We start from the raw sequence: 135,161 nt of genomic DNA on the forward strand, positions 1-135,161 counted from the left end.
GGCTTCTTCATATCGCAATACTTGTCACAGGAAAATTAATAACCATAAAAATTTGTTGCTTATGGGAGTGAAACTAATCGATGGCAAGTGTTTTCATTACAATCACTATAGTCATTCAAGCATTAGTTGACGGGTGCATGGCCGCTCGAGCTCATGGCGCCGCGCCACGACTACTTGAGCTTTGGTACGAAATGGTGTTTGAGCTCGAAGCTTGCTGCCTCCTTGGCCAAAGCCAGCTTCAAAACTCTCGACTATGGCCACTAGAGGTGAGCGGTTTCAAGTTTCTTTCAGGTTTCACATGGAACCTGAAACCTATCGTCGGGTACAGGTTTCTCATTTTTTGGAACCTAGAACCTACCCGTCCGAACTTGAAACTTGGAACATACCCTGTCACAGGTTCCACGGTAGATTCCAAGGTCTAACAGGTTCTTTTTTTATTGCATTTTTAGTTAAACAAAACAAAAATGAACGCAATAATACTGAACAAGCTTGTCATTCATAAAAAAGAATACAAAACACTAGTTTTCCTAGCATTACGGTTCAAATAAATATAACTAAAATGAAAAGTCATTGCGTGAATTGATACTAGGGATGAGCAGTTCTATGTTCCGTATAGGTTCTACCCATGATAATAGGCTCCTTATTTTTTAGAACTTGGAACTTACCCTATTACAGGTTCGAGGGTCGGTTCTAAAATCTACTCAAGTTTCACTTGTATTATTAATTGAATAACTGCAGTGAATCATCACCTTTAATAACCACCATTTACTACTATGATCCACTAACCACAAATTATATTTAAATACATGAAGAATATGAAACATTAACAAGTCATAAAATGAAAATTCAGATTAGTGGTTCCAGATCATACATTTATCATCTAATGCCTTGAAATATCGCAGGATCATGAAAAGACAAGTTCAGGTTCCAAGTTCCAAGTTTTACCTACCTAGAATCTGGAACCTACTCGTCGAAACAGGTTTCCCAATTTTTTGAATCTAGAACTTACCCTGCATACCTTGGAACCTGGAATCTACAAATTCCCATCACTACAAAAAAACTGGATTTTTGCCACGAAAATTTGCGACGAAAAAATTTTCGTTGCAAATTTGCGACAAATTTTCCAACGAAAAGTAAAATTCGTTGGAAATTTCCAACAAAAAAATTTTCGTCGTAAAATTCGTTGGAAATTTCCAACGAACTATATTTCGTCGCAAAATTCGTTGGAAATTTCCAACGAAAAAATTTTCATTGGAAAATTAGTTGGAAATTTCCAACGAAACAAAATTCGTTGGAAAATTCGTTGTAAATTTCCAACGAATTTTTTCCGTTGGAAATTTCCAACGAATTTTCCAACGAATTACAAAAAACCCAGACTTGTTCGGGCATTTTTTATATTCGTTGGAAAATTTTTTGGAAATTTCCAACGAATTTCAATTTTCCGGGCAATTATTTCCGTGTGTGCAATTTTCGTTGGAAAATTCGTTGGAAATTTCCAACGAATTTTCCAACGAATTTCAATTTTCGGGCAATTATTTCATTGTATACAATTTTCGTTGGAAAATTCGTTGGTAATTTACAACGAATTTTTTTTCGTTGGAAATTTCCAACGAATTTTCCAACGAACTCCAAAAAACCGTGTACCGTTCGGCATTTTTCATATTCGTTGGAAAATTTGTTGGAAATTTCCAACGAATTTTCCAACGAATTTCAATTTTCGGGCAATTATTTCATTGTATACAATTTTCGTTGGAAATTTCCAACGAATTTTCCAACGAATTACAAAAAAAATCGGTACCGTTCGGCATTTTTAAAATTCGTTGGAAAATTCGTTGGAAATTTCCAACGAATTTTCCAACGAATTTCAATTTTCGGGCAATTATTTCATTGTATACAATTTTCGTTGGAAAATTCGTTGGAAATTTTCAACGAAAAAAAATTTGTTGGAAATTTCCAACGAATTTTCCAACGAATTACAAAAAAAACCGGTACCGTTCGGCATTTTTAAAATTCGTTGGAAAATTCGTTGGAAATTTCCAACGAATTTTCCAACGAATTTCAATTTTCCGGGCAATTATTTCAGTGTATACAATTTTCGTTGGAAAATTCGTTGGAAATTTCCACCTTCTCCCCCGCTGCCTCCCCCGCCGCCCCCCTTCCTCCTCCGACTCGGCTCCGGTGCTCTCTCTCTCTCTCTGTGTCTCTCCTTCGCCTTCCACCTTCTACCCCGCTGCCTCCCCCGCCGCCCCCCCTCCTCCTCCGACTCGGCTCCGGTGCCATGGACACCAAGATCGGCATCCGGGTCATCCGCGACGTCGGCTCAGTCCCCCGAAGGCGTCGCTGTGGCCATCCGGGGCCGGGCCCCGCGGCGGTCGGCGCTCCGACGCCACCATGGGCCGCCCCGACGCCCCGACGCCTCGTCGCCGGCGAGGGCCGAGCTCGCCCGGATCCGGGCGAGCTCGAGCTCGTCGCCGCGCCGAGGGCCGAGCTCGCCGGCCATGGCGAGCTCGGCCTCGCCATGGCCGGCGAGGCGCCACCCATCCCGCCTCACCGCCACCGTCCAACCGGCACGATCTCTCTCTTCCTTTCTCGGCCGCGTGAGCTGCTTGGAACCGCCGCTCGCCGGTCCGCGAGCCTCGCCGGCCATGGCGAGGGCCGACCTCGCCATGGCCGGTGAGCTCGGCCCTCGCCGGCGACGAGGCTGGCCCTTGCTGCCGGCGAGGGCCATTTTTCGGCCAAAAAAAAAAATTTTGAAATTGAAATTTTTCGACCAAAAAAAAAAATTCGATGGAAAAAAACTTTCCACGATTTTTCGATCAAAAAAAATTTGTAATTTCCAACGAAAAAAAATTCGTCGGAAAAAAAAATTCGTTTCCAACGAAAAAATTTTCGTCGCAAATTTCCAACGAAAATTGAAATTTTTCGTCGGAAAATTTTCCAACGACCTATTACCAACGAATTTTTTTTCATTGGAAAATTTGTTGGAAATTCGTTTTCCAACGAATTTTCCAGAATTTTTCGTTGGAAATTTCGTCGGAAAAAATCAGTTTTTTTGTAGTGCATTGGTCAGGTTATCAGATTTCAGAGGAGAACTTGGAACCATGCTCACCCCTAATGGCCACTCCAGCTTGAGATGTAGGCTTGTGACCATGGAAGAGCTCAACCGGCCATGGCCACGAGATCTAATGATTACAGATCTTGAGCTCGTGGCTATCATGGCCACTCGAGCTTTGAGCTGCAGCCAGGGCCACGAAGGGTGATCGTGAGTAAATATTTACAAACTACATATTTGGAGGTTGTTAAATTTTGTGGAAAGAAGAAGAATGAGTCGAAGGTCAAAGACAAAGAGAAGGTTTGGAGCAGTAAAAGGACTGTTTTGAATTTCGAGCAAAAGTAGAATGACTATCGGCGACTTTATATATACTGAATATCCATTTCTAACTTGAAAATTTTGTGATCGATCCATACATATATTTATCTTGAGCTATCACGTGTGTTGAGTGATAATATTATTAATTTACAAAGTATTATCGCATCTGTCTTTGTTTTTTTTACAAACAGAGGACTTCTTAATTTGCAAGTAAACTTTATTCTTACTTGGATAAGTGAACAAAGCATCGAGCACCGGATCACGTGGAGACTCGACTATTACACTAACAAATTACTCAGCAAATGGTCAAATTCAAAATGGACATCGAAGTATTGATCAAGAGCCTCGAAAGTTCAAGATAACATTGGAATATTGATCCATACATTATTGGCAAAGCTGTGGAGGCACAACACTTCGAGATACCTTCTCCCCTGGGTAGATTGGCTGTACTTCTAATAGCAGGGGAACCTCTTGAATGCCCAAAGCGAGTTGAAATTTCACGCTTTTGCGACATCTTGACCGTGGAAGAGTCGCCTTTCTGATCTAATTATCAGTTTATGTTATGGACAACGAATAGCTATTTAATCCCTCCCATCGTGGTTCACCCGTCAGCTATTAGCCCAAGGAATTCGGTGGTTTCGATAATCTGTTGAACTACACAAGCAATTGATGTGTACGTTGGTACCCTAAAGCTATCTTGCCTTCTTCGTCGGGTTGAAAATGATGGTTTTCTGCCGAATGTCATTTTTAATTTAAAGCTCCAGCTGGTAGCAACTATGGATGGTTGATTGAGAAACCGAAAGAAGGGCGCTGAAACTTCTCTGAACACGCGTGAATCATATCCACGAGGCAGTTGTTGTTACGGTGTCTTGCGCTGTTGATATGCTCTTGAAATAATTGGCAGTAACCCTTCTGGAATCAGGGTGGGACTTTGAATTTGGCCGTGGTTCACTTTTTCTCTTTGGCCAGAAGGTGCTGAGATGTTCCTAGGGTGGCCCTAACTGGAGGAAGCACGTCAGACACACGGGTCCTATCGGATAAGCAATCATGAAGCATTCCACGCAATTTGTGATCGGATATAACACATGAGAGAATGGATGTATTATGTCCATTATGGGAAACGAGACGATATGATACTTAAGTTTGCCTACTGAATACACAGCTTTAATGCCGAAAATCTCCGAAAGGCTTCGTTTTGCATTGTCTAGTTACAACGTAGCTTGTGTGGAGAAACTCTCTACTGCTAACATCTTTTTTTTGTTGTTATATCAAATTTACAACGTTCTTTTTTCTTGAAATTTAAGAAGGACCCGATGTCAGTTACAATAGCTTGTGTGGAGAAATTCTACTGCTAACATCTTTTTTGTTGTTTTCAATTTCTTTTTTTCCTTTTCTTTTTTTTTTCTTCTTTCCTCCTCTTTTCTTTGGGTGCGAGGTCGACCTCGCCTTTCCTCGGCGGGCCGATTAATTTCCTTTTGAATTTTCCCGTTTTTCTTTAGGTCGACTTTTGCTCTTACTTATGCATCATATCATGTCGGGACTCGACCACAACACTAGCAAATTACTCAGCTAATAGTCACGCTCAAAATGGACATTGAATTTATGGAGTCGGCCAAAGAGCCTCGAAAGTTCAACATAATAGTGAAGAGGGTACAATTTTTTTGCTATGAGGGTCAAGATTTCTTCTATTATTATTATTATTTTTGGAATTGAGGGTACAATTCGAGAATGGGCCCGAATCTCAATCTGAGCGGAGGCTTTTCTAAAAGCTTCAAGTTGGGCCAAAAGATGGCCCAACACTGAAAAAGCCCGAACGGTGCGAATACTGGTTTCCCCACAAAAAGTTAAAAGTCAGCGAAAACGCGAAGTTCGTACGACCCCGGGGGTGTGGTGCTGGCAGGATTTCAGGCACGATAAAGTTAAAAAAAATAAATAGAAAAAAAAAACAAAGAAGAAGAAGAAGAAGTGGAAGACGCTCGCCATATGACAAGCGAGCAATTAGCGAATGCGAGTTTTTCCACTGCTTTCACAACGACTTTTCGACTTTCCAAGAAGAAGAGCACCGCAAGCGCAGCATTAATTACATAAACCCCCCCACGGCCCCCCTCCTCCTCCCTCTTTCCATCGTCCTTCCTCCTCCCTCCTCCTTCTCCGTTCGCGTGCAATCCGAGAAGCCTTTGACTGTTCCATCGTCGTCGTTGTCCTCCTCCTCCCGATTCCGCGTTCGTCGCGTCCCCTGTGTTGCTCATGGCTCAGCGCGGATCGTACGGCCTCAGTCCTCAGCTAGGTCACACCCCTCTCTCTCTCTCTGCCTCTGTCTCTAGATTTGCGCTCTTGATCAATCTGCTGGTCTGTCGAGTCCGATCTCCTCTCTGATTTGCCTGCTGATTGGCGTGCCGGACCTATTTTGGTTCCGTCGTGGAAGCTCAGTGGTGAGCTGGAGCTGGATTTGGTTGACGCGAGTCGCGCGTGTCTCGATCGTAGGACCGCTGGGAGCGTTTTGTCTCCGCCGAGAGCGTTTTGTGCGGTACTGTTTGGTTAGGATTGTGTGTCCGAGCGGGGCGGGTTTACTTGGACTGTGATGTTACTTGGAGTTAGGTTGGTGCTATCTGCATTCGAAGCTGACAGCTGATTTCTGGATTTGGTGCTTCGGAGGACCGAATTGAGTCGGGATGTTATTAGCTTCTTGACCTGAGTATGGGGAGCACTTTCTGCGTGCGTTGATTTAGGGATGACTGAATCGAATCGCGCGAGAGAGAGAGAGAGAGAGAGAGAGAGAGAGAGAGAGAGAGAGAGAGAGAGAGAGAGAGAGAGAGAGAGAGAGAGAGAGAAGTACACTTTAGTAGGTCTTGACCTTCCATTCTCAGTGCAAGACTTCAGGGGTTGATCTGGTTGTCTAATATGTTCTATGCAGATATTGAACAGCTACAAGTGGAAGCTCAACATCGATGGTTGCGACCTGCTGAAATATGTGAAATTCTTCGCAATTATCAGAAATTTCAGATTGCTTCCGAGCCTCCAACCCGACCCCCAAGTATGTATTGCACATGTTGCAGAAAAGCTTTTGATATTTCTCATGCATAGAGGCTTGAAGTGTACCTTTCCCCTTACAATTTGAGGGCAGGGAATATTGATCATACATCATTGGCAAAGCCGTGGAGCCGTAATGATTCGGGATCCCATTTCGTTGAGCTGACTGTATGTGTACTCTAATGTATTAGTAGTAGGGGGACTTCTTAAATCCGCAAATCAAATTGAAATTTCTCACTTCGACATCTTGACCATGGAAGGGTCACCTTTCTTATCTAATTAGTAGGTTAGGTATACTATTATTTTGTCCGGCACTTATCTTATGGACTTCGTATCACTATTTAATTCCTCCTGTCATGGTTCTCACGTCAATTGTTAGCTCAAGTATTTTGGTGGTTTCGATAGTCTGTCGAACTACATGAGTTTCTTGTAGGAGAACCAATAAATGCGTATATTGGTAGCCTAAACACTTCTCAATTGAAAGAATAAAACACGTATAGAAAATTCAAAAAATCGGCATGGTTGCTGAAAAGCCAGATTGCATTTACTGTATGCTTACTGTTCTGTACTACACGACTTAAATCATTGCAAAAAAAGTTGAAGGCGATGATTACAAGTTCTTGTGGGTTGTTGGCCATGTTCACTATCATATATGATTACTTCAGAAATGGAAACGGGAACTGTATCTAGCCGAGTATAGATCGTGCTTGTATCTCTTATCTTTGTCGTCGGGTTAATGATAAAGGCTTTTTGCCAAACGTTATTCCTAGTTCCTTAAGTTAAGCATCCAGCTGGTAGAAAGTATGGTTAGTTGATTGAAAAACAGAAAGAAGGGCGCTGAAAGCTCTCTGAACATGAGTGAACCTCATCTGCGTGGCAGTTGTTGTCAGTGTTCTTTGCTGTTGATATGCTCTTATTTTAATTGGTAAGGCTTCTAGAATCAGGGTGGGACTTACATTTTGGCCTTCCAGGTGGTTCACTCTTTCTCTTTGACCGGAAGGTGCTGAGATACTTTAGGAAGGATGGGCATAACTGGAGGAAGAAGAGGGATGGAAAGACGGTGAAGGAAGCACATGAGAAGCTGAAGGTAAGCCTACCAGAGGATTTCCCTTCTTTCTTGTTTTGTTCCTGTGATTTTGCCTCGTCAACTCCTTGTTTTTGTACTTCCTCCCACGACTTTCTTTTGGCATCAGAGAACATTTTGTGGCAGAGATTTTGATTTGCACAGAGATCTTTAATACAGTTGCAGTGTTTGGCATTTCACAAAACTGTTTTGGTCCGTGTGTGAATAATCCGAATTAATCATTGTCTGATGGATGAATCTTTTTGAGTAATCTTAGGTTGGAAGTGTAGATGTACTGCACTGTTACTATGCGCATGGTGAAGAAAATGAGAACTTTCAAAGACGCAGCTATTGGATGCTTGAGCAGTAAGTATAAGCTTTCTCATACTTTATTGACTAGTCATACAATATGAGTTTTCAAGTATGGGACTTATAGTCGTTGAAGTTGTTCTTTGACGAATATTGACCTGAGAAGAGTGAGATCTGAACGTTTGACATGCGGCCGAACTATGGATATTGTAGGAGGATGTTGGGTGAAGGATATAATGATGCGTACCATGTTTGCTAATGGCTCCTCAAAGTTGATGAAAATTTAATGTTTGTTGCTTCATGAGGATAGGGAATATTAATTTGTAGACCGGACGAACAATTATATCGAAATTAAGCAAATAAGTGACAGCAGCAATGATGGGTCCTCTTCCTATGGGTTTTGCTTACCAAGCTGTTGGATTATTTAGTTTGCTCTAGTATGCTTTTCATTCTCCTAGGAGTGCTTAGGATGCACTTCTCTGTGAGCTAATGTAATAATCTTTCTGAGTGCTGTTTGCACCGATGGTGGCCAGTGATCAGGCCGCCCCGTTAACCGGAGTGAAGATGCCATACATTTTCTGATTTAAGAGATGATCATCTCTCTATCATCTCCAATAATGATTAGAAGTGGTAGAACAATGGAAAAGAGCCCCCCATAGTTTAGGAGCATAACAATCTGGCGGCAGTAAAGTTATTTGTTTTAGTAACATGAGGTTTTGGGTGTCGCAAGGGTCCTTGCTTCTCCTGAGTTCGCCTCTTTCTAAAATTGTTTTCTGCTCATAACTTTCCAAGACGAGTAGTCAATATGAGATTGTTAAAAGTAATTTATCTACTGAATTCCATCTAGCTAGTCAAGGTTTTAAGTGCTTTCAGTAAAAGTTTCAGTGTTGAAGCGGTTGTGATCTGATGAACTTTTTGGAGATTGCAGGGATTTGATGCACATTGTTTTTGTCCACTACTTGGAAGTTAAGGTACTTCATTCCTTTCTTCTCCTTGTTGGTTGCTTTTCTTACTCTTCTTACGTCTTGTCATTTGTTTGCTATCCCTTTGTTTCTTTTTCCTTTTTTCTGTTTTTGAGGTCGAGTGGTTTAGCCTGCACATCAATTAGCATAAGGTTGACTATGTGAGAGATTGAGCTTGTTATGTAGGTTTTATTCCTCCTCTCTTGTTATTTTATTTCTAGGAACCACAATAAGGAATTTTGCTGGCATTCCTTGAACCAAAACAGAGTCATAATAAGATTATTACTCCTCTCTTCTGCTCTCTTCTTGGTTTCTTGTGTGCCGCAGAGGAGAAATTTGCTCTCTCTCTCTCTCTCTCTCTCTCTCTCTCATTTCCGGGAAAATGCTCATTAAAGAAGGTGTCATGTACCTGCTGTTTTTCTTTGAGATTATTACTTCCTTTATATAGTCTGTCAAGGTGTTGCTTTGGAAGTAAAGGCGGATGGCTTATAAACTCTTTCTTCATCTGGGCCTCCCTTTGTTATTACAATATTCGTGTTTTTCATGCCTTTTCTTCTCCTATATCTGGTTCTAGCACATCGTTGTCTATATAGCAAGGATGCCTCATCATTCTTCAACTATTCTCTTATGCTTTTTGGCAAGGGACGTTTTGCAGGTTTTATCTATGCTAAGACTATTTAATTTGTCTTGACCCTCTCAAGCGCCTTCTGTGTCATCTTCTGTTGCTTTGATTAGGTCTTGTGACTTGCACTACATGTGTATTAGTAGATTTAACGTGGAACTTAGATTTTCATCATCGATTTTTGTTTCTTTCAGGGAAATAGAACAAGTGTGAGTGGCGTGAGGGAAAATGAAGAAGGTGCCAGAAGTTTCCAAAAGGACAGTCCTCCCTCATATAGCTACTCCATGAATCACAGCGCCGCTCTTTCAGGAAATACTGATTCGACCAGCCCAACTAGCACTTTGACATCACTATGTGAAGATGCTGATTCAGGTACCGTGTCTATGGCTAGGGATAAACAACGATGTGGATATTCTGTCTTGCCTGCCAATCTCGCTCATGTCTCATATGGTGTTTGGTGCAGGAGAGATTCACCGAAATAGTTCTGGTTTACATCCAATTCCTTCATCACTACAAAAGGAGAAAGGCTCCCCAATGAACAACAATGCCATGTCCTCAAGTACCTATTTCCCAAGTTCCTATCCAGGTTCTTGCTTCTCTTTCAAATGTGCATGCTTGTATTTAATATGAATCCTCATCTGAGGAGGAAACACCCACATTCTTGTGCTTCATCTAAGTTTGTTTTGCCACTGTTGCATTTGTAGTTTTAAACCTGACAGGCTCACTTAATGTTTACCAGAGAATCACGAAGGTTGGTCCTTGAGACCTGATGTGAATATTACCTCAACTATCAATGTTGATGGTTCCACCGATACTGGTAACGGCATTCAATCTCAAAAGTCTCTTGGTTTGGCATCTTGGGAGGAGATCTTAAAGGAATCTATGTCTGGATCTGCCTTGGTATCTTCTCATGCACCATCATCTTCAAGCCAAACAATTCCTTCAGGAGTTGTCTTTGAACAAGAAAGTATGGTTCTAAGTGAGCTTTTAGGAGGGGAGAGCGTTTCAAAACAGCAACTTAGCATTCCTGTGTCTGCGCAACCCCATTGGCAGGTACTCTATTTTTTTTTTTTTTTGGTGTCAAAGGCAGGTACTCTATGTTTGCTTTGCACTTTTTTATGTAACATGCTGGCATTTAGACATGCAATGCGACTCTGCTTTTATAAGCTAATTTGCAGAATATGTTCTCTCAATGCAATGCACCTGTGAGAGTGCTATTTGTGCTTTGCAACGTACCATTATTTTTTTAAGGAAAAGATTCGAGGTCAATATATTGGATTTGCTCTACTTGTTTGATTTAGCTGCAATAATGGAAATCTGTAGACTCTGGCGTTTCTTGCTTTTTATTATTCGTTGTACAGATATCTGGGACAAAAACTTTTATATGTCTCTTATGTGCTTATCCATCATGAGTTTGTTGCAACTATTAAGGAAGTGGTGGTTGGCTTTGATGATTCTTTGAATCACCAGTCACCTCTGCCTTGCAAGTTTCACCTTGTCCCTAATATTCGATAATTTTAGCATCGAAAGAATGTTTCAAATATACCTAGGGTGATTGCTTGCAACGTTTGGTCATCTGTTTGTTGTCGTAAAAGGACTTCCTCTAGTTTAAATTCCTTAAAAGGATCTCATAAAAGTTAACATCATTCAGCATGACATGAGACAAGATCAATAATGAAAGCACTGATAAGAATCTGCTGAGGGTTGTCACAAAAATATTTGAGGTTTAAATGTTGTAGAGCATGTTTCTGTTTTTCTCATTTTCTGGTGGATTGCACGAGCTGCTTCATTGTCAGCACGTATTGACTTAAGTTTAATATGCAGGTTTCTGGGGAAGATGGCCCATGGACCACGGACCAGTCTTTGGATCTGGATTTGGATTTGACATATGAACCAGACATTAGGTTCCTTGAGCAAATCAAACAGAATTCCGAATCACAGGATGCTTCAGGTGGTCCTACTCAACAATATGAACACCTGGAAGCAAATGAGGACAGAAATGTGCCTGTGGGAGGGGAGGTTAATTATGCTTTTGCTGCAAAGCGACTATTATCTGATGGAGAGGATGGCTTGAAGAAAGTTGACAGTTTTTCGAGGTGGATTTCGAAAGAACTTGGAGATGTTGTGGATCTACAAGTGCGATCTACATCTGGCTTACCATGGAGCACCGATGAATGTGGAAACGTTGAAGAATCCTCCTTGGGTCCCTCTATCTCCCAGGACCAGCTTTTCAGCATTCTTGATTTCTCTCCTAAGTGGGCTTATGGAGATTCTGGAATCAAGGTCAGAAATCAGGATATGTGGGTTATTGGATTACTGTCGATGATTTTCTTTTTGGGAGAATAGTGCTTATTGGTTCAAAACAAGCTCGTATTTTCTTCATCTTTCACTTCTATGACTCACCATAATTTTCAAGTAGTAAGCATGGTTACCGAGTTTAAATTATATTGATCTAAGTGATACTCATAAAGCGGCGTAACAAGTACTGGTGGAAAATGTTTCTGCTTTTCGTTGTAATATGTGTGTAATTTGAAAATCCTGCTACATATAGCTATTGAAGTATGTGTTGATGTTCCGTGCTGATGATGATCCACACTCAATTGCTAGGATATATTGGATAACATGCTTCTGTTACTACAAATGACTAGTCAATTTAATATATTTGGAGAACTGTTGCCTCTGATGCACAGTTTGAGTAAATGTTTTTGGATCTTCTATTCTATATTGTGTTGCCTTTAACGGATATTCGTCTTGTTTACTGCCAAAAAAGGTTCTGATCGTGGGGACATTCTTGAAGAATCAACAAGAGGTTGCAAAATATAACTGGTCTTGCATGTTTGGGGAGGTAGAGGTTCCAACAACGGTTTTAACTGATGGGATTCTTTCTTGTCGAACCCCAGCTCACGTTATTGGCCGAGTCCCTTTTTACATCACATGTTCTAACAGGTTAGCTTGTAGTGAGGTACGTGAGTTTGACTTCCGAGCTGGATCTACTAAAGGCTTGGATATCAGTGAGATTTATGATAATGCTCCGGGTGAAATGCATCTGCATTTGCAACTTGAGAGGTTGCTGTCGTCTAATGCTGCTGGTCATCCTGATAATTCTTTTGAAGGCCTCCTTGAGAAACGGAAATTAATTGATAAAATCATAGCATTGAAGGATGAAGAGGAGAGGTATCGGGTCAATTTGTATCAGCATGAAGCAAAGGAGGAGCTCCTTCTGAAGCTTTTGAAAGAGAAGCTGTACTCATGGCTTCTTCACAAAGTAATTGAAGATGGTAAGGGACCATGCATATTAGATGATCAAGGGCAAGGCGCGATACATTTGGCAGCTGCACTTGGTTACAATTGGGCCATAAAACCAATTTTAAGTGCAGGAGTTAGTATCAATTTCCGGGACGTTAATGGTTGGACTGCACTTCATTGGGCTGCATTTTGTGGCAGGCAAGGGCCTTTTAATCTATTCTGAATATTATTGCTCTTATTGTTTTTGTTTACGATTCATTAACTTTGTTGCCATGAGATGCCTCATAGGGAAATCTCTTACTTGATGGTTTGCAACCTGTTGTATGATATAAACTATTGTTTGCTGACCTTTGCTGACCTCAATCAGTACTTACTGCCTTGTTGACGTACAGAAAGGCATAATGATGATGATCTCTGTTAGAATTATGATAATGAGGGTAGAATTGAAATATTGTGTTTAGAGGGGTTTACGTTATGTTAAGTATATATATATTGTAATTCCTTCATTAAACACAATAAGAAATATCATTATCCTCTCAAACAATCTCCATTGTTACTATCATTTAATCTGATGTGAAATCTCAGTGGCCCTATCTCAAAGAATGTTCTTATTTCATTTTTCTCCACTTCATATAGTTATTTGTCATATGATGGATCACATGGAGTTTTGGGGTTGTTTTGACTCCTCTATATTGTGCTTGCAGAGAGCAGACAGTTGCTGTCCTTCTTTCGCTTGATGCTGCTTCTGGTGTTCTATCGGATCCATCTCCAGAATATCCACTTGGCAGAACACCTGCAGACCTGGCTTCTGACAATGGGCATAAAGGAATCTCTGGTTTTATCGCAGAGTGTATGTTGACCAGCTATCTTGAACCGCTTACAGTGAATGATCCGAAGGAGGATTCTCCCTTGGAAGTTACTGAAAAGGCTGTGCAAACGATTTCGGAGCGTTCTCCAACTCCTCTCGGTGACGGTGACATGCCGGATGTACTCTCACTGAAGGATTCACTTAATGCTGTCTGCAATGCCACCCAAGCTGCTCATAGGATACATCTAATGTTCCGAATACAATCTTTTCAGCGGAAAAAGTTGGAAACTGGTGATTATGCATCTGAATTCTCAGATGAGCGTGCTATTGGTCTTGTTGCTACTAAGAACCGAGGGACTTGGCTGAGTGATGGGCTTGCTCACGGTGCTGCAATACAAATACAGAAGAAGTTCCGGGGTTGGAAAAAGAGGAAAGAATTCCTTACTATTCGACAAAGAATTGTCAAAATCCAGGTTTGTAGCTTTTATTTCTACAGAATCAGAGTTCTACTGTCCGTTGGTTTTGTTTTCCGATAGTCTTACGGAAGTGTATGATCGTGATTCATGTGTAAGAGGATCAGTGCTGCTGTTGTGAGAGAGACCACCTATCGAGGATGTAGGAATTAGGAGATGGTCTTTAAGCTTGGTTACAAGGGATATTATTTTCACTCCTGGAAGAAGCTTCATCTGTGTCACAGTGGTCCTAAGTTACTTAATGATGAATCTTATTTGTATATACTAATCCACCACATTTTTCTCGTATGTGATGGAGCTTTCCTCTACTCTTTGATGTTCCTTTCTTTCCTTTTACAGTCAATTCGTATGCGAGCTTTATATGATATAAATCTTTTCCTGTGCCATGGCTTGAATTGCTGACTTACTTTACTTCATGAAGGCTCATGTGAGAGGACACCAAGTAAGGAAGCAATACAAGACTATCATCTGGTCAGTGGGAATTCTGGAGAAAATTATACTGCGCTGGCGGCGTAAAGGCAGTGGTTTACGGGGATACCGCTCGGATGCACTGAATAAGCACACTAGTCAGCAAGCTCTTCCCCAAAAAGAGGATGATTATGATTTTCTCAAGGACGGAAGGAAGCAGACTGAAGAGAGGTTGCAGAAAGCTCTCACAAGGGTGAAGTCTATGGTTCAATATCCTGAAGCCCGGTCTCAATATCGAAGGCTGTTGAATGTGGTTGAAGGGATGCGAGAGAATAAGGTACAAATGTCTAGGATTTACCTCCAATTTACTCGAAGTTTCTGAGTTGGGCTTTTTGGTCGTATCTAATTTTCTAGGATAAGTGATCTATAATCTCCTGTCAAATCAATCTTTGAAGACAAGTGAAATATCCCAAGAAAGACATTTGCAAAACTAATTTGTGATTGGTGGTGAAAAAGTTTTACCAGTATGAATCTCAGAAAAGGAAAAGGAGAAAAATTGGAGGAGAAACTTATAAATGCCTACTGTGGCAGAAGAAAAAAGAAAAGATAAAATTGGTTGAGTGAAGAATTTATCTCCGACAATTGGAAGTCTGTCTCCTTAAATCAAATATTTTTTCTTTTTTCTACCCTTCATGCATCAGTCTTCTCAGCAGCTTGACATTGAGTAAGAACTTATAACATCCTGGTCATGCTGCATATAGTGGATTTTTGGTTTGTGAATGTTTACGCATCGATGTGGCTCCTGCGACCCCTTGTCAGCTACATATGCTGAACCATAACTTTTTGTGTTCTCAAGATGGTTACTATGTTCGAATTCGTCGATGATAAACAGAATCGAGATCTTACTTTCCTCTGCCAATCTCTTGTTTATGGGGCTTATATGGGTTGTATGGTTTGCAGACACATGACATGGTTTTGAGCAATTCAGCAGAAGTAGCTGATGGGGAAGAGGACCTTCTTGATATTGACTCTCTGTTGGATGATGACACATTGATGTCTATAACATTTGACTGATCCTTTGTAACTCAAACTCCCATTAACTTGTACATAGATGGGACGTGTCATTGCTGCAGTGTAGGGGTTATACAGGTGTTCTATAGTGCAAATTCTTTGTTTTTTCTCGAGCTTCATTAGTAATTTGTAATGGTCAGATAGCATTTGTCAGATAGGTTTCCAACTACATGTTGACATAAACTGTAATTTCTATTTAAGTTTTCATCATTCAGATAAATTAGGTCCTAGGTGATCACATTCCGCCGAAAGATTGGCACCCCTTCGAAGTTGTCTCGACATGGATTGGCTGGAGATCTTATAAAGTTGAGATTAATGAGGGAGCTACTCCTGATACAGCAGGGCAATCGACTTTGCTTTATGTTTTTCTTGTTATATATTTACATGAGAATGGATGTTTATGACTTGGATTGTAAAAGAGATGAAATGATGATGACAGCGGTTATGGTAGTGTTCATTTGCTCAAACATTTGAGACACCAAATTCGGTTTGTACTCATAGAAAGATATGCCCAGGTGAATGTTGGTTATTTATGATTTGTTGTTTAGTTTGCTGGTCTGATTTGATCATTTTAAAGTTTGCTGCACAAGCTTTCTTTACCTCTTTGGATCAGGGGACGGTTCTTTGAACTGGGCTTTGGTTAAAGTCATCCAGCTTTGCTCAAACCAAAATAGCGGTGGCTTACGCGGGGCTTTAGATATTGATATCCTAAGCCTCTTTGTTAAAAAGAAAAAATACAGATTCGTAAAAAATGAGTGATTCGAAAAATATTTTTCGAAGTATAATCGTTTATATCGCTTGTATAAATCAATGAACGAACAAAATATTTTCATTGCTTATAATGAAAATATTTTTTATTGATTAATTATTTCGAAAGATATAAATAATTAAAAAAAATAATTTTTAAATTATTTATTTTTTGCGAAATAAATAGAGTTTAATGTATATAAGGCTACATATGCGTATCGATTAAAAACCTGTAATGGCCAAATTTTGGCGAAATATACACGTTCTTACAAAAACCAGAAGATGACATTGTATGCTCGCGTATTTTCCGAAGTTTTGTCGCCGACAAATTTGTTCAGACCAGATAGTACTTGGGAGCCCAGGAGAAGATTCGTTGTTCTGTGTGCCGTGGGCCCAAACATCGCGCGAGCATTCCAACCCGCGACTGCCCTGACGGGAAATCACTCGCCTTAGATCAAAATCATTTCTCTTTGGTCCTAAAACCCTCCTAAAACCCCTAAATTCTCTCCCTCTCCCCGCTCACCCTCACCCCTCCGCCTCTCTCCTCTCCCGCACGTAATCCGGAAAGTCACAGTCAAGTTGCTCCGATTCAATGCTCTGAGCATGTCAAGGCCATTGCAAGTGCTGAAAGCTCATGTGTCGAGCCCCAAGGCGTGGATCGTGATCGGCGTCACGGTCGCCGGCGTCGTGATCCTCGCTGAGGCCCACCGGCGGAGGAGGAGGTTGGGATCGAAGGCCGCGAGGGAGGATTTCGGCGCTTTCTTGGAGAGATTCGAGCTCCTCCCGTTCCCTCAGCCGCCTCCGCCCGCGCTTAAACAGCCGCTCGCCGGTCTCACTTTCGCCATTAAGGACATGTGCGTGCTTCTTCCAGCTTCCTGTTGTTGACTTGGGCTTTTTTCTTTTTGGCTGTGTGAGTAGTCGCCTGGGTTTTTTGTACTGAACGAAGTGCAGAGAGGCAAATGATGCGTGGGAGTGTAACATAACCCCGCTTACGTCAATTTGTTTAGGCTTTATAATGTGTCAGCAGGGGCACTGCGTGGTTTTACGCCGTTACAGGACGGGAGTTATATATTCTACTTGATTATTAAGGATACCATTTGATTCTGCAGGATCCATGTAGCGACCTTAGAAGAAACTTTGATGTTCTTGTTGTTGTTGTTTTTAACGAAAAATCTGAATTGGGGTATACCGCTTCTTTGTTTTCTCGTATGAAGGATAAACAGTTTATGGAGGTTTTGGTGGTTAGCAACTATCTTGTTAGTTTGTGCTGTTATGTCACTGCTCTGGTTCCCCCATACATTCTGATTCGAAGAAGTGATATCTTTGCCAGATTTGAGGTGAAGGGATATGTGACGGGGTTTGGGAATCCGGATTGGGAAAGGACACATGAGGCTGCGGGGAAGACGGCGGTTGTGGTCACTGCGCTTCTCAAAAATGGGGCCAAGTGTGTTGGAAAGACTGTTATGGATGAATTGGCTTTTGGGTAAGCCTCTTTTGTGCACTATACAATTGTCTGTTGCACGAGAATCTTTATGTGTATGCATTAGATTAGAATTGCTGGATTTGTATAGCTTTGGGTCTGTAATATGCTTTGTGGCGTTGTTCTAGAATGACTGGAGAGAACATCCACCATGGAACTCCTGTCAATCCCCAAATGCCTTCTCATATTCCAGGAGGATCTTCTGGTGGTTCAGCCGTCGCTGTTGCAGCTGAAATCGTCGACTTTGCTCTCGGTATGGGATTTTCATGTGGCTAAAAGTCCTTCAATTGCTTTGCTGCTGTTTGTGATTTTCTCATGGAAATTGTCAATTAGACTTAATTGGCCCTTTAACAGTATGATATTACTGCTTTTATTGTGAAGTGTATGTTTTGCCTCCTCTTGATTTTTGTTCTCCTAAACTTATAGATGAACTCCAAGAGAGAAAATTTCCCTGATTTCTCATGCAATTATATTTTTTATGTGGGGGACTACTAGCAGTTCTAGTATTTTAGATTCACCAACAGATTGCTGTATGTAGAAACATGGGCTTAGAGCTTCGGTAACTCTTTGCCTGCAGCTTCAAGACTGAAATCTCTTCATTTCACATGAAAAGAATAAAATGATTTTAGTGAATTTGTTTTGTTCTTGCATCCTCAGTTTTATGGGGTAGTTTGTGGGGTCTCTTTTTGGATGTAATTCCCTTTCGTTGTTTGGGATTTTATTAAAAGAGCAAGCATATGTCTGTCTTGCTTGCGTGGAAGTTTTCAGTGAGAGGATAATTTTTCCTCTGACTATGAAAAACTTTTGGTCTCTGGAAGGTAGTCCAAAGGTAATAATCTGGACAGGTGAAATATAACCCTCGTGTAGGTATTCACCTACCTTCAGGTCTAGGAGCATCAGTTCATTTTTCTCTCTTTTTAGTTGGCTCAACAACATCATTGGTTGCAGGATTAAAGTTGGCGTTTCTCAACTAAGCAGAATCTCCTTGCTGTCTTATTTAGCTTGATGCATGATACTGCCACTTCTATTATTCCATTGTATGTTGGCATTAGATCCCGTATTTGCACATGCCTCTCATGCTTTTTGATGATTTTGTAGGGACTGATACCGTTGGATGTGTGAGAATTCCAGCATCATTCTGTGGTATCATTGGATATAGGCCATCACATGGCACCGTATCTACAATTGGGGTTTTGCCCAACTCACAAAGCTTAGATACCGTCGGTATGAATATGAAATAAGTTGACAAGTCTGATATCACTGGTGTTGGATATTCCTAGAAACTTTCTTTTCTCAACTTATATGTGCTACTTGATTCTTTCTTGACAATCCATAAATTCCTCTCTCCTTTTCTCGTGTTTCTTTTTGTTTTTTTTTTTGGGCGGGGGGGGGGGAATGGGAGTGGAGTGGAGTGGAGTTATTGGATTGTCGAGGGAGAAGTAGCATAAGGTCTGCCACTCTTTGCACAAATTGATATTGGTGTTTGGATGAACTTTTCGCTTGGAAGCTTTTTGAGGATTCTCTTACTCACTGCATTGTCTTGTCTTTTATTCGAGCATTTTTTTTGTCTTCTACACTTGATAACTTTATAGAACTTCTGCAGGATGGTTTGCCCGTGATCCATCAATTTTGCATCATGTTGGACACATTCTACTACAATTGAATACAGTAGAACCTAGAAGGCCAAGGAGACTTGTTTTTGCTGATGATCTCTTTGAGCTTTCTAAGGTCCCAAAGCACAAGTCTCTGTATATTGTTAGTAAAGCCGCTGAAAAGTTATCTGGGTGTAAGTTTCCTTTTATGAACTTATCCCTATACTTGGTTATGTTTATATTGTAATTTGATAGTCCAATATTTGCTCATGCTATGTATGTTGCATTAGCTTCTCTGAATGGAATTTTTCTTTGGGACTGTGCAGATCAGCCTCCCAAGCATATAAATTTTGGTCAGCATATTGCTTCAAATGTCCCCAGCCTTAAAGATTTCCGTGAACAATCAACTAATCTTCAAAATGGAATATCTACTCTCAAAGCACTTTCTTCTGCCATGCTTTCATTGCAAAGGTGTTTCTCTATTATGACTTTGAATTAATAATGATATTATATTCCTAGGCAGGCAGATTTATGTTGCTCCTAGAAAGGCCAAAACGCGAACAGAACCAGAAGCAGGGGTCTAGTCATGGTTCTGGATGTCTTGGCTTTATGGGGGCAACAAGACTACCTGCCTGCACTATATTCGTTTTGTACTATTCCTAGAGCAGTTGTTATCTCTCAGCTGCGCATTTAACAAGTTCCCTTTGTCAATTGCATAGTTGACTACTTGTTGGTATGTTTCGGTTTGGTTGAGGTAGTGTCATATGCTGACCATCTTTAGTTTTCTGTGCAATTGCTTCCCAGATGTGAATTCAAAACAAACCATGAAGAGTGGGTCAATTCAGTTAAACCCAGGCTAGGACCTCAGACGGCTAATTGTGTTCTTACAGCAGTAAATACTTCATTTGAAAACATTAAAACTCTCTACAAAGTCAGAAGTGAGATGCGAGCAGCCCTTCAAAGTCTCTTAAAGGTAGTTGATACTGTTCTATCATACTGCATCTCATGTTGCAAGTGTACTGGGCTCCATAATTTTCTTGGTTAGCATTTTCTTTATGGTTGTTGTGGTGGTCAGTAATCAGTTTTATGTTCTTTCTTTTTACAGCTCCACACTGATGTTGCCGTATTTACATTCTATTAAATTATCCTTTGACCAACTTTTTTATTGATGTTTCTTTTTGTTTCACATTGTACCCCAGGATAACTAGAATTACATGTTGTGAGAGAACTGTTTTGACAATTTTCTGATTGATTTTATATCTTCTTGTTCTTGTTCATCAGAACTGTTGGGATTTTGCAGTAGATGAGATGAGATTTAGGCTTAGGAAAAAAATGCAAAATTGGTTGACTTAAAAAAAGATTATTCTTACTACTTGTTTCATGTTCGCTCTGCCATGGCGCTTGTTTGATGTGACATCCTCTTGCTCCTTCCATAATTCTGTAACATTGATTTGATGTCTATTGTATCTTTTGCATTCCAGGATGATGGTATATTGATAATTCCGACAGTAGCAGATCCTCCCTTGCCAACAAACTTAAAGAAGCGCTCCTCTGCTGAATTTTTTGACAGAACACTTGCATTGATAAGTATCTCGAGCATGTCTGGATGCTGTCAGGTAAACAGCCTAGATTTGCTATGCCACATAGATTTCCTCTTTTAACTTCTTTGGTGAGTCCAACTCACACTCTTCCTGTTTTCTAGGTTAGCATTCCACTGGGAAAACATGATGGCTGTCCCATCTCCGTCTCATTTATTTCATATCATGGAGGCGATAAATTTCTACTCGATTCAGTTTTAGATATGTATTCATCTCTTCAAGAGCAAGTTACAGTTGCTTCTAGTTCATTACCATTTGCAGATACAAATGGTAACCTGGATACATCTGAACTGTTAAAAGAAAAGGTTTGTTTCATCTATCATATGTATCTTTGAGGAATAACTTGGTTATTCCTATTTTGTTTTGTTATTTTTGGTTGACAGCAAGTTGAGTTCTTTCAATACAATTTATTTGATGGCAGCAACATTTACGTAAGTGCCTAGTGTTGGTATTAAAATAGTGCTTGCCCTTGATATTTTGAGCGATCTTCCATCAAATAGGTAGCCAAACCTTTGGACGTTATGAGGATGCTTTTCTGGAACTTTGTCTGCAACTTAAATACACACGTTTCTCTGTCTTTTCTATTTTTATTTTTTGATGGAATGGCAAATTCATTTACTAGAGTTGTCAGCATTTTTCTGTCTTTACCATTGACGCAACCATGTTAAAAGTGGATACATTTAAACTGAACCATGTGAATGTTATCTAAACTTTGCTCATGTGGTTTATTTGTGCAATATTTTGCAGGGTAATGCTGCATATAAGGGACACCAGTGGAATAAAGCTGTAACTTACTATAGTGAAGCTATCAAATTGAATGGGACAAATGCCACTTACTATTGCAACCGTGCTGCTGCATATTTGCCATTAGGATGGTAACTGAGTATTTTTGTTATATCTCAGCTATCTATATTGACTGGCACTTTATCTATATTTCTTCCTGCTAACCACCATTGACTTTCTGCAGTTTTCAACAAGCTGAAGAGGACTGCACCAAGGCAATCTCACTGGATAAAAAGGTAGAAGATATAGCATGCATAGGAAGTCGTTTTTTCTCTTCTTGCATCACTTGATTTCTTAAGTACCGTGCTGGGAATTAGATTAATGAATCAAGAGATAATGTACCCTTCACCATTTACCTCAATTTCTCAAGTCCACAGTTGATAGGAATTAATTTCACAAAGAACACAGTAGAGTTGGCTTAGGAGAACTTAAGTGGCCAATGTACCATCAATATCTATATGAGTATATGATATTATAGTAATTGATGAATTTCTGATATCTAAAATAGAAAGCTACTTGTCATGCCACATGGGTTTTTTTTGGGTCCATGCAGTTGCATGAGTTGGCATCATGAATGTTTGAGCTCAAGTAGGTAGGATTGTTATTTTCCTGAATGCTGAATCCTTTAGTTGGGGCTTGGAGATGGGATTAGATTGTCCTTGACTATGTGCTTGCAGAATGTTAAGGCGTATCTAAGACGTGGAACGGCTAGGGAGTCGCTTATGTGCTATAAAGAGGCTTTACAAGGTGCACAACCTAGACCTTATCCTAATGCGTGACATGTGACAATGCTTGATTCAATGGATCTGTGCAATGAGGAGTCACTTTTATTGTTTCCTTCCCAAACTAACAGTTTGCTATTGCCATCTACAGATTTCAAGCATGCTCTTGTTCTGGAACCGCAGAACAAGGCTGCTAGTGTTGCTGAAAAGCGACTCAGGGAATTGCTGAGTTGATATTAATGTGAATTTAAGCCTACCCATGAAGATGTGGCTGTTTTGGGTGATTGTGAATGAGGATGTTTACTGTTCTCGTTTAAAGGAACGGAGTGAAAAGAGGATGATGCTTTATGCTCAGGAAAGATTTTGCCACTGGTTCAAAACATGAATTTTTTTAAGCCTCTGTGGAGTAAGCAATGCGCTGTTATAATCAGATTATGCAAATTTTGATTCAAGACGAACCATCGGGGTCGCTCCCAGTCCTCGACTGCGTACTTATACAATACTTGAAGTGAGTTGTGGCTTGTATCTATACCCCCGATTTTCTGCTTCTTTAAGCTCATGAACTGTGGGGCCTCATGCCGTGATGTCATTTTCCTCGTGGCTCAATCAAGCATTAGCCTCTCTACTCATGTGTCAAATTTGGTGGCCGTTCCCGCAGTCGGCAGTCGACGGAAGAGCTTTCTTCCCTCTTATTTCATTATATGTGCGAATTAAAATGTAATCCGTGTTTCTTGTGATTTTTTTCTTCTCTATTTTCTTTTTCTCCTTGGGGCTTCGAATATAACGAAATATGAATTTGGGTTTCTGTTGCGAAAATCTTGAAGAGGAATGAACGAAAGGTAACGGACCTCTAAAACAGACAAGAGAACGTTCATCCTGTACCCATCCTAGCCTCATTTCGTTTCCTGGTAGATACGGTATAATAGGATCAAAATCGGAAAAAGAGGAAATAACAAAATTACTAACCAAAAAAAAAACAAAGAGAAAAGGAAATGAATCTGGAGCGCTATGCATAAAAAATAAAATTCATTCAAAACCACAATTCTCCTCCCAACGAACGGTCCCGAAACAACTGTACGAACCAAAATGTTTCTCCCCGCCTCGAACTTGTCCGTCTTTCCTCTAGCTCCCAAACAAGACAAAGACAAGGACAAAAAAAAATCCTCCGCCAATCACCCCTCCGTGTGACCCTGTCCTCCCAAGTAAATCCCTCCTCCCATGCACAGGCACACGCCAGTCGGTCCCCGCGACGCGACCTCCATGGAAGCACTCAACTCCCTCACCGCCATCGCCCCGCTCCTCCTCCGCAACCTCGTCACCTCCGCCTTCGTCTTCGCCGAAAACTCCTTCCTCAGCCTCGCCGAGAAGTACCGCCTCCTCGAGCTCCTCCGCTACCTCCTCCTCTCCTCCTTCCTCTTCTTCCTCCGCCTCCTCCCTTCCCTCTTCCCCTCCGCGGGCCCCGCCTTCCGCGACGGCTACGACGCCCCCCTCAAGCCCCCGAAGTCGTCCGCGGCGGCCGCCCCCTCCGGCGCGGGCGACTCCGGCATCGCCCGCGCGCTGTCGCAGCTCCTCGTCATCGTCAACAACGTCCCCGTGAGCTCCCGCAAGTACGAGGCCGTCCGGTCCCTGGCCGAGAGGCTCATCGATGAGAACCAGCGGGAGGGGGCCGAGGCCCTGCTCGAGGTCAATCGGACGGTTCTGTCCGCGGCTTTCTCGAGGACTCTCTACCAGCTCGAGGCCGCGATGATGGAGAGAGAGCGGCAGCGCGGCTGCGTGGCCGGCGGCGACGGCGACGGCGACGGCTCGGTGGAGTACAGGAAGAACCGGGTTCTGAGGGCGATTCGGTCGGTTCGGGATGTGGCTCGGCGTGGACGGGTCTGGTGGTCGAGCGAAGAACCGACCCGGTTGGGGAGCTCGGCTGAGAAGCTTGCCGCCGAGCTGGTTTGGTTGGCGCAGAAATTGGCGGCTTGCGGGTGCGCCGAGGATGCGGTCCGTAGGTGGGCGTCGGCTAGTAATTTGGCTTGGCTCGCTATCTCGGCGGAGCCGCGTCTCCAAGGTTCCCTAGTCAAGGTTTCTGGTAATCTCTGAACCTATTGTTCTGGCAATATTTGCTTGAGAATAAAAGAAGTTAATTTGACAGTGAACTTATCTAGCATTACAGTATCAACATCTCTTGAAAGAAAAATGGTTACTTTTCATTGGAAGGGCACGTCTGTGAGGTTTTCTCAATTGCAGTATCAACATCTCTTGTTAATAACCTCACTGTGGTTCAACGGGTACCCCATTTTATGCTTTAGATGGGGGAAAGAATTCAGAATTGTTACCGAGAGAAAAATTGTTTATCTGCACCAATTGGTTACTGTCTGTCAAATGGAGGCAGTAAAAGCTATTTAATAACTTTCCTACATCGTACACATTGGTAGAAGATATCATCAAAACGGCAAGAAAAGTCCATATTTTCTAAGTAGGCCTCATTGTGCACGATTGAGATTGATGGATCAAAGATGGGTCCTCCGGCTGGAGCCACAATAAGCACAGCAAGACTTCGAATAAGAAGAATGGATGATAGTTGAACTCGAAGACTGGTAGTTTTTACTTTCTTCCACTACTGCAAAGTAGCTACCGAATATTTTTGTAAATGCGGCTATTTACTAATGTGCACCAAACAGCTATGGTCGATGTCAACTTGATTTGCTTTGTTCAATATGAATGATTGATGGTCCGTCACTTTTCTTTGTGACCCTTTGTTTCATAAATAAGATACATTATTTAATCGTGTATGTTGAATATGACGCAAATACTTTGATCTGCCCTCTTGCTTCGACGCACTTCCCCAACCCTGTTGCTTTTTTAATAATCCCATCAGTTCCTTTTCTCTTCATACTTGTGTTTTTCTTTAGCAATCCATCTTCAGAGTATTCATCGAAATCTTTGGGAAAAGGATAATTGGGATAGGATTTAATTGCGATGAAAGAATCAGTGGTTGTTCTAGGATGCCTTTGTTGACCAAATCAATTGTCAAAGAAGACCTTTCTGGGCAAGTTACACCTCTTGCTTAGGCACCATTAGTTTTACAAAGAAGAGGATGGTAATTCCAATTTATTTCTTCGACGCATGCGTGAGAGTGTCGACCTTGACAATTTAAGCAACAATGTGTAATATTTGAATCGTTGACTTTTCTGCCGGCGTTTTGAGTCTGGTGGCTATCTCTGTGTGTGGGAATTTTCTCACCTACAGGTCAAGTTTGGTGGTATGTCAACTTCTGTAGTATACGCTGAATACTGATGTGCTGCTTCTGTGCAAGCAAATTATTAAGCCATTTTGTCAATTCAATCATTTTTCTTTTTCCATTGAGCGTCCTAGCTGAGAAAATGCATCCTATCGTATTGTGTGCCCGATTTTCTTCGGTAACTTTTAAGCACATAAACACTGATAAATTGTGAGAGAGCTGATTAATTTTTGAGGTTAATGTCCTACAACTGGGGAGGGTCTGCACTATATCCTGTTATTTCTATGAGGCAGTGTCATGATTTTGTCTTCGGGTATGTAAATTTGACTATGGCTAGGAAACATCAATTCCTGCAACTATATTTCTTCCTTTATTCTTTGTTTTATCTTAGCTCTGTTGTTTCATAATTTCACTTCAATTCCTTCCTTTTATCTTTAGCATTCCTATTCAAGCAAGCCAAGAACATGGGGCTGGACGAAATCGATGAAAGCAAAAAGGAGCAACAACGGCAGACAAGGATGAATATGTTGATGTCATGGTTGCCGCTGCTATGCAGAGCAAGCAATGGAACAGATGTCCCCGTTCTAAGCCTCAGCGAAAGAGCTGAACTGGAGAGGGTGTTGGAGGAAACCATCGAAATGCTGGGACAGGAGGAGGAGCAGGAACAAGTGCTCTCCCAGTGGCTTCACCACTTCATGTATTGCCCATCATCCGACTGGCCTAATCTTCATGCCTCCTTCACTCGCTGGTGCACGGCTTCTCGCAAGCTCTTACTTCTTCAGTGAATATGTAGTTGAATTAGTTTACTAAAAGAAGTTTCTTCACTAGCTAGAGGGTGCAAGGTGTATGGTATTGATACAGCAACAGCATTTTAAGGTATTATATGAAGTTATGTAATCTAAGCTTTGAGAATGGAAGAGAGCAAATGCTTCTCGTTGTAGATTGTACTATAATCTAGCAAATACAGCAGATAATATTCTTTCAATATGGAAAACTACAGAAAAGTATTCTCATATATCATAGAGATAATGACTTTCACCCTATACTGCGATAAAAAAGCTCAGTGGAATATGATGTCCGAATTATCAAGAACGGGAAAGCTCAAGTCACAGAGAAATCTCTGTTGCGTAAATGTCAAACACTTCGGATGATGATAGTTGAACTTCCTGCATGCAAAGTGCGAAGGTGAGCTCAATGATTATGGTCATAATGAATGAAGTACTTAGGCACAATAAAGTCATTTGTATTGCAATTTTTACCCTCATGATGGCATTTGCCACAGTTCTTAGTGGGCATATTCTCAATTATTTCATTTGGGTTGCCAGTTTATTTGTTTTCCCTCTGGATTTTAATAGACACGTTTTCAACATTGATGCCATGTGCGAAATCAACGACTCACGGTTACTCAGCAACAAAGACAACGCACATTCATCTCCCGTGAAGTTTTGAGAGCTGTGCAAGATAATCTTGATCATTTCTCCAACAGCTAAAGATCTTAGCAGTGCCTATCTTGGTGCATGAACAGACGTAGACAAGTAATGTGCCTTGCCTTTTTCCCAGACTAATGATTTAACCCTCATCGCAAAATGTTCGGCAACATATGTTTTCTTCTGGGAAGTCATGTGGTTCGCTCATTTAATTGTGTAATTGTTGTGAACACCAACAGGCTATAGATAAGTCAACACTGACACTCTGACTAATGGGTTTCCCCTGGGCCACAAAAGAACTCTCCTCATCAAAACTTGAATCTGATCGGGGTAATTTCAGGTGCAAAGCGACTGTAATTATTTAGAATGATTAGTACCTGAGTCAAACCAGCACCAAGCACCTTGTTAACAAGGGATGCGATTGGACCCTTAAGACGTACTCCGGTGCTGGCCTCGCGAATCGTATGACGCATGGCGTTCAGTAGATGGCCGTATGTGAGTTCATTCCCATTTTGCATTGCTTGAATGAAGCTGTATGTCATGGCACCAGTTGCCGTGCTACCTGATAACGCCTGCAGAGACAGAAGTGAGATGCCACATACATTGCCTGTCGATGCAATGGAATCGACCTTTTTCAATGTCCTGATCCGTTGATTAATGGCGGTTCATATCTGGAATCAATCCTGGAACTCAAGTCTAAAACAAGCATCATAGAAGGAACTTTTCATTTATATCACTTCATCCTAGGACTCATATTGGCCAAACTAAATGAAAAAACTCTAGTACTGAAATCCAACGACGCTTCACAAGAAAGTTGCTTTGGGGTTGATCATCTAGCACTTACCATTCTTGTGACGGGATGTTACCTGAGGGGTTGCTGTAACAGGTCAACGACTGCAGAACGGAAAGTCCAAACCGGAATCTCACTCACCGTTGTGTCCGCAGAGCTCTGGTTATCATCACAAGCGCTAATAGAGAGGGCTAGCCCACCTCCTGTGCCTTTATAAGCAGCTGAGACGCCTCTCTGATCTTCCCATCTGTAGGTACCTTCTCTACACAAAGATAGTTGATACTCAGTTTAGTCAGCTTGGTGCAATGGAAAGTGCAATAACCATATTCTCACTGTCAACAGAGACGTGAGAAAGTTCGCTGACCGGTTCATCCTGCATAAAAAGGGTAGATCGAGCATGGTTCCGCTGTAACAGGCATCAATTACAGCGTGGAGTTTGGCTCCTCGAGGCAGCGGTCTTACAATGGTGGTGTTAATTTCATCGTCAATTATCTTCCCTGCAATCTCATAATCAACTGGGCAGAGAGATTCATCAAACCCATCGATTTCGTCCATATCATAATCGCGCTGTCTTGAGCCATGGCCAGAGAAGTGAAACACCAATGAGTCACCAGAGTGGCAATCATGGACCAACCATCGCATGGCCATGAGGATGTTGTGCTTTGTTGGGATCCTGAGTGGATCAGTCTCTTCTTCTGTGCACAATTTGGGTTGTTACTGTTAGCAATACGAAATCAAATTAAGACTATGTCATGTAATGCGCATCTTTGGTATGGTTTTTAAGCTCATGGATATAACTCGGTGGGTTTCCATTTAATTGAAGAGTGTTGTTAAATGGTCTGGTCAGCCATATGAAGGATTAGCTATTAAGTACATGGAGTCGGAGGAAGATAATATTATATGCTGGCGGCGAACTCCCTCAATGAGATAAAACTCCTAGAAGATGGAATAACTTAAAGACACAGGCAAAAAGAACAGAACAGAGGAAGTTCTGTAGCTCTGAGATTGAAGATATGATGAATTAAACAGTTGTAACTGGTCCAAATCACTCATAAATAAGAGGTTCACAGAGAGAGAGAGAGAGAGAGAGAGAGAGAGAAAAAGAGAGGGTAAACCAACTCCGAGCTACCTGAGAGAATGAGTATGGAGTCATTTTGAAAGCCCATCTTCTCGACCAGGAAGTAGTGCATGCACCTCACGTCGTTGACACTTCCTTTGAGCTTGTACCTCTTTCCTCTATAGGTTACTCCACAAAGCAAAGCACGCTTCCTGCCATGGACTGAAGGAGGCAGCAGTGGCAGAGACGGAGCAGGAGAATAATAGCCACAGTTTGATGCGTATGCTCCAGGAGAGTTGCCGGTCGATTTGGCTAGAGAATTGATGTTGTTTGCGACAGTGCCAACGAGCCCTTTTAACAAGTTAGCTGCACGGTATAGAGAATTCTGAGCTTGAGTCAGTGGAGGAACGTAGAGGTTAGTTTTGGTGACAGACAGGCACACGGCACACTGAACTGCTTGCGCCTCCGGCGGCACCACAAGTTGCACACCACACCAACTGCATCTCTCTCTCCTATCTGCCATTCGATATCTCAGAGACTACGGTTGGTATGGGAAAGCAACTATCTGAGGATCTAATTAAAGGCTAGCAGCACACAGATGCCAATGAATAATACTTCACGTGAATGAAAGTGTCGAATTAAGAGAAAAAAGAGCGAGGAGAAAGTTGACTCATTGAAATAATCGGGCGAAGTTGAACCAGATTCTATTCAAAGTTGTCTTTGATATTATTGGCCAAATTCTCTTAAAAATCTCCAACTTTAGCTCGAGTCTCAATTTTGACAAAAAAAAAATTCTCACAAAAACACCAACTTTAGGTCTGAATCCAATTCTAGCCTAAACATCTTGTTTATCTCATTAAAAAGAACCAATTTTAGGTTAGATCTCAATTCTGGCCTGAACTTTCTTCTGAATAGAAACTACCTAGGGATTTGCATCCTTGTAGTGTAGAGGAGTACATTTATTAGAAAAGATCACCCTTTCTGTTTCCTTCATTCACTTTAGCCTTATTGAGTCATGTCACGGATTGCGGCGAATCAGATTCTTGCTTATCGTTTTTTTCTTTGTTCTTTCTTGTATATGGTCCTGAGGTCAAGGGAACCAGGGACAGGTTCTTATTCTACTACTTGGTTGTTTGGCACTTGAACCTCATAAAAATGTCAAAGACCTTCATGGTAACGCCTTAAGGCATCAATGGTGGGAAAAACTGAGCGGTGTATAGAACTTCCCGCATGAACAAGCATGGACCTCCTTTCACTCAACAGCTCCTAGATGTGTTTTTTGAGCGATTCTCGTTCTTGGCATGAGTCCCTTCATAATTTGAGGAATCTTCCTAAAATGCAAGTCCTCCTTGCATGTCTGAGAACCATCTGTATAGTACAGACAGAAATTTACATCTGAACATCATTGCAGACCCGTGCGCAATTTCTACAGCCTCCTTGTCATATCTCAAAAAGCTTTTACCATCTCATAATGAAGTACAAAGGATCGAGAAAGAAACCAGTTACAGAATGTATGGGATCTTATGCTCATCCGTTTCCTTTCATGCCTCATCATCTACCATACGTGACAGATGTTCACATTGTTATTTCCTTCCATCACAAAATCTCCACAAAAGCATTTTTTGGTTCCTGATAAATATCCCACCATCCATCCCAGAGTATGCTGTACTGAAGACATTTCCCTCTCTATAGCTCGATCTTCCTATTTTCAATGTCTGTCATCTCAGAACAAGATAGCACAGGTTCCTGTAGAATTCAATTACAAGTAACTCAAAATCATTCTACGGAAATTTAAGAAATTAAGACTTCAAAAACATCTACTAATGAGACCTGCTACCATATTCAAACACTGGCTTCTTTTCGATTGACTAGTACTTAATGCACAAATTTGGCCGAGATTCCACATCTCCAATCTCCAATCCTATCTTATCACAATTGCACCACCTTTTGCCTTTTATTGAGAAGACAACCCCATTTGTTTCTTTTATTTTCTTGAAAACTTTGTGTCCCGCCTGTCATCTTTTCTGAGATCGGCAAACTCCAAAATGATGGTAGATATGTGGTTGACATGGCGATGATGATCTCAGATATTCCAAATGCTTCTAATAAACAGAAACATCAGGTCCCTTTGACACCTAATAATCTCTTCTTGAATCAAGAATCATGGCAAGATATATCCTAGATTCTAGGATGAATTATGAGATTCCATTTCAGGTCGCAATTATATTGACTCAATATTACATTCAGGAAGGGAAGAAGATGACCTGTAACATTTTGGCATGAAACAACCTTGATAGGATAGGACTATTTAAGCAATTAGATTTGTTAGCTGCATCGATGACATCTTGCATCGCTTTCAATAGTTGTTTATATGTAACCCCAGGTTTTTCCTGAATAGCTTGGATGAAGCTTGAGGTCATGGCACCACTCATTGTCTTCCCGTAGAGAGCCTGCAAGCAATGATTATTATTGAAGAATCTCCAAAGAAAATATTAGTATATTGATGCTGTTAATATCAAAAAACCAGAGAAGCTTAAACTTGCTAAACTGAGTACGCTTCATGTTTGAATCAAGATTGTTGTCAAATTCACAACTTTTGTTGGCACTAGGCACTGTTCTTCTGTGGAAGGGTTAAATTTCTTTCACATTTCATGCAAATCTACCTAGGACAAGGCGTATTCATATAATGAGATCTGGTTGTTGCATGTTGCAGGTGCATGTGCGCCCACATTGAGGGGTGGATGGCTGAACTCAACCTCAGTTCATCCGAACACATCTAGTTCAAGTCCTAGATGGAGTATCGTCGTTTTCCTACTGATATACAGGAATCTGAATGACTTCATGATGTAAAGAATTAGCTTCTTATCCTTTCATGCAACACTTTATCCTTTTTTCACATATTAACAGACAAGGATCACTGATTTTCCTAGTAAAAATTTCTGGAGACATTTGCATAATAGCCAGGGAAACAAACTAAAGAGAGCAACAGATGGCATATTTTTTACATGTAAAAGAGACATGACTGTCAAAAGGGCATATATCTTACAGAAGTATCAGCAGCCAGTTCCTCATCCGCACAAGCACTTAGACAAATGGCAAGTCCACCATTTGTTCCCTTATATGCACCCGACGGAGGCCTATTATCCACCCACTGACCTCTGTTTCTCAGAAAATTTCCTCAGAAATTAACATTAGATAATCTTCTCATAGTATAAGCATGCTAATTTCAAATTGGATAGGACCATTTTAGGTACTTTGCCTGCCTTCTTATGTTTCCACATAATAACTCGCACACAGACAATTCATGGTTGTATGCATGCACATAAGTGCGTTCAGCTATGTATGCACTTTTTTTTCTCAGGCATTAAAGTACCGATCATATATGAGAAAACCCTAACAAGGAGGTTTATGATGCAAATATAGTAGACCAAATTGCACAATGAATTCAGTGCATCGACATAAAACACAAAGTGCAACTATCCAGCGATGTTTTATGACAACATAAACATTTTTATCAAGTTAAAGTTGAAAGACTCACTTTTTAATGTCGTATACATATGGCAGATCTAGGACAGTCCCACTATGACAAGAATCCACTAGCGCATGAAGGGTTACCCCTTTCGGCAGCGGACGAACAATTGTGGAGTTTATTTCATTATCGAGGATGACGCCTTCTGTGGTAAAATCAACCGGACAGATGCTTTCATCAAATCCATCCAACTCATCGCCATCACTTTCGGGATGCCGTAAACCGTGCCCTGAGAAGAAGAAAACCATCGAGTCCCCTGACCTGCAATCCCTGATAAGCCATTGAAACGCGTCCAGAATGTTCTTTCTTGTTGGTCTTTGACACTCCTCCTTCTCCTCTTCTGCAATTTAGGACATATCCAATTGTGATTTTATCTGGTTTTGGCGGTCCAACCCAGCTCATGGCGGAATGGCACAGCCAAAAAGCTATTCTATCAAGCTCCTCTCTTGATTGTCCTCTTATTTTCCTCAATTGATTGTACATTTCTTGTACATGGAGATACTTCAAAAAGTAACTAAAAATTTCTCCAAGAAATAATTGTGTTTTAACAAGCATAAGCACTGATTTCAGGAATCAATGACCAAATTAGCATGCATTTGAATTCGAAGCTAGATATAAAGAAAAGGACAGGAAAAGAGTGCGAAAGACATGAAAAGAGGGCAAGGCAACCCGCGAAAATGACTGAACAAGCAGTACCTCATACATTGCAAGTGAATATAAGAATGCCTTAACAAGTAAACAGCTGAAGTAAACGCGTGTTGTAGTACCTGTGAGGACTCGGATGTTCTCCTCCAGAAATCCAAAGGTACGAATCAACAGTTCCTTCATGTGCTTCACATCATTAATAGTTCCCTTGAGCTCATACTTCCTCTTCTTGTAGCTCACCCCACAGAGAACAGCACGCTTCCCTGGATGCGGTTTCGACGCTGATGTCATACCACTTTCGGGAACAGAGTAGCGATTCGAGGAATTACCATTGGAGCTGGAGCTACTTGAATTCCTGCTTTTGAACTTACTGCGAAGCTTTTCCTTGAGGATACATTTGGCCTCCATGCTTGCTGGTGGCCTGACATCATACCTCGTGAGTTTGATGAGATTATGACAACAAGGGCAGTGCATTGCCTTTGAAGTCCATATTGGCCTCATCTGGTTTTGGCACTGGCTGCATCTTATGTAACGACTATCCGTTGTGACCTGCGACATTTTTGCCAGTTTCGGGTCTAAGCACTCAGACAATTCAGAAATGGAGCCTAGACCAGGATGATGTTTCTCTGTGGGACGGCGACAGGAGATATCAACCAAGGAGTTCTGGAATTTAAGTGCTGCAAATTGCCTTGCTTGTAGAATTTATACTTTTCTTCTGACGAGTGCACACCGGAATTTTATAACATCATGGACTTTATAATCATATGCTTTTCACACGGAAGCACTTCCATGAATACATTCACCGTGTCTGTACGAGCATTTTCCACGCCACTAGATTGACAATCAACATGATGAATCACATCGCAACCTTTTACTGTCAATGGTGCTTCCTTGACAAATGATGTTCGACAATTTAGACAAAGCTGAAAAGGTGAGATCTTGTCCTCTGATTAACAACCAGTTCCACCTCGGGTGCTGTTAGTAGCATAAGTGAATCCATTTTTTTCATCTTATCATTCAAGAACTTGTAGAAACATTCAAGCTTAAGCAGATGCAGCTACTAAATTTCCTACGTCACTTTTTCTTTAGCGTCTTCTGCTATGAACAACTCCTTATCATGAACATGGATGGTGATTGTGATTCCATGGCATGTTCTCTTGCCTTCTCTGTTCAAGCAACAGAACTTTTCCCGTGAATGGCATTGTAAAGGGAGGCAGCTAAATCTCATCTTTCATATATATTAGCAGTTAAACCCCTAAAAACCAGTACAGCAAATCTGTTTGTGAATGTACTTGAATTATGGGGTTAGAACGCTTTAAGGATTTTGTGTTGATTAACTTTAGCAATATTAAAACTAAGAATATGCCTCTCGTTATTGTCTTTTTTCCATTATTCTTTGATTTATTTCCATGTTCATGTGTTTTTTTTTTTTATTCTCCCACAAATAAAGAGAGAATCTGATGCACCACCCTTTATTCAGTCGGTCTCTGATCAAGATCTGTGGGCTCATCATCCCCCTTTTCCCCCGCAACTAGATTCTCGCTCATTGGAAGACTAGAGGTGATTATTCTCTGTAAATTTGCCGGCAAATTCCTTTCCATAGGAAGAGGAGAAAAGGCCAATCGAAGAACGAAAGTGCAAGAGCCATTGAGGCAGCTTTACCTTCCTTATCTTTTCTTGAGTTCAATGAATATGGAAAATCGAAGGGCGTAGCGATGTCGGCTGCAAGAGTCAAATACAAACGTGCAACATTTCACGGGGAAAAGGGAGAGTGATATACCGAAGCAAATCCTGCCAGTACATGTCATCTTCACTTTCCCATGAATAAACATTCCAGAAGTAAGCCTTACCAAAAAAAAAAACATTCCGGAAGTAAGCAGAGACCCTGAATTTCCCAATAGATACGAAGTCCAACGGTCACCTAATTACATTTAAAATCTCACCTCCACACCCAGATACACAAGCTTTTCAGTCCACCAGGATGAAAAAGGTTAAAGAGAAAAAGAAAGGTGCGACACGACGGATCACAAAATTCAAACAACCGACACTTGGATATCAAAACAGAAATAACAAGCTTCTAGTTGTTGTAGCGCATCAGACCACTAAAATAGATATTATGAACGTTGTTTCTCTGGCACCTTGAGCGAAATGGTCGTATGATGTTAAATGGTCAAAAAGAGCCTCAGCTGGTACTTGTATACTCGCCATGAGTTATTTGTATTCCTTTTCACCCTGCCGCAGCGTGGAAAGGGCCACTAAAAATAATTGACATCCAACTGGGGGGAATAAACCTCATGTCTTAGCAGTCGCAGCACTTACCAAGTCATCAAACATGATACTACACTAATACAAGCCCAAGTACAATGGCGACCACACCATTAAAATCATAACCAATCATAAAAACTGAACAGAAAGAAACAAATGAGCTATGTTAAACCTTCCAAGAGGGGGCTAAAACAAGGGGACAGAATTGTATACAGATTTCCCAATACATAACATGATCTGAGATTTGAGATTAAACCCTTAATATTCGGGGGGGGGATTCTGCCAATAGATAAGGCATTCATACACACAGAATACACAACATTAACTATATATACATTACACCAGTGACTTGACAGGTCAGAAACAAGTAAAGCAAATACATTTGACTGCTCAAAAATGGTAATCGCAGATAATTTCCCTGTTGGATCTCCAGTCTGCATTACCCTGCCAAGCAATTTAAGCAGTATACGTCAGTGGACTGAACACTCATAAGTCATAACCGTATGACTCCAGCAAGAAAATGGATAAAGGACCAGTGGACAATTAACTGGGAGGAGCTCGTCCAAAAAGGAGCCAACACCAGAACAGATAATATTACCGATCATAACTGCAGCTGGCCCACAGAACAGGATGATTGTGAAGCCAGCTCAGACATGGCCTCAGTTCGAGGCAAAACCACTGTCCAGTAGATTGAGTTGTCCAGAGATTTTAGCTTTGCAGGTTGGGCACATAAAACCAACCGACTCTGATGGCAAATCTGAATCAACAGCATCATGCTTAAACTCTACGCCGCACCACATACAAGCAGTAGTAAGCTGCTGTCTTGCAACCACATCTAACATCACTTCTTCTGGTCCAAACCGAACAGGAGAAACATACTGCTGCTCTATGTCAGCATTATTTGGCATTTCTACCGGGACATCTGTCAGGGGATCTTCTGCCGTTACCAAATCATACTTCATAGTTTCCTCTTCATCATATCTCATCTCCTCAAATGCTGCAAAGTCATAATTTCTCTGTTCAGCAGCATGGGGATCACTCTCCTCCTGACAAACGATTTACACAAAAGAGGATTCATCATTACACGACAAAAAATGAAGTGTCCTACCAAAGAACCAGGCAGCTGATTAACAGCCCGTGACAACTTTGCATCAAGCATGTGGAGAGTATGAACTAGCTGAGCCCACAGCCACAGAGGAGTCTATTTGGCATTTTCAACTCGGCAAAAGCATTTTCAACTCGGCAAAAGAATCAAAGTTTGCGTAATAAACAAAAGAAAACTACAGCCGCCAACTACAGTAAACAGATGCCGAACATGGAGTTGCGTATCATAGAATGTTGACCAAACCAAGTCAGCAACGTGAAGGATTTTAATTGGCCTTAAACCAAATCAAAGACCGTTATTGAGAAGTCTAATTTGGAAAGCATAGAATAGGAACTAAGAACTCTCATTTGCATAGTAAGATCAAAATAAACACGAGACTGAACAATCCATCACTGCTTCATTGATGACATCATCCAACAAATGAAAGTAATCATGGTAAGAGCACCTTGGAGACTGAATCAGGAGCTTCGTCTTCATCAAAGGTACTCTCAAATATCTGCTGCATTGTCTTGATCACATGATCACTGGCTTCATTTTTCCTGCTTCCCAATGTACTTTCTAGCTCTTTCCCATCACTCTCGGGAGGATCTAAGTTGCTAGCCAAACTTTCAGCATTTTTACAATTTGCAATACTATTATTATCATTCAGTAGGACGGGAGAAATTTCAGGTCCTTTTTCCTGCAAAATACCACATTTATCGCTACTTGCTTGAACTGCAAATGCCTGATCATCTTCTCCACCAGATGTCTTGGATGTGTGACAAATTTCTTCAATAGCTAATTCGATTGTAGTACCAAAATTAGAGCTTATCTTGACATCTACAACATCGCCGCAGTCATCAAACTTCCCTTCCTTATGAGCATCCATATTCCGACCATCTTCATCAGTTGACTCTGGTTCCATAGCTTCCTCACTGGAGTTTCTTTTTATTCTTGGTTCACCGACAGAAGGACCAAAGTCTATCCAAGGGCCAGTATTAGTTTCTGTTACAGCATCAACTTTCTCCTCATTAAGTCCATCACGATGACAATTGTCAGACAGTTTATGATCATCTACGACAGGAGAAGTTTCGAGAATTGAACTCTGTGCAATTTCAATGAGAGCATCCATTTTAGATATCTTCAAAGGTAGAACATCCCTGCTTGAAGACTCAATGTTCTTCTGAAGAACCACCTGTCCAGGCGTTTCTTCCACTCTTCTAACATAGTTTCTCACATGGATTCCCACATGACCATTATATCGACGCCTTTCATCAAATACCTTATGGCAGAATTGGCATTCGTATTTTCCATCTTTCATTATTACTCCATCTCCTACAGATGAACCAAGCCTATACCTCCTTGTTGTCCTTTGGTGGAAGGATAGCAGATGTTGCAGATACGCATCCTTCTCATCAAAAGTCATGTTGCATTTATGACATTCGAAAAGGTCGAGTATTTGAACCTCCGCCAAATTGTCAATTCCAAGCAAATTAACCTCCTGACCATGGTCATTTGACAGAGACGGAATAGGCTTACTCATTCTGCTAATGTTGCCAGGGCTTTGGCTACTGTCCTTATAGGTAACGCTTGCATGCTGAACATATACAAGAAAATATTTATCAGTAACATAGAAAACCAGCCTAATGCATAAATTATATACTCAAGTGTTCAGAACCCACTTTGAAATCGTGCTGAATATCATTGGTTCTTTGACTCGCTGGCCTGCATGCATCTTTAAGCCCAAAGTGCGCACGAAGGTAGGAAGAAACCTCCTTGCATGATATGAATTGTTGACCACTTGGGCTAAGAAAAGCATATAACATTGGAATAATGTGAGACCAGCAAAGAGAAGAGCAAGTAAATGGCATAACAAAAGGGCTTCACAATTACTGACATAAACTTGCAATAAAACTTATTAATAACCAACAGAAGCGAAACGAAAACTTTATGAGACACGAGAACCGATGAATGTCTTGAAAACATAGTTGTCAGATCAACAGTAAACCAACTTAGATTCTTCGCGAACTGAAAGTACAGTGCGCATAGTCAGAAAACTTGAAATTTATAAGGTTTCTAATTATCCATAAAGTGCCTATACTTTGTAATCCTAAAATGCAAGTTGAGATCCAGCAAACTAACATGCCCAAAACTTCCCTTGGCAAACCGGAAGATGTGGTAGCAAACTATAGCGGAGCAACCTCCGGACAATTAAGCCTAGTGGGCTAACATCACATTCTCTTTTATAGGAAAGTAAGCAAGCCAACAATTGCAATAACGAAAAAGGAAAGACACCTTATATATCGGCGGCAAAACACCGAAGCGCGTCCCTCTTTTCTCTTGAGACCAAGCAAGAGCTTCCACCCAACTGGCAATGCATCCCCTAAGACACATGCATCGACAATCTTCCTCCTTTTCCTCCTACTGCCCCATTGCCCTCCCAAATCCCTCAGAAACCCTAACAACTCCTCCTCTGTCACCAAACCTTCCGTCCTTTTCCTCAATTCTTCGGCATAAGGATCGTCAGCACTCGCCAATGACTCAATGTCAACCACCGCTCCATCCCTATTCACAATTTCTAACCCCATTTCACTTCCCTCCACATTCACCTTCACCTTCGGCTTCCTTCCTCTCTTCCGCTTCCTCTCGTTGCCGAAACTCATCCAATTCATTGACTCCCTCACGGGGCCTAGTGGTGCGGGCAGCGAGGGAGGGGTCAAATCGATGTGACCGAAATTAGGATTAGGGTTTTGAGAAATGAAATGCTTGAGATAGCTGATGATCGTTCTGTTTTCGTGGCGTTCCGGATCGTCGGCGGAGACTGGAGGGGGTTTCGGAGTGGGGAGAAGACCGGGGAGGCGGTTGCGATGGTGGTGACCGGTCGTGGTGGCGGATGTAGCGGCGGTGGCGGGGGATTGGGGCTTCGGGGGACGAGAATAGGTCTGGCGGCGGGAGCCGGCGCTCTCGTTGAAGATAGAGCGATCGATCTTTGGGCAGAGGAGTTCATCGGGGAGGTGGGCGTCGACGGCGGAGGAGGAGCGGAGGGAGAGGGCGAGGAGGTCAGATTGGGTCATCTTGGTCATGTCAACAATGTCAGAGAGAGAGTCGACAGTTGGGATTGGCGGCTGTTGGGAGATGGTCGCCGGAGAGGCGGAAATTGTCACCATGGCGGCGGCGGCCGGTGGCGGCGGCGGTGGCGGCGGTAGGCGAGTGCAGTGACTTGGCGAGGACTGAACCAACTTGGCAAAGCACTTGAGAGAACGAGTTTGAGCTCCGTCAACTCGTGGCAAGAAATTTACAAAGTAGGACACCAAGTGAGGCCCAAATACTAAGGGCCAGGCTGGTGTAGCCCACCAATCATGGGCCAATTTGGGCCCATTTGCATTGGCCCATTGTCCATGTGTATGCGAAGATCAGTCCAATAAAAAATTCAAATATCCACGCTATTATTTCAGGAAATTCCGACTCCACACATTCGGCATGAAAAATTTTCGAAAGAGGAGAGCGTGATGAGCAGAGAGCACCAGCCTTTTGAGACTGGCTCAGTCAGGCTTTTTACTGCTCCAGCCCGGAACTTTCATAAGACCTAAGCTTACTTGAGAATATTAATTTAAAATCTCAAATTAGGCACGCTATAATACAATTACTTTAAACTTTAATTATAAATTTGTACCCATGTAATATATATATCCTCCGTCAAAATTCAGTCAATGAAGACTATGACGCTCACTTGACTTAATTAAAATAAAAATTGACGTTGTTTTGACTGAAAAATCATCTGACAGAATTTTGATGAAGTTTTGGATATTTTATGTCACAAGAAAAAGTTTAGGGTAAATGTATCATAATATACTTAATTTGGGATTTTTAATATATGATATCGCACATGCGATACTAATAAAAGAAAAGACAAATATATCCTGGGAGCGTAACGAGAAGAGAAAAGATGAAAAAATAAAAAGAAACGAAACAGAAAATAATCCGACCTGCCGGATTCGAACCAGCGACCTAAGGATTACTATGAGGTGTACCCACTACAGTCCTCCGCTCTACCAACTGAGCTAAGGTCGGTTGTTGTGGGAGTCTCCCAAATTAAAAACCTAGATTCTTCTGTGACATGATTACGAGATAACCTCTACCCATATGCATACATAATATAATAACAGAAAAATAAATACGGAATCGGACCACAGATATCTCAACTCAAGATTGGGCTTTGACTCTGGCCAGATTATTGACGCGTCGGATTTCTTTCTCATTTATCTATTAAGAGATGTAATGGACTATGTTGTAAATGGTCAAATATACTGACTATTCAAAGGCTCGAATTAATTTGTCCCATCGCTGATAATATCGGTCATTGCGAATCATGAAGTGTTGGTCTACCTTACTTTAGCAATACAAAATAATACCTATAAACGTGGAGTACCGCCACTGTAGCAAGTGCTCCACTTCCAGGGTTGGTGCCAGTGCTCATCCTCACTTGCGTGTTGAAAGAGGATCACGAAGCCATCCACCACGAAGGCCCACGCTCTGTGCGTACCCCTTCCGGCACAGGGCCACATAAACCCCATGCTGAAACTGGCCAAGCTGCTTCATCACAAAGGCTTCCACATCACTTTCGTTCACACAGAGTTCAATCACCACAGGTTAGAGAAGTCCTTGGGAGAGGACGCTCTTCAAGGCTTGGACGATTTCAGGTTCGAAGTCATCTCCGATGGATTACCGCCCTCAAGCCCGAGAGGCATACTCGACCTCCCTTCCCTGTGCTTGACATTGCTGGTGGACGGCTTACGTTCGTTCCGTAAGCTCATCATGAAGCTCATGAATTCCGATGGCCCTCCTCCCACATGCATAGTTTCGGATGGCGTGATGAGCTTCACCTTGAAAGTTGCCCAAGAATTTGGCGTTCCTGAAGTGATGTTCTTCACTCCTAGCGGTTGCGGCATGTTGGGGTACCTCCACTTTGAAGAGCTGGTGAATAGAGGCTTATTCCCATTGAAAGGTAGGTGATATGCTTCCTCTATGCAAAACATGATTAGCTTCTCCATAGGATTGAATTCACATGTCGTCTAATTCATTCACTATGCGATATGAAATTGTAGACGAAAGCTGCTTAAATAATGGATTTCTCGACACGGTGGTCGATTGGATACCCACAATGCGGGGAATCCGATTGAGGGATCTCCCGACCTTCATCAGAACAGCCAACCCCGACGACATAATGTTCAATTACAATTCCGAGTCAATCAACAACGCATTCAAAGCCGACGGCTTGATCCTCAACACTTTCGATGATTTGGAAGTGGAGGTGTTAGAGGCCATCAAAGCCAAGTATCCACAGCTTTACACGCTAGGCCCGCTTCCCATGCTTCACCAACAGCTACTCCCATCGCCAAACTCGTTGGACTCCATACAATCAAGTTTATGGAAGGAAGACGGTGGCTGCTTGGGTTGGCTTGACGGAAGAGAGCCCGCATCAGTGCTGTACGTGAACTTCGGGAGCTTAATAACAGTGACCCAAGAAGAGCCGAGAGAATTCGATGTGGGGCTCGCCAACAGCAAAAGCCCCTTCTTGTGGATCATTAGGCCAGATGGAGTCAAGGGCGGGGAAGATGTGATTTCAGGAGAGTTCAGGGAGGAGATAAGGGACAGAGGACTGATAGTGGGGTGGTGCGCTCAGGAGAGGGTCTTGGGCCACGGCTCGATCGGAGGCTTCTTGACGCATTGCGGGTGGAATTCCACGTTGGAGAGCATGTGCGAAGGAGTGCCGCTCATTTGCTGGCCCTTCTTCGCCGAGCAGCACACGAACTGCCTGTATTCCTGTGCAAGGTGGGGGATTGGGCTGGAGATGATCCATGGCGGAAGCGATGGTTTGAAGAGGGAGAGGGTGGAAGGGGTCGTGAGGGAGCTGATGAAAGGGGAGAAGGGGAGAGAGGCGAGAGAGAAGGCCATGCAGTGGAAGAAGAGAGGTGAAGCAGCAACGAGGCCAGGTGGTTCTTCTTGTTGAAAATTAAACTTGATTCATGAATCTAGGTGCATTATTCTAAGATTGGTATTATCCATGTACTTCTTCCTAGGTGCATTGATGTAGTTCATGTATGTGTCATGCATTTAATTAGTCCATTAGATTTTCAAGATTCATGTACTACAAAGTTCTAGGAGTTTTATGAGGTCTTAATAAATGCATACAATGTACGAAGGGTCTTTATGTACCTATAAAAGGGCTTGCGATTGAATCATTTGATATAGCCAAGCCACAAAAATATCAAAGAGTATTCTAAGTATTCTCTTGTGTTCCTTTCTCTCAACTTCCCATTTTCAACAAAGTGGTATCAGAGCTATGGTTGAAGATGAATAGCTCTTTTCCTTATGTCATTCCCAAGCTTTCGAAACAAAATTATGGGCAATGGTGCATTCGCATGAAGGCATTGCTTGGCTCACAAGACGTGTGGGAAGTTGTTCAAAAAGGCTATGATGAACTAGAGGATGAAGCGGCTTTGAATCAAAATCAAAAGAACGCGTTGAACAAACTTCGTAAAGGTGATCAACATGCCCTCTCTATTATTCACATGGGCTTGGATGAAGCCATGTTCGAGAAAGTTGCTTCCGCATCAAAGGCCAAAGAAGCCTGTGATATTTTAGAAAATAATTTCAAAGGAATTGAAAAGGTGAAGAGGGTACGTCTTCAATCTCTACGTGGTGAGTTCGAATCTCTACATATGACGGGGTCCGAATCCGTTTCTGATTTCTTCACTAGAGTATCCTCCGTAACCAATCAAATGAGGCAATATGGCGAAAATATTGACGATGTTCGTGTTATTGAAAAGATTCTTAGATCGCTTGACTCAAAGCTTGATCTTGTTGGTGTTGCCATTGAGGAATCCAATGACTTGGAGACTATGACCCTTGATCAGCTCATGGGGTCATTGCAAGCATATGAAGAAAGATTAAAGAAGAAGGGAGAGACGGCGACCCAAGTACTCCAAACTAAGGTCTCTTTGGGAGATCAAATGAAAAAGCAAGAATGGTCTCATGGGAGAGGTCAAAATCATGGCCGTGATCGTGATCGTGGTCGTGGTCATGGCCATGGAGGAAACTTTGGTCGTGGTCGTGGAAGGAGCGGAGACCAACATTCCATCAATGAAAGGTCAAGCTTTCAAACAAGAGGACGTGGAAATTATGGCTACAATAGAGGTGAAAGAAGAAGGTATGATCAAGCTAATATTCAATGTTATTCTTGTCACAAATTTGGGCACTATGCTAATGAATGTAGGAGTGCCACTACAAAAAATGAAGTGAAGGTCAATTATATTGAACTTAAAGAAGAAGAAGACGAGACATTGTTGTTATTGGCAACGAATGAAGAAAGAGAGAAAGGAGCATGGTATCTTGACACCGGTGCCGCAAATCACATGAGTGGCAACATAGAGTCATTATCAACTCTTAATGAGGCGGTGAATGGCAACATCATCTTTGGAGATAATACTAAAGCCCCAATCAAAGGAAAAGGTGATGTCTTAATCCGTGCTAAAAATGGAAGTCATCTTTTGATATCTCAAGTTTATTATGTTCCTACTTTGAAGTCTAATATTCTAAGTTTGGGACATTTACTTGAGATGGGATATGATATTCACTTGAAAGATCGTTGCCTTCTTTTGAGAGATGATTCTCATAAGTTGATAGCAAAGGTGCCTATGGAGAAAAATAGAATGTTTTTGCTCAATGTTCAAGTTGATCATCCAAGGTGCTTGAAGAGTTGTGTTGAAGATACTTCTTGGCTTTGGCACTTGAGATTTGGCCATTTGAATTTTGGTAGCTTGAAGACTTTGGCGAATGAAGATATGGTGCATGCGTTGTCCAAAATCAATCATCCCAACCAACTGTGTGAAGGATGTCTTTTTGGCAAACAAGCTAGAAAAAGTTTTCCTAGGGAGGCCACTTCAACAGCATCGAAGCCACTTCAACTTGTTCACGCCGATGTGTGCGGACCCATCAAACCATCCTTACATGGTAAAGCCAATTATTTCCTACTCTTTATTGATGATTATTCTCGCAAAACATGGGTTTATTTTTTGAAAGCTAAAAATGAAGTTTTTGGAGCATTCCAAAAATTCAAGACTCTTGTTGAGAAAGAAAGTGGCTATTATATTAAAGCATTAAGGACCGATCGAGGTGGAGAATTCACTTCCGGGGAATTTGAAACTTTTTGTGACACCAAGGGGATTCGTCATTTCTTGACTGTTCCAAGCACTACAAAAAAACTGGATTTTTGCCACGAAAATTTGCGACGAAAAAATTTTCGTTGCAAATTTGCGACAAATTTTCCAACGAAAAGTAAAATTAGTTGGAAATTTCCAACGAAAAATTTTTCGTCGCAAAATTCGTTGGAAATTTCCAACGAAACAATTTTCGTCGCAAAGTTCGTTGGAAATTTCCAACGAAAAAATTTTCGTCGCAAAGTTCGTTGGAAATTTTCAACAAATTTTGCGACGAATTCAAAAAAACCCGGTATTGTTCGGCATTTTTTATATTCGTTGGAAAATTCGTTGGAAATTTCCAACGAATTTTCCAACGAATTTCCATTTTCCGGGCCATTATTTCAGTGTTTACAATTTTCGTTGGAAAATTCGTTGGAAATTTCCAACGAATTTTTTTTCGTTGGAAATTTCCAACGAATTACAAAAAAACCAGTTACTGTTCGGCATTTTTGATATTCGTTGGAAAATTCGTTGGAAATTTCCAACGAATTTTCCAACGAATTCCAAAAAAAACCCGGTACTATTCGGTATTTTTTATATTCGTTGGAAAATTCGTTGGAAATTTCCAACGAATTTTCCAACGAATTACAAAAAAACCAGTTACTGTTCGGCATTTTTGATATTCGTTGGAAAATTCGTTGGAAATTTCCAACGAATTTTCCAACGAATTCCAAAAAAAACCCGGTACTGTTCGGTATTTTTTATATTCGTTGGAAAATTCGTTGAAAATTTCCAACGAATTTTCCAACGAATTTCAATTTTCCGGGCAATTACTTCAGTGTGTATAATTTTCGTTGGAAAATTCGTTGGAAATTTCCAACGAATTTTCCAACGAATTTCAATTTTCCGGACAATTATTTTAGTGTGTACAATTTTTGTTGCAAAATTCGTGGGAAATTTCCCACGAATTTTGCAACGAAAACCCTACTTGTTCCTTATTTTCGCGCTCGTTATTCCCACAACTTTCAATTTCCACATTCACTCTCTCTCTCTCTCTCTCCTTCGCCTTCACCTTCTCCCTCCGTCTCCCCCTCCGCCTCCCCCGCCGCCCCCCCTCCTCCTCCGGCTCCATGGACACCAAGCCTCCAAGCCTCCGACGGCCCCGACGCCCCTGACGCCACCAAGCCTCGTCGCCGGCGAGGCTAGGAGACGACGACGGACTTGACGGGCGGCGGCCCCGAAGCCTGCTCCCGCCCCTGCTGCTGCTGCTGCTTCTTCTTCATCTTCGGCCATGGCGAGGGCCGAGCTCGCCATGGCCGGCGAGCTCGGCCCTCGCCGGCGACGAGGCTTGCCTTCGCCGGCCATGGCGAGGGCCGAGCTCGCCATGGCCGGCGAGCTCGGCCCTCGCCGGCGACGAGGCTGGCCCTCGCCGGCCATGGCGAGGGCCGAGCTCGCCATGGCCGGCGAGCTCGAGCTCGCCCAGATCTGGGCGAGCTCGGCCCTCGCCGGCGACGAGGCTGGCCCTCGCCGGCGGCGAGGGCTATTTTTCGATCAAAAAAAAAATTTTTGACCAAAAAAAAATTCTTTTTCGATGGAAAAAAAATTTCCACGATTTTTAACTCGACCAAAAAAAAATTTGTAATTTCCAACGAAAAAAATTCGTCGGAAAAAAAAAATTCGTTTCCAATGAATTTAGCCACGAGTTTTCCAACGAATTTTCCAACGAAAAAAAATTTATCGCAAATTTCCAACGAAAATTGAAATTTTTCGTTGGAAAAATTTCCAACGACTTATTACCAACGAATTTTTTTTCGTTGGAAAATTCGTTGGAAATTCGTTTTCCAACGGATTTTTCCAAATTTTTCGTTGGAAATTTCGTCGGAAAAAACAAGTTTTTTTGTAGTGAAGGTCTCCACAGCAAAATGGTGTCGTAGAGCGGAAGAACAGAACCATTCTCAACATGGTCTGAAGCATGCTTAGAAGCAAAAAGATGCCAAAGGAATTTTGGGCCGAGGCCGTTGCATGTGCGGTATATTTGTCCAACCTATCTTCTTCAAGAAGTGTTCGTGGCATGACACCTCAAGAAGCATGGAGTGGTAAGAAACTTAGTGTTTCTCACTTACGTGTTTTTGGAAGTATTGCTTATATTCATATTCCAAATGAGAAGAGATCTAAGCTTGATGAAAAAAGTGAGAAGTTTGTCTTCATCGGCTATGATCCTAAATCTAAAGGCTACAAGTTCTACAATCCTTCCAATGGGAAGATCGTGATTAGTAGAGATGCAGAGTTTGATGAAAATGCCTCATGGGTTTGGAATGTTGCTGAAAATGATGAATATGCCATTTGTCCTTTACAAGAGGGAGAATCAAGCCAAAGTACACATCAAGATGTTATTACTCCACCTCCATCTCCTACTTCTCAAGGTTCCCATGATAGCTCCTCTGAAGAGCCTGTGCGCAAAAGGAATCTTATCAACATATATGAAGAAACAGACGTTGTTGATACTCCAAGTTTATTTTGTTTCTTTGCTGACATTGAACCATTAAACTTTGAAGAAGCGGTGCAGGATGCAAAATGGAGAGATGCAATGGAGCAAGAGATTCAAGCAATTCAGAAGAATGGCACATGGGAAGTAGCAACCCTTCCTAAAGGACAAAAGGCAATTGGCGTAAAATGGGTGTATAAAGTGAAGAAAAATGCCGATGGAAAAGTGGAAAGAAACAAAGCAAGACTCGTTGCGAAAGGCTACAGTCAGAAGCATGGCATTGACTATGATGAGGTGTTTGCTCCTGTAGCTCGTTTGGAAACTATTCGTTTGATTATTTCCTTGGCAGCTCAAAATAAATGGAAAATTTATCAAATGGATGTTAAGTCCGCTTTCTTGAATGGCTATCTTGAGGAAGAAGTGTATGTTCAACAACCTTTGGGCAATGTTGTCAAAGGACATGAAGATAAGGTCTTGAAGTTGAAGAAGGCTTTGTATGGATTAAAGCAAGCACCAAGGGCTTGGTATAGTCGCATTGACAAATATTTTCAAGATCATGGATTCATCAAGTGTCCACATGAGTATGCTCTATATGTCAAAGAAGATCAAGCTAGAGGTTTTATGCTCGTATGTTTGTATGTCGACGATTTGATCTTCACCGGCAACAATGTAAAAATGTTTGAAGAATTTAAGAAGGTGATGGCTCAAGAGTTCGAGATAACCGATATTGGGCTTATGTCGTACTATCTTGGAATTGAGGTGAAGCACGTTGATGGTGGTATCTACATTTCTTAAGAAGCTTATGCAAAGAAAATTCTTGAGAAATTCAAAATGGAGAAATGTAAGCCAGTGAGCACTCCCATCGAATGTGGAGCAAAGATATCAAGGTTTGATGAAAGTAAGAAGGTGGATGCGTCTCTTTATAGAAGTCTTATTGGAAGTTTGAGGTATTTAACTTGCACAAGACCCGATATCCTCTATAGTGTTGGTCTTGTTAGTCGATACATGGAAGCACCTACCGAGAATCACATGAAGATGGCCAAGAGGGTACTTCGATACATAAAAGGTACTCTTGATTATGGTTTAATTTATTCTCCCGCTAGAAACTTCAAGCTTCATGGATATTGTGATAGTGATTGGGGTGGTGATGTTGATGATCGAAAAAGCACCACCGGTTTCTTATTTTTCTTGGGTGATACTGCATTTACTTGGAGTTCAAAAAAGCAGCCAATTGTGACTCTTTCAACTTGTGAAGCCGAGTATGTATCTGCTGCATCATGTGTATGTCATGCAATATGGCTAAGAAAGTTGTTGAAGATGCTTAACATGCCAGAAGAGGTTGCTACCACAATTTATGTTGATAACAAGTCTGCTATTGCTTTGGGAAAGAATCCCATTTTTCATGATCGAACCAAGCACATAGACACAAAATTTCACTTCATAAGAGAGTGCATTGAGAAGAAAGAAGTGAAGCTTGCATATGTGAAGACCAATGATCAAATTGCTGACATCTTCACTAAGGCATTGAAGTTTGAAGATTTTGCAAGATTGCGTGCTTCGATTGGAGTCACTAGATATAATCAAGTTTAAGGGAGAATGTTGAAAATTAAACTTGATTCATGAATCTAGGTGCATTATTCTAAGATTGGTATTATCCATGTACTTCTTCCTAGGTGCATTGATGTAGTTCATGTATGTGTCATGCATTTAATTAGTCCATTAAATTTTCAAGATTCATGTACTACAAAGTTCTAGGAGTTTTATGAGGTCTTAATAAATGCATACAATGTACGAAGGGTCTTTATGTACCTATAAAAGGGCTTGCGATTGAATCATTTGATATAGCCAAGCCACAAAAATATCAAAGAGTATTCTAAGTATTCTCTTGTGTTCCTTTCTCTCAACTTCCCATTTTCAACACTTCTCACACCAACCTTGAGAGGCTAGTCAACAAGCTCCGCGCCCCCCTATAAGTCAAATTAGTAATTTGATGATGCCAATTGTTGTTCATGGTCATTTTTATTTTGGTCAAAGCTGTTCATGGTCATTGAGTGCCCATTTCATCGTCATCTATTACATATCGAGACTCCATGATGTTCTGTAAGACAAATTGGTAATGATAACTTACGCTCTTTTCGATTAATAAATTAGAATTAGCGAAAGGTGTTTCGATAACCATTAATATAGGAGTAAACGGTTTGGCTACCTTGAATTGACAAAGGCACCGTCCCCCTTGATTACAACAGAATTTTACTCTTTGAAAAATGACCATCCAAGCAACCTAGTTTGAAAAAGCTTACAGCCAATCAAAGGTTTTTACAGTCAATTTAGGGCAGAGGATAAGAAGAAGGCCGGAGACAAATAAGGTTATTTCGTCTTTCTCTGTCAGTGAATCCTAGATGTTGAATTGAGCCCGTGTTAAGGATATTTTGGGCGGAATGGCCGATCCCATCCTTAATAGCGTTATTAACAAGCTTAACCTTGATAGATAGTACATTGTATTATTGGGTGTGGAAGTAAATTAAGAAGATGATTTGGAAGTTCGAACATATCCGCAATCATCGGTAGGCAATATATGCACACGCAAATTAAAGTTTTGTTTATGGCCGGCCACGCAATTTAAATTTAAAAGCACGGATTAAGTAGCCGCCGGTACATCCTTAAAATTGGTTTAGTTCACCTGTAGGTGTTTATATTCAGACAGAATCTCCTAATAAAAATAATAAGAAGAAAAGATAGATTACCTAGCCACATATTAGGAAAGGACGGTGGTGTTAATCACTTCAAAAGTCTTAAGTTTGTTCTACTTACCCACGACTTGTGAAATTTAATAATGAAACCGTGATTGTCGTTTCATTACACAGTAGATATAATAATCCTATATTCAAAGATCAAAGGTTGAATCATCCTCCTTGAATTCAACAGCATGTTTTTGCCCCCTCAATTCTTCTTGACAAGTGCATCCACCACATATCTACGGAGTCCACAAAAAACAAAAGGATCGGGAACTGTGTCCTAGATCCTCAATATTGATTGGCTGGACTTAGAACGTCCTTATATATGCGTTAGAGATCCTGTCCCATCACTTTTGGCGCATGTCCAACACTTCCATGGTCCACTTTCGTCCCCTAGTTTGACAGAGAATCGGATCAGAAAGGTACTAGGAAAATAAGTGAATATAAAGATGAGAAAATGAAAGAGTACTTTTTTAATTTTGTGAGCCCCTCACGCTATATTACAAAGTGAGTCTTTTTATATATACACTTTAAAAAATATTCATCTTGTGCTGAAGGTAAAAAGAAAATCGCATCTTGTGCTGAAGATGAAGGAAAGATCAGAATCATATCTTGTTTCACTTCAAGCTGAAGATGAGAAAATCAAGATCATATCTCGTTAGGAAAAGATGGTATCTTTGACTTGTTCGACCCCTTATATAAAATGTGTGTGCATGCAGAAACAAAAGGATGAGGTTCAGTAATGAAAGAGACGCAACATTCTACATCTAGAATTTATTTCGAATTTTTTTTCATATCTTAGAGACATGATCGCAATTTAGCCGGCTATTAGGAGGAGAAATAGCAGCAATGGATCGCTATAATCCCCACTTAAATCTAAGTTTGTGCTCGTAAGAATCGGATCCACAACCTTCAGGTTTCGAAACGAAAGAATGAGAATGCTCTTGTCATTAAGTCAATCCTAGAGTGGCTTTTTGGAATTTTTATATGGTGCACAGCCTGTGTAACCCATCAGATACACATCCGACCTCAACTACTACATATAATTGGTAGTTAAAATTTTTAGACGATGGATATGAAAGTTAAGACAGATGGTGTATTCGATTACATCCCTTCGTCCATCTTTGTCTCGTGCCGCAGCAAGAGGGTCGAAGGTGTCGCCATTGCATGGAGTGCAATGATTATTACAGAACAGGTATGATATGCCCGTCAAAAGGCCACTAGCTAAGATTATAAGAGAATGTGCTTGTGTTCACATAGGATCATCTTCGATTTCACCCGTTCAGCTTCTTTAGAAGAACTCGGGACATAAGCGTCTCCAAGTTTTCATAAGACGACCCACCAGGCTCAGTGGCTTCCTCAGCCTTCCTCTTCCAGTCCATGGCCTTCTTCTTCATCACCCTGCCCTTCTCTCCGTCCATCAACTCCCTCACAAGCTTCTCAACCTCGTCTCTCTTCACATCGTTATCAATCTCCATCCCGATTCCCCATTCGTTCTTGCTATAAAAGCAGTTAGTTTGTTGCTCTGCGAAGAACGGCCAACACAGGACCGGCACTCCGCTGCAGATGCTCTCCAGCATCGAATTCCAACCGCAATGCGTCAAGAACCCCCCGACCGAAGGATGCCTCAACACTCGCTCTTGCGGGCACCAACCCGCCAACATTCCTCTTTCCTTCGTTTCCGCTAGGAACTTCGAGGGCAGAACCGCCATGTCACCAGCGACAAGGTCGGACCTCATTATCCATAAGAAGGGTTTTTGGCTGTTAGCCAGTCCCCACGCAAACTCGATGAGTTGCTCCCCCGTTATCACGGCAATGCTCCCAAAATTTATGTACAACACAGAATTGGGTTCTTTCGAATCTAGCCACCCTAAACAGGCGGGATCTTCTTTCCACAAATTTGAGCCTATGCAACATGAGTTGTCGTCTTCAATTTTATTGAGAAGTAAGTGGATTGGACCGATGGTGTAAAGATTCGGAAATATGGAAGAGAAAGCCATTAGAACATCCTTTTCCAAGCAATGGAATGTGTTAAGGATGACTGCTGAGGCTTTGTGTGTTCTTTCCATCTCTCTGATGATGTAGTTGACCATGATGTCGTTAGCATCGGTTGTCCGGATGAAGCTGGGAAGATCACGCAGACGAATGTTTTTCATACCAGGAATCCAGTCTATGGTGGTGTCTAAGAATCCATTTGTTAGATAACTTGCATCTGCGTCGAAACACATGGATATAACATAATAAGAACAATAACATATTTAATTAAATAAAACCATCTAAAAAGAATGTGTTTGAGACCTTAGATATCATCTCACGACGACTTTCACATTTTTAAAGGACACACCCCAATCAATCAGCAGGGAATTTAAGATATTCATATCATGTAGATGGGGTGCTTTTAAACTTGAGACATACAGAATAAAGAAAATCCTATACTTCTACAACCTTTAAGGGGGAATAGCCCTTTTTCTCGGAGCATATGGTACTGAGTATAGACCAAAGCCCCGCAAGCACTGGGAGTCCAAAACAGCACACCAGGTACTCCAAGCTTCTCGGCAGCATCAAGTGCAAACGACATGGCGCCGTCCGCAATCACACAGCTCACCTTCGGAACCTCAGTATCATCGACGGACCCTTCATTCAGTCTCCCCAGGAGGTTCATGAATGGAGCCAAGCAATTCTTGGAAGTGGAATCACAGAGAGAAGGTATGTGTTGAGTAACATCCTCATCAGACTCACTCGTTGGGAGGCCATCAGGGATGGTTTCGAAGCGAAACCTAGGCAAGCCCTCGAGAGAGCTCGGGCCTCTGGACTTGAGCAAGCGCTTGTGGTTGTACTCAGTATGCACGAATGTTATGTGAAAGCCTCGGTGGTGGAGGATCTTGGCGAGCTTCAAAATAGGGTTTATGTGACCCTGTGCTGGGTAGGGGATGACCACTGCATGAGGCTTATCTCTTGCTTCAGAACTCATCTCTCTCTCTCTCTCTCTCTCTCTCTCTCTCTCTCTCTCTCTCTCTCTCTCTCTCTCTCTCTCTCTGAAGTCAAGATAGGCTCTCTTACAGAATTGGAGAAGATGGAGTTGATGTGTCAGTGTGCCTTCATTTCATGTATATATCGCTTTAGCTCGTAAAACAAACCCACGCTTTCTTTTCGTTTTTCATTCTTTTCGGTTCTCCTAGGCGTTCCAACTCCCCAGCTTGTACCGAGAACTAATTCTCTTTAATCAATACGATGTAAATATGCCTTTTATGGCCAGAGAAACAACATCATGGGACTATCCTTTAATGTGCTTATGCACGCTCATCGCACAAGACCAGTAACAACTATTTCTCCATGCAAAAAGAGGGTTGGCAATACATGCTCAAAAAAATGGAGGGTTTGTGTTGTAATGGACGATAGTCCCTAGCATTTTCCTTTTGGAATTACTCTCACATGGGGTCAGGGGACCATCCATATGCGTCCTCCCCTAGTCCGGGAATGGATCCAATCCATATTTTGGACGAATGATGCATTTAAGACACGTGTTTCCACCGCCAATCTGGAAACATTATCTTAAATTTGCAATGGGTCCCACGATCGTCGGAAAGTGCGATGGCTCTGTGCTTATCGAAACATCACAATGGCTCTTTGCTTTGGGAACGCAATTCAATGGATCCAACCGAACCATTTTTAGATAATAGCATGATATGGATATAAATCTACATCGAAAGGGCCGGCAGATCACGCCACGCAAGGAACGAAAGAAAATATATACTTTCTTCGACGAATGTCTTGAAATGATTGCATGTGAAGTCAAAATGAGCCGACTCATGCCTACAAAAGGATAAAAACACAAGGATGAAGTAAAATATTAATTGCATTTCCTTGAAAATATCGTCGGAGCACACTTATTAAGTAATTGAATGGAAAAAAAAAGTGCAATTCGCGAGACCCTTTCATTGGTACGTACAGTCAACAATCTGGAATCATATTTTCCTTGTTAAATATAGTACTCACCAAATCGTCAACATGGCACGATTATAGTTAGTCACGATAAACTATTTAGACAGCGTCTTCGTAGAAAATGAAAAAAGAAGAAAGAAATTAATATCTCAAATCACTTAGGTCTGGATTCGACCAGATCAATCGAATACCTAGAAGCACAATATGAAACATTTGAGTGCGACAACTATGTGACGAAGTTATATCCTTAGTTGAGATCGCCGTATCAAAGAAGAATACGAAAGGTGGCGAAATAGTCAAAGATGAATGAATTGAGCTAGCGTCTTATTTCCTTTTGTGATTATTGTTTAGATTCCTTGTCTTTGTAATAGACAAGCATCATGGAGACACCGCTAAGTAGATGAGTCTACGCAGTTTTGTCTCTTGCGTGGTTCAACTTCAACCCACGGGACCAGTCTTGCAATTATCGATCCCTTTCTTATTTTATTGGAAGCTCAAAAGGAATGACTGTGAAATGTGGGAGTCTTATCAAACTTTGGGGGATTAAGCAAACCTATCAGACTTTCAGATTAATTTATGATCAATGAAGCTATGTAAAAAATGTGGGGAAAAGTGTCAGAAAAGTCATAAACCTTTTGTATTAACGTCAATTTAGTCATAAACCTTTTTTTGGTGCCAATTCAGTCTTAAACCTTTTGTCTTTATGTCAATTCAGTACTTCCGGCTAATTTTGACTGGATATTGTTGACGTAGACGCTGGCCGGCCTATGTGGCACCGCCAGCGATGACATGGATAAAATTTAATAATATTTTAATATTTTTGATTTTTTAATATATTTTTTTTCTTACCCTTTCTTCTTCCTCCAACTGGTTGCCGAGACCGGCTGGAGGCTAGGGCTGGCAAGGTTCGCTGGCCTCTGGCGAGCCCCACCCCGCTGGCCACTGGTGAGGGCAGCAAGGCTCAACCCTCGCCGGATGGCCGCAAGGGCGGCCTTGCGCTGGGCTAGGCAAGGCACGACCTCGCTAGATCCGGCGAGATCATGCCTCGCCCAGCTCAACTCGAGGCCGCCCTCGCAGCCATCCGGCGAGGGCTCGAGCCTCGCGCTGGGCTAGGCGAGGTTCGCCCTCGCCGGCCATCAGGCGAGGGCTCGAGCCTCGCGCTGGGTTGGGTGAGGGTCAAGCCTCGCCGGCCATGGGGGAAACCTGACCTTGCTAGATCCGGAGATGTTGTGCCTTGCCTAGTTGAGCTCGAGGCCATTCGACGAGGCAAGCCTCACCGACCATGGGTGAGGCCTGACCTTGCCAGATCTGGCAAGGTTTGCTCTCGCTGGCTCTGGCCTCCAGTCGGTCGCTCATCAGGTGACCGGCTGGACGAAGAAGAAAAGGTAAGGCAAAAAAGAAAAAGAAAAAAATTTAAAAAATAATCGAAAAATATTAGAATATTATTAAAAATTATCCACGTCATCCTCGGCAGTGCCACATAGGCCGTCCGGTGTTCACGTCAGTAATATCCGACCAAAATTAGCCGGAAGAACTGAATTAGTATAAAGATAAAAGGTTTAGGGCTGAATTAGCATAAAAAAAATTTAAGACTAAATTGACATTAATGCAAAAGATTTAAGACTTTTTTGACACTATTTTTCCAAAAAAAATAAATGTGCATCGGAAACGTCCTCGTTGGTTGTCAGATCATAACATAGAATATTTTTCATGCATGCACTTTGTCAATTGGTCATTGGATGCTTTTGGAAAGACTTTCCTGATCTCCGTTAGAGCTATTAATGCTGCGGTCAGCCATTTTATAGATATAATCAAGCAAGTCAAAGACCTCGAATTATTGGTGAGCTTTAGTTATTGGGTATCCCGGAACCTACATGATGCGGTAGTTTATGTGACTTAGGCTTCATTTTATAAAATGGCTTGATGTGAGTATATTTGCATGATTTGATATACAAGAAAAGTCAAAGATTGCACAACCAATTATGTGTACTTAGAAACATCACATTTGTTATCTATAGGATACATGGGAAGTGTCTGTCTTAACTTTATCTATATCACTCGTTAATATACAACATGTATCTTTCTTAAAATATTTACATGTTTGATTGTTTGTTTTAAAACCTTCTAATGTGTAGAAATGGATTGTTTGTAAAATTATGTCTTCCCATTTCCTCTCTTCTTCGAAAATCGGTAAAATTACGACAATTGGAAGAATTGGAAGTAAAAGAAATTACACTCGAGATCTTATCTACTTCTTACACGGTTTTAAAATGTGCGCAGGCAACCCTTCTTTTGGTTAGAATGTGCAACATCTTCTTTTCGTCAAAAGTAGTAAAAAAAAAATAGTGGTAAATGCTATGTAGAGCACAAGCTTGATGAACTGAACAAGTACTATATCCAGACCGAGTGAAAATAGCTTTATTTGCGCGGGGCCATGCATGCATGCTTGCATGTATAGCGCAAAAGCTAAGTCTCAACTCCAACATCTAACTTGGATCTTCCATTCACCAATCAATTGATCGATGGGCAGACACTAACACATTGCATACAACACAAACGCTAGCTAGGTCTAAATTCTCCATGGAACAATTTATTAATTGATCGACCGACAGGCTAAAAACCTTCGACCATCTATAGCGGTCAATTCATGGACGAGAGTACTTCGGAGATGAGCTTGTCCACGTTGTTGTACGAAGACCCACCGGGCATAATTGCTTCCTTGGCCTTCGCCTTCCACTCCATGGCCTTCTTCCTCATCTCCTTCCCCTTCTCTCCCTCCGTCAGCTCCCTCACCAAACCTTCCACTTCGTCCCTCTTCACGTCATTGTCGATCTCCATCCCAATCCCCCACTCCGTGCAGCTATACCGGCAGTTAGTCTGCTGCTCTGCGAAAAACGGCGCCCAGCATATCACCGGCATGCCGCCACAAAGGCTCTCGAGTGTCGAGTTCCACCCGCTATGCGTCAGGAAACCCCCAATCGCCCAGTGCTTCAGGACCTCCTCCTGCCAGCACCAGCTCACCAGCATCCCTCGGTCTGCGATTTCTTCCACAAACTCGGGTGGCAACATGGCCGACTCGCCCGCCACGAGGTCTGGCCTTATGATCCACAGGAACGGCTTCTGGCTGTTAGACAGTCCCCATGCGAACTCGATCAGCTGGCCCACTGTCATGACCGTGATGCTGCCGAAGTTCACGTACACCACCGAGCCGGGCTCCTTCGAGTCAAGCCATGGCAAGCACCTGGGCTCCTCTCTCCATAAGTTCCCCCCTACCAAGCTCAGGGCTTCGTCTTGGATCTGGTCTGCAAGAAGCTGGAGTGGCCCGATGGTGTAGATGCGGGGAAAGACGGAGGAGAGAGCCTCCAGGACGTCGTGTTCGAGGGTGTCGAAGGTGTTGAGGATGACTGCTGAAGCCCTGGAAGATCTCTCGGCTTCTTGGATGAGGTAATTGAGCATGATGTCTTGGCGATCTAGGGTTCGGATGAAGCTGGGGAAGTCTCTCAGGCGAATGCTTTTCATCCCTGAAGTCCAGCTTACTGTGGTCTCCAGATATCCATTCGACAAGTAGGTTGGGTCCGTCATCATCATAAAACAAAGAGTTAATTATCACAAACAAAGGGTATATAGAATTAATGAGAATATTGTTCAAATATCTATGTACAGTTTATCACAGAATCACCTATTATTTTCCCTAGCAATATACTCCTAATAAAAACAATGATGCTAGGGGTTCAAACCGTAAGTATGATTTGAAAACAAAATCGTAACTGTTCATATATATTTTTGTTGCTGGGAATTATATGAGCTATGTCTTTTGGTGGTTCGGACACAAAAATAGTGTACGGCCACTTGTGTGTTTTTGAAAACTAGTATTCGTATGTAACTTGTACCCTAGCACTATGTTAAGTATAATATAATTTCGTATTGAAATTTGTTTATTAGTATATGCAATATCGGGCATCAGATATTCAAATAAGTAGGACCTAACCAAAATGATCGACTTATTTAATACCCAGCGTGCTCTTGCCAGATCATGTATAGTAAACATCTTACTAAAAGATTTTAGTCTCTTTGCATTTCTCTTATTCTCCTTTATGCTCATGCCATGTACGAAATGAAACTACTCTTCTTTTGAAATGTAAACAAAGGACGGGAAGAAACAAAAAGCAAAGGAAGAAAAGTACATATGGAAACGTGTAAATTCCAAAATAGGTAAGTGCAAATATTTTTATAGTGAAAAAAGTTAAAAAAAAGCCTAAATCCTCCTTTGACAAATATCATATGAAGTGCGTACCTTTCATGGGCGTAAAACCATCCTCGACAAGACGACGATACCTAGCGTAACCAAGCAGCCCGCAAGCACTGGGCGTCCAAAACACAACTTCAGGAATCTTCAACTCCTCGGCGGCATCCATAGTGAGCGTCATCACACCGTCGGACACGATACACGTGACCGGAGGCACGACACCATCTTCGGACTGTTCTTGGAGCTTGATGAGAAGACTCTTGAATGGCGATAGCCCGTGTTCGGATAGGGAAGCACAGAGGGAGGGGATGTCCTGGGTGGAGTCGTCTGAAGGCGGGAGGCCGTCGGCGATCGTGTCGAAGCGGAAACGGGGCAGTCCGTCAAGGGAGTGGGGCCCCCACGACCGGAGCAAGCCCTTGTGGATGTGTTCGGTGTTGACGAAGGTGATGTGGAAGCCCCTGTGGTGAAGGAGCTTGGCTAGTTTGAGCATGGGATTTATGTGGCCCTGTGCTGGGTATGGGATGCATACTACATGAGGCTTCTCTCTTGCTTGAGGATAACCCATCTCTCTCTCTCTCTCTCTCTCTCTCTCTCTCTCTCTCTCTCTCTCTCTCTCTCTCTCTCTCTCTCTCTCTGTTGTGTGTGTGGAAGAAGTTTGTGAGTCTCTGACTCTTTTTATAAGCGAATAATGCTACTTTTACAGTCAGATCTATCGATGAAATTGGTATTTTAAGTGATGTTGCCGATTCTCATTTACTATTGAATATAATTCGTTTTTTTTAATATTTAATTACAGTACTTAATTTTTTTAATTTTATGAGACTGGCTTAGTGTGCTTTTTAGATTACTTTTTATATGTGGGGTTGTCAAAATATGGGTGAAAAATGAAAAACAGATCATGTGAAATGATGAATAAACGGACTGTAAGCACGCGTGGTTCGGAGCAGCATCACTTGGAAATTTGGTGTCGGCCTTTATCAACGCACTAAAATGCCGGCTCGAATTAAATCCTCGCCCATAATTTTCGAGAAAACGTCTTCCTCATTTTTCGGTATTATTATCGCTTAGAAAAATAAATCAACGAAAAATATTTTTGCAGGAACGGAAAACATACGCTTAAATCGGAAAATATTTTTCAAAATATGACTAAATATTGGCGCTTAAACCCGAAACTTTACGTTTGAACACGGAAACCCCAACGTTGATTCCCGAGTCCCCAACACCCGGGCTGGGTTCGTCAAGGCGTGGCTCGAGTCCATCGAGGCCGGGACCAAGTCTTTGATGCTCAGGCAAGAGTCCATCGAGGCCGAGCCTAGGTCCATTGAGGCGGGGCTCGAGACCCTGGTGCTTGGGCCCCGACCCCCGGTGCCCATGCCTAGGTCTCTCAAGGCTGGGCCTGAACATTTGGTGCTCGTGCCCTATGCCCTAGCACCCAAGCCCGCATCCATAAAGGCCGGATTTGGGTCCTCGACGCTCAAGCTCTAATCCCTAGCACTCAGGCCCAGGTCCACAAAAGCCGTGCGTGAGTCCTCGGTGCTCAAGCTCGGGTCTTTAATAAATGAAACATTCAAACTTATAAAAATATTTTTTAAAAAATATTTTTATTTTTGAAAAAAGTTTGAATTCCTAATAATTTAAAAAAAACGAATTTTTAATTATTTTTTCTTTTCTTTCTTTTTCTTTTTACTTCTTCCTCGGCCAGTCGCCGACAATGGCAATAGCCAACAATCGGCCATAGGCAAGTCTTGAGCTCGCAGGCCTAGGCGAGATTGACCTCGCCAAATCCAGTGGGGTAGAGCCTCGCCGGAGTCTCTGGCGAGTCTCAAGCTCGCCGACCTCGCATGTGGCCGGGCGCCAGGAGTTGCCGTGGCCAGCGACCGGCAAAGATAGAAAGAAAAATCAAAAAATAATAAAAAAATTCGAATTTTTTGATTTTTTTCTCAAGAAAATCAAATCAGATTTTTCGTGCTAAATTGCGAAAAATATTTTCTAGTTCATTTTCAGATTTCAGCCAAACACCGGAAAATATTGTAATTTTTCTGGAAAACATTTTTCCAGGAATGTCACATTTTTCACGAAACGAATAGAGCTTAAATTACAAATTATTGGGTACATGTGAATCTCACAAGAGAAGACATGTACATGGGAGCCCTTATACCATGAATATAGTATCTAAAATTCAATTTGCGGAAACCTAACCCAATACATGCCACTACGGAATTTGAATACTGGAAATTACATAGATGATTACACAGTATATTGTCCGTATAACCAAAGTTCGTGAAATAAAATTCCGCACATTGTTGCCTCAAACGCTCCGTCTGTACTCGAGCGAAATAAATGTTGTAATAAAGGAAGATTAAGCGGTGAATTTCGAAACCCAAGCACCAAGTTTGGCAACTTGGGTTGAAAGAGAAGGGGAATGAAGTGGCCTAATTGCAAATGCTCTGTGGCCCAAACTTAAGTTAATCCTGTTTGATACGTAGAGGCAAATTAGCCAAGACTCCCTGATGATGCCGATACCGAGATAATTATCAAAAAAATCTTAAATCTATTATATGGATACTAATTTAGTTTTAAAATTTTTAATTTGGCCAATTAAGTTCTTTGGACGAATTGCCAATGTAATCTTTTTGGTAATTTTGGCCAAAAATCACTGACGTCGACACCAACCATCCTACATGACATAACCGGTGACGGCGAGTTCTGACTTGGATAATTTTTGCAATTCTTAGAAATTTTTCCAAATTATTTATTTATTTATTTTATCCTTTTTTTCTTTCTCGTTTACTTTTCTTTTTTTTTTTTCTTCCATTGTGGCCGACAAGGGTTGCCATGACCCTCACCGGCCGTGGGCGAGACAGCCCTCACCTAGATCTAGTGAGGACTTGGGCGAGAGCCACAACCCCTCACTAGCTACAAGGAAAAAAATGAAATAAAAAACAAAACAAAAGTCACAAAATTTTTTAAAAATTACAAAAATTATCCATGTCTGGGTCAGTCGTGTTATGTAGAATGACGGATGTCAAAGTCAGCGTTATCCGCCCAAAATTGACCAATGGTCACAATATTCAAGACTAAATTGGCCGAATTGAAAAGTTTAAAATCGGTATTCGTACGATAAATTTAACACTTTTTTCCGACATCTATTGTCTCCGATCAACAAAGTGACCTTCCATCAATTCACATCTTCGTCTCGATCTCTTTCCCCCCATCCATACAACAGGACCGTGTATGTCCATTATAATTCTCGAATCCCTCCTGAAACAATCATCTTATAGAGCTGAGGATGAGATTACTGTCTCCTAGTCCAGCAAAGAGATCCCGACTTCATTTTGATCCAAAGAGGGCTTACGAACGTTATTAGTCCGGATCAAACAAATTAGACATTATCAGCATCGTTCATTTCTTGACTTCCTGCTATAGAGATGCAATTGTATAAGATACTTCTCTAAACTAGCAAGACCAGCACGAGAAGGCCAGTCAACTCGGACAGAATTAGCTGGACGCGCCCATTAAATCATGTCAGCGTTACCATGCTCAACTACGAAAATTGCCACAATGCAACAAATCTATCTCTTGATCGAGCACTTTATACTCCTGGAAATAGCACTCGTAAGAAAGGTCCACATGACTGGCTGCAAATAGGATCCTGCTGTACAATGATTTCGGCCGCGTCTCTGATTCCCCCTGGCTTGAAAACGCTCATTAAACAATCATAAATCAACATAACGGCATCTGTAAATAGAACTAGAAAATAAAGTGCTGTATGATCTAAACCACCTCACATCCATTTACAACAACATGGAAACCGCTCTGCTAAACTGTTACAATTGACAGCGCTTTGTATTATTTAACAACATGACCGGATTCACCAACAGTCCACGATCCTGAGGTACCATACCCTGGCCTGGAGGACTAGTACAGACACACCAAGAATCCCCCCCTCAGGATGATTGATCAGGAAGGGGAGATCTTAGTCTTGAAGTTACCGCATTTACAAGACTCAAATTGGAAGAGAAACATGTATGAGAAAAAGAAACATGGTTGCGCAAAGAAGCATTTTAACTTCAGCAGAATCATCTAATCATTCGGGATAGCAGAGTGATGGCAATAAGCAAATCTCATCAGCTGAACTATCAATGGATATAACAGAACATTGTTTCTCCACTCTCAAGTACCTTTAATTGCACTTGGAAATGCACATCTCGCAAGATGACGACATCAGTCATGCATACTGATGCCCTTCAGCTTCTTCCCCAAAGATCAAACATAATCATCACATAAAAAAGACATAAAAGGTCGCACTGGAGCAGCTTCTGTCTAGTGCCTACACAATGTAAATCCAACCCCCTCAAGAAACATACATTCAGTAGTAGGGACTGTATCGCACTGACGTTCTAAACCTTGGAATTTTCCTGCAGAGATGAGATGTTTGCGAACCATTCAGTATAGATAGTGGAGTGCGTGACCCATTCAAAACATGCAGAGATATAAGCAGTATACCCATATCCATATGGAGGGTAAAATGGAGGCATGTAAGGACTCCTGAACCGGGCTCCCATAAAAGGATTAGGCCGACGAGGGCGATATTGCTTCATCCCAGGTACATTGGTTCGTTTCGCAGTTACCTAAAACAAAACCAGTTAACTCTTTCACTAAATTCACAGGGGAAAAACGAAATAAAATTGGTCAAAAATCAGCCTCAAGAACCCAATAAAAGGGGTTGACTGAAATGGCAATCACTATTAGTATTAGTGCACCTGTGTGTGTCTTGTTTCTGTAGAACCTCCCCCCCCCCACACCAAAGATAAAATGCATAAAAGAGGAAATCACCAAAACAGAATTTTTGCACCTTTAGTTGACGACCATGAAGTTCAGATTCATTCAGAACGAGAGCCTCTTGAACAGCCTCCGGCTCAAGGAATTCTACATAAGCATATCCCTTTGGTTGGCCATACTTGTCAGTACGTATGGTGACTCTATTCACTGTCCCACACGATTGAAAATGCTGCTGCACTTCCTCAGGAGTACATGAGTAGTCCACCTGCAAAAGAAGACATTGCCAGATGTAAAATAACCACATAGCCACGTCAATTTGCACAAGTTCAGAAATATTAATAGACAAAACATACCGCTGCGCTAGCAAATCAGAGGCCAGAGAAACCAATTTGAACTTCTAAACGTGTTTCAGACAAGCTCATCAGGAGCAAACAAATACTACTCAAAAGTATCCATGATGGGTGGTTGGTAATTAAATTCCTAGGAAATAGAAACCCTCGCTGGTGAATAGAGAATTTGAACACTATGAACAAACTCTTTCCCTCCCTTGGTGAAGTGTGACACCATGACTGATATGCAAAACGGCTGAATCGAGACAAAATGTAAAACTGTTCAATCTCAATTAGTTGAATTAGATGTATTTACAGTTTCCCCCTTTATCCTTCTTCTTTCAAGCAGCAGTATGAATATTTACATTTAACAACACCAAAGAATCTGCTCAATCGACAGTTTTTATCAATGGAGCATAATAAAAGAAGGTAGACAGCAATCTCAACATCAGGGAAGGCAAGCCACAGGCCCTTAAGTAGCAAATGCAAGCATATGTGCTAGCAATGTAAATTCAAACAATGCAAGCAATAAGAATCAATAAGAAGAGCTCACATTGCCAACAAAGATTGATCGAGAATCAATTTCTTCTTTATTTGCTTGACTTGCAGCTGCATTAGCAGGATCTAGTTGCAAAAGAAACAAAGAAGAGGGAAGTTGGATAGGGAATCACAAACTACATTTTACAAGTACAATAACCAGTAACAAAAGCTCATCATAGTAAAATACTACCGAAGAAAAAAAAATCAAGAGTTCAACTTGCATTTGTACTGCCAATAATTTTATTTTATCAAAGCGTTTGTTGTAAGATCAATGCAATAATGCACCATATCAAATAGTCCTAGAGCTAATAAAAACCCAAGAACTACATTTGCAAGCACAGCAACCAATTAAAAGAATCATCGTAGACACACTGCCAAAGATGAAGGTAAAAAGTTCAACTTGCTTTAGCACTATAAGTAATACCATCCTATTAGACAACCAACAGCTAGTGTGAGATAATGACATACACAATAATGAACCATCACATATAGCTTTAGCGCTGGTAAAACCTGAGGTCAAATATGTCCTCCTTCACCCACTCAAAACCCAAAATCACAAAACAATACAAGGTGACACACCTACTCAACCTCCACAGGTAAACCCAAAATCATCATATCCAAAAGAAACGACAGAAAATCTAACACCAGCGACTGCACTTGGGCTACAGCTTGTACATGTATATATGCAAAATCATTCCTCTTTAGCACCAGCCGACCACCTTTACATCTATCGATCAGACAGTCAGGAAACTGAACATTCTGCTAACAGTCACCGCCATGTTCACCCTTTTTCAGTAATAATCGGCACTCCACATGGGAAAGATAACAGCCTGTTCCATCAAATTCAAGACAATCCCCAAATTTGAATCTGCAGTGGACCGTGCATTGTATGCATTAGGCATGCAAAGCAGATAACCCTAATGGACATAGGTCCTGGATAAACCGATAAACCCAATAAAGTTTCGAATTATGACATATATCAACAAAAGGCAAGTGAACCTTACCAAAAAAAAAAAAACAAAAGGCAAGTGAAGAACGAGATGCAGGTATTTACAGTCGCTTTCTGTTCGCGCGATGCATGAACACCATTACCATAAATCAGACTCTCTGAATGCACCCTCCCTGGACAGGATCCAATTCCAACAAAGGTACAATTCAAAATTCCAGTCTAGAGGACTCTTTCACCATTACTACCACTACCATGGGATGAATGACACACATTAAAAACACGAGAATCACACAGCGAACCAAAGGACCATAAACCCATAAAAGGGAAAGGCCGAAAGGAAGAACCTTGGACGGAACCCATCTCTCGCTCGACTTTGGCCTGCATCTCGCGCAGGGCAGCGGCTTCATCCTCCATCTCCTTCAATCGCTTCTTCATGTCGTCCAACTCCTGCGTCATTCACACCCGCGAATGGATTCAGCTAGGGCATCGATCACGCGAGCTCGAGTCGTCGAGAGGAAAACCGAATCGAGAACAGATTGGTCGCGTGATACAGGAGATCGGAGAGCAAGAACACGGAAAGAGAGTCCGTACCGCTTCGCCGGAGTCCGCCGGAGACATCTCGACGTCCCCTTCCTTCATCTTCGTCGCTCTCTCTCTCTCTCTCTCTGAGCACAGCTGCGACTGCGCGTGCTACACAGCCCGGTACACTTCGGGAGGGAAGAGAGACAATGAAGAGGCGAGCCAAGTCGCGACTCATGGGCTTTTCGGCCGGTGCTCATGGTCCGACCCCTACGATATTTCCTCCACGTCAGCCTCTGTATTTCATCCTTCGTTTTTTTAACTTTCTTCTTTCTTTCGTTAAAATTTAATTACTGACAAAAGTGTCACTCACTCACCCCCTCTTTGGTTGGCCAATAAATAAATCTATCTAAAAAGCAGTAAATCAACGACTGATCTGGTTCGATTTTCAAATTCTAAATTTTGACTTTTTACTCTTACTGTGAACGTTGAGCACATGACCAAAATCACATGCAGTACCTAAAATTTTTTAAAACGTGTCAGTGTTAGAATTTGAAGTGATCAAAGAGTGAAGTATGTATTTATTTAGCAGGAACATCAAATGGGCCGAGTTAAAGCCATGAAGCCAATCCAAGGGGCCTCTGAGATATGAAATATAATATAGTTATACCATTATTTAGATTTTCTCTAGTGAAAAGCGTAATTTCAATTTACTTTTCTGTTTCTAATTATGGCTCGATTTGTTTCGCAGAAATTTTTTTCTGAGAAAATCTTATTTTCATTTTCCGGCGTGTGGATCGCTTGCGAAAATGGGTCAACGGAAAATTTATGCCTAAATTCAGAAAAATGATTTTCCCTTTCAAAAATATGATTAGACATTAGCATTTGGATTAGAAACTCTACGCTTAGGCATACAAGAACCCAACACCTATTCGTCGATCCTTGGCAACGGGCTCAAGTCCACCGAGGTAGGGCCTATATCCAAAGAGGCCGAGCTCGGACCTCGGTACCTATGTCCTAGTCCTCGATACCTGAGCTGGGGTTTCCAAAGGTCAGACCCAAGACCTTGATACCTGGGCCTGGGTCTATTGAGGCCAGGTGTGAGACGATAGAGGGATTGCCCGAGACCCTGGTGCTTGCGCCGAAGTTCATTGAGGTTGGGCCCCTGCACAAGGGTCCCAAGCTCGGCCTCCATGAACTAGGGCCCAAGCACCAAGGACCTTAGCCTAGCCTCTAAAGACCCGGGCCTAGGAATCAAGGACTCGGGCATGGGCGCCAACGAGCAGAGCACGAGCACCTAGGTCTTGGGCGTAACTTACGTGGACTCTGAATCAACGACTGTGCCCGAGTCTTTGAGATCCATCGAGGCGGACTCAAGACCCCATTATCCGCGTTCGATTCCCTAGTTACTTGTACCCAAATCACTAACACCCAAATAGTCATGGTTAGTTAGGTAAACAAAGTAGGTTTTCTTTTTGAACGACATAAAATGATTTTCAATTCATTTTCAGATTTCAGCCAAACACTGAAAATATTTTCCTGGAAAATGACTTCTTGAAAACATTTTCCAAAAATATCAAATTTTCCAAGAAACAAACAGAACCTAAATAAACTTTTTTTTGCACGCAATTAATTTTCTAATTTTGGGTTTTGGCATGTGATCATTGATAACCTTCCATGACTCAATTTGGATGAACGCATTAACTCGCTTTGTATGTTTATAGATGCACTTTCTTGTAACACTTAGGTACATTTATTTCACCGAAAACTTCATGACATAGAAAAATATTTTTCATGAAAATCATTTTCAATGAAAATTGTTAATTTTTATTTATTTGGTAGTTTAGAAAAGCGATTTCCTCTTGTAAGAAGAGAAGTTCTTTTCGCTCAATTTAAGCTTTACTGTTTTCAATTCATGGAAAACGTTTTTCTTAGATCGATTAGTTTTCCGTCATCCAAATACCGGAAAGTTAGCAGTTTTTTTTCAAATAAACGAACCTTGAAAATTGTAAAGTGTCATGTCGCAACTCTGAATCTCATTCTGTAGTACTAACATGTGGGGATAGTAATGCATCAAATAGCCATTTAAGCACACTTGACTTTCATGGATAAAATTTACATAGTTGCTTCTCGTGTTTCCTCCCTTACCTATCTAGGGTATTAGCAAGTAGCAAGCCTACTAATCGCTTATCAACATGCTGGTAATCAACTAATCATCACCCGTGTACACTTTTATCATCAGAAGGATTCATCATGACCTTTTTGGTTTGCTCTGGGGTCACAGAAATGCAAGCAACCAAGGCAGGCATGACCACTTCACTGCACTTGACAATGGCCAAGAACATGACTCGATACAAAATCACCATCCCAATCAGAACTACAAGATCAACCCACTTGGAATACTCCACGTCCATCTGCCAAAACCCTGTCAGGACCTGCTCGCCACTGATAAAAGATGCCTTGTTTCCAGCTTGACTAGGAAATTTCAGTCCCTTGAACTCATTCTTGAACAATCCCTCGTAAGCATATCTGTGAAAAGCAATGTAGTACAAAGGGTATTTCCATAGGAGTGGGAGATCATTCGGTAGTCTGAAGAATCCTCCTCCTAAGATCATTAGAGCCTGGATTCCTGCCCCCGTGATGATGCCCATCAGGAAGGTCGGTACGATGCTCGCAACTGCCATCATCAGGCTCTCCACCAACATCATGCAAGTGAACAACACCGCGACAAAGTACAAGAAGTGTTCCCATCCTCTCTGGAGTCCCGTGAGATAGTATGCAATCGCTCCGGGGATCAGGGAAATCAGCAACAGATATGGCATGGAGGAGAGCGTGTTCCCAATCACGAATGCCCCAGTTCCATAGTGCCCGTTTAATCTTTCTCGCGCAAATACCTGAAACAGTTCCAGGCCGAGAAGATTGAGATGGGAAAATAAGTATTAGTTGAAGGGGTGTTTTTCATAGATATGGATGAGCTTTATTTCAAGTCAAGAATAGGACCTTCATGTCCTCCACGAAAGAAGGAAAGCCACCGATCGCCATGAAAGTCAGGAATGAAGCAACAAAAACTAGGAGCGATCCTCTAGCCTGTAAATGTCAATGACAAAATTTGTGAATTCTTCTCTTCCCAGCTATTAAACGCTATGTATATACTTTGGTTTTCCCCTCCATTTGCAGAGTGCAAATGTGTGGACCCTCTACTCAGCATATACCTGAATTGAGCCATAAGTAGATCCAATGTTAAAGTATATGGTTCCGAGACCGAAGGCCACAGTTACATAAATGGCTAAACGCAACCAGTAGTAGCCTCGATCACGGTACATGTTCAATGAAGATCTTCTAGTAAGAACAAGACACTGTGTCACAAATTTTGCTTGGCTTCGCTCTTTCACTGGTGCTCCGTGACCCTGAGAACAGTCGGAGGAAAAGCGATTGGGTAAAGCGTATTACAAGTGAAGCATAGCCAGAATATATCTAATTACTGAAACACTTACTTGTTCATTAATCTTGGCTACTTCTCCTAGAACTTTTTGACAGTTTGGAGATGATCTGTATGATTTTACAAGAGTGTTGATCACTTCCTCTGTGGAAACTTTTCTGGGTGCACCTTGTTCAATATCCTGGCAAAATAAGTCACAAGATTCTTATTGCTACTAGTAATAATTATTTCCCAATAGATAGTACATAAAAATCGCAGGCATTTTATTGAAGGAGAAAGGCTCTCACCACATCGAAATCCTTGTTTATGGTTTTCAGAAAGTGATCTGATGGATTTTGGAGAGTTGGGCAGGGGAAACCATTCGACGCGAAAAACTACAACATTTGAAAGCAAGAGGTCAAACTAAAGTATAAATATAGATCTTTAAATTACCTCAAAATTAGTTAATACATGTAAATGCTCACCTCCGTAGCTGCGGAAGCAGGTCCAAAATACACTGTTCTGCCTGAAGACAGAAGGCAAAGATTGTGGAAAAGCTGGAAGACTTCACTACTAGGCTGATGAATTGATGCAATTATAGTTCTTCTGATTCCATCTCCGTGGTCCAAGCTGGCTATGCTGCTCATGACATAATAGGATGCCGCGCTGTCGAGTCCACTGGTTGGTTCGTCGAGGAAGAGAAGCTTCGGGCGGGTGACAATTTCCAGGCAAATGCTAACTCTTCTCTTTTGACCACCACTTAGTCCTTTGGTCCCCCAGCCTCCAATTCTTGTGTCCATGGCATCTTGCAGTCCCATTTCCCTTATTACAGTTTCTGCTCTTTCCCTTTTCTCGGATATTGGCATGGAATCTGGCAATTGTAGCTGAGCTGTGTAGTAAACAGCTTCTCTCACAGTTAGCGTTGTTATCAATACGTCGTCTTGCATCACATAAGCCTGAATTCATAAGAATAGAGAACCCTGATGAGTGATGAGAAGACAGTTCCGTGATCATTCATCATTGAATATAAGATCACCTCAAAAAACATGATAGTTGACTTAGGTTCAATTTTTTATGTGAAGTCACAAATTATTTCATATTAACTGGAGAAATGAAGGATTTTAGGATGAAGGAGAATTATTTTCAGATTCTACACTTACTGAAGTTCCATAAGCCAGAGCTTGTTTGTGGCCATTGACTAGAATGTCTCCTGTTTGCCTTATATTTGAGCTCAATCTCCCTGTCATGTGAGTTCCAAAAGTCGAAATAAGCAAAAAATGTAAGCCCCTTAGGCAGACAAGAGCGTGATTTTGAACATAATCTAAACTCACAAATCGAATGTCTTCTTTAAATAAGTTAATTACAGAGGTACACCTGAATAAATTGTTATTGGTGATTAGCGATGCAGACTGTACATGTACTAAAGTCGTATGTTCTTGTTTCTGTCTGTTCTTATCTTAGGAATGTTTTGCAAGGTTCCTTTTTTCTCATGCAAAATGGCTTAGCTGGAAAGAGAGAATAATCAATTTACCGGCGAGTGCGTCGAGGAGAGTGGACTTGCCACAACCAGAAGGCCCCATGATGGCCAAGAGCTCTCCTGGCCGGGCATAACCGGTGACACCTTGAAGTATCGGTTTCACCCCTTTGCTCTTGTTGGACACCATCACCCACATATCCTCCCATGTTAGAGTGAAATCATTTCTTGGCTCTTTTGGTTCATCAGGATCACAAGTTTCGAGCTCAACCTCATGAACTCTGCTTTGATAGTCTCGATTGGTGGTTGTTGTATCCATTCCCGTTTTCATCATCGTAGAAGCTGCTTCTACTTCCGTGCTAATGCTGATTTCTGTGGAATACACAGCCAAGTAAGTAGAAAGAAATAGATCTATGAGAGGCTATGAATTGTGAAGACATGCGAGGAAGGAAGGGTTTTATAAGCGAATGATACTGGACACTATTTAATGACCACGTTGGCATTTCGAGGATGTACTGTGTTTCTCGTGATCGAGAAGGAAAATATCGCGCAAACTTATTCTAATGGAATCATGTGGTAGACAAGCTAAGTCTAGATGGTCATTAACTTACAAAGGTGGTCATTTTCATTTGTCACTCATTTCCTTTACATGCAAATGGAGACAAGCAGCTAACGCAAGATATATCCGATATCTTGAGGTAACAAGAACGTGGCTCAAAATTTCTCAGACTCAATTATTTGTATAGTCGATAGTGACTCGTTGAACATTGGTTGCAATTTATAAAATACCGGAAGAATGGCATCTTACTTGGCTAGAAATCTGCGAAAGAGTAAAATGCACGTGATTGTACCTACATAAATGTGTGGTTAGAAAGCTGCTAGTATTTCCATGCTAATGCTGATTTCTGTGGAATACATGGCCGGGTAAGTAGAAAGAAACAGATGTATGAAAGGCTATGAATTGTGAAGACATGCGACGAAGGAAGGGTTTTACAAGCGAATGACACTGGACACTATCTAATGACCACGTTGGTGTTTCGAGGATGTACTGTGTTTCTCGTGATCGAGAAGGAAAAAATCGTGCAAACTCATTCTAATGGGATCATGCGGCAGACAAGCCAAGTCTAGATAGTCATTCACTTACAAAGGTGGTCATTTTCATTTGTCACTCATTTCCTTTACATGCGAATGGAGAGAAGAAGCTCATCAGGGAAACGCAAGAAATATCCGATATCTTGAGGTAACAAGAACGTGGCTCCAAATTTCTCGGACTCAATAATTTGTATAGTCGATAGTGACTCGTTGAACATTGGTTGCAATTTACAAAATACCGGAAGAATGGCATCTTACTTGGTTAGAAATCTGCGAAAGAGTAAAATGCACGTGATTGTACATGCATGAATGTGTGGTTGTGCATTTTTTATTTTTTTTTCACTTCCATGACCAGCTCAAGGTGGAATGCAATCGTCTCGATTGACATCGTTTGGTTGCATTATAAGAAAAGTCCAAAAGAAACGAAAGCAGACGACAAACAACATCAGTCCCTCGACATTTCCTCTTCCTTTCTCGAAGCTAAATGCCAGAAGGCAACGTGGGAAACGCCGTTTCTGTCCGGAAACGCATGGCCACTCAAAGTCTGTCACGCCTTCCCGTAGATTCTACCTCGTCCTGGAAAAGGACGAGAGAAATTATTGACACATTTAGAAGAAGAGAAAGAGAATATTCGTTACTCCAATTAGTTCGGATTGCATCGGGTCCGGATTGAAGGACGGAGAAGAAACTTCGTCACTTCCTTCTGGCCAGACAATTATTTGAGAGACCTTGAATAATGACACCGTGAAAGTTGTTTGAAGTTGTTGTCATAGGCGGCTTGGTTTGATCTCATCATGAAATTGTTCTAAAAGCTGTGAACGGTCAGATGAATCGTCTGTTCATTCGAAGAGATGATCTTCTTCACCGCAAGGTCCATCAATCGCATGAGAAATGGGAGCTTTTCGATAATTTCGCTCTCCCCGAATCATGAACTTCTATGTTAATGCTTTGGTTAGTCAACTAATTAAGCATATTCAGAAAAGCTGCCAGAGATAAGAAAACGTTGTGGTGTTTGAATCAGAAGGTTGACTTGGATCCAGCTGAGAATTTTTCTTTGCTATAGCCCACATTATGGCTTAGTCATCCGTGTGTTTGTATAACACTGAGGAGAAAAATGAACTCCAAGAACAAGTTTCATCGTACACGGATTTTCCACCTCCTTGTTTGGTCGGATGTGAAGGATAACACGTGAGCCACCAATTGTTTTGTCAAGTAACGCGAACAGAAACTTTGACAATTCGGACGGAGAAGCCAAGGACAGCAATTATTGCAAGAATATTTAATGAAGGGGCACATGAGGCTCAACTGCAATGGTCTATATTCAATGTTGCGAAGAACCTGAACGTGATGCACGCTGGGTTTTTAGACAAGCCATCAAGACCAAAATTTCTAGTGAGTAACCAATAAGAGAACTTCTCTACCAGCAATTCACAAGCTTGTGCACTAACAATTTTCACATAAAACCAGCTTTAGCCTATGACTAGTTTGATCTTAAGCACGAAATGCTCTTGTTCAATATTTGATCTTCTACAAGATCTTTACAACGAGCTTTACGTAAATCATACGTAATCTTACTCTCTCTTAAAAAAAACCTAAGATCTTTAGATGCCCTCTTCTTGTTTTTCTTGTAACAGGTACTTATGAAGCTGCTTTACGCTTTGCTTCCTGCAAAGGCACACAAAAGGGATTTACCGAGACTCATCTGTTTGTATCATGCGCAAGGCCATGATTCCCCTAACGATTGGCTTGAATTTCTCGGTCATCTTCAGAACACCAAAGAAGATGAGTCGGTACAGGACCACCATCCCGAACAAAATGGCCAGATTAGTCCACTTGGAGTAACCCATTTCCACTTGCCACATGTCCCTCAATATATCTTCGCTACTAATAGTGCTTTCACCGATTAAGGGATTTCCAGGAAGAGTTAGCCCTTCAAATTCATTCTTGTACAGACCTTGATATGCATATTTATGGAAAGATAGGTAATAGAGGGGATATCTCCATAGGACCTTTGGAAGATCATTCGGCAAGCGAAAGAAACCGCCACCGAGTATCATTAATCCTTGGATTCCTGCACCTGTTATTAGCCCCATGAGGAAATTCAGCATGACACTTGCGACGATCATCATTAAGCTCTCTACCAGCATCATACAGGCAAAAAGAGTCGACGCAAAGTATATGAAGTGCTCGAGGATTCTCTGAAGTCCCACGAGATAGTAAGTGATGGCTCCTGGAATTAGAGAAATGATAAGCAAGAAGGGCACGGATGACAGGGTATTGCCAAGAACAAATGCGCTTGTTCTGTAATGTCCATTTAATCTTTTCCTCTCAAACACCTAGGCAAAGAAAAGGATCAGAAGGGAGGTAAGTCAGACTTGAATCATGAAGTTGTGTAATCTCCAAGAGGATAAATTACTATTTCCCCACCTTCAAATCCTCCACAAAGGAAGGGAAACCCCCGATCGCCAATATCGTCAAGAACGAAGCAACAAACATTAGCATCGAACCTCTGGCCTGAATTAAGCAAATAAATTACATAGTTCAGTCTATTAATATCATTAAACATTACCACCTTTTGATTGAAACTTGGTAAAAAAGACTAAAAACATAAACAACGTTTTGAGTGCAGAGATGGAGCTTACCTGAATCGAACTATCACCGAAGCCGATGTCGGAGAAAACTGTGCCTAAACCAAATCCTAAGGCGATGTATATGACAAGATGCAACCAGTAGTATCCTGGATCCCTATACATATTTATGAAAGACCTTCTTGTAAGGACAGGAAATTGGGTGAAGAAGCAAGCTTGGCCCTCTTTGTCTAGTACATTCCTGTCAACCTTGGACAGTGCCATAACAAACATCAACGTTCACAGATACCAATATCTTCTCTTTTATAGATTTGATAAAAGTGCTCATCATATAACTTACTTGTCGACATATCTCAGATATTTGTAGTTGAATTTGCCTATAGGTATTAGACGATACATAAGAGCTTACAAGCAGTTTAATCACTTCATCTGTGCTTTGCTTTCCTCCAAAACCACGCTCGATGTCCTAGTTACAAAGAAAAATTCTAGCTGTGATCAGGCTGAGCAAGATAGCAATGCTCTTGAATTGAAATTGATTGCTTGGAAAACTTCACCCTCATACCTCGTCAAAATCAGTGTTGATAGTCCTGAGGTAGTGATCAGATGGATTTTGCAGACTTGGACATGGGAAACCATTCAGTGCAAAGAACTACATCGTACAGAATTCAATGTTCATTCATTCGTCAATTGCAAATTCAATGTTCATTCATTCCGTAATCACCTTTACTAGTTACTACAGCAAAAATTGAGGTTATGCACAAACTATAACATACCTGAGTTGCTTCACTGGAAAGACCAAAATAGACTGTTCTTCCGAGAGAGAGAAGGCACAGACTCTTGAAAAGCTCAAACACTTCACTGCTGGGCTGATGAATAGATGCTAACACCGTCATCTCATTTTGCTGAGCAAGACTAACTATTCGTCTCATGACGTAGTATGATGCTGCGCTGTCGAGGCCGCTTGTGGGCTCGTCGAGAAAGAGAAGCTTGGGACGAGGCAAGATCTCCAGGTAGATGCTGACCCTCCTCTTTTGGCCATTGCTGAGGCCTTTGTTTCCCCAACCTCCTATTCTCGTGTCAATGGCATCATGAAGACCTATCTCTTTGATCTTGGTGTCTGCTCTTTGTTTCTTCTCCAAGAGCGGCATCGAGTCTGGGAACTGAAGTTGAGCTGACAAGTATATGGCTTCTCTCACAGTCAGTGTCCATGTTAGGACATCATCCTGAGTCACATAAACCTGCAGGAGGAGATAACAATATTCAACCTGTTTACCTCCTATTAAGTTTGTCTGGATGAGTAGCCCGTGGTTTCACAAAATTCACGTGAAATCAAAACAAAATGAGTCAATTCTGTTCGCTTCTTCTTCTTTTAATTGTGGAAGACAGAGGCAAAGATTAACGTATGATACTCTTTCTCTTTTAAAAGAAAAGAAATTTGTCGTCTCAACAACTATCCCGATTGCTTAAACTATCAATATCATGTCGTATTGATCAAGTATAGAGCCAAGCCAGGCAAGCCAATTGATTTCCTTACTGAAGTCTCATATGCCAGAGGCTCTTTCCTTCCATTAAGAAGAATTTGTCCAGTTCGCTTCGTCTTTCCACTTAGCCTTCCTGCACAGTGCACAGGTCATCTAATTAAGTCATCATGAACATTTTCTTTCTTCGGATTCGGTTGTCTATTCTTTTGTAAATGAAGATAAAGCTACTCTCTCCTTGAAAAATAGTTGTGTAATGATAAAATGAGCAAACACTTTGATGACTCATGCTCAAACTGATCTAACATAACAGCTATTTTTCTTAATATTCATCGCTCGATGAACAATAACGAAAAATGAAAACTGCTATGAGAATGCATGATGTGTCACCTGCCAATGCATCCAGAAGAGTGGACTTGCCACAGCCGGACGGCCCCGTGACGGCCAAGACCTCACCGGGCCGGGCATAGCCTGTCAGCCCTTGAAGAATGGATATGCACCCGTGTTGCTTATCTGAGACCGTCACCCACAGATTTTCCCACGTTAGTGAAACTGTTCCTCCCTTCAGCCCGGTGATCATTTGTCCCGACCCATTCGAAGCAAGATCCGCCTCGCCTTCTTCTGGATCCAACGACGATCTGCCGAACTCATCTCCCAGGGAAGCTGCACAACTCTCTGCCTTCATCTGCGAGCCAGGTGATGATGAAGCCATGGAAGAGTTCAAATTGCCTTTTGTAGAATATATCGACTGGCGTGATTTAAAATGCGGGTTCACGGACATACATGAAGCAATAAAATATTTGAAAGCAGGACAGGCATCTGAGTTCTTTTTTTGTATGTTTGCTCCTCCTAGCCGCTTAGCTGAGTCTAGACGTTCATGTGAAGATTGAGGCGAATGGGAATATGGGACAAAAAGGTTCTGTAAAAGTTTGACCATTGATGTATCCGACTGATTGATACAGGAAAAATTCCAATGCCTGAACTGTCACAGCGATAACACGGATCCCGGAATCCATGCTGGCCATTCTTGGTTGTGGTTATCCAGGAATCAGGATATAGTACAATGTATTACACATCCTTTAGATATGATATAAGTAAATTGCCATTTATATCTATTTTTTTAATGCTAATTAATACCACCAAAATCTTAAATCGGTACACTTGCAACAAATTCACTCTTCATTAGTTTTAGTTAAATTTTACTATCAAATTGTTAAGTTGGATAACTCGTGACAGTTGATGAGTATACCAGTTTGGGGTTTTACTCTCCAATTGTCATATGTGCACCGGTTTGTGATTTTTCGTGGTATTAATCAAATTTAACAGAAACTAACGAATGGTAAATTTGTCATAAGTATACCGGCTTAGGGTTTTTTGTGATCAAAAAATTAGTTTGGGATAAATCTGTCACAGATATACCAGTTTGAAGTTTCGGTAGTCAAGAAATTAGTTTAAACTAAATTTGTCATATGAGTATCAGTATCTGATTTTTTGTGGTATTAACCTTTATAGTTTTGTTGTGTCTAGGAATTTCAACAGGTGGAAGTTGCAAGTATTAGGGGTGCAAATAGCTGGAGCAAGCCGGGCTCTCATTGAAAAATAAGCTTGGCCCATATTTCGAGCCTAGAGGTTTTGGACCAGACTGACAGGCCCGAACGGAAGCATGGATTTTGGGCACAGACCGAATTGGATTGGGCCAGTTCGCTTTGATCCGGGCGAGCAAAATGCTCAAATTAATTTGCATCTTATAATCACTTCCGTAGAGTAACTCCGCCAAACCATAATGTCTTCATCATCTTCCCCTCCTTACCAGACAAAAATCGGCCCTGTTCGGTTTTTCGAGCTCTCAATCTACATTTTTTTTTGCTCCCACAGCAAATATACAAAGCCATTGTTCTAGTGAAATTCTCGCCTATATTCATTTCATGGCGGATTCAATTCTCTTAGCCAATCAATGTATGGACCTTACATGAGACCTACCACGTCTTGAATTATGTTACTCTATCTATCCCTTAATCATGACAAGATTTTTTCCCTTACAAGACCTAATACTCGAGAGGGGATAGCTCGATGCACTAACAAGAGCTTGCATGACTCGAACTACGGAATATATCGAGGAAACGAGCGTACCTTTCACTAGAAAACCACCCCTGGGGCCAATTGTTTGGCACTTGCTGAGAACACTTTGCTCAATTGCTCCCGTAATAGCATAATGAATGCTCTTTTAAGAATTCTAATGATTGATAGAACGTGAGAGGCACATGTCTTGATTGTTTTAGAGGCGACAACCACACTAATCACTCAGAAATCTGATCATTGCGAACATGCCCAAAAAGGCAAAATAGGTAGTAACATAAAGGTACCCCATGCTTAGGTTCGCTGCGCGCTCCTTGGCTTACCCCAGCCCCGGTTGTTTTCATATACATAGATTTATGCTCATAAAATCGCAGTAGGGAGTCTGGGCAAGAAATCTTTAGGTGCGGCACCAAGTCCGGCCCAGTCCATTGATCACGTCTAGTAACTCGTAGCTGGGGACCATCACTCCTTTTAACTTTTTGGAGCATGAATATGCAAAGTAGAGTCATATGACCACCTAGGGGGTGTTTGGTTGGGCTTTGCCAAGGAGCTTTGAGCCTCCAAAGCCCTTTGGGGGAATTATTTTGTGTTTGGCAAATCATTTTTGGAGTTCTTTGGCCAAATCTTTGGCCTTCTCAAATTTGAAAGCCCAAGGTGGTCCGGATCGGCCTGGCTTTCAGAATTCCACGAATGCTTTTGTTCACATTTTTTTTTTTTTTTTTTTTGGGTTGAATCTGTTTTTCACCAGGCAGCCGGCGAGGGCGGCCGGCGAGAGTGGCCGGCGAGGGAGAGCGGCCGACGAGGTCGCCTGGGGTCGGGCGACCGCCCGGCGACGCCGATCCCAGGCGGCGGCCGCACTGGGTCGCGCGGCCCCGGGCGACGGTGCAGGTGGGTCGCGCGACCTCGGCGGCGGCCCAGCTGGGTCGCGCGACCTCGGGCGACGGCCGCTCGGGTCGAGGCGACCTCAGGGCGGCCGCTGGGCACGGGTCGCGCGACCCGGGCGGCGTCGCTGGGCTCGAGGTCGCGCGACCCGGGCGACGGCCGCCTGGGCCGAGGTCGCGCGACCCGAGGCGACGGCGCCTGGGCCGAGGTCGCGCGACCCGGGCGACGGCCGCGCTGGGGTCGCGCGACCCGGGCGACGGCCGCCTGAGGTCGCGCGACGACCAGCGGCCGTCGCCTGGGTCGTGTGACCCCGCCGAGGGTCACCTGGCCTCGGGCGATCGCCGGCGGTAGCCGAGGTCGGGCGGCCGCCGGCGAGCAGATCTGCCGCCGCCGGCGGCCATAGGCCCTCGCCGGCGGCCGGCTCCGGCGACAAGTAGGTTTTTTTTTTAATAAATAAAATAATTCTCAAAGTCCATTTGCAAAAAAAAAATTCACCAAACACTATATTTTGGCCAAAGTAGTTTTACAAAATATTTTTACCAAACACCATTTACATTTGCTCAATGGGCTTTCACTCAAAGGTATTTGCATTCCTCCAAGTAGCATTTTCAAAGTTGAACCAAACAGGCCCCTAACCCCCAGTCATAAGGCATATCTCCTTCAGAGGCCTTGGCCAAATTCTAACGTATGGATTGGATATTGGGCCCAATGGGCCGCCGGTCGAAACCGGACTTCAAAGTCGGTTCTCATGTTATTCACGAACCGGCATTTATATAGCATCATCTCCGCCGATTAGCAATTTCATTTTACGCCCCTTCTCTCTCTCTCTCTCATCACGGGCAGTGAGGGTTTCTCATCTCACACCCAATCGCTAGCAGGTTAGTTCCCCCAACCTCTCTCTCTAAATCGCTGTCGTTCTAGCTTTCTCAGATTGATAGATTTTCGTCGATTTAGCTTTCAATTGCTGGGACAAGCGACTCAACTTGCACCCGCCCTTCGATTCTAGGGTTTTTCTCAGAGGACGATCGAACCCGTATCAACCATGGCGACGCTGGATCCCGAGATCGCGAGGGTCCAAGAAGAGAGGAAGAAGATGGAGCAGCAGTTGGCCTCCCTCAACTCCGTCACCTACGACACCGACCTCTACGGCGGCACGGACCGCGACGCCTACGTCAGCTCCATCCCCGTCAACGAGGAGGAGGAGAACCTCGAGGGGATGGACTCCGAGGTCGCTCGGAAGCTCGCGTCCTACACCGCCCCGAAGTCGCTCCTGAAGGAGATGCCCCGCGGTGGCGAGGAGGACGACGACGCTGGGTTGGGATTCAAGAAGCCGCAGAGGATCATCGACCGCGAGGACGATTATCGCAGGAGGAGGCTGAACCGGGTCATTTCGCCTGATCGGCACGATGCGTTCGCCGCGGGGGATAAGACTCCGGATGTGTCCGTGAGGACTTATGCGGACGTGATGCGAGAAGAGGCGCTGAAGAGGGAAAAGGAGGAGACGCTAAGGGCTATTGCCAAGAAGAAGAAGGAAGAAGAGGAAGCTGCAAAGGCCGGGGGCGCGCCAAAGGAGACAGAAGCTGCTCCGGCACAGAAGCGAAGGAACAGGTGGGACCAATCACAGGACGATGGTGGTGCTGCTGCTGCAAAGAAGGCAAAATCTGGTTCTGACTGGGATTTGCCCGATTCAACACCTGGAATTGGGCGTTGGGATGCGACTCCTACACCTGGAAGAGTGGGCGATGCCACGCCTTCAGTGGGTCGGAGAAACCGTTGGGACGAGACCCCTACGCCGGGACGGCTGGCAGATTCAGATGCAACTCCCGGTGCTGTGACTCCCGGAGCGACTCCAGCTGGTATGACTTGGGATGCCACCCCCAAGCTGGCTGGTATGGCCACACCAACCCCGAAAAGGCAGAGATCAAGATGGGACGAGACTCCGGCCACCATGGGGAGTGCTACACCAGTGGCGGGTGCTACACCTGCAGCTGCTTTCACACCAGGGGTAACTCCTGTTGGAGGTGTGGATCTTGCTACGCCTACTCCTGGGGCAATTAACTTGCGGGGCCCAATTACACCTGAGCAGTATAATTTGATGAGGTGGGAGAAGGATATTGAGGAGAGGAACAGGCCGTTGACGGATGAGGAGCTTGATGCTATGTTCCCTCAGGAAGGGTATAAGGTTTTGGAGCCACCAGCATCTTATGTGCCTATTAGAACGCCAGCGAGGAAGCTCTTGGCAACCCCTACGCCATTGGGCACTCCGCTCTATCAAATTCCAGAAGAGAATCGTGGGCAGCAGTTCGATGTTCCTAAGGAGGCGCCCGGTGGTCTACCCTTCATGAAGCCAGAGGATTATCAGCATTTTGGGGCACTGTTGAATGAGGAGAACGAAGAGGAGCTGTCTCCTGAAGAGCAGAAAGAGCGTAAGATCTTGAAACTTCTGCTGAAGGTAAAGAATGGTACTCCACCACAGAGGAAGACTGCACTTAGACAGCTTACAGACAAGGCCCGAGAGTTTGGTGCTGGGCCTTTGTTTAACCGTATTCTGCCTTTGCTCATGCAAGCCACTTTGGAGGATCAGGAAAGGCATCTCTTGGTTAAGGTGATTGATAGGGTACTTTACAAATTGGATGAATTGGTACGTCCTTACGTGCATAAGATTCTTGTTGTTATTGAACCTCTGTTGATTGATGAAGATTACTATGCACGTGTCGAGGGGAGAGAGATCATTTCTAATTTGAGCAAGGCAGCTGGCTTGGCTACAATGATTGCTGCTATGCGTCCAGATATTGATAATATTGATGAGTATGTGAGAAATACAACTGCTAGAGCTTTCAGTGTTGTTGCTTCTGCTCTTGGAATTCCTGCTCTGTTGCCATTCTTGAAAGCTGTGTGTCAGAGCAAGAAATCCTGGCAAGCTCGGCACACTGGAATCAAGATCGTTCAGCAGATTGCTATTTTGATAGGTTGCGCTGTTCTACCACATTTGAAGTCTCTTGTCGAAATTATAGAACATGGCCTGAATGATGAGAACCAGAAGGTGAGAACTATTACTGCGCTGTCTCTGGCTGCTCTTGCTGAGGCTGCTGCGCCTTATGGTATTGAAAGCTTCGATTCAGTGTTGAAGCCACTTTGGAAGGGTATTAGGTCACACAGGGGAAAGGTCTTGGCTGCATTCTTGAAAGCTATTGGGTTTATTATTCCTCTAATGGATGCTCTGTATGCTAGTTACTATACTAAAGAAGTCATGGTCATTCTTATCCGTGAGTTCCAGTCTCCGGATGAAGAAATGAAGAAGATAGTGCTTAAAGTGGTTAAACAGTGTGTGAGTACCGAGGGTGTTGAGGCTGAATACATACGAAGTGACATTCTTCCAGAGTTCTTCAGGAATTTCTGGGTTAGAAGGATGGCTTTGGATAGGAGAAACTATAAGCAGCTTGTGGAAACTACTGTGGAGATAGCTAATAAAGTCGGCGTTGCTGACATAGTCGGGAGAATTGTTGAGGATCTGAAGGATGAGAGTGAGCCGTATCGGCGAATGGTCATGGAAACGATAGAGAAGGTGGTTGCAAACCTGGGTGCCTCTGATATTGATTCTCGGCTGGAAGAGCTCCTCATTGATGGTATCCTTTACGCCTTCCAAGAGCAGACTAGTGATGATGCCAATGTAATGCTTAATGGCTTTGGTGCTGTGGTGAATGCTCTTGGGCAAAGAGTGAAGCCATATCTTCCACAGATTTGTGGTACGATAAAGTGGCGATTAAACAACAAGAGCGCAAAGGTGAGACAACAAGCTGCAGATCTTATTTCCAGGATTGCTGTTGTCATGAAGCAGTGTCAGGAGGAACAACTGATGGGTCATCTTGGTGTTGTTCTGTACGAATACTTGGGAGAAGAATACCCTGAAGTTTTGGGCTCCATATTGGGTGCTTTGAAAGCTATTGTCAATGTGATTGGTATGACGAAAATGACACCTCCCATAAAAGATCTGCTTCCCAGGCTGACGCCCATTCTGAAGAACAGACATGAGAAGGTCCAGGAGAACTGTATTGACCTTGTTGGTCGTATTGCTGATCGTGGGGCAGAATTTGTTCCAGCAAGGGAGTGGATGAGGATATGCTTTGAGCTTCTTGATATGCTTAAAGCCCACAAGAAGGGTATTCGGCGAGCTACGGTGAACACTTTTGGTTATATTGCTAAAGCCATTGGACCTCAAGATGTCCTTGCAACCCTTTTGAACAATCTCAAAGTTCAGGAGCGTCAGAACCGTGTATGCACAACCGTTGCAATTGCTATAGTTGCAGAGACATGTTCTCCTTTCACAGTTCTGCCGGCTTTGATGAATGAGTATCGCGTGCCTGAGCTCAACGTGCAGAACGGTGTTCTCAAATCCCTTTCCTTTCTGTTTGAGTACATTGGTGAAATGGGGAAGGACTACATATATGCAGTGACTCCACTACTTGAAGATGCACTCATGGATAGAGATTTGGTGCACAGGCAGACTGCCGCTTCTGCCGTAAAGCATATGGCTTTGGGAGTTGCTGGGTTGGGTTGTGAGGATGCACTTGTCCACTTGCTCAACTATGTCTGGCCAAACATATTCGAGACTTCCCCTCATGTCATAAATGCCGTTATGGAAGCCATTGAAGGCATGAGGGTGGCCCTGGGTCCTGCTGTTGTGCTAAACTACTGCCTCCAGGGGCTGTTCCATCCTGCAAGGAAGGTCAGGGAAGTATACTGGAAGATCTACAACTCGCTATATATTGGATCTCAGGATGCTCTTGTTGCGGCTTATCCTGTGCTGGACGATGAGCAGAGCAACGTATATAGCCGGCCAGAGTTAACGATGTTCATCTGAGTTAACGCCAGAAACTATGAGATTTTGATGATGATGAACGGCTGGACCATCGGCTTTGGTTGGTGTCTCTTGGACTAGTATAGAGTATGCATTAGATAGAACTGGATCATTTCCTGTAATTCTCGGTCAATGTGTCCCGTAATGGGGAGCTGATTCGATAATCGTTATGAAACGGGCGTGGCCTTGTGTCGTGCACTATTTGTTGCTATCTTGTGAAACCTGATGTTAGTGGCTACTGGCTACTGCTTATGATGCCCTCTCATTGCTACTTTTTTGAGTTTCTTATGGAACATAGTAGTAGGAAGTCACTAAAGTTTGGATTATGTCTATTTATATGTCCAGATTCCACCTTTTTCCGTCGATCTTGATTATAATCAACTGCAAGCAGATGCATTGAGCATTTGATCATATTTGCGAACTTTCCGGTTATTTGAAGCCCAAGGCTCATGTTCGGAAACATTCTAATGACTTATTACTGGTTTTACTTTTCCTATACAGCGTGATAGATTGTAGTGGGAAATGTCGGCTGGATGGCAGCGATGGATGAATGGTCTGAAGTAGGAACCGGGAGTTCTATGCCCCACCAGATTGATTGTTCAAAAACAGACCTGAGCAAGCATGCCCCGACCAGGCTTAGGTTGTTCTGAAAGAATCTGTCTGTCAAGGCCTGCCCAGCATGCCAAAGGCGGGGCCGCTATTACCTCTGAAGCCGGGCGCGGATAAGGTTGAGATATCTTTCTTTGGGCGAACTTGCAAACTGAAAAATATTGAAAACTTAATGTAGAAGTTTTTTTTTTGGTCGAATTGATGTAGAAGTTGGGCAGTATAAAAAGCAGTGGAGATGGGCGCCTTGATCTCTGTGGACAGTAATTTCCCAAGATATATCGGAGCCAGACCATCTAAGAGTTCTTAATCTTTCCCGCCATCATCTCAATGGTTTTCTTCCTCCCGAAGTCTTTCAAACACAAAAATTGGAGGTCCTTGATTCAAGCTTGAATTATTTCTCGGGTTCACACCCCCTTAACATCCATCCACCCCGATCAAGATTCTTGACGACTTGAACAACTAGTTGGTTGGTCCTTTCGTGTTGACTATGCGCGATGCATGACCCCATCCAGAGCCTCTTTATATTGCCAATATCCCCCTGTATAGAGACGTTCCAGGTAACTTGGATACTTCACGTCATTGCAACGACCCTAATTTAGTGGAATGATCTTTCAGGGAGCTTGTTCCAGCTCCAGCATCTGCAAAGCTTGCACCTTCAGTTTTAATACCTTTTCTAGGCCTCTGGATGGAGCAATTGGTAAGCTCTTTAACATTGTGGAGATAGATATTTCATATAATTCATCTTCCGGAGAACTCTCGGATGTCTTTGAGGGCCTCATGAATCTCAAGCGTTTGTTGGCCATTTCAAACGGGTTCTCTGGTCATATGCTTACCTCGCTAACATGCTCTCCATCACTTTTCATGCTCGATTTGGGCAACAACAATTTGGGAGGAAGAATAAACATTGATCGTTCTGCAATGCACAATTTCGCTTTTCTCAATCTAGCTTCCAACTTTGTCCAAGGTCCGATTCTGGAGAATTTGTCCAACTGCCATAGATTGAATGTTCCCAATTTGGCCCGAAATATTATCCTGCTTTCAGAAACTTCACGAACTAAGAACACTGATATTCCCAAATAAAGGCCTTCACAACCTATCTGCAACGCTTCGGAATATATAACATTGCAAAAAGTTGTCTTTAGGTCTTTGCCAATTGTCTTCTGGTCTTTGCCAATACATTCTGATATGAGAACTGCCCGAATCTATCAATCCAAAGCTGACAAGGGTTTTAGTTGCTTCTAGTAGTCAATTAAGAGGCTCCATACCCGCTTGGTTAAGAGGATGCCGAAAATTTGGAATTGCTCGACCTTTCTTGGAGTCGGTTAAGTGGGACTATTTTAACTGTAAAGCTGATTTCCAGTTTGCCTTTTATCTGGATTTGTCAAGTAATTCGTTCAATGGGATATGCCAAAAGGCTTCACTGATCTACCAAATTAGAGAGACCACATCTCTCTTCAAGAGACCACCTCTGAACCGTTCCACTCTTTACAAGACACTAAGCCGGAAATTCCTTGAAGTACAAACATATATCAGATTTCCCATCGATGTTCAATTTGAGTTACAACAAGCTGACTGGACGACTTGGCCAAGCTTTTGCGGTTTTAAAAGCCTTCAAGTATTGAACTTGGCATGCATTAACATGTCGGGCACTGTTCCAGACAGTACATCAGCGATGGAAAGTCTGGACAAACTGAACTTGTCTCGTAACAGTTTGTCAGGTTATATATCTTGTTCCTTGACTTGGTTGAACTTCGTATCGAGTTTTGACTTCTCTTACTTTGGACAGGAAAAGTGCCAAAAAAAGTCCTAAACATTTTACATTGATGCCAATTTAATCCTAAACCTTTTTTAGTATCAATTTAGTCATAAACCTTTTGCATTGGTGCCAGTTTATTCCTAAACTTTTTTTTTGTGTCAATTCAGTCCTAAACCTTTTGCATTGGTGCTAATTCAGTCCTAAACCTTTTGTCTTTGTGCCAATTCAGTCCTTTCGGCCAATTTTGGCAGGATTTTGCTGACGTGAACGCTGATCGGCCAGCAGCCGGTTACTAGCGCTGACGTGGACAACTTCAATAATATTTTAATATTTTTTGAATTTTTTTTTGCCCCCTAAGATCTCTCCTTCCTCTAGCCGATCGCATAACCGGCGATCGGCTAGAGGCCGGCACCGGCGAGGCTCACCCACGCCGGCCACTGGAGAGGGTGACCTCGCGATGGGCGAGGCCCGACCTCGCCAGATCCAGCGAGGTCGTGCCTCGCCCACCAACCGGTGAGGCTCGACCTCGCCAGATCCCGCGAGGTTGGGCCTCGCCTAGCCATGGCGAGGCTCGAGCCCTCATCGGAGGCCGCTGGCGAGGGCTCGAGCCTCGCCATGGATGGGCGAGGCTCGACCTCGCTAGATCTAGCGAGGTCTAGCCTCGCTGGCGGCTAGCACGACCTCGCCAGATCTGGCCATAGCGAGGTTCGCCTTCACCATCGCTGGCAAGGGCGAGCCTCGCCTAGCCGCCGGCGAGGCTTGACCTCACCAGATCCGGTGAGGTCGAGTCTCGCCAGTGGCCGGCGAGGTCGACCTCACCAATGGTCAGTGAGGGCGAGTCTCGCCGGCGCTGGCCTCTGGCCTCGGGCCGGTCCGGCGACCGGCTAGAGGAAGGAGAGAGGAGAGGGGAAAAAAAAAGAAACGAAAAGAATAAATAAAAATTCAAAAAAGTATTAAAATATTAATAAAATTATCCACGTCAAAAAATGACCGGCCAATCGGCGTCCACGTTAGCAAAATCCAGCCAAAATTGGCCGAAAGGACTGAATTGGCACAAATACAAAAGGTTTAGGATTGCATTGGCACAAATGCAAAAGGTTTAGGACTGAATTAGCACCAAAAAAAGGTTTAGGACTAAATTGGCATCAATGCAAAAGGTTTAGGACTTTTTTGGCACTTTTCCCAACTTTGGAAGGTCAGTTTTCTACTTTTCCAAATTTGAGCTTTGAAGGAAACATCGGTCTCTGCATCAAACCACACCATGGCTCAAGCCAATCAGAACTTCCAACTGTTGAGTCTTCAAACTCGACCGGTGAATTGGCCTTGTAGTTGTCATGCACAATGCCATCTCGTTAAAACTTGACGATAATGGGTAGAGGTGGTGATTCCCTATGGTTTCTTTTTTGTTTAAGTTACAAATGTTGTTCTTATGGAACATGGTAGTATCAACCCATTATGTTTGGGATTTTGTATATTTATATGGCCAGATTCTATCGTCCTGGGATCTTAATTATGATCGAGTAGTTGCCATATGTTTGTGATCATATTTCCAAACTTTATTCTAAGCACTAAAATGGGTATTCTCTGCTGATGCAAGTAACAAGATGGTTCTACTTCAGGAGTCGAAAGCCAAGGCAAAAGATTTGCATTTTGGATGCGCCGTTTAGCTAAAGAGCGTGAATACACAAATACACAACAAAAAAAAGAAGAAAAGAGAAAGACAGCAGAAGAAGAAGATATGATCATACGAGAGAGATTAAAAAGTCGGTAACGAGGACATAAAAGTCGTTGGTTGCAGGTAAATGGGCTCTCCTTTCTTTGATTTTTGGTTTCCTATCGGGATGTGATGGTCATTGTTGCAAGGAAAATGATCTGCTTTGTCTTTTGATGACTTTTGTTCTGAAAGATCATTATTACCAAGTCTATCTCCGTCATCAATTTTTTGGATTCGAAATCAAAGGCATTGAGTCAAAGTTTCTATCCGGTTACCCCTGAGCAACCCAATCTGCTACAATGCTCTAGTTCCTACGTCACTCTTTGAATCTAATCTTCAGCCCATTTTTTCCGCTCCAATTTGTTTGGTCGGCTTTACGATGTATGCATAGCTGGCTTCATTGTTGTTATTTCTCCTTCTTATTTTTATCGTTTTGAGAAGTACAAGTCAACTGGAAGTGTTAAAATCATGACTAAAAGTATCTTTTATCATGGCCTGAGCTTTCGTTCTTCCTCTTCTATCCAAGCTTAGTCTCTTGCCTGCAATGGGATTATCAACTTTCTATTTGTCATTCATCTTTGTAGCACTTATTGTTGCGGAAACAAGCTATCGAAAAGTAAAATAAACAGAACAAGGAAATAAATTGAACACCGAATTTACGTGATTCGATCGATGTGATCTACGTCAGCAGGGAAAGCAGTAAAGAATTTTTACTATAGATCAAGTGATACAACGGTGATTACAACCACACTCGAGTTACTCAAATACTCTCAGGTTACGTTTGGTCGTTCGGATTTCTAATCAATATAGGACTGGATAGGATAGGATAATAAGTCATGGGATTTTGTAATATACTATCTACTATTTGGTGAATTTCGAATTTAAAGTCGGATATTTTTATATTTTATATTATCCATTGTTTGGTAGAAACCGGATACCAATAGAAAGGACATATATGCTCCTACATAGTGTCCATGAAATAATATCAATCTCATCATCATAAAAATATCTTTGCGTGACCTAAAATGACAAAAATTGCTGTCACAAATTCACAAGGTTTGCTACTCTAATGCACATGCTGACTAACATTACTAGCCATAATTGATCATAGCAGAAAATATGTGATGCTTTGTGAACTCAATGGAGAACAAAGGGGGCAGAAGGCGGATTCTGGAAGCCTAGAGGAGAACTCGTGATATAGTTGGTGATGCTTCCGTCAATGGTCGAGTAGCAACTCATGAATTCTATGAAGAACAAGGCCCGCATGTTGACAAAACTAATTGGTTGATGCCAAAGGACTATATAACTTTGAAGGTGTCAAGAGAAGTTGTTTTGGCAAAGTATTACCCGAGTTCCACGTTGTCTGTGCAATTCATCGATGCATTTTTACTATACTGCCAGTCAATGGCCAGTTTAGGTTGGATTTCGTGCAGGATGCTAATTCGCTCTGCAAAGTCTTCCGTAATAGTAGCTCTCTACCATCTGACAGTGAAATGTTAGAAAATGTTGCGGGTACTGAGATCCATTGAGAAAACTACGTTTACTCATTACCTTCGGATAATTTCAATATACCAACCGACCAATGTGTAACCAACCAGATTTCACGGATTGAAGCTTGAATTGACCGAGATGGAGCTTAAATTCGTAAGATTAGAGCTACGGAGAAGAAGACGTTTCAACTCTCGCTACTTTTGTAGTTTGGTTTCGTGAAACTTCGATGTGAGAGGAGTCACGCATGTGAACGAAGGAGAAAGAAAAGAAGAGTGTAGGGTTTTCTGAAAAAATAGCTAGACAAGAGAAATTCTATCCGAATCTATCTCACCTCCCCTCTAGAATTTTTTTATGTGGGCTATATCCACTTTATATCCGATTTTATCCTATCCTAGAGATCCACCAAACACATGATAGGATAAAAAATATCCTATCTCGACTTTTATCCTGACGACCAAACGCACCCTCAGTATTTCATAACCCCAATTACACCCAATAACCTCATATAGTGTTTAGGCTCACAATTCTCCACAAAATAATCTCTCAATCTCGCGAAGTAATTCACAAATTTTACCCACAAAATAATTGGCTTCAACATTAAAAGCTCTAGGGGAGTAATTCACGAAAAAGCAGCATCTTGGATGCTTTTCACAAGAAGTCACATTTCTTATATATATATATATATATATATATATATATATATATATATATATATATATATATATATATATATATATATATATATATATATATATACAAGAATTGGATCCAAAATAGGAAACCTATTCATACCAAAAAACCAACTTCAACTATGAAACTTATTCATATTAGTAAATTTCCTTTTTCTGGGCTCAAACTAGAGACCTATTTTCAACAATCTCCACCTTCGCTTGACTTTTAAACCAAGTCACAATCATTTTTCTGAAAAATCCAAATTTCGTTGTGACTCTCCCACAACCTCACATGGCTTCAACTGCCACAGGCATCTTCCAAGTCCAAGCCTTGCTTGAACTTTGCCATAACCACGGATCTCATTAGAATACCAACTCCACTTGCATTTTTAACTACTCCACAATGATTTTCTGACACAACCTCTTCAATTACAGATAAAGCAAAATCATTGTTGCATCCATACATATCAAGAGATTGAATATACACCTTGTCAAATTCAGCAGTTACAGCAAATGTTGGATCTACAGCCTCCACTTTGCTATGAGTACCATCTGTGTTCGATTATTTCGCTAGTACCCGCTACCTTAAAGTTTCTGGTTACAATTTCACCTCAAGTTAAACACCGTCCAGATTTGTATAAACACTGCTATAATCACTCCTACCTACGAGTATTGGACACTTGTTAAATGTAACTTCCTTACTAATAACATGTGAATTTAATTTTAGACATCATAACCGATATTCCTACTCATCTTGTACTTTCTTATCCTCCTATTGAGCTTACAACACGGCAACCAAATATTTTAATAATAGATTAATCAACAACATTATCTAACCACACTTCTTTGGGAATTAAACATCCAATTAGGGGTGATCGGTTCAAGAGATGATAAGTTCCAGACCTAGATATGGAACCTACCCCATTAGAACCAATTCCTAGTTTTTAAAATCTGAAATCTACTATGTTTGCCCTGGAATCGATCCTAACACATTTTTTAAGAATCTCCACCTTATCTCGACGTTTAAACCAAGCTACAATCGCTTCACTGGAATCTAATCTTCGTTGCTACTCTTCCACAATCCCTCATGGGCTCAACCACCAAAGAGTGCTTCCAAGTCCAAGTTGCACTTGAACTTCACCATGGACCTCATCAAGAAACCTACTCAACTTGTACCTTTAACTGCTCCACAAGGATTTTAGACATAATATCCTCTATCACAAATAAAACAAAACTACCATTGTATCCATATCTATCAAATGATCGAACATGAGCCTTGTCAAACTTAGCAACTACAGCAGCTGTTGGCTCTAACGGCTCCACCTCATTACAAGCATTGTTTGTTTTGATAATTGCATTAGTACCTGCTACCTCAAGGGTGTTTGGTTGCAACTCCACCTTTAGCTGAACACCATTCATATCCATGTAAACACTGCTACTAAACACACCTAGCCAAAAGTATTGGAGACTTGTCAAAGGTAACTCTCTATGGTCGACAGGTGAATTTAATTCCGAACATCACAACTAATAGCCTCGCTCACCTCGTGCAGCCAAAAAATATGTACCTTGCCCTCTCATTGTGCTTACCATCATTGGCTCGAAAATAATAGTGGCAAACAAACATTCTAAGAATAAAATAATCGGCAATGTTACCTGACCACACTTTATCGAGAGTCCGACATCTAATCACAGTCTATGAGAATCTATACACCGGTTAGCTCGCTGTATTAAGCGCATCTACCAAGAATCATTTCACAAACCGTCTATGGTAATGTTCTACTCATCAATTCTGCAATATATTTTCGTTTACCAGCATTGGTGTGGTATTTCATTGTGTCTTCCTTCATTCAGAATCTATTTAATAGCTCCAAGTAGAACTCTATGCTACTATCAGTCTGCACATGCTCGATTGACTTACCTGTCTCCATTTTGATAAAAGCTTTCAACCGCGTAATCTTGACAATAACATTAAACTTGTGCCTCAGCACAAACATACATGTTTTCCCTGAGTAATAACAAATGCATCCGATGCCTCCACGGCAAAATCCATTATTGTTTCACCTTGAAGCTCATATAAGCCATCGTGCTTGATTCATTTCATTATCGCAACCTTCAAAACTCCACCTTCTAAAGCATACCTATAGCCATATGAATTTAGGGCACTCAAGGAAATTAAGTTCCTTTTCAATTTTAGAATGTACCCTACTCTAGTTAATGTCTTCTCGATAGTATCTTGCATTCTGATTTTAACATCATCAATACCTACTATATCGCATTTTGCGTTGTTCCCTAACTGTACTTTTCCACAATGTGTACACTGATAAGTAATAAACCAGTTCCTATTATTGTAATGTGGAAAGAACAACTAGAATCTATAATCCATCCGTCAAACGACAAATCTCAATGATAGACAAGATACAATCGACATTATCAGAATTACTTTCAGCTACAGCTGCAACATCATCTGTAGACTGAACTCTAATTACCTTACCCTTTTTCTTTTTTCAGGTTAAAGTTTCTCAAGTTAAAGCAATCCCTTTTAAGATGCTCACTCTTGCCACAATTCCAATAGACAATCCCACTAGTCTTAAACTGACTATGTTTGTTCGAGTTTATACTACTCTTGGACTGATTTTGATCTACTTTCACCGACTAAAGTGGCAGGCACAAGTTCACTAAATTTTTTCTTATAGATATCTTCACTCGGAATCAAATTGCGAACCTTATCTAGCGTCAAACTTCTTGACCCAAAAGAATTACTAACAATAATGACGACAGTATTCCAACTTTCAGACAATGAGGATTATAGAATCAAAGCACGTACCTTATCTTCAAAGTTAAATCTTAACCAAACAACTAATTGAGTTCGTTGATATGTTTAGCAACCGATATACATTCGCCTATCTTTAAGTAAAACAGACGTCGCGTCAAATAGACTTAATTGATCGCGGAGGGTTTCTCGTACATATTCGACAAGGCATTCATCAGTCCTGCAGTGGTATTCTTTTTCACGATGTTAATGCGACGTTACGAGTCAACATCAGTCGAATAACATGCAACGCTTATCAATCAAGCAATTTTCAATCAGGTTATTTCATTAAATTTGGTTTCGCCAATTTTACTCATGAAGAAGACGGTATGATGTAAGAGAACAAAACTCAAGAAGACCCTCTCGGCCACCAAACAACTTGGCGCACTGAACCACTCTTTCTCTTTCTCTCTATATAATGCTGAAGGGACTCCTCTTCACGATTAAAATACCGAATGACACAAACAAAGCTCCCATGCCCTTTTCCTATACCTTCAATTCCATGCGGCTAAGATAGATCTTCCATGTGCAATCAAATTTTGTAGGTCCCTTCATTTAATACATGATGACTAGGGTCTCCATCGTTATTGAGCAATATGTTGAAGTCCTGCGCTTGAACAAGTCTGCGCATGCTTTTCCTCCATCATAAAAGTCTCCTTCTCCCCCGTCTTCTTCCACATTGAAAAGAGTGTTCTATTTGCATTAAATAAAGGCAGCAATAATGGACTTTCCCTTTTTCGGGAGTCGTCCATAAACCGTTTCTTCTTTGACCATCTTCGATACGCTAACAGTTTCAATATTGTTCAAATGGGTGCTCAGTACAATCTCATTTGGATTTGTTCGACGAGTTCAAACTCGACACATTTTTAACAAAAATCATTTGATACAAATTCTAATCACTATGATACTTGGTAGTGCCAAAGAAGAAGAGAGAAGCGCAGACTACAAAAAAGTAAAAAAAAGAATGTGCCGCCTGGTGGTCGAGGCGACGATGGCTGGGTGGTGCAGGATTTGGGCCGGTTCAGGATTGTCAGGAACAGGTCACAGGATCAACCCCAGTGCAAAGCAAAAAAAAGGACAAATTATTATTATGAGTTGATACAGATGGATGCAGACGTGAGTATAGTTTTCTTCCCATCAAACAAGCCCACTTGGTCCCGTTCTATTCACCTGTCCATCTCCATGACCCAATATGCTTTGTCTGGACACAGCAAAAGTCCATTCTCTTCTCTCTCGTTTTGTCTAGTGAACAAACCAGCTCTTTTCTTACTCACCTCGACCAGTCATCTTCAAAGATGTAGAATTATCTATGGTTTCTTCTAACTACTCTTGTTCTTTCTGCGGTACAAGTCAAGTCAATGGTTGGCTTCATTCACTCCCAATCTATCATCATGCTCAGAAGACTCAGGATGTGAACCATATAATCTCGACCCTAGTTGCCTGCCTACTGCTATCACTTGCCTGCAATGGAATGCTCAACTTTCCGTTTAACCTTCATCTTTCTAGCAATCATTTGCAAGGCTCATATAACCAAAAGCCAGAACCCATCTTGCAATTCCAATGACTTAAACGCGCTGAACGGTTTTCGCAAGTGTGTGGGCTCACCTGTTGATGGCTGGGGGGTTTTTCCTGACGGTGAATGTTGCTCTTGGGCTGGAGTCACATGCAATAACTCCGCCGTGACACAGAGGAGGGTGATTGGCTTGGATCTTCATGGCAGGGGACTCACCGGGGAAATATGTGAATCCTTGGCAGATTTGGACCAGTTGAGCACTCTTAATCTTTCCCATAACAACCTCCATGGTTTTCTTCCGCATAAACTCTTTCAGATGCAGAATCTCGAGGTCCTTGATTTGAGCTGGAACAAATTCATGGGTTCGTTTCCTCTTCACATCCATCTACCCCGCATAAGAATTTTGGATGTCTCGGATAATAACTTGGTAGGTTCTCTCACGTCAACAATTTGTGACAGATCACACTCTATTGAGTCACTTAATTTCGCCGAAAATTGGTTCCATGGAGAAGTTCCTGTGAATTTTGGCAACTGCACTTCTCTTCAGCGCCTCTTCCTCAATGGGAACAGTCTATCAGGAAGCTTGCCAGAGAGACTGTTCCAGCTCGAGCACCTGTGCGAACTCCAATTTCAGGACAATGGCTTTTCAGGACCCCTGGACGGAAGAATTGATAATCTCTCTAGTGTTGTCAAGATTGATTTGTCTCATAATCTGTTTTCCGGAGTACTTCCAGACGTTTTCAAGGGTCTTCCAAAGCTCGAGCACTTTGCTGCCAGATCAAATAAATTCTCTGGTCAATTGCCACCTTCACTGATGAGCTCTCCATCCCTTTCCACACTTGACTTAAACAACAATACTCTTGATGGTCGTATCAGTATCAACTGTTCTTCTATGGCTCGTCTTACTTCTCTCAACCTTGGTTCCAATTTATTCCGAGGTCCGCTTCCTGCAATTCTATCTACTTGTCATAGATTGAGTGTTCTAAATCTTGCGAATAATCACTTAAGCGGAGCAATTCCTTCCAGCTTCCAAAACCTCCGGGCACTAACACTGCTCTCTCTTTCAAAAACTGAAATTAGTGATCTGTCTAGCGCTCTGCATATATTACAGCGATGCAGAAACTTAAGTGTGTTGATCCTTTCTATGAGTTTTCGAGAGGAAGAAATGTTGGGACATGCCGATTTGCTGTTTCCATATCTGAAAGTGTTCGTGATTGGCAACAGTCAATTAAAAGGGTCAATACCGGTGTGGTTAAGCGGATGCGAAAACTTGCAACTGCTGGATCTTTCATGGAACCAATTAAGCGGAAGAATTCCTAGCTGGATCGGCGATTTTGATTTCCTATTCTATTTGGGTTTAGGGAATAATTCATTCACCGGAGACATACCAAGGAGCTTAAGCGAACTACGAAATTGCATCAACAGTAGCAGATCGTTTCCTGCAGGCTCTCTATCAAACGTGCCACTCCTTTCGGGGAAAGGAGATGGAAAATTTTTGACATACAACCAATTCTGGAGCTTGCCATCAACCTTGGACCTAAGTTACAACAAGCTCAACGGACCGATTTGGCTGAGTTTCGGAAACCTTAAGGGCCTCCAAGCATTTTACTTGGAAAACAACCAATTGTCGGGCAATATACCGAATAGCTTATCGGAAATGCAAAGTTTGGAGCGACTAGATTTGTCTCATAATGGTTTGACGGGAGAAATACCCGCATCCTTCCAGAAGCTGACTTTCCTATCGACCTTTGATGTTTCATACAATAAGCTCTCCGGCACAGTTCCTTCGGGAGGCCAGTTTTTGACCTTTCCAGACTCGAGCTTCGAAGGAAACATTGGCCTCTGTGGTAGTAGACCGAGCTTACCCTCATGTCAATCACAGCCACCATCTGATGAGCTTCCAAATGACGAGGCTTCGACTGAAGGAGCCACATATTCACAGATGGCTTTCGGGATCGGAGCAGCCGTAGGTTTCACCTGGACAGTAAGCCTCTGCTTCCTGTCAGGTTGGGTGATTGACGAGGGACAACGTAGCCGGTGAAAAAAATGCACTGCGTTAGTCTTACTAGCTCAGCACGTATCACATTGTAGCAATTGCGATGTGAGAAAGATGCGTTGAAGGCATGTATATATGTCTTGCGTTTCGGATGTAGAAACTAGAATCTAGGAAGGTAATGAATTTATACAAGCTACTCCGTCATTACTTTTTTAAAGGATAGATGTGTGGAACATAAGAACTCTATCGATACTTTGGTATATTTTCACATAAAAAAGAAAATTTTTCGAAGACTAGCATATTATAAAAGAAAAGGAGGAGGAAAAGACATCAAAGTATTATTCAGACTGCATATAACCCGTACACATACACAACCCAACCCGCTAGCCACTTCACAGAGATTAATCATGAATTTTTTACCTGCAATCTATTGATCTAGGGCAATCTACCTTAATCGATGAATTTTTCCCAGCTCGATTCAATAATTTAGTAATTGAATAAAGCCGAGTATACTAAGTGATTTACAACATTTGATGCAACATTTAAATAGACATTATAAATAGATTAATCGTGTTTCGTATCTAACTCCCAAAATAATTTATCGATCTTAATATGCGAAGCATATCTCTTAATATATATATAGTAAAGTTTTCTTGAGAGAGATAATAGTAACGTTGACAGAGCAAAAAGTCGATCCCTAGAGAGAGAAGAAAAGATCTTTTTCACAATTTCCCGCCCAAAAGCTGCCGTCCATCGAGTTCGCTTCGACATTCTCCCTCTCTCTCTCTGCTGGTAATTTCTCTGCGGTCATCCTCATCCATGGAGTCGAAGCAAATGGAGGAGAACCCTAGCCCTCACGTGAAATCAATGGCGGCATTTCTGATACGCTTCTACTCCGATCAGCTTCGCTCCATCACTCTCTCCCCCGACTCCGATCTCCACTACCCTCTCTACATCGAGTGATTCCCCCTCGCCTCTGTTCCTTCGATTCGATGATGATGTACGACTGTTCCGAAGATTTCTTTGTTTGAATCCCTCGTTTTTTGCAGATTCGCAGAGCTTGTGGATCACGATCCTCCTCTCGCCCACCTCGTCTTCTCTCGGCCGAGTCAGTACTTGAACGACTTCGACGACGCGGCTGTTTGGGCTCACGTACGTGGCTCTAACCCCCTTTCTTATCCCCTGATTCGATAGACGGATTATCTGCGTCGCCCTGAGTGGCACGGTATTCTGAGACACGGTTGAAGAAATGTGATCGTATTTGAAGGTGATTGAAAGGGTGATGTAGATATTTTTCCGATGATTGTGGAGGAAGTTGTCCTGGTATAGTCCCTCGTTGTCTAAAACATTCATGTGCGTTCAAATGACTGTCTCCTGTATTCCTGTCGTGGATGGGTTGGCTGTCTAGTTGGTTTAGTGGAGTTAATGCATTGCAGTAAGTTTTTCCCTGAACCCAAATCTTCTGCATAGTGTTTCTTAACCGTTTTACTCTAAAATTATATGTGATTGTGAGACTCAAGTCCTACGTAAGGTACGGAAGATGCTGTGAAGTGAAGTATGGCTAGAGAGTAAAGAGTCATATTCCCAGAAGACACTGCTTTAGTTTTTCCTTTGGATGTGATCCACATGATTCTGGATGGACGGGTATCCTTACGGTAGTTATGGGTTCGTCTTGCATGCTTTTTTGGTCAATGTAATCTGTACTTGTTTGTTCTTGATATGTGCAGATAGATTTCACTCAACTTTGTTCACTGGAAGTCTCCCCATACTGGTCTTGATTTGACTGCCAGACCACAAGTTCCTCTCATTCTGCTTGACATAAAACCTCTTTGTTTTTTCTTTCTGTCCTTTGTTAGAGCTTCCTCCTGATTCGGTAGATAATGTTGAAACCATGATCTTCCCATGATACAAAAAGCGATTCATATGCATTAATTTTTATCCCAATCTGAATGTCGGTGTGACATGAATGACAGAAAGATTTTCCTTTTAATTTCTTCTTTCTTTGAGGGGTAAAGCAACTTTACTTTGGCCTTTTGACTCTAGGCCGAGCAGTAAATCTGAGAGACATGAGCATGCAATTTCAATTGTTTATGAACTTTTAATTTCTTCTATCAATTGAGCATCTATTAGAGAGATCTCTTATGATATCTATGTCAGAACCTATTCATACTTAAAGCTAGAAGTCTGCGAACCTGCATGAAAGAGATGTTGAATTGATATGGCAATGTGCATCTGCAGAGAGTTGTATTGGGGAACTTGAGAGAAAACGAAGATGGTGTGATGAAAAATCTCATTCACATCCGGATCAATATCAGTGGATCTCCACTTGAATGCCCTGGTTTGCTTCTCTTTCGATCCAAAGTGCACTTTCTTTAGAAGAAATTTCTGGTTGTTTACCATCGACTTCTACCCTCTATTTTTTGAATGTTTCATTGCTTTGTGCTGTATTTAGAGACTTTTCCAAGCATTGGGCATGTGAGAGTGAAGCATCGAGGTATTCTTCTTACACTCAAGGGGACTGTAATAAGGTCTGCAGCTGTAAAGATGTATGAAGGAAAGAGGTGGTATAAATGTCGAAGATGTAATTACAGGTGGGCCTTCTCAGCATTCAGCACACTTCAGTTGCTGCATTCCGATAATACAAAGTTCAACTATTTGTTTATTTTGTTTCTTTGGCCATAAATAATACTGTTGGATTTTGTGGAAGCTAGCATGCAAATAGATTCTTATAAATCTGTCCTGTTTACCTTCACCCATCTCAAACGCACCAGAGAGTACTTTCTTTATTCTGACAATTTACACTCTGGATGTGAATGAATCTGATTATGCATTTGATGGAATTTGAGCATTATTTTCTTGCCCTCTTATGCCCTTCATTAGTCAATAGGTGGTCAATTTTCACATATCAATAGTTTTTGTTTTTAAATATCAACCTTTGAGTTAGCAGTTTGCTTTTGCAGCTTCCCAGTTTATCCTGAGCTGGAAACAAGAAACTCCATACTTCTGCCGTCCATTTGCCCATCTCAGGTCTATTTACTGTCTATAGTTTAAAACTCAAGTCCTTTTAAAGCTCTTTGTTTCACTTGCAATGTTAATAATCAGGATTTAGCAAGTAGATTCTATGTGATTACTTTGCATTACAAAGCATTTCCCATTACTTTTATCTACTTTTTGACAAGGTGAATAATCTTGTATATTTTTAAGATTTGCTTGTTCTGTAATCTAATCCTTGCGGAGAACTTTCAATCCAAGTGAGGGTCTTCACTACTCTTTAGTTTCCAAATCATATCATCTCATTTAGAAGTTGGCTTGCTCTTGCACATGCAGTCAGATAATCTATTGTTTCCCATAACAGGGGTCTAAAATCTGTGAAGGCACAAATTTCCAATTTGTGGAGAACAGCATAACTTGCCAGGATTATCAGGAAATAAAAATTCAAGAAAGCACACAATTGTTGGGTGTTGGGGCCATCCCTCGTTCAATTCCTGTTATTTTGAAGGATGATCTGGTTGACATCATTAAAGCTGGAGGTAAAATACTCTCTAGGATTCATACTTAGATTAACTAATCCATATACCAGATAACCATCAACTTCTTGTCCTTAAGACAGAAGTTTATTTTCTGTTCCAGCAGACACTATGAATTCCTTGCTTTTCTCCCTTGCAATGCTTGCAGTCTTTTTAAGGGCTAGGTTGGCTCTTTCTATTTATGGGGTTTTTTTTATCTGCAGATGATATAATCGTTACTGGAATTTTGACTGCGAAGTGGTCTCCTGATCTGAAGGATGTGCGCTGTGATCTTGAGCCAGTACTAGTTGCCAATCATGTGAGGTATTGAGCAAGTATATTACATTTACAGATTGTTAATAGTTTGTCTTCTTGGTGTAGGTCTATAGAGATTTTAAAAGATATGCTTTGTGGCTGCAGAAGATGTATTTTCTCTGTTATGATAGTTCAAATGATCTGAATCTTCAACTGTGTTTTCAAAACTGGACTGGTTGATTCAACTGGTTATACCGAGAATTGACCATGGTGCTGTCTGATTTTCCCATATATGACGCTCAAGTTGGCAGTGAAATAGTTCAACTAGTCGACCTAATTTGACCTGTGATAGACTTTTTGAAGAATGAGTTGTTGAGGGAGGGGTTAGAGATTAGGCTCCTGCCTTCTTGTAATTAGTGCATATGCCTAATTACTTGGGCATCATGATGCTACTACAATATGCATGCCAGTTAATTTACTTAAAACAAACGATGGGCTTGACTGTTACTTTCAAAAATTCAAGTTGCATTGGAAGGGAGTTGAATCTGGACCGTCCAGTATATGTTAGTCCGCCCCTTCCTTCTGGTCCATAGGGTTTGTCTATGTCTTTTGATACATTATTAAGCATTAGATGACAAGTTATGCATAGCAATGTAAAAGTAACTGGCCTATCGTTACTAGTTACACTGGTGATTTGGTTGGGAATCTGAGCACTTGCACCATGTTTCTACAACTCATTTTGGTTTTGGGCTGAAAATGGGTTCCTCTAATCCGTAGGAGAACCAATGAACTGAAGTCAGCGATCGATGTTCCTGATGATGTCATCATGAAATTTAAGAAATTCTGGAATTGCTTCAAGGATACACCGCTGAAAGGTATTGATAGTTAATAGGTCCCTGACTTGCCATGCTAATCAATGTTTTTGAAGAGATGAATTCCCCTTGACTTGACATCGTGATTATGTTCTCCCTGAATCGTCAATTCATTATGTAATGTTAACCCAGGGAGAAATGCTATCATCCGTGGTATATGTCCTCAAGTTTTTGGACTCTTCACAGTGAAACTTGCAGGTGATTTCTGTAATTCGTTGGCAAATACCTTCTTGTTCTGAAAATTCTTTTATGCTGCCTGAGTGTTAGATATTTCCTAGGCATATCTTCAGCAACGAGTAATAATCTAGTTGCGAAGTTGCTCATTCATCGTTGTTTGTACCTAATATCCTTGTGCAATAGGATTCGTTGACGTCTTTAATATCATCTCTTTATCCTTTGTCAACTTTAGTTGCATTGACGCTCATTGGAGGTGTTCAACATGTTGATGCTTCGGGGACAAAGATTCGAGGAGAATCTCATTTGCTTCTGGTTGGGGATCCAGGTAAATATTATACTCAACATTTGACTTCAATATGTGCCTTATTGATTCTTATTCTTCAAGAGTCACCAATGTACTTTTCACATCATCACATGTCATCTCAATCTTTGCTGATTGTATACTGAATATGCATGCCTGGACTATGGAACAACTTCTAGGTACTGGAAAATCCCAGTTCTTGAAATTTGCTGCAAAATTGAGTAATCGATCGGTCATAACTACTGGCTTGGGGAGCACAAGTGCCGGATTGACTGTAACTGCAGTTAAAGATGGAGGTAAGATTGAATGAGTTAATGAGAATGCCTTCAGTTTAATTACTGCTGACATATTTGTCAGGTTATCTATCTTAGCTTCCTCCTGATCCTCATCTTATCCATTCTTCTTTACGGATTGTATTTAATTTTAACATTAAAGCTTATGTCAATGTCATTGCTTGCAGATAGGAATGAGAATCGATACTATATGCTATGTGTTTTGTCAAATGAGGAATGAATTGCATACTAATGCGAATAAAAAAATGATGATGTGTCCAATTTGTTGCCGAAGAGGAGTCATGGTAACAAAAGCTTAGGACTTAAAACATGTAAGGAGGCTCTAGCAAGCTCAAGGGCCTCATCTAATTTCACGAGGGCCATGTTGCTGTGAGATTCCATATTGGAAACAAAGATTTTCTCTTATCTTGACAGCAGAACTAACTGCAGAAGTGGATTTTTAGGAAGAGAATTTACATTTTTGCAATTGGCCAGTGATGGTAGCTTATTCATCAAATTTGGTAACGTTGTAAAAAGAAAGGCTCAATTAAAGAGAATTTACTATGAGAGGGGCAACTGACAATAACATGCAGCATTCAATTTTTGAAGATCAACTTCCTCACTGGTGGTTAGGCACTGTCAATTGATGTATGAATATAAGGGTGCTTTTATGGGGAAATTTAAAACTCGTTCTTGAATATTTCCACTCAAATCTGCCTAACTTGCTAAGGTATAGGTTTTGATAGTGTGGTAAGAGTGTCTATCATTCCATTGAAATCTGAAAGGTATATATTTATATGATACGCAAAAATAGTGGTAGACTGGTAGTGTCAGCATTTTGGTAAGGGAAGATCTGCAAAATGCTGTACCATAATGGAACATCCATTTACATCACTGAAAAGGCCATTCCTACTGCTGTATCTGGAGAAGATCCTTGCACCTGGAGAAAGAGTTTAAACTTTGAATATCTGGAGTAACTGTGACTTTGGATCTTATAGGTGAATGGATGCTTGAAGCTGGGGCTCTTGTTTTGGCAGATGGAGGACTTTGTTGCATCGACGAGTTTGACAGGTTGGATTTATGATACTTAGTAGGAGAATTTCAACTACCGGATGTAGCCAGCCTGTATCATTTGCATTCATATTGTCATCTGCCGCTTATTAGTTTGCTGCGGGCACAATCATTAATAGCGGTTTTTTCATGTCACTGATGTCAACACAACAATAATCAGTTTGGTGCATAAACAATCTTAGTGTCATTGTCATGTAAACTTTCCTCTGGATTCGCAAGGCATATTGTAGTCCTTCACACTTAGGTAGCAGGTTGTGAATGCTATGACACATACTCAGCCTCAGTTTTTTACGGTATTTTTGGCTATAATGTTTATGAAAATGATCAACAAATAGCTGCATTTGTAAGGCTTATGCTGGAGACAAGGTGTTTTTGCTGACATCTAATATTAAACTGACTAAAATTTTCACTGACAGCATGAGGGAGCATGACAGGGCTACCATACACGAGGCTATGGAACAGCAGACAATAAGTGTTGCAAAGGTGAATTTTCTTGTTTTTTTTTCACATTCTTACTATTCCCAAAACACGTACTTGGAATTAAACATATGAATAGCCATTCCAAAACGAACAACCAAATATTCAGAGCTTGATTTAGCTAACTTAATAGAAGATGTCAATGATCCTTTGTAATAGAGCTCTGGGGGAATACATGGAGTGGCGGTGACTGGAAATTGAAAAAGAAATTGCGATTGCATTGAAATTAGAATTGAAAAGGAGATTGCAAAAGGACTTGTCTGCAGAGTCCTAAGAGAGAAATGCTTGAAAGAGCCATCTTCATTCTTCTTCAGCTAGTTAACTGATCTACGTTAGTTTGCTTATATCAACATATTCTCTTTTCATTGTAAAAGTGGTGCATGTTTGTCTTTTATCTGCAATTTCTAAATCATGTTTTGCTGCAATATATGACTACAAAAATGCAATTTTATTCTTTTTCAGGCTGGCCTTGTAACTACTCTTAGCACCAAAACAATTGTATTTGGTGCGACAAATCCAAAGGGGCAGTATGATCCCGATCAATGTATCTTTCCTTGTTTTAATTGTGTTTCACTTTATCTAGAATTTATAATTCTGCATCATGGTCTTAGACTGCTGGTAGCAACATTATCATAAACTGAAAAATGTCAACTTCTGTTTTACATAAGATAGTGCAAGCTAATCACACAATCTCTTAAATCATCTACACCAGAGAGAATTATATTTGACCTTTTAGTTGAGAAACATCAGAATTCTAGGTGTGTCTTCAGTTAGTAATTGCATTGTTTCATTGTTTGATTTGTAATACCTGATGTAATTTTTCTTAACTTTTTTAGCTCTGTCTGTCAATACGACACTGTCCGGTCCCTTATTAAGTAGATTTGACATAGTTCTGGTGCTTCTTGATACAAAAAATCCGGAATGGGATGCAGTTGTTTCTTCTCACATTCTTAGTGAGGTAAGTCATCAATTTATTTGTTGGATTTTGTTAACGAGAACTCCGAGGGCACTTGTGAAGTAAGCAATTAAAGTAATTTGGCAGATTCTAGTGCATTAATTGTCCTTGTGCTATGCACAATCAGTGCTTTAAAAAATGAATTATTTCAAATAAGTATACTTAACAAGTGAACCGAGGCACTCGTTAACAAGAGCCTTAACTAATTGACTTTTTTTTCAGCATAGTTGATCCTAAAGATCCATAGTAAGAATGGTTGTGGAATTAATTGATAGGGAGTGTCAGATAAAATTGGTCGTGATGAAGATCTAGCAAGTATTTGGCCTCTTGAAATGTTGAGGAGGTAAATTCTGTTGGATCTTTGCATAATTTCAAGATTTTGATGTTATATAGGTTTTGTTTCACCATGACTTGAGAACCTTGCCAACGTTCATAAAAGGTCTACAGTAAAATGGTATGTGTGTTTCAAAACCACTGATTTTTCGACAGCTTTTCAACTTTTGGATGGTTATAATGTTGGACATCAGATAAGCTTCTTCCGACTGAGAAAATTGTGCTTGATATTTGAACAATCTATTGTGCTATGTTAATTGTCAAAAACGTTTGATATTAAGATTCGTCTTTATCTTTGATACTTTTATTTTATGTCAGTTAGAACCCCACTGCTGGTCTTTTGGTTCTCTTAATGATTTTAGCTTTTCTTGAAAAGATATCAACTTATAGAATCTGCGTATAACTTCTAGGTACATTCACTTCGTAAAGTATTACTTTAGACCGGTCCTCACTAAGGAGGCTGAAAAAATAATATCAAGCTATTATCAACTTCAACGAAGATCTGCTACTCATAATGCAGGTAGGATAAACCACCTCTCTTAGTTTTTTCTAATATTTCTACTTATTGTGGAGTGCAATTCATAACAATGCAGCAAGGACAACTGTGCGCATGTTGGAAAGTTTGATTCGCCTAGCTCAAGGTATGAGACCGTCAATGTTGACCGTGTTCTTTGACGATATACTATTTTCTGCCTCTTGAAAATGTTTTAATGCCAATTGTAGCACATGCCAGACTAATGTTCAGAAATGAAGTTACACGTCTGGATGCTATCACAGCCATTTTGTGCATTGAATCCTCCATGACCACATCAGCAATTGTGGACAGTGTTGGAAATGCCCTTCACTCTAATTTTAGTGAAAATCCTGATCATGATTGTATCCTAGTCAGTTGATTAATTTTCAGTCATTTATGAATGAACTAGGCTTAACTAATTTCTTCTAGCGGTCACTTTGTGACATCTTTGACTACACATACCTCAGATTGCAGGCAAGAAACTTTGATTCTTGAAAAATTAAGTACAGTGGAAGACTTTTCTGCTTTGAGCAGCTTGGAAATGTTGTGAGGATCAGAATACTCAAAGAGCAGAAAGTTTGCAGCCTGTTCTAGGTACCAAATTCTAGGTGCCCGTCGTTCTATTCCGAGTTGAGGGCAGAGAAATAGAATTGCTTTTGATGGAAAGAAGTGCTCTGCAAATCTTCGCCTCTGTCTTCCTTAGACACGGAAGGTAATACAAAGTATTATAATGCCAATGAGGAATGTTAATCATTTATTTGTAGTTGTCTCCCTTATCAACATTCCTAGGGTTCATACAAAGTTTTCTGAGCTGAGGTTCCGAGTAGCTCTTATAAATTAAACTTTATGATTCCTAGTCATCCATTGTGAGACAAACCTGTCAGGAAAGTAATGGCTTTTATAGGTTTGTAACTCCAGAGAACTTCTGTTACAATAGAAAAGAGCTATAACTAGTGGTAAGATCTAGGAAGTAAGGGTTTTTCTAGATGTGATGAGTTTTTCATTTAAGGTGGGTAATTCCATATATCAGTTGTGCATGACCTTTCAAGACAATGGTAGTTGTCAGACAGTTGTATATGGTTTATACACCTGCGGTGGTTTTCTATGCTTATATTTGTTTATTTGTTAAAGATTGGTTCTGTTTGGAAACTTGTCTTGTACTGGCAATAGGGATGTAATAGTTAATTGTTCAGAAAATCTTGTTATTATAATACTCTCATTTTGCATTAGCATTGATTAAATTTTATATTTTCAGCATAATATTAGTCCCCAGAAAAGGGGGCGATACAGCAACAACATTGAATAACAACCTGGGTGGGACTTTACGTATAAGAAGCTAATGGTTGCGCCTCTTTTGCAGAGCTGCTAGTCCGTGACCAACCCTTCTAATTAGTTTGCTCCACCACATTATCCAATGCAGCCAGTCAATGTTTCTTCGAAATGAGGACAAGAGGAGAATGACGTGCGTGGTATAGTAAGCATGTCAAAATAGGATTCTCTATTGATCGCTCCTATTCCTTTTTCTGTTGCTTACGCAGAAAGGACTTTTTGGGGGATTGAAGTTGTGAAGATGTCAATATGTTTTTGTTTTTTTGGGTCAGAAAAGATGTCAATAGGTTGTTAAGGCTTGTGTTTGTATAACTGTTGCATGTCTTGTAACTATGTTGTTGTGTAAGAAGAGAGCTGCCTAAAGCAGGTAAGGTCAAAGGTGCTGGCTTTACATTTTCAGGATACGGGAGGCTACTTTTTTAGCCAAACATGGCTGGACAGAGACCATTTTCCTGAGAATGGTTGACACTATTTCTTGGGCTAAGTTGGAAAAGGATGAAGTACAATTAGATTAGGTTCAAATTGGGCCTTGGAAGGCCTAACACCAGCCTTTTTGGGCCTTTACGGCCTAGTTAAGGAGTAATGTCTGGCTTGTTGATCAAAAGTACACATTTGATGCACGGTTACCCTTCCCTCGAGTCCAAGCGTTGGGCGTAAATGAGGTTTGACGCCAAAAAATGGGCCTAGATCTGCGGCCTTGATGCCTAATCCATTGGCTATAAAATAGTTACAGCAACGGGCGTTAAAGAGCTCAGGCCCATTGTTTTGCTAATATGCCTATCTTTGGGCCATCAACTAGGCCTATGCCATGGCCCATACTGGGCCTGGCCGTGGTCCATTAAGGCTCAATTTGTTGAGTCTGATCTAGCCAGTTATAAGCCAATATTTAGTCAATGGGCCTGTGTAACATTAGGTTAACAATTGGACCTAGAACGGTTCCAATATTTCGGCGTTTAGGCTAAACACATTGGACCTACAATGGGCCAAATTAAAGCCCATTTAATGCACAATATTCAACTGGGCCTAGCCCATGAAAAGGGCATTGCCTGGGCCCTCAGGGCCCAACATGTTGGACCGAATCTGACCCAGCAGTTTTTGAAGGCCCAAGCATTATGGGTCTGATCTTGATGGGCCTGGCTTTGTGCTATTAACGCCCAATGCATTGGGCTGAATCTGCCGTTAATGAATTGGGCCGAAAGTTGGCCCATTACAGAACATTTAAGGGTGAATTTTCGGATGGGTACGGCCCATGAAAATAATTAACCTCCAGTGGGCCCAACACCGCCTATCTGACGCCCAAACGTTAAAAGAGTCAACGAAATCGTGGGCCCATTATGGGTACTTAAGGCCCAGAAAATTGGGCCTAAATGGCCCAATACCAGCTCGTTGGGCCCAGTTTCCAATAATCGGCCTTTTCTTTATGGGCCCCTAGGGCCCAATGCTTTTGGCAGAAAACGTGGCTCATTAATAGCCCATTTAGGACACTAAAATTCGGCCCGGTGCGGCCCATACAAGTAATGGGACAATCCCTGGGCCCTTAAGGCCCACTTGTTGGGCCGAGTCTGGCCCATCTACGTTTTTTTAAGGAAGCAAATCGGTCTGTTCTTGATGGACCTGCTTTGTGCTATTAAGGCCCAATTTTATTGGGCAGAATCTAGAATTAACGTATTGGGCTGAAAGTTGGCCCTCTAAAGGGCCTTTATTCAGCTGGGTACGGCCCATGAAAAATAATGGGTTTCCAGGGGGCGCAATAACCGCCTATTTGAGGCCCAAATTTCAAACGAGCCAAAAATATGGGCCCATGGGCCCCTACGGCCCAACGCGAAGACCCATTATGAGCTCTTTAGGGCCCAGTATTCGAAAAAATGGGCTTGTACTTTTGGCCCGTGACAAAACCTGGCCCATTAACAGCTCATTTAGGGCCAACATTTCTTCTCGTTTAAACCCATGAATGTAATGGGCCAGACCGTGGGCCCTTAAGGCCCATTTGGTCCCATTCAACGTGTCAGACCTCGCTTTGGGCCCTTGAGTTGTACCTACTGTTGGCCCATTGTTGATCTTAGGAGCCAGATCCGGCAATAGGAGTTATACGGACGTCTATTGGCCTTTCGGAGCGCAATTAATTCCAAATATTCAGCTGTTGATATGGGCTCACTATGAAACCTTATTGTAGTACGGGCCGGCCTATTCGTACGACCCAAATTTTTGGCCTCCATGAACATAGTTTGGCCCAAATTCATTCGCTAGGTCAATTCAATAGTAACTTCATGTTCCACTGCTCAAAATTGAGCCGGTAAATATGATAGAACGGGCTTAAATTAAGAAAGTGATAATACGAGTCTGGATCCAAAAAGGTCAAACATCTAATATCCAATGAAACAGCACATATACACTTCTAATCTAAAACCCAGTGTCAGCTTCCTGATCAGAAGCTTAATTGGAAACAGAAGAACTTGCTCACAGAAGTGACGACGGATTAATCTCAATAGTAAATCAGTGCTGCCTATACCATAACCAGTATTTGATAAAGAAAAGAAAGGGAAAGAAAAAGGCCATTACCATCTTCTGTTTGCTGATGACAACGGAGATGAAAGTTACTTTCATCGCTGACTTACTGACGGACAAGTTCCAAGGTGTTACCTAGACGTCTCGTCATCGATCGAAAGCTGCTCCAACTCAGTCAACCTCATCTCTAACAGGAATTAACTTTTTCTTTACAAGGTAAATATCTAACTCATACACAATTAGCTTCCCCAACCCACCAATTCTCACCCTCTAATTCTATGATTTTCTTAGGAAAAGATCGCATGTGAAATGCAGGTTAGACATGAGTGTAACTTCTAGATACAAAACTATCTAAAGGATAAATGTACAACCGACAGGCTTCACCTATCCGACACCAACACTGGCTAACTCACCGGATTCCGCAAGCTTAAGCTACTCTCCCTCAGTTCTATACTGTTTGGCGTCAACATTTGGCTCCCAGCTCCCCTTATTTACCATCTGTTTGGTAAAAGTGCCAGAAAAGCTATTAAAACCGATTCCCAAATTTGGCAAAAGGAAATTCTATTGAAAAATGCAACGCACAGAATTTCAACCAAGCACGAGAAGGTAGCATAATAGAAGAGAAAAGAACGAAATACATTCATAATCAATATTTTAAGGGTCAACATCACCTTGAAATTATCAAACTTCTGGACCAGTCTCATATACTGATCACGGGCCTTTGGATCCCGCACCATAGATTTGACTCTTGCTAGAGCTCGTTGAACTCCGTCAAACTTTTGCTTACGACCGATCCGTAAAAAGTCGTACTCGTCAGTTCTCTCATCCCCTCCATGGTCATCACCCACTCTTTTCTCCACTTGAAATGCTCGCAAACCTTTTCTTTTGCGCCTCCATCGAAGAATTGCCTTTTCCATTATACTAACTGAGCGGACAACCTTCTTATATTGCTTACGTACTTGATGTCCTCTGACATGAGCCTATACACAGAATAACTATTATTTTACTTGGCGAAATATCATTAATCCAAGTAATTCAGGACAAGCCTTATTCCTTCTAGGTGAGCTCTGTCTACTGTTGCAGCTTTTTAAATTTGGTCATCCACTTAATGCAAATCCTGCTCTTTGGTTTATGGCAACACTAGAGGAAAACATTTTTACCAATGAATTATAAGGCCCTCTTTGTGAAAACTTAACAGTTGATGCATTACATGGAAAAGAAAAACTCAGAAAAGATAGCAACTTAAATTTGTGTAGCAGTTAAAGCGATAGAATCACCTGAACTTTCACAATCCGGTTGCGTATCTTCAAAAAGTCCTTTCTTCCCTTCCACCCACGATACTTTTTCTGAATTTTGGTCGCTGCAGAATGCAAATAATCTTCATAGTGACTCAAACTCTTGACCTTGTTAAAAGAACCAATTGCTACTACATCTGCCGAAACTTCAGATACATCACTGTTTCTCTTTGTTAATTGTCTCAGCCGAAATGAACGAGCTCGAAAGGCAGCTTGAATCAGGGCTGCTGCATGTATCGATTTTCTAACTGCAGCAAGAGAATCTTTCATGCAACGTTCTTCGTCCTCAGCCGCAGTGGAAACAACTGGGGTTGCACCCTCAGTGGCCTTTTCCTCAACGAGGGTAGCTAAAACACTATCCATCACTTTCTCGTTTACAGTCAGTGAAGAAAGACGACTAGTCAAATCAGCTTCAGCCAAATATGCAGCAATTCCCTTATGCCCTCTACTTGAAGCCAAATCTGCCGCAGTTTGACCTCCAGGACATGCTGGTCTTGGATCATCAACAACTCCCGGAGCTGCTCCGAATCCAACAAGTGCAATAACAGTTTCCTCCCTGTAGAAGGACAAATTATTAGAAAAACAGATTTAAATATGGAGATAGAAAACTGAAGGCATCATAGTCAATTCATCCAGCAATTATCCTATCTTTAATCAGAATAGTCAAGATAGTAAAAAGCTTTCATTTCCTTTGATTCTGTAAGTTTGAGGCAATGTCAAGCATGTGCCCCACAGTCCGCCATGTTTATTCAAAGTGGAAGAGCATACAGTCTATCACTGTGTAGTTAAATATGAGCATGAGTCATGAGAAACGGACTGTAAAGTGCATCTGGTTCTGGAGTGGAAGTTGCATAAAACAAGTGGAGAGATTGAATACACCAATAACAGTTACCATCCAGTGAATCGTGACCAGAAAAATTTCGCATCATACGTCTAGCTTCAGGAAAAAAATATAACAAGATCTATTATGTTCTGGCGTATATAGATATTTTCCAAGACCTTGACAGTCTCACCTTCCAAAATATGATGCCCAATGCAGAGCTGTTCTTCCGCGTGCATCACGGAAGTTGGGATTAACACCTGCAGCTATTATGCGGCTAATGGCCCGTTCATAACCAAGGGCTGCGGCCAAATGAATGACTCCTTGACCTTGAGTATCCAAAATATTTGGCCCTCTGCCTCCTTCATGAAGTTTACAGACCAGCCACCGTGAGAGCCTGTCCTCCAGCAAGCACCGAAGTGCTGCATCTCCAGTGTATGAGCAATCAAACATTGGGGATGTAGAAGCCTCTTCCACTCTTCCAACATCGAATTTGCCAATCGTATTCATTGAACTTGTGAAATTCTTCAACTTGCACTTATCACATACCTCAACAGAGCAGTCCAGCTGCAGTGCAACTGGATCTGCATATAACAATTTTGCCAGACGTGATTGAAGACAAACTTCATCTTCTGGTGCGATATTGGAAGGCATAGATGGCATCTCACGATACTCAAATTCTCTCACCTCACTGCATGCTAATCTATTGCTGCAAGTAACGTAAAACGGAACACGTCCTGGAGCATGTGCCGGAGCCACACATCGCATTGATGTATCGGTTAATATTTCAGCAGAAACCTCAATTTCACCGAACATGCAACCCCATTTCGTATCGGCAGAAAGTTTCTTGCTACCCAAAAATGTTCCTACTACCAGAACCTAGCAACATACAGACATTATGTGGAATCAGTATCTGTGACCTACGACCAGAACAATATGTTACAAAAATTAAGCATGTGACTAATTTCTTTCCGAGCGCGCCTTCGTCTTTGGCCCAAGACAAAAAAGCATACCTTTGTTTCAATGCCAGAATAAGCCCAATCTGGCGAGTAGTCTGAGATACTAAATAGCTGTTCCTGAGAGAGAGAAGGACCCAATGAGTCTGTATCCAGCTGCAAGTGACGCGACAAACTAGATACTTCCTTGTCATCATTCTCAGATGGAAGTGCATTCCAATAATTTCCAGAGTCAGAGGCCATCAAGGATTCATCACAATCTTGACCTATTTCTTTATCCATCCATCTCCCAAAGCTATCAAGTTTTCTTAGCTCTCCAGCTTCCTGATTGTTCATTTCTCCACCACTGGATGTGCTTCCAATATGGGCAGTAGAAGTGCTTGTGTTCTGAGGTTTCATTGCCTTGGAATCATTTTCAGCTGCCACCTGCAACATTTCAAATTAACTAGGTGAACTTTGGCTTTTCTAAATATGTATCTGAGAACCAATTATACCGTGAAGCTTTTTGAACAACAAGAAAGCCAAGCAAACTCGTATTATCTGTCACTTCAAGTTAACACATATCTACGGGTACGGAAAAGAAATTTTCAAAACATAATACCCGTTCTAAAGAATAGTCCTATTGTTATTACTGTAGGCAAAGAGGCTACCCTGCAGTTTTTATCAGAGTAGAACATGATATTTCAAATTTCCAGCAGCAAAAGGAGCTAAAAATCTTTTTCAGATGATGATATGTTTTAAATTTCAACAATAACTCAGAGACGTAATTAGTCATATTCATGCCCTCCAGACACATATAAAACTCAGATAATCAATGTCATAATCATCATCCTTTTTCTATCTTAGATTCAAAACTCAATTAAATAATCCAGAAGCAACAACAGTTTAGACATTTGCAAAATTCTATCTAAAAGGTGGAAATAGAACCTGACACCGAGAAGTCCCTGCCACATCTTGAAGTTCAGAAACACCGTGTAACCTATTACCACTAGTTGTATCTAGAACTCCACTGTCAGCATCCAATTTAGATTCTGTTAGTCTGTGGGCATCAAAATCTGCAACAACAGGCTGTTTAACAGGAAACTTATTGTCAACTTGAAATTCCTGGTTACGTGAAGAATCCACATTTCTGCAAGAAATTTGGGCTGAGATAGGAACTCTGGTACTAAAATTAACAGTCCCTCCAGAAAACCAGGAACTTGTCTGAAATGTAGATGATGCAGGAAGCCCTGAAAACCGAAGAAAGACCCATCATACACTCATGGTTGCAAAGCTTACTACTTACTCCAATGTAAGTAAAAATTAAATGCAGCTTTTAAAGAAGAAGTTAGAGGATACAATAATTCTATCACAAAAATGTCCAATACACTTTCCGAAAGTTCTATGCACTGAAGAAAAATATAAAGACAAGGATAAACATGCTGTAAATTCTACCTGCAGGGTCACCAGAAAACTTATAAGCATCATGAGGAGCAGAGGGATAGGCAGATTTAGTGAGAGATGCTCCCAAACCCCCCAATGAATCCTCATCCTCCAGATCAGATGAAATTGTTTGTTCACTTCTATCAACTCTGTCCGCACTTGCAACGTAAGATGTCTGAGCAGTCAAAGCAGGTGAGTTTGCTAGGGCAAAACAACCAGCTGAACTAGTTTGAGAGCTGATAATTTGCAGTCCTTGATCTACTAGTAAGCGGGATATGCCAGACTTGTAGCCCTTCAATGGATGCAATAGAAAGTACAAAACCATACCAGGTTAGTGCTAGTTAAAAGCAATGTTTTTAAACCCAGCCCCGTCAAAGTACCGGGAGGCCTGGCAATTCACAGGTGAACTGGTTCAACCGGTTGAACCTCCGGGTGAACCGGTTGTGCACTTTTGTCTACAATTATATAGTTAATCAATTTAAATTACCAACCTGACGCACATCCTCTGCATAGCTCAGTTGGTTAAGGTACTCCTCTCATGTCATTTTAAGGTCAAGGGATTGAATCCCTTTGCCTTGCATTTGTAAGTTCACTACTTTTTAAAATAATAAGTATCAGTCTGTACTTAATTATTAAATACAACTCAGTGGTCCACTGGAAAAGGTTACAAGCCCTTTTCAAGTGAACATGAATTCAAATGTTTGTTCAAGCAAGGTTCAAATATAATTTTATAAGGTCAATGAACCGGTCAAAACATTGTCCAGTTCAACCAGTCAAGGTCAATGCCAAGTCTCAGCGGAACCTGAGCACTACGATATTTCATAATAACTGGACCAAATCATGCTCCGGTTCCCGATTCAGCTAGTTGATCCGGCTGGTCCACTCTTGGTCTGAAAAAACTGGCTAAAAGTTTCCCAGCAAGAACACCCTCATCAAGTATAGGGCTTAACAAGTCCTTACATAATATAAGCTCATCTTAGATAGTTCCATCACGGTGAAGGCCAACTGAGAAGAAATAAATTAACTCTAGACCACCCATAAAAGAATGGGGAAGAGCCTACTTTACTTCTAATCATTCCATAAAAGACCATCTCCATTAAAAAAACGAAGAAAACCAAAACAATATATATGTGGTTCAATGTAAAGCCAGACTACTACAATTACCTCTTTCACTTCTCTGTAGTGAACAAGAACAATGTGCTCCAGCTGCCTGCAAAGAAGGAAAACAGCAAGCAGCGATAAGTAGTGTAGACTGACCGATAACTCATATTTTACATAATCGGGTGCTAACGTTTTCAAACAAAACAAACTTCTCTTGTCGGATGTTAAGATCTCCAGATACTTTCTGCTCTTCACCAATTTCAGGACAGGTGAGGTTAGGTTGCCGAGAAGATCATCATACAAGCTAGTCATGGTCATGACAACTATATGAATTAACTTTTAGAACTACAACATTTTAAGTTTGGATTTGCTCTTTCTTAAAACTTCAAGAATGTGAAAGTAAGGTGGCCCAGAAAGTGGCTTAACATACACAGACTTTTTAAATGGAATATAATATATGTGTATCGAATTTCTTCATGCCAATCTTCTCAGGTGCACTTTTTTTGCACTGACATGCCACTACTAGCTACAGAGTGAAGCATAAAAATGTAACTGATGAGAGGAATTAATGTAACAAAAACATCGTACCAACATGATGAATGAACACATTATTTTATTCATCGCAATACACAATTTTTGTGAAAATCATGTCAATGGACCTATTTTTTCTCTGACATACAGCCAAAAGCTGTTGCGTGAAACATAAAGATGATTCCCATGAGAAAGACAAAAAAAATCTATCCAAAGCATTGTCACAACATGACGGCTTTCAGTCATTAAAGTTGTAAAAGAGTGGGACCAGCGAGTGTGGCAGCAAGACAATGTCAACCTTTTCAATATGAATGGATTGAAAATATGTTCGCTGCAAGGTGATGATTGCAAGTTTGAAGACACAAGCAAACAGTTTGAAACGTCATCTAGCAAAATCTGCATGGAAGACCTTACGAGGCTGTCCAGTCCAATAATGACTATAAACGATGAGCATTTCCAAAACTCCTGTAAGTTCCATACATAGAACACATTCATCCAAAGGAAGAACAGCAGCTCACCTATCGAGCATCCAGTAGCTTCTGCGTTGAAAGTTTTCATTTTCCTCCCCATGGGCGTAGTAGCAATGCAAAACATCCACACTACCTGCCTGGAAAGATCATTTTAAATCTTACTGAGTTCACAGGAAATCTCCAAGACTAATAAAGCAGGGGAATTCAGCTCGACGAAAAGGTTCAAATGTAGAGTTATATAAGCCGTGATAAGCTACCAAAATTAACTAGCATCAGCATAATCTAGAGCAGACCACCTATAATGCTAGAAAAGCGGCCTAGAAAGGAGGATTCTCGTGGTGTTTTCAATGCAGACCAACGATAAACATCGAGATTATTATGCAATCAAATCACCCTCCATTAATCCTTAAACTTCCGAGTGTAGAGTATGTTAAATATCGCGATACATGTAGTAATGTCAAACAGATGATTTGAAGAAAAAATTGAGTTCATAAGTCAATTTAAACTAGCATACAGAAACCAGAACACCACCGGAAACATACTTCACATTTGAAACACTATTCATCGGTTATTAAAATGGATCCTATCATGTGGACAGACCTATGTGAGTCGTTCATGAAACCAGCCAAAGTGTATATGACTTAGCTAATACCTCCACAAATAATATGTGCCCGCAGATACACAACCCGAAATTTTTTGGTTAAAAAAATATTTTTGAATAATACCTCCACTGATAAGATGTGCACACAGCGAAACAATTCAGATTCAATAGTTATAATATTATTTAAGAACAGGACCCTGATATAATTTTTTTCTTTTCCTTCTTTATGTAGTTGTGCTAGGGAATACAGATGTACATTGTGGGAACATAAATTTCTGGACTGACAACAGAGACTTCGATACTAATCAATCAGCTTCATAATGCATTGATCCGATTGCTTATTCACTAATGCCTATGACTGCCCCAATCAAAGTCATTGTCTGAAAAAGTACCTTTAATTTTTCATGTGCTTCTTTGACTGTCTTTCCATCCCTTTTCTTCCTCCAGCGATGACCATCCTTACGAAAATATCGGAGTGCTTTACGATCAAACAAGAATACAGAACCAGCTGAAGAAAAAAGGGACATTTAGTCACAGCAATGCTCCATCTCTGAAGGAGGAATATTATCCAAAAAGTGGTACTGGATTCTACAAGTTGCATGTGCCTGTCGGGAGAGAAATAATTAAGCGAGCGCGTGTCTTTTTTATTTTTTTTTGCCAAGATTTATGAAGTGTGTTTCCAACAACTTGTTTTAGCTTTCTGCTTGAAATTTTTCTTTTTGAGTTGAATTTGAGTTATTGCTAGACACCTCAAATATTCAAAAAGACTGACATCCCAAACTCATTTAAAATCACGTAAATTTCTTCTTCTTTTTTCCATGTCACAGCTTACTTTGTTTTGGCTGGAACCTGAGTTGAACCATCAGCTCCAATACACACACACTCTCACACGCACATGCATGTTTAAAAAGGTGACAAACTGCTTGATTCAAGCAAGGGACAAACAAAGCAGCACAAGCAAAAGGAGAGAATAGAAACTACTAGATATATCTAATTCATCAGATGCGCGTCTCATGCATCAAACAATAGTGTATAGTTATGTTCATCTACAACCAGTTGTCGATTTCGATAGATCCCATTGGGTTCCACTTGATTCAAGAAAACCGATGAGATAAATCAACTGCAATATATGATTTTAGCTGTTGATCCTAGAACCCTTCAACCGTAATCGAACGAAAACCCAAACCTTTCATGAAGAGAACAACACCACTCAGCCAAAAAAGGAAACACACAGAGAAGGTGATTAAAAACACCATCGGGACTTCAATTCAATCTGATGCAAGGAAATCCACAACAGAGATTTGACATGGTATCTTATCATAAACTACACAAGACTGCAGAAAAGGATCGAGTGGACTCAATTGTTTATCGATATCTTCCATAAATGGAATCAATGAAGTTGCACATAGGGAACTGAAAGCAATAAAAGAGAAAAGAACCATCAATTGCCTATTTATTAAAACTAAAAGGAACAGCCACAGAGCTACTAAGGAGCCTCTTTGTGAAAGCTAATCAAACTAAATAAGAAACAGGATTGAATATAAAGATTAAAATGAAAAGTTATAACAACCTTGAGGCCTTGAGGGTGACTCTGGCGTCAAATTAAACTTTTGGTAGTTCCGAAGTATTTCGCAAATTTCTGTCGGACGAAGCCAACGGTGCTGTGCTTCTTGAAGTATCTGCTGTAGGTCTGCCAAAGTTCAATAATATCACTACTCGACATCCAAAATGAAAAAAAGTGGCAAGGCTATATCTTTAGAGGACAAGCACTGCATACTTCCTCACCCTAATTTACAACATATTCCAGTTCTTAACTGCAACTACAGGCGTAGCTAATTTACGAAGCAATTCAATGTGATTCGGTCAGTCCCGACAATTACTGAGAACAAAAAAATTCACGCAGGCAAGTTACTCAAATGTCTCGGTCCTCATCATTGCTTCGTAATCGGACTAATTCACACCGCGATAGAACAATACCCGACTGAAACGAGCACACGCAAGCACGAACGCAAGGCACATCGCCATCCTACATCTACATCAAAGCAATCGACGAAGCACGCCAAAAGAAAAAAAAAATTCCACGCGCGCGCAACAGAACACGCGAATCAGAACGAAACGAACTAAAAAACCCCATCCATCTCCCACCAAAAGCCGACAGAAGCGAACAGCGACGAGAAAACCAACCCGAATGTTGGGCGGGCAGGTATCTCCGACACTCAGCCATGCGCAAGCAATGCCCCGACGGAAACCTCAGGTCTCATCGCGAGGGGACCGCGGTCGCCGATCGCATCCAGAACCGGCCGGCGGACGGAAATGCGCGTCCACGGCGGCCGGGACCGGCTCGAGAGGACGGCGCTGCTCCCGGCTGGCGAAGGAGGCGGCGGGCGGCGGCGGCGGACCTAATCGAGCTGGAGCGGAACGCGGCGAGGATCGACCGACGGAGGGCGGGAGGTGGGGAGGTGGAGGTGGAGAGGGAGAGAGGGAGAAATGGAGAGTGTGCATGGCGTAACGAGAGTATTTGAAGAAGAGGGAGAGGGAGAGCGAGAGAGAGGGAAACAGAACATCGGAGACAGAGAAGCGCGTAAAATCCACCATTTCCCGTAAAAAAAAATCCCAAAATTAATAATAATAATAATAATAATCCAACAGAATCGAGGGAGAGAGAGAGAGAGAGAGAAGGAGGTTTGAAAGTCAAAAGGCCAATGAGATTGCGTCCGCACCGGCGCGGAGAGAGAATGGTAGACGGTGATGGCCATGGCGGTACGCGTCGTATCTTTGCCTCGTCCGACGTGGCAGAGGGAGGGAGGGAGGGCGGGGGGTGGGTTTCGCTTGCTTTTTCCAGTCAAGCCGCGCTTTTATCCCAGCGACTGTGCGGGGATCCCCTGCGCCCGCGCCCACCGGTCCCCTCGCGCCGTGCGGCGCTCGATGATCCCCTCGGAGGGATGACGTGGCGGATCCGACGGGCCGAGTCCCAAGAAGCGCCGCAACGCCGGGCGGGAGCGAACTTTCCCCGAAGCGAAGCGAAGCGAAGTCTCCAATCAGCGCGTGGGTCGAAATTTCCAAAATATCTTCGCATCGAAAAGACAGAAGAAATATTCAAATCCGTCATTTTCGTGGATTGCTGCTGCTGCTCGGGTATTATTTGCTTATTTATGGAATCACCTAATTCTTTTTTTAAGGGTAATATGAAGGGAAAATGACATAAGAAGTCCCTGAATTTTGACCTAATGTGCAATTTGATCCCTGAACTTTTAATTTGTTCAATATAGTCCCTAAACTTTAGCTTAATATTCAATTTAGTCCATGAACTTTTAATCTGTTTAATGTGATCAATGAACTTTTAATACATGTTCAATTTAGTCCCTGAATTATATGAAAATGTTCAATGTAGTCTTTCCATTAATTCAAGTTCAGGGACTATATTGAACATTTTCGTATAGTTCAGGGACTAAATTGAACATGTACCAAAAGTTCAGGGATCACATTGAACAGATTAAAAGTTCAGGGACTAAATTGAACATTAAGTTAAAGTTCATGGACTATATTGAACAAATTAAAAGTTCAGGGATCAAATTGCATATTGGGTCAAAGTTCATGTGTCATTATCCCTAATATTAAGGCATTATTAATCGGTTGGCTCAAAGCACAAGAAGTATAGAGAATGATTTTAACCGAAAAAAAATAAAAAATTTGTAGCTTTTTTATTATTATTAATTCTCTTTTTGTAAAAAGGCATAAAATTGGAGGGAAAACGTCTCTTGGTCAGTGCCAGTGGCCAGAGTGTTTCAGCGTGTTATGCAATGCATGAGGACGTGATGTGAATTGATTCAAAAGGTAATTGATTATGACGAGGAAAACGTGAGGTTGAAATAGATTCTCCATGACTTGGTCTGCTTCGTGAGCTAATCCCTCTCTCTCTCTCTTCTCATGCCTTTTTTTTTTTTGTCTTTTTCTTATTTACTTTACGTGGTGACGCGTCAACTCGTCAGCCAGCCTTTATTCCGTGTCGCATCGATACCAAATAACTTCAAATACGTTAAAAAAGTCGGATTAGATTTTTCATCGTATGAAATGAACGGGATTGATAAAGTTACAAGTCGTAGACTTCTGATGTAGTTAATCCTATTTTTAGAACAAACACGTGGATTAAAGGGTGGATGGGTGTACATACAAACTTTAACCAAGGACAATTAGCACCTTAAACTCGTCGATTGCCTTGAAACGATGACGTGGCAAACTCTATGGGCCGAGGCTGGCCAGAGCCCTATGCAAGCACGCAAAGGGTGACCTTTCACGAGTTGGAATTTCCAAAATTCTTTTACCTCAAAAAAAAAGAAAAAAGAAAAATTAAAATCCGTCATTTTCGAGAATTGCTAGTAATGGTCACTTTCGTTAAGGAATCTAGTAATAGTACTCAAATGTACTATTTGGTTATTTATGGGATTACCTATATTTTTCGTAGGGTAAGGAGCTACTTCTACTTATAGGCACTATTAATCAATTGGCCAAAGCAAAAAATGTAGAGAATGATTTTAAATTGAAAAAAAAAATTGTTGCATCTTTTTTACATATATGATCTTTTATAGAAAGGCATAAATTGAAGGAAAATGATTATAACCGGCAACACAGAGTTTTGTTCGTTATCAAACTTATTATCCTCGACAGAATGTCATTTGGTAATTGGGTGTTATTAATTATTGAATAGGAAGAGATACTCAAATTTCGAGGAATCTCTTTACTCCTTTCTTTAATAAATGTGTGGAACAATTTATATTTTTACGAGACTATCGCACTAGAAATCTTAAATCATGTAGAGAAAGTGCAATTAAGTTGTAAAATTAACAAAAGCTACCATTAAACCCCTCGGCCACCCTGTAATATGGCGAAAGCAATTTAGCCATCATAAATGGTCACGCAAGTGTCCAAATGAAGGAAGGCTGGGTGGCGTGTTCTCTCTCTCTTCCTTTTCTTATCATTTTACGTAGTTCATATGGCTCCACTTCAACTCTTATTAAGTGTCAAATCGGTCGCGTCAAGTAACCTTAAACATACTAGAAAAGTCAGGTGAGATTTTCCATCATATAAAATAGGCGGAGCTAAGTTTTAAAATTTTTTGGTGCTTCAAAACCTATATTCAAAATATCAAACACGTGGATACCGGGATGGATGGGGGAAACGATCAAACTTTAACTTAGAGAATTGGCATCTTAAACTTTTCATATCTAAATAATCAATAAGCCCCATAAAAATCGCTTCACCCAGAATTTTCAACTTTCTAGTTTCTCAAACTTTACATAGTTTATGATAATCTCGTACTTATATTACGTCTAACATGGCGGGATACGTGTAATTATACGCGTGCACAAATATTTGTTTGCAGAGGCGAAAAACATCCCTCTGGGGCTTGGATTATAAAATGTGTATTTTCCGGAATTTAGATTCGACCAGGGGTTATTTAATTCTCGTTTCCCTCTCCATATTTTTTCTCAAAACCTAGATTTATAAGCATGTTGCGTTTAAAAATCAAATTGAAATTTTGCTAGATATAACCATATTGCGTGGGCATCAGTGGAGGAGCACGACTCTATGTCCCGCTCACCTCCAACTTTCCGTCCAATGGCTCTCCTCTATATATTTCGCTCTCTTCAGGCAACCGAATCAGCAACCAGACTCTGATTTCCAAGTGCAGGTTGAGAGATTTTCGCTCGGCAACAATGGCGGTCCCGAGAATCCTGTTCCTCGCGGCCGTCATCTCGCCACTCTCGTTCAGCTTATCAGTGGTGCAGTCTCCGCCTACACCGCCTGCTCAGTCGCCGTCTCCGGCAAACTCATCGATGCCAGAAGCATCAGCGTCCGCACCGGTTATCCCCCCACGGGTCACATCGTTGACTTCGTTGCTGTCGCTGCTGCTGGCGGCGAGTGCCCCCTCCCCTTCGATGTTCACCTCGCCACCGTCCCCACCTGCATCGACAACTACCGCATCGACGACTATCTCTCTGCCTCCGTTGGCCGCCTCGTCTCCACCAGTTGAAGGTACAGTGATGCCGGAGGCACCCAGTAGTGGCGCTGTGACGAATAAGTTTGCTCTCTCAGGGGTTTTGGCCGCTGGGTTCGCTGCCGCATTGGCCGTGTAACGAGTCGTGAAGAGCTTTATTTTAAGCCCATGTCTTGGGCCGACAGATTAATCTGGTTTTCTCAATCACACTTAGGGTTGACATGCGTGTCATGTTTATGATCTATATGGTTCCCGGTTACAATAAGTTTAATGTAATGTTTGAGAGTATACATATGATGCTTATGGTGTCCTGAATATGCTATTATTAGTTTCGATTTACATGAGTTTATCAGAATGCCATCTTGTACGAGGCAAAGAGTCCAACTGGAAGTACTGATAAGCGATGACTTATTATTTTTAACCTAAATGGCGGCAATTTTTGGTCATTCACCTTTTCTTTAACTTGCAGTAAGATACGTCCATATTACAGCGGGGAGTGTCATGCAATATAAGAGCTCAATGTTAGGACTATTTTCAGGAATAAATATGGCTTTTGATTCGATAAAACAATGTCCATTGGATGAAATTGGAAGAGCTTAAGTCAGAATCCACATTTGTATACAAATAGGTATGATTGCATGAGATGGTTAGGCAAATTACACATAAAAAGTCACAATTTGGGCACTAGGAGACTGTCCATAGACCGCTGATCCTTGAAGGATGATCCTTTCTCGTTATGCCATTCGATCCTTTCGAAAGGATTTTGATGACACATTTTCGTGCTTTTATCATAAATTTTCTCCTTTCCTTCCGTGACTCCACAGTTACAGTTTTCTTTTTCTGTGTGCCTCGCAATTTTGATTAAATGTATTCTCATCAAAGTCGAGACATAGCGAAGCTCGATGGTTGATTAGAGGCATCCGAGGACAAGTCAGCTTTTGTTTTCGATGAAGTTCAAATGATTTCCGAGGCAAATGGTCCATAATTGCATTGCAGGATGAAAGTATGGCAAGCGTATACTAAACCCTCAAGAGGAGAACCAAATTTCACTTGAGTATAACACCCAAGCATCGAACTCACATGGTAAAAATGAACGGGAAGAAGGAAAGGATTTAGAGACTGTGCCTTCCTAGAAATCGAAATTAATGTCATGTGCTGATGTACAATTACATCACTGCGACGAACGCTTCATTTATTTATAGCCTTTAAAAACTCTTTCTTCCCTCCCCTAAATGGTATGTACAGTATTCTCTCTATACCATTCTCTGGAAGGAGATTTTTGGAGGTTGGATGGCTGAAAATGATAGATGTTTATTTTTCTTCAGACGGTTTTTGAATGAGTTCTTCAGACGGTTGCTCCATCATCTTCCGGATGCCGGTTTCAACCGCCGTCTCCACCTCTTGTTTCACTTCATCAAACTACATGTATGGAACCGCCCCATTATCAGTACTTCGTTATGCTTCCCCTTAAATGGATGGCAACCCGATGATAATATTATTTCCCTTCGATTCGAATGCAGTTTGCCGTTGAACAACTACTCGTGATATCTAGCTACCAATCTCTTTGTTCTCTATTGATTTATCAACTAATATAAATGCTTGCGGTTGGCCTTCCTCGAGATTTATGTTAACCGGTCGCAAGCATATGATATTTCATGAGTGAAAGAAGGCGATGAGAGGAGGAGGAGGACACAAATACCTTATGAATGAAGTTCTCGGTCAAATGAGCATCTTGAGCAGTAACTTCTGATACGTGTTCAACAAACAATGCAGCCTCCTTGAGTTTGCTGTCATCGGGGAGCTCATCAGCTACTTGGGCCGATACCTTTTCAGCCGCGGTCGCAACCTTCTCTACCACCTCGGCCACAATCTCGGCATCTTCAATCACCTCTTCAGCCTTCCCTGAAGATTATCTTCTTTAGGAAAAAAACACTTAAAATACTTTGTCTTCAAAATGCTATGTCTAGTAAAAGTAAAGTTAGCTGAGTAATGACACCGAATCGATATATTTAGATACCTAAGGAAGTGAATACCATAGCAGACGTAATTCTTCCTTCAAATATATCAGATATGGTATTCTGTCAACTGTGTAAGGATTAAGAACTTTTGGAGATGGTACCTTCTATTTGTTGCAGCTGGTCCCATTTGAGCTTCCAAAAGGGTATCAGGAGAGACAATATAGAGCCCACGACCCATCTAACCCTGCAATGGTTTGAATTTTCATCATTCTTTTTCTTTGGCGAGACTGGTCTGTATCATATCTTTTCCTGGTTTCATAATATACACGATGAAAACTTTTGAGAAGTATTGTGGAAAAGAAAAACACCATGGTGGGAACCTTGATGGATTGGGAGGATCTGGCAGTGGCTTTGGGATCTCTTTACTTGCATTGTTTTCCCTATGTAGGACAAAACAAATAACCATGTACGAGGGTCAGGATTGATTTGCAGTTGATTTCCACAATACGAATTCCTTTTTTCCCTTTGAAAAAGTGGTGTGAAAGAAGAATCATACTCGTTACTGGAATCAGGTCTGTCCACTTCTTTGCGGTAAGCTCGGGAAATCTGCTGCAACCCCCGGTAATCAGTCGAATAGCCGGACTCGAACATCGCATCGCCATGGTGCTGGCTTAGTCGATTCGCAATAACAGGGTTAGGAGATTGAACGAGACCTCTTAATAAGCGGAAAGATGAAAAAGTTGCGGTCGCGAACATCCTGAACAATCTCTCCATGTTGGATAAGCTAAATGCAAATGGGTGAAATCAAAGGATCTCTCTTTATAAAAGCCAGTGCTTTGGGTGGATATTACTCAGCATATCCGTGAGGGGTGAATGAATGATGGTTCTTGTGGAGCTACGTTATTCGGAAGAGGAATGAAATTGGCGTGAAAGAATGCATAAAAGGCTCTTCGTTTGATTCAACGCCTGGGAAAGTTTAGGAGGAGAAGGCACACAAAACAAGCACGTCAAGCGATGGGGTGTGATGCTTCCAACGTGCGTTGACGTCAAGCTCAAGCTTTGACAGCTTCTGGTCAGTGGTCACCTACCTCAAATTGAAACATTCATAAATATTCTAAAAATTGACTTTTCATTGCCCTTTCCTTGCAAGCTAAAGTTTGTAATTGATTAACAGTCACATCATGGATAAGGTCGGACGAAAACAAAGGACACAAGCAATTTGAATGATTCAACCCAATACATTGTCATCGAGCTAGTCACAAAGGTCTCACATGAGCGTAGATTCAAATTCACGTGATAGAAGCACGCAAAAGTTGAGAAATTACTATCTAATCTTGAATAATTCCTATCTTAGATCACCATCATAGATTAGGTCAAGGAATAGCATAACAAGGCACATCTCATCCTCCCGTTGATTGGAAATAATTAAGGGTGAGTCTGTTAACCTAACACAGGATTGAATATTCATATCAAGGACACATACGAACTGATAATTCCTGCATGAAACCAAGGACCATAATATTAGTAAATAACATTAAAGCTGTGAAACCATGGGCACTCGTCAGATAGTATGGAGTTATCAATTCGATGTGATATGGATTACCATGCGTAATCATGTCCATCACACTACAGTAATTTAAAGTTTTGCATGAGTCCTTTGATTCCTCACGAAAAGATGAATATCGATTGTCAAGGAAAATGCATGCTCTTACTTGGCTATCATGCAACGGGGATAATTGTTCAAAATATTCTAATTCCATTGTACGGCGACCGATTCAGTCATAAACTTTTTAATTGTGCCAAGTAAGTCAAAGTTAGTCATTTCAGTTAATTTTGGCTGAAAATCACCAACATGGTATAGCCGACGGTGACGTGGACAATTTTTGAAATTTTTTTTCTGAATCTTCTTTTTTTTATTTCCCTCCTCTGGCCATAGGTGAGGGAGTCCCCATCACCTGCCCTCGCCAACCATTGAGCAAGGGCCGCCAACCCTTGCCTCGCCAAATCTAGTGAGGGCTTTGCGGCCCTCACCTGTGACCGGCAACCTCCGTCAGCCATTGCCAGGGCCTAGGACCGGTGGAGGGAAATAGGAAAAAGAAAAGAAAGTAAGATGTGTGTGGATGGTCCACTCGGCTAGCTGTATTGGAGGAGAAACCAATTAAATTTAAAAAGAAATATACTATACATTTGTTATTGGCACGCTTTGTAATAATTTTTGCTTTTGCGATAGAACAATTTTCCCAATTCATATCTTAGCAAATGTCACAAGTTCATATAATATAGCACCCTCTCTTGTGTATGTATTCTGTCTATTACTCTTTGTTATTTCACTTGTTTTTGTACCTCTATTTGTTCAGTTGACATGGTTACATCCACATCTCGCACTGAATGTGTAAATCTCGTCTTACATACGAGGAGAGTCATATGAAATGTACGATCAATTCATATATGGATCTTGATTTCTAAATTCTAAGTTTTTTTTTTCTTTGTAAGTCGCTTTTCAATTATACAAATACATGTGCATGTATGTATGTTCAATTTTGACAACAACCAAATTTAAAAAAAAAACATGTTACTGAAACAGAATTAGCCAACGGCCAATAACCACGTAGAAATTTATTATCAGTACCTCCATCTTATAGGCAAGTAGAGTGCTTGAACCATGAGTTTGCAACATGAAACAGATGCTCTGTGTCACAGTAAAAACGCCGATCTGGCCTGACCCTGCACAGATCATGTGGACATCTTTCGACATTGCCTATGAGAAGCAGCAGATCAGTTACAGAGCTTAAGGGGATCTCTGTAGAACAGAAGCTTCATCATCATCATCATCATCATCTCTGCCACTTCAATCATTCATTCATGGCTAAAGCATCTCACCAAATAGAGAGAAACACCACTTTTCCAATCCACACCAAGACAACCTCCTCCTCATCCAAGTACAGCAAAAGATGCTTCACCCTTCCTTTTTCTATCAATTCTCAAAGACTCTCCGCCTTCATCCTCACCACAAGTCTCACAATCTTTGCCCTCTCACGAATCCCGAATCTCCAGACCCCACCATCTTCACCTTTAACACCGTCACCTCCCTGGTCTCTCAAGCAGCAGTGGCGTGATATCCTCAACACCACCCGAAGCTCTGGTGATTCGACCCCAGAGGCTAAGCTCGAAGCTATGGCCGAAAAGCTCCGTGAATCAGTCACGTTTCTTCCACTCAAGGACGTACGCTTTGCGGACCGACCTCAAGAGGGCCACACGTGGTTCATGAGCTCCATGTACGACACTCATGTCGAAGGCGAGGTCCAGTACCAGCACTTCCCCTCGGAATCGTCGAAAGGTAGGGTTCTGTGCGTTAAAGGACGCGACACCCATGATGGGTCGTGGAACTACTACGCGCTAGCGTGGCCTGAAACTCTCCCAGCAAATGCCACATTCATGAGAGGCCTGACCTTTGTTTCGTATAATCACTACCATTATGATAACCTCTGGCACGGCTTGTCATCCATTTTCCCGTTCATATCGTGGCATCAGAGGAACAGCTGCAGGTCCCCAGACCGGTGGGTCTTGTACCACTGGGGGGAGCTCAGGTTCAAGATGTCACCATGGCTGAATAACTTGATGGAGGCAACGTTTGGTAAGCAACCACCCATAGAAGAGTTTGACAAAAATGAGGAAAATGGTCCAGTTTGTTTTGAGGAGGCAGTTGTTATGAGACACAGTGAAGGTGGTATGTCTAGACAGAGAAGAGTGGAGGCTTACGACTTATTGAGGTGCAAAGCAAGAAATTACTGTAATATGAAATTGAGAGGTGAAATCGAAGAGGTTAATGGAAAAAAGACAAATGATATTGTTGGTCTGACTATGTTCATGCGAAGAGGAGCGAGATCATTCAAGAATGACTCGGCTGTGATCGAGATTTTTCAGAGAGAATGCAATAAGGTCAAAAGGTGTAGTCTGATGGTGGCTTACTCCAGTAATCTCAATTTCTGTGAACAGGTGACTACATGCATTGATATCTTATGCCTCGTACAAGATTTTCATACGCCTACCTCACACATCTAAGCTGGAACTTCACTCGACCTTATCAATGAAACAGCTTTTGTAATTTTGAAAAAGATCCTCGACCCAGACACAATAATCTTGGGTTGCTTTTGGCTTCGCTAGTAACATTCAAGTCCGTGATAATAATCAAGGATCTCGTTTCAGGTGAAATTGATGAGCATGACAGACATTCTAGTGTCTCCACATGGTGCGCAGTTGACCAACATGTTCCTGATGGACAGAAACAGCAGCATAATGGAGTTCTATCCGAAAGGGTGGTTGAAAAATGCAGGAGTCGGCCAGTATGTTTATCGCTGGTTAGCTAGTTGGTCAGGGATGAGACACAAGGGTGCTTGGAGGGATCCAGATGGAGAACCATGTCCCTATCCGGAAGAAGATCGTCGATGTATGTCCATCTACAAAAGCGGCAAAATTGGATATAACAAGACATTTTTTACAGAGTGGACGAGAAATGTCCTTCAAGAGGTCATTACCACCAGGAAAGTAGGAGCACCGTCGAAGAATTCTTTCGGTGGCTGTGCTTGCAGCTAGATCAGCCTCTTTTAGATCTCAAACTATACATAGAGTTTAATGCATAAAAAGAACAAAACAAACATGTCTATTCTTCTCTAGCGTTCTCGACGTACTTGTGGAAGAGTTCTCTAGGCCAGGAGAAAGTGCCGTTGCAACAATAAAATCAAATGTTTGAACCCATCCTACATATTGCGCCAGGGAAGATTTCATCAAAAGCATTACCTCTTGATTGTCCAATACCTCAACCTTTTCACGTATGAACTACTCTAATAAGGTGCAGGTTCCAGCGGGTTTAGCTCTGCTTTAGCCATCAGATCAGTACCGTAGTCTCAGAGAATATTTGACCGAAAAAGAATTGCTTGAGAAATTTATATTAATCATGGGGTATCAATAAATGGAAATGAGAGGATACTTCACAAAATTAGGCCTGCGGAGGATAGATTCCATGCAAATTTTGGATAAATCAAAGCTCCGAACAAGTGAGTGGCAATTGTTATTTGGCGGAATGACTAGGAAGCTTGATTTTTGTCAATTATTCAGAAACTTGACATTGCATAGCATCATAATCCAGTTTAGTATTAGCCACTTCAAATCTCATCAAGAGCCAAAAGCCAACAACACACATGCATTACATTATCTGGAGTACGGAAATATGCCTCTGCACCAGCACATCACATGCCAAGTAGGGTACTAAGTCACTCCGCACTAAGAACTTCAATCTCAAACACTAAAACCGAGTTCGGCTGGATCCCCCAAGCAGGAAATCCACTTGGGCCATAAGCATAATCGGGAGAGCACTGCAAAACCATTCAAATATATCAGATGATTAGAGATATCAACATTAGGAAGAAGCATAAATAATTTGGTCCACATGAATGTACCCAAATCTTGGAAATGCAATGTCCTTGTCATAAATTTCCAAAAGTAAAATGCATTGTGACCTAAAGAAGGATAAAAAAAACTGAAGAGAAAGGAACATAAGGGATGAGATTCACCCGAAGACGAGCAACTTCCCCTAATTGCATTCCCATCACACCTTCATCCCATCCTACAAGAGAGAGAAAAATCTTATAACACAACGGTAATCCTTGTCAACCACGTCAGTAAGGCCAACGCAAAAGATAGACTTTGCAAATTGAGTCCTCGACGATCATCAGGCAAATTACAATTATATAGTCAACACACACAGGATAACAAATAATGGAGCTCTCCATTTGAGGGAAAAGCTGAATCCCATCGTCATGCTTCCAAAAGTCAAAGCTGGAATCTAGAGTTACCTTTGATCACGGATCCTTGACCGATTTTGAATGAAAATGGCTTCTGTCCAGGGTCCTTTGTGCTACATAGAAATATGCAGATCTCAATAATCTCGACAAATAGAAAACCAGCCTCAAATTAAAGTATAAACTCTGTCAAACTGAGAAAGCACAACACCCCCATACCTCCAGAACTTCTGGGAGAGATCACCATTTTTACCTGCGTTGAAAGAGGAACAAGTTCCGAGAGAAAGGAAAATGCGTGAGAAAGGAACCCTTTTTAAGACACCCTTTCAGTGATTGACTCCAGACAAGCACCAATGAGGTTCATAACACAAATTGATAGAACACAAAAGAAAAGGGCGACAGAAGTGATGGTCGACAAGCACCAATGAGGTTCATAACACAAATTGATAGAACACAAAAGAAAAGGGCGACAGAAGTGATGGTCGAAGTACGATCTCGAGTCTGTGTCGATTCAATTCAAGCATACTTCAATCTAATTCATGCAGCATTAAAGGAGCTCATGGGGCTGTACAATTCCCAACGCATACCGTGACTAAAAGTTTCAATTCTGCATACCCAGTGAAATAGAAAGACGGACAAGATATCAAGAACTCTTAAACTTGCAAGTAGACAAAGAAAAAAGAAGAGGAGGTGGGAGAGGGGGGCGACCGTAGCCAGTGCAGTGAACGGTGACGTTCTGACCGCGAGAGGGCTTGGGGCCTGTTCCTGCTCTCAGCACTTCCTTCTCCACTCCCATCTTTCTCGCTCTCGCTCTCTCTCTCTCTCTCTCGCTAGGTTTTCAGGTGCAATACGCAGCAAATCACGAACGAAGCCCTTCTATATACAGTTCGATTTTTGACATTTCCGTCAATGTTTTTTTCTTCTCCTCTTGGCCCACTAGTGTCTGGATGGAGATTACCTCATCACTTTACGGTCCACAATGGCCCGACCAAAAAGACCAAAGACAGAGTCTTTTGGATTCAAATCGATGCAATGCAATGCGATAGACAACGTGAGTCGAAAAGATCGAGAATGCGATTCCTCTCGACGATGGAAAATCGTTGGTTTGGGTCGAATGTTAGTGTCTTCATATGTTGAATTCGAAGGCTGTCTCAAGAAGTTCATTGGGCCGAAGCTGGCAAGAAAAGGCTTCTTGGGCTTTGCTGAACTTGGCAGAGCTTCACCGGAAGGACATGGCGCGGTAATCGGCCGAAGCCCATGAACGAGTTTCGCCAATCCTCTGTCTCTGTCTGTCTCTCTCTCTCTCTCTCTCTTCCTCTGTCTAACGGAAAAACACTGCACCTACGCGGCATGGGAATGCAAGATTTGCAGAGCCAGCAAAGAGAAGGGCCTTAATTTAGTTACCCATTCACAGCTCACTCTTCCCCATTTCATTCGCCCTTTTAACCGTTTCCATGCAAACTTCTCTCCTCCCTATATATATATACACACATCTCTCTGTCTCCAACGATTTTGTAATAAAAGGACAGCAACACGAAAAGCACAATCCCATTCTCTTCTTTCTCAGCCCTCTCCTTCCCTTTTGTTCTTTTCCGACACACCGCGTTCTCTGATTCGCCGGGTTCCGAACGATGCGTGACGAGATAGCGTCTGGGTAAGGATCTGGTGGAGAGAAGCTCGGTTTTTGGTTTCCCAGGATGGGGGCAGAGAGGATGAGGCAATTGATGCTACTGTGGTGTAGAGTCCGAAGCATCCGTGTTGCCCTCGTGGGTGGTAATCACACCGCTGCTAGGTTTTGCACTCGCTAAAAGATTCCCCCTTTCTTTGTCTCTGTGTTCAATTCCTCTTTTCGAGCGCTCATCTTTCGTTACTCGATTTTGGGTGTTCGCCAATTTGGCTAATTTGGCCAAAAGCGGCTGCTTTTGCGGTGCATTGAGTTTGGCAACCATTGTGATTAATCGACCGAAGGGCTAAAAGCTCAATGGACTTGGTTCATAGTTTTCGAGCCAAGAACCAGTATAAGATGAAACATTTGAATGGAGTGAATCTTGCGTCCGATTGCGACTCCCAGTTGTTGATTCAGCTGCCCAATTCTAAGGTCCTCCGCGTCGTGTCGAGATCATTGTTTCTGGCTGCGGTTATACTCACATTGCCTTGTATAGGGTCCCTTATGAAATCCCCTCATTCAAGATCTCGATTTAATGCGCTTGAGTTCGGTGTTGTCTCTGATATGAGCAACTTGCAGTCCATGAATGTCCTATTTCATGATTTGTCTCATGAGGGCCTCCTCAAGAAAGGTGATAAAGCTCTGGTTGTGAGCTCTGGTATTAGGCAGCTCGGTGAGAATCTCCAATTCTTGGATGACAATGAGATCGATTTTGCTGTGGAATCGGATGTGGAGAGTCAGAGTCTGATCCCAGACAGGACGTTTGATTTTGCACTTGTATCTGGTTCAGTTGACCCTAAATTCGTGGATAGGGTAGTGAAAATAGGTGGCATTCTTGCTGTTCAGCTTGGCAGTGATCCTTCGAATGCTTTCCGAGAACCGTCAAATTATAAAATCGTGTATATGAGAAGATATGATTGCACCGTCGTGGCAATGAGGAAGGTCGCTCTGGACGTTCAGCTCACAATCTCCTCGACAAAGAGGAAACTCTGCAACTTGGCATTAGAAGCCAAGAAAGCCACCCTGAAGGGCTTAGAGGATGTGTTGCTTGAACCACCAAGACGAGCTCTAGTAAGATCCGGCGAGTACTTGAAGAAGGTCAAATATCTTCCTGAGTTGTTGGGTGATTCTCTGCAAGGCTATAACCGCCGCAATTTCATCACAGTAGGCTCGCAGGAGGACGACAGGGGAATGGTGCAATGGTTTCATCAGAACTACCCCGTGCAAAATCAACACTTTGAGGTGCACCATCTCGAGACCGGATCTGGGGATGCGCACTTGGATGTATCGGATTGGCTGACCAAGAATGTGAGAGAAGAAGAGTACGTCGTGATGAAGGCCGACGCGGAAGTGGCTGAAGAAATGATGAGGAAGAGGGCGATACATCTGGTGGACGAAATGTTCCTAGAGTGTAGCAGTCAATGGGGGTACCGGCACACGAATAGGAGCAAAAGGGCTTACTGGGAGTGCCTGGCTTTGTATGGAAGGTTGAGGGACGCAGGGGTTGCTGTTCACCAATGGTGGGCTTGAGACAACCTTGAATCACCTCACGGCTAGGTCTTCAATTTCATGAGTGAGTCTTGTGGTTGTTCTTGATAAACAATAAGTGCAGACGCAGTTTGATGTATGAACTGTCGTCGTCGTCGATATCGTCTGTGCATGTTTGAGATGTCTGGTTCTCGCTTCCTTTATGGAGGAAGAATTTATACGTCGCGGGAGTTTGTTGTTGATGTCTCCTTTTGTATTTGACTCTTTGCTGGTGAGTACAATATGAAATAAAGCATTCGCAGACAATTTGGTACAACGTTACTGTAAGATCAATTCAGTCGTCAACCCATCACGATGGGAGACCTGTCATGGGGTTTTGACATTGTTAAAGGTTTCAGTGGGATTTTGCCTTGTTGGTATGCGTGATTCTGACCAATGAATCATCCCGTACACGCGTTATTATTTCGCCGACAGTTACATGTAACGTCAATAGAGGGATCAGTTCGATACATACAATTAATCATCCGACGGGTTAATTTTGATGAGACGTGACTTTACTGTTATTTAATTGAGCACGCAATTGTGCTATGGCCATGAAAAATATTGGATGTCCACTTAGGATTGTAAATTATTAGAATTATCCTCTCCTTGTCGGAGGAAAATGATTTGTGCTTCTCCTAAAAATAGCCGCCCCCTAGGAAAAAATTAAGCATTTAAATACATAATCCAATCTATAACCCACAATCTATGTCTATAGTCTATAGTTACATTCATAAACGACACGTTTGATCATTAGGCAATTGAGAATTTAATTATTACTTTCATCAAATCTATATATCTAGAAGTGAGTCTGTACAATAATCAAATTTGTTAAAAGAACTACAATTCATGCCATTGGGAGCTTAAATTGTTCTTCATAGAATTCTCACCTCAATATCGAGAATATGTTGGTCAAGTTGTCCAAAATTAGATCAAGTAAATTGTCATTTCGAAAATGTATGAATTATAATTCACCAACATATTCACTCATTTAGTCGCTCCATAACTATAATATTTACCCAAACAGGTATGAAAACTAGTTTTGTCAATCAACGTGATTATCACATTAAGTTCCGGTGAAAAAGAGGAATCACCATTTCTTAGTGACTTCACCGTTTAATTTTAAAGCAATTATATCACATTAATGTTCAATTTTAAAAGAGGAATCACCATTTGTTAAGGACTCCATTTGTTTCACGGAAAACTCAAAATTTAAAAAATATTTTCAGAAAACAATTACTTATATCGCTTACAAAAATAAATGAATAAAAAATATTTTTATCACTCACAAGAATTATTAAGCATAAATTGTTGTGGATAGTGAAAACATTTTCCCTTGACAGATTTTTCAAAGCGAAATAACTAATCATTTTTCGAAAAATATTTTTCAACTTTTAAGCTTTCTGTCTGTTTCACGAACTCTAAAGCTTTTCCCAATTCAGCTGATGATCTTCTAAATACATCTAAAGATAGATAAATACCTTTACTCTGGGGATGGGCAGCACACGAAGGTATTCAAAATAACAGAAGGGAAAATACAATCAACAAAGGATATAAGAACCTTTCCTCCTGTTATTTCTCCAATATGCATCTGAGATAATCATTCAGCAGAAGCCAAAATCTTTTTTAAGGATACAACAGGGAACAAACAACCTGACCTAGGGACAACCCCACAAAGTCGAGTCTCCTTAGAAGTTAGAAACCCACCCCATATGTACAGAAAAGGAGATGGCTACTGTAGAAATTTTGGAAGAGTAAAACTATACACATCCCTCCAGGCTCTAACTAATATTCAATGCCCTCTTCAGCTTCAGTCAAGCTCTCATCATTTTCATTTAACAAGTAGTCACATAACTCCAAAAGCTGATCCGCAAGTGGAGGAATCCCAGGATTGCGCCCATCGTTATATTTGTGGGCATTGAAGGTGATCTGCCACACGTCATGCCTAAAATCCTCGCGGTTCTTATACTCCATCCTCCTAACCTTCTCCCTAATTGTGGACAGATCCATTGGCTTATCAATGATGTCCAGATAGTCTGGAGCCTCTTTCCTGGGGACAGGTTTCAAAAAGAGATAAGAAACCTCCTGCCTGCCCCTTAGTGTCTCCACTATGCGCTCCAAGATGTTCATCAATCCAACCTGGAATAAGTTCCACAATTAAATAAGCACTCAGAAAACTGAGTCACCTGATGCATGGAATATGCTCCATATGAAAATCAGTATATCCAATTGGAAAGGGATCATCGGACCAGCAAATTGAAACAAAGATTTCATGTTCACTGGAACACAGCAATAAACAACAATTATCAAATCATCCACAAGTCATCCATGAATGGCATCAACTGGTCAATGCAGTTGCTCGTGATATGTAATCGCTATCGCTTACTGTCATGCAATTTTATCGAACATCCATTAAAGTGCAATATAGTTACCAGTAACAGTAGTTAAGCAACGGACTAAATAGAAATGAAAATCGGGTATGAAACAACAGAATGAGTACCTCCCCGCCTCTACGACGCTTCGTAGGTAGGGCATAGTCAGCACTTAACTTTCCAGGCTCAATAAGAGGCTTCCTCTTTGCTGTCCGGTCCCTTTCCAGCATCCTTTTATCGTTTCTTCTAGCCCTATAGTCTTCTAGGTACTCATCTCTAACTTCAGCCTTTTTCATCTTCTTCTGTTTCTTCTTTGCTTTCTCCCGCTCTTCCTCTTCCCTCTCTCGTCTTAATGACACTTCGTATTTTTCTATCTCAGCTAACTTTTCTCTCTCTTCTAACATTCTCATTTCTTCCATATACTGCCTCTTCGTCCTTTCTTCTCTCAATCTCTCCATATTTCTCCTCTTCTCTTCTTCTTCCCACCATCTTTTATCTTCCCGAGATTTCTTCTTTGATGACGACTCAGTAAAATAAGTCTTCTCTTGCGTTCTGTATCTCTCGAAATCTGACAGTTCAACTATTTTTTTTGTCTTTCTGTGCTCAAAATCAGCACTTC

General features: G+C 41.6%; 21 protein-coding genes, 1 non-coding gene and 1 pseudogene across 27 annotated transcripts in view; 10 read left to right on the forward strand and 13 right to left on the reverse strand.

Annotated features, from left to right (window-relative positions):
• Positions 1 to 5,461: 5,461 nt before the first annotated feature.
• On the forward strand, positions 5,462 to 15,895 carry LOC115679628 (calmodulin-binding transcription activator 2-like). Its single transcript, XM_030603260.2, has 13 exons — positions 5,462 to 5,657; positions 6,285 to 6,404; positions 7,372 to 7,487; positions 7,741 to 7,829; positions 8,701 to 8,743; positions 9,551 to 9,728; positions 9,820 to 9,942; positions 10,096 to 10,409; positions 11,181 to 11,639; positions 12,127 to 12,800; positions 13,307 to 13,883; positions 14,305 to 14,628; positions 15,252 to 15,895. Exons 1-13 carry the CDS (start codon positions 5,618 to 5,620, stop codon positions 15,363 to 15,365), a joined length of 3,171 nt encoding a protein of 1,056 aa, XP_030459120.1. The 5' UTR covers positions 5,462 to 5,617; the 3' UTR covers positions 15,366 to 15,895.
• Positions 15,896 to 16,489: 594 nt separating this feature from the next.
• Positions 16,490 to 22,813, forward strand: LOC115679664 (outer envelope protein 64, mitochondrial). Its single transcript, XM_030603320.2, has 13 exons — positions 16,490 to 16,963; positions 17,440 to 17,592; positions 17,718 to 17,842; positions 18,688 to 18,813; positions 19,193 to 19,375; positions 19,508 to 19,652; positions 19,986 to 20,154; positions 20,663 to 20,797; positions 20,884 to 21,084; positions 21,527 to 21,654; positions 21,747 to 21,798; positions 22,240 to 22,309; positions 22,436 to 22,813. Exons 1-13 carry the CDS (start codon positions 16,713 to 16,715, stop codon positions 22,516 to 22,518), a joined length of 1,821 nt encoding a protein of 606 aa, XP_030459180.1. The 5' UTR covers positions 16,490 to 16,712; the 3' UTR covers positions 22,519 to 22,813.
• A 597-nt stretch (positions 22,814 to 23,410) lies between these two features.
• Positions 23,411 to 26,507, forward strand: LOC115679665 (uncharacterized). Its single transcript, XM_030603321.2, has 2 exons — positions 23,411 to 24,361; positions 25,952 to 26,507. Exons 1-2 carry the CDS (start codon positions 23,503 to 23,505, stop codon positions 26,296 to 26,298), a joined length of 1,206 nt encoding a protein of 401 aa, XP_030459181.1. The 5' UTR covers positions 23,411 to 23,502; the 3' UTR covers positions 26,299 to 26,507.
• Positions 26,011 to 30,778, reverse strand: LOC115679666 (metacaspase-1-like). The gene is made up of 7 exons (XM_030603322.2): positions 30,618 to 30,778; positions 30,250 to 30,533; positions 28,860 to 30,155; positions 28,095 to 28,425; positions 27,872 to 27,992; positions 27,318 to 27,512; positions 26,011 to 26,679 (listed from the first exon to the last, which is right to left on the reverse strand). The coding sequence occupies exons 3-7, from the start codon at positions 29,308 to 29,310 to the stop codon at positions 26,620 to 26,622; spliced, it is 1,158 nt and encodes a 385-aa protein (XP_030459182.1). The 5' UTR covers positions 29,311 to 30,155; positions 30,250 to 30,533; positions 30,618 to 30,778; the 3' UTR covers positions 26,011 to 26,619.
• A 317-nt stretch (positions 30,779 to 31,095) lies between these two features.
• Positions 31,096 to 33,640, reverse strand: LOC115679613 (metacaspase-1-like; annotated as a pseudogene).
• Positions 33,641 to 35,339: 1,699 nt separating this feature from the next.
• Positions 35,340 to 39,519, reverse strand: LOC115679696 (uncharacterized). Its single transcript, XM_030603360.2, has 5 exons — positions 38,606 to 39,519; positions 37,993 to 38,116; positions 36,777 to 37,907; positions 35,825 to 36,272; positions 35,340 to 35,670 (listed from the first exon to the last, which is right to left on the reverse strand). Exons 1-4 carry the CDS (start codon positions 39,475 to 39,477, stop codon positions 35,886 to 35,888), a joined length of 2,514 nt encoding a protein of 837 aa, XP_030459220.1. The 5' UTR covers positions 39,478 to 39,519; the 3' UTR covers positions 35,340 to 35,670; positions 35,825 to 35,885.
• A 771-nt stretch (positions 39,520 to 40,290) lies between these two features.
• Positions 40,291 to 40,381, reverse strand: TRNAY-GUA (transfer RNA tyrosine (anticodon GUA)). The gene is given in 2 exon segments: positions 40,291 to 40,326; positions 40,345 to 40,381. It is a non-coding gene; the product is annotated as a tRNA-Tyr (tRNA).
• A 423-nt stretch (positions 40,382 to 40,804) lies between these two features.
• On the forward strand, positions 40,805 to 42,320 carry LOC115679584 (7-deoxyloganetin glucosyltransferase-like; the record flags this gene model as incomplete). The annotated part of the gene is made up of 2 exons (XM_030603198.2): positions 40,805 to 41,315; positions 41,416 to 42,320. Coding segments are annotated over 2 exons (1,416 nt in total), but the record flags the coding sequence as incomplete, so codon positions are not given.
• Positions 42,321 to 50,648: 8,328 nt separating this feature from the next.
• LOC115679594 (7-deoxyloganetin glucosyltransferase-like) lies at positions 50,649 to 53,119 on the reverse strand. Its single transcript, XM_030603207.2, has 2 exons — positions 52,177 to 53,119; positions 50,649 to 51,943 (listed from the first exon to the last, which is right to left on the reverse strand). The coding sequence occupies exons 1-2, from the start codon at positions 52,700 to 52,702 to the stop codon at positions 51,006 to 51,008; spliced, it is 1,464 nt and encodes a 487-aa protein (XP_030459067.1). The 5' UTR covers positions 52,703 to 53,119; the 3' UTR covers positions 50,649 to 51,005.
• Positions 53,120 to 56,067: 2,948 nt separating this feature from the next.
• LOC115679717 (7-deoxyloganetin glucosyltransferase-like) lies at positions 56,068 to 58,548 on the reverse strand. The gene is made up of 2 exons (XM_056307356.1): positions 57,961 to 58,548; positions 56,068 to 57,241 (listed from the first exon to the last, which is right to left on the reverse strand). Exons 1-2 carry the CDS (start codon positions 58,482 to 58,484, stop codon positions 56,314 to 56,316), a joined length of 1,452 nt encoding a protein of 483 aa, XP_056163331.1. The 5' UTR covers positions 58,485 to 58,548; the 3' UTR covers positions 56,068 to 56,313.
• A 3,418-nt stretch (positions 58,549 to 61,966) lies between these two features.
• Positions 61,967 to 65,274, reverse strand: LOC115679718 (polyadenylate-binding protein 2-like). Its single transcript, XM_030603387.2, has 6 exons — positions 65,111 to 65,274; positions 64,864 to 64,966; positions 63,584 to 63,654; positions 62,775 to 62,966; positions 62,426 to 62,550; positions 61,967 to 62,337 (listed from the first exon to the last, which is right to left on the reverse strand). Exons 1-6 carry the CDS (start codon positions 65,156 to 65,158, stop codon positions 62,289 to 62,291), a joined length of 588 nt encoding a protein of 195 aa, XP_030459247.1. The 5' UTR covers positions 65,159 to 65,274; the 3' UTR covers positions 61,967 to 62,288.
• Positions 65,275 to 67,240: 1,966 nt separating this feature from the next.
• LOC115679726 (ABC transporter G family member 1-like) lies at positions 67,241 to 70,404 on the reverse strand. The gene is made up of 8 exons (XM_030603400.2): positions 69,988 to 70,404; positions 69,617 to 69,696; positions 68,942 to 69,412; positions 68,765 to 68,851; positions 68,533 to 68,658; positions 68,251 to 68,445; positions 68,039 to 68,125; positions 67,241 to 67,932 (listed from the first exon to the last, which is right to left on the reverse strand). The coding sequence occupies exons 1-8, from the start codon at positions 70,262 to 70,264 to the stop codon at positions 67,255 to 67,257; spliced, it is 2,001 nt and encodes a 666-aa protein (XP_030459260.1). The 5' UTR covers positions 70,265 to 70,404; the 3' UTR covers positions 67,241 to 67,254.
• Positions 70,405 to 72,317: 1,913 nt separating this feature from the next.
• On the reverse strand, positions 72,318 to 76,000 carry LOC115679742 (ABC transporter G family member 1-like). 2 transcript variants are annotated; one of them, XM_056307286.1, is made up of 9 exons: positions 75,872 to 75,992; positions 75,479 to 75,773; positions 75,145 to 75,224; positions 74,384 to 74,848; positions 74,173 to 74,259; positions 73,951 to 74,076; positions 73,665 to 73,859; positions 73,450 to 73,536; positions 72,318 to 73,358 (listed from the first exon to the last, which is right to left on the reverse strand). In XM_056307286.1, the coding sequence occupies exons 1-9, from the start codon at positions 75,905 to 75,907 to the stop codon at positions 72,711 to 72,713; spliced, it is 2,019 nt and encodes a 672-aa protein (XP_056163261.1). In that variant the 5' UTR covers positions 75,908 to 75,992; the 3' UTR covers positions 72,318 to 72,710. The 2 variants fall into 2 exon arrangements, with proteins under 2 accessions (XP_056163261.1, XP_030459294.2); XM_030603434.2 differs by having other exon boundaries at positions 75,479 to 76,000.
• A 2,841-nt stretch (positions 76,001 to 78,841) lies between these two features.
• Positions 78,842 to 83,236, forward strand: LOC115665023 (uncharacterized). The gene is made up of 2 exons (XM_030586904.2): positions 78,842 to 78,924; positions 79,053 to 83,236. Exon 2 carries the CDS (start codon positions 79,089 to 79,091, stop codon positions 82,905 to 82,907), a length of 3,819 nt encoding a protein of 1,272 aa, XP_030442764.1. The 5' UTR covers positions 78,842 to 78,924; positions 79,053 to 79,088; the 3' UTR covers positions 82,908 to 83,236.
• A 10,072-nt stretch (positions 83,237 to 93,308) lies between these two features.
• Positions 93,309 to 95,508, forward strand: LOC115679560 (phytosulfokine receptor 1-like). Its single transcript, XM_056307294.1, has one exon. It carries the CDS (start codon positions 93,421 to 93,423, stop codon positions 95,506 to 95,508), a length of 2,088 nt encoding a protein of 695 aa, XP_056163269.1. The 5' UTR covers positions 93,309 to 93,420.
• A 665-nt stretch (positions 95,509 to 96,173) lies between these two features.
• On the forward strand, positions 96,174 to 105,927 carry LOC115679783 (probable DNA helicase MCM9). Of its 2 annotated transcripts, XM_030603491.2 has the most exons (21): positions 96,174 to 96,422; positions 96,513 to 96,615; positions 97,702 to 97,801; positions 97,916 to 98,054; positions 98,424 to 98,490; positions 98,819 to 98,993; positions 99,194 to 99,293; positions 100,002 to 100,099; positions 100,229 to 100,294; positions 100,506 to 100,598; positions 100,754 to 100,870; positions 101,845 to 101,917; positions 102,334 to 102,400; positions 102,857 to 102,938; positions 103,231 to 103,352; positions 103,625 to 103,692; positions 104,093 to 104,202; positions 104,276 to 104,323; positions 104,406 to 104,558; positions 104,664 to 104,908; positions 105,557 to 105,927. In XM_030603491.2, the coding sequence occupies exons 1-20, from the start codon at positions 96,283 to 96,285 to the stop codon at positions 104,744 to 104,746; spliced, it is 2,004 nt and encodes a 667-aa protein (XP_030459351.1). In that variant the 5' UTR covers positions 96,174 to 96,282; the 3' UTR covers positions 104,747 to 104,908; positions 105,557 to 105,927. The 2 variants fall into 2 exon arrangements, with proteins under 2 accessions (XP_030459351.1, XP_056163376.1); XM_056307401.1 differs by lacking the exons at positions 104,664 to 104,908; positions 105,557 to 105,927 and having other exon boundaries at positions 104,416 to 104,555.
• Positions 105,928 to 107,866: 1,939 nt separating this feature from the next.
• LOC115679699 (calmodulin-binding transcription activator 3-like) lies at positions 107,867 to 117,766 on the reverse strand. Of its 2 annotated transcripts, none has more exons than XM_030603363.2 (12): positions 117,411 to 117,766; positions 116,797 to 116,916; positions 115,619 to 115,734; positions 114,674 to 114,762; positions 113,688 to 113,733; positions 112,536 to 112,815; positions 112,029 to 112,330; positions 111,159 to 111,527; positions 110,339 to 111,024; positions 109,308 to 109,881; positions 108,702 to 109,010; positions 107,867 to 108,528 (listed from the first exon to the last, which is right to left on the reverse strand). In XM_030603363.2, exons 1-12 carry the CDS (start codon positions 117,448 to 117,450, stop codon positions 108,463 to 108,465), a joined length of 2,997 nt encoding a protein of 998 aa, XP_030459223.1. In that variant the 5' UTR covers positions 117,451 to 117,766; the 3' UTR covers positions 107,867 to 108,462. The 2 variants fall into 2 exon arrangements, with proteins under 2 accessions (XP_030459223.1, XP_056163278.1); XM_056307303.1 differs by having other exon boundaries at positions 112,536 to 112,698; positions 117,411 to 117,765.
• Positions 117,767 to 120,783: 3,017 nt separating this feature from the next.
• LOC130136848 (uncharacterized) lies at positions 120,784 to 121,511 on the forward strand. Its single transcript, XM_056307302.1, has one exon. The coding sequence runs from the start codon at positions 120,941 to 120,943 to the stop codon at positions 121,358 to 121,360; it is 420 nt and encodes a 139-aa protein (XP_056163277.1). The 5' UTR covers positions 120,784 to 120,940; the 3' UTR covers positions 121,361 to 121,511.
• Positions 121,512 to 122,347: 836 nt separating this feature from the next.
• On the reverse strand, positions 122,348 to 124,158 carry LOC115679767 (uncharacterized). 2 transcript variants are annotated; one of them, XM_030603469.2, is made up of 5 exons: positions 123,736 to 124,158; positions 123,560 to 123,619; positions 123,341 to 123,423; positions 122,921 to 123,123; positions 122,348 to 122,640 (listed from the first exon to the last, which is right to left on the reverse strand). In XM_030603469.2, the coding sequence occupies exons 1-5, from the start codon at positions 123,951 to 123,953 to the stop codon at positions 122,533 to 122,535; spliced, it is 672 nt and encodes a 223-aa protein (XP_030459329.1). In that variant the 5' UTR covers positions 123,954 to 124,158; the 3' UTR covers positions 122,348 to 122,532. The 2 variants fall into 2 exon arrangements, with proteins under 2 accessions (XP_030459329.1, XP_030459327.1); XM_030603467.2 differs by having other exon boundaries at positions 123,548 to 123,619.
• Positions 124,159 to 125,959: 1,801 nt separating this feature from the next.
• LOC115679583 (uncharacterized) lies at positions 125,960 to 127,932 on the forward strand. Its single transcript, XM_030603197.2, has 2 exons — positions 125,960 to 127,175; positions 127,386 to 127,932. Exons 1-2 carry the CDS (start codon positions 126,042 to 126,044, stop codon positions 127,770 to 127,772), a joined length of 1,521 nt encoding a protein of 506 aa, XP_030459057.2. The 5' UTR covers positions 125,960 to 126,041; the 3' UTR covers positions 127,773 to 127,932.
• Positions 127,933 to 128,286: 354 nt separating this feature from the next.
• LOC115679768 (peptidyl-prolyl cis-trans isomerase FKBP12) lies at positions 128,287 to 129,854 on the reverse strand. The gene is made up of 5 exons (XM_030603470.2): positions 129,686 to 129,854; positions 129,197 to 129,230; positions 129,032 to 129,093; positions 128,750 to 128,802; positions 128,287 to 128,551 (listed from the first exon to the last, which is right to left on the reverse strand). The coding sequence occupies exons 1-5, from the start codon at positions 129,771 to 129,773 to the stop codon at positions 128,450 to 128,452; spliced, it is 339 nt and encodes a 112-aa protein (XP_030459330.2). The 5' UTR covers positions 129,774 to 129,854; the 3' UTR covers positions 128,287 to 128,449.
• A 1,104-nt stretch (positions 129,855 to 130,958) lies between these two features.
• LOC115679582 (uncharacterized) lies at positions 130,959 to 132,173 on the forward strand. Its single transcript, XM_030603196.2, has one exon. It carries the CDS (start codon positions 130,959 to 130,961, stop codon positions 132,171 to 132,173), a length of 1,215 nt encoding a protein of 404 aa, XP_030459056.2.
• A 1,549-nt stretch (positions 132,174 to 133,722) lies between these two features.
• LOC115679568 (transcription initiation factor TFIID subunit 1) overlaps positions 133,723 to 135,161 on the reverse strand; it is a 16,857-nt gene continuing 15,418 nt past the window's right edge. For both annotated transcript variants that reach the window (XM_030603182.2, XM_030603183.2), the window contains 2 exons: positions 134,671 to 135,161; positions 133,723 to 134,309 (listed from right to left, as the gene is read on the reverse strand). The exon at positions 134,671 to 135,161 is cut by the window's right edge and continues 649 nt beyond it. In XM_030603182.2, coding sequence (XP_030459042.1) covers positions 133,956 to 134,309; positions 134,671 to 135,161 — 845 coding nt within the window. In that variant the 3' untranslated portion in view covers positions 133,723 to 133,955. The remainder of the gene's footprint in view (positions 134,310 to 134,670) is intronic.

The sequence above is a fragment of the Syzygium oleosum genome, unplaced genomic scaffold (genome assembly GCF_021117445.2).
Source record: "Syzygium oleosum isolate NSW1041296 unplaced genomic scaffold, Sole_v2.1 Sole_v2.52, whole genome shotgun sequence".
In the NCBI taxonomy this organism is placed as follows: Eukaryota; Viridiplantae; Streptophyta; class Magnoliopsida; order Myrtales; family Myrtaceae; genus Syzygium; species Syzygium oleosum.

What these genes read in the sequence shown, in the direction of transcription:
- LOC115679628 (XM_030603260.2), top strand. Translation starts at nt 5,618, where the DNA reads ATGGCTCAGCGCGGATCGTACGGCCTCAGTCCTCAGCTAG. An exon ending in AGCTATTGGATGCTTGAGCA is followed by an intron (nt 7,830 to 8,700) that starts GTAAGTATAAGC and finishes TGGAGATTGCAG; the next exon opens with GGATTTGATGCACATTGTTT. An exon ending in AAAGAATTGTCAAAATCCAG is followed by an intron (nt 13,884 to 14,304) that starts GTTTGTAGCTTT and finishes TACTTCATGAAG; the next exon opens with GCTCATGTGAGAGGACACCA.
- LOC115679664 (XM_030603320.2), top strand. Translation starts at nt 16,713, where the DNA reads ATGTCAAGGCCATTGCAAGTGCTGAAAGCTCATGTGTCGAGCCCCAAG. An exon ending in AATCGTCGACTTTGCTCTCG is followed by an intron (nt 17,843 to 18,687) that starts GTATGGGATTTT and finishes ATGATTTTGTAG; the next exon opens with GGACTGATACCGTTGGATGT. An exon ending in CAATCTCACTGGATAAAAAG is followed by an intron (nt 21,799 to 22,239) that starts GTAGAAGATATA and finishes ATGTGCTTGCAG; the next exon opens with AATGTTAAGGCGTATCTAAG.
- LOC115679665 (XM_030603321.2), top strand. Translation starts at nt 23,503, where the DNA reads ATGCACAGGCACACGCCAGTCGGTCCCCGCGACGCGACCTCCATGGAA. An exon ending in TTCCCTAGTCAAGGTTTCTG is followed by an intron (nt 24,362 to 25,951) that starts GTAATCTCTGAA and finishes TTTTATCTTTAG; the next exon opens with CATTCCTATTCAAGCAAGCC.
- LOC115679666 (XM_030603322.2), bottom strand. Translation starts at nt 29,310, where the DNA reads ATGGCAGATAGGAGAGAGAGATGCAGTTGGTGTGGTGTGCAACTTGTG. An exon ending in CTCCATACTCATTCTCTCAG is followed by an intron (nt 28,426 to 28,859) that starts GTAGCTCGGAGT and finishes AATTGTGCACAG; the next exon opens with AAGAAGAGACTGATCCACTC. An exon ending in TTGGTGCTGGTTTGACTCAG is followed by an intron (nt 26,680 to 27,317) that starts GTACTAATCATT and finishes CTTTGCATGCAG; the next exon opens with GAAGTTCAACTATCATCATC.
- LOC115679696 (XM_030603360.2), bottom strand. Translation starts at nt 39,477, where the DNA reads ATGGTGACAATTTCCGCCTCTCCGGCGACCATCTCCCAACAGCCGCCA. An exon ending in TTTTGCCGCCGATATATAAG is followed by an intron (nt 38,117 to 38,605) that starts GTGTCTTTCCTT and finishes TGCTTTTCTTAG; the next exon opens with CCCAAGTGGTCAACAATTCA. An exon ending in ATATTCAGCACGATTTCAAA is followed by an intron (nt 37,908 to 37,992) that starts GTGGGTTCTGAA and finishes GTATATGTTCAG; the next exon opens with CATGCAAGCGTTACCTATAA.
- LOC115679594 (XM_030603207.2), bottom strand. Translation starts at nt 52,702, where the DNA reads ATGAGTTCTGAAGCAAGAGATAAGCCTCATGCAGTGGTCATCCCCTAC. An exon ending in AGGGCTATTCCCCCTTAAAG is followed by an intron (nt 51,944 to 52,176) that starts GTTGTAGAAGTA and finishes GTTTCGACGCAG; the next exon opens with ATGCAAGTTATCTAACAAAT.
- LOC115679717 (XM_056307356.1), bottom strand. Translation starts at nt 58,484, where the DNA reads ATGGGTTATCCTCAAGCAAGAGAGAAGCCTCATGTAGTATGCATCCCA. An exon ending in ACGCCCATGAAAGGTACGCA is followed by an intron (nt 57,242 to 57,960) that starts CTTCATATGATA and finishes GACGGACCCAAC; the next exon opens with CTACTTGTCGAATGGATATC.
- LOC115679718 (XM_030603387.2), bottom strand. Translation starts at nt 65,158, where the DNA reads ATGAAGGAAGGGGACGTCGAGATGTCTCCGGCGGACTCCGGCGAAGCG. An exon ending in AGAGATGGGTTCCGTCCAAG is followed by an intron (nt 63,655 to 64,863) that starts GTTCTTCCTTTC and finishes TTTTGCAACTAG; the next exon opens with ATCCTGCTAATGCAGCTGCA. An exon ending in GATCAATCTTTGTTGGCAAT is followed by an intron (nt 62,967 to 63,583) that starts GTGAGCTCTTCT and finishes CTTCTTTTGCAG; the next exon opens with GTGGACTACTCATGTACTCC.
- LOC115679726 (XM_030603400.2), bottom strand. Translation starts at nt 70,264, where the DNA reads ATGATGAAAACGGGAATGGATACAACAACCACCAATCGAGACTATCAA. An exon ending in CTGCTTCCGCAGCTACGGAG is followed by an intron (nt 68,852 to 68,941) that starts GTGAGCATTTAC and finishes CAAATGTTGTAG; the next exon opens with TTTTTCGCGTCGAATGGTTT. An exon ending in TAGCCAAGATTAATGAACAA is followed by an intron (nt 68,446 to 68,532) that starts GTAAGTGTTTCA and finishes GACTGTTCTCAG; the next exon opens with GGTCACGGAGCACCAGTGAA.
- LOC115679742 (XM_030603434.2), bottom strand. Translation starts at nt 75,869, where the DNA reads ATGTCCGTGAACCCGCATTTTAAATCACGCCAGTCGATATATTCTACA. An exon ending in CTCTGGCATATGAGACTTCA is followed by an intron (nt 74,849 to 75,144) that starts GTAAGGAAATCA and finishes CTCCTCCTGCAG; the next exon opens with GTTTATGTGACTCAGGATGA. An exon ending in CCTTTGTGGAGGATTTGAAG is followed by an intron (nt 73,359 to 73,449) that starts GTGGGGAAATAG and finishes TTCTTTGCCTAG; the next exon opens with GTGTTTGAGAGGAAAAGATT.
- LOC115665023 (XM_030586904.2), top strand. Translation starts at nt 79,089, where the DNA reads ATGGCGACGCTGGATCCCGAGATCGCGAGGGTCCAAGAAGAGAGGAAG.
- LOC115679560 (XM_056307294.1), top strand. Translation starts at nt 93,421, where the DNA reads ATGGAATGCTCAACTTTCCGTTTAACCTTCATCTTTCTAGCAATCATT.
- LOC115679783 (XM_030603491.2), top strand. Translation starts at nt 96,283, where the DNA reads ATGGAGTCGAAGCAAATGGAGGAGAACCCTAGCCCTCACGTGAAATCA. An exon ending in CTAGTTGCCAATCATGTGAG is followed by an intron (nt 99,294 to 100,001) that starts GTATTGAGCAAG and finishes TCTAATCCGTAG; the next exon opens with GAGAACCAATGAACTGAAGT. An exon ending in CCTCTTGAAATGTTGAGGAG is followed by an intron (nt 103,693 to 104,092) that starts GTAAATTCTGTT and finishes TATAACTTCTAG; the next exon opens with GTACATTCACTTCGTAAAGT.
- LOC115679699 (XM_030603363.2), bottom strand. Translation starts at nt 117,450, where the DNA reads ATGGCTGAGTGTCGGAGATACCTGCCCGCCCAACATTCGG. An exon ending in CCTGCCCGCCCAACATTCGG is followed by an intron (nt 116,917 to 117,410) that starts GTTGGTTTTCTC and finishes GAACTTTGGCAG; the next exon opens with ACCTACAGCAGATACTTCAA. An exon ending in AGAAGTTTGATAATTTCAAG is followed by an intron (nt 108,529 to 108,701) that starts GTGATGTTGACC and finishes TTTACCAAACAG; the next exon opens with ATGGTAAATAAGGGGAGCTG.
- LOC130136848 (XM_056307302.1), top strand. Translation starts at nt 120,941, where the DNA reads ATGGCGGTCCCGAGAATCCTGTTCCTCGCGGCCGTCATCTCGCCACTC.
- LOC115679767 (XM_030603467.2), bottom strand. Translation starts at nt 123,953, where the DNA reads ATGGAGAGATTGTTCAGGATGTTCGCGACCGCAACTTTTTCATCTTTC. An exon ending in CCAGCTGCAACAAATAGAAG is followed by an intron (nt 123,124 to 123,340) that starts GTACCATCTCCA and finishes GATAATCTTCAG; the next exon opens with GGAAGGCTGAAGAGGTGATT. An exon ending in CCGAGAACTTCATTCATAAG is followed by an intron (nt 122,641 to 122,920) that starts GTATTTGTGTCC and finishes CCATACATGTAG; the next exon opens with TTTGATGAAGTGAAACAAGA.
- LOC115679583 (XM_030603197.2), top strand. Translation starts at nt 126,042, where the DNA reads ATGGCTAAAGCATCTCACCAAATAGAGAGAAACACCACTTTTCCAATC. An exon ending in ATCTCAATTTCTGTGAACAG is followed by an intron (nt 127,176 to 127,385) that starts GTGACTACATGC and finishes ATCTCGTTTCAG; the next exon opens with GTGAAATTGATGAGCATGAC.
- LOC115679768 (XM_030603470.2), bottom strand. Translation starts at nt 129,773, where the DNA reads ATGGGAGTGGAGAAGGAAGTGCTGAGAGCAGGAACAGGCCCCAAGCCC. An exon ending in CGTTCACTGCACTGGCTACG is followed by an intron (nt 129,231 to 129,685) that starts GTCGCCCCCCTC and finishes CTTTCAACGCAG; the next exon opens with GTAAAAATGGTGATCTCTCC. An exon ending in CTCTCCCAGAAGTTCTGGAG is followed by an intron (nt 129,094 to 129,196) that starts GTATGGGGGTGT and finishes ATTTCTATGTAG; the next exon opens with CACAAAGGACCCTGGACAGA.
- LOC115679582 (XM_030603196.2), top strand. Translation starts at nt 130,959, where the DNA reads ATGGACTTGGTTCATAGTTTTCGAGCCAAGAACCAGTATAAGATGAAA.